The sequence below is a fragment of the Phyllobates terribilis genome, unplaced genomic scaffold (genome assembly GCF_046119375.1).
Source record: "Phyllobates terribilis strain yellow unplaced genomic scaffold, ASM4611937v1 Scaffold_13__5_contigs__length_258822181, whole genome shotgun sequence".
NCBI classification, from domain to species: domain Eukaryota; kingdom Metazoa; phylum Chordata; class Amphibia; order Anura; family Dendrobatidae; genus Phyllobates; species Phyllobates terribilis.
Genome location: NW_027362773.1, coordinates 30,407,409 through 30,551,587, shown reverse-complemented (window position 1 = coordinate 30,551,587; position 144,179 = coordinate 30,407,409). Strand labels below are relative to the sequence as shown.

General features: G+C 47.2%; 1 protein-coding gene across 1 annotated transcript; it reads left to right on the top strand.

The window, feature by feature from the left end:
• The first annotated feature begins 22,822 nt into the window (after nt 1–22,822).
• Nucleotides 22,823–135,736, top strand: LOC141174501 (SITS-binding protein-like). The gene is made up of 10 exons (XM_073659430.1): nt 22,823–23,492; nt 63,848–64,019; nt 102,335–102,542; nt 104,348–104,498; nt 104,631–104,825; nt 106,022–106,293; nt 107,629–107,765; nt 109,544–109,665; nt 111,200–111,379; nt 134,016–135,736. Exons 1-10 carry the CDS (start codon nt 23,028–23,030, stop codon nt 134,190–134,192), a joined length of 2,079 nt encoding a protein of 692 aa, XP_073515531.1. The 5' UTR covers nt 22,823–23,027; the 3' UTR covers nt 134,193–135,736.
• The last annotated feature ends 8,443 nt before the right edge of the window (nt 135,737–144,179 follow it).

The window sequence follows — 144,179 nt, the reverse complement described above, 5'->3', positions numbered from 1 at the left end:
AGTTGACGCGCCCCCTGGGCCATATTCTTTAGGGGAATACCCGGAGCCGGATCAGATGGGGGTTGTAGTCTTCCGAGTGGCTGTGACCCGGTCCGTGCCCAGGGTGTCAAGCTCAGAGTATGTGGCAGTCCTACAGATGTTACAAAGTTCTTTATGTCGACTACGCCACCCGTTGTATTGCGGTCACTACGGCCGCCGCTGCAGCAGGGTCCGCTGAGGCTGATGGTGTTGGTGCAGCTTTTGATAGTATAACCCCCAACGGGTGGGGTATAGCCTCAGGGGGTCAGATGCAGAGGATGGGGGTTGTGGTGGTGCAGCATAGATGGTAATTAAAGACAGAGTCGGGTTGTGCAGTTTAGGGTATTTACTTACTGCTGATGTTCCGGTCACTCCAGCTTCAAGTGACCACCCGAGCCGTGCTGCGTCCACCAGGTCCTGGATTCAGCCAACCCCCAAGCAAGTCCGGAGCGTGACCCTGAGCCCTCCTTCCTGTCCTGTCTTCTGGCCGTCCCCACCAGGGATCTACCTAGGTCCAGCTCCCTCGGGCCTTCTGTTGGGAGACCCTTGGCCTTGGGTTCCCTGACCCTACATGTGGTTTGCCTTCAGGGTAGATGTGGTGGGTGGCCGTGGCAGATCCTGCCCACGGCCTCCGGTCTCTGGCTAGGGTATGCTTTAGCCCCCACCAGTTTGGGATCCGGTACCCTTTTGCCAACTCTTCACCCGGTGATTGTATGTGGGTTCTCAGAGTCCTTTTCTTTCACCCCCTCTGGGTCTTTCTTCCTTTCTCCTCTCTCTCTCTCTGGGGCTGCTCTGCTCCTCTTCCTCTGACTGCTCTGCCAAGGCTGATGTCTCTCTGGCTCCTCACAGACTGACCCTGATCTAAGATGGTGCCCACCTTAAATACTCCCTCTATGTGTGAGCTCAGGTGACCAGCACCCAATGAGCTCCTATCTTTACCCAGGCTGCTCCCCCTATCTGCCCCTACACTACTTGGGATGTACCACCCCCCTCCCACTCCAGCCAGGAACAGACTCGGTCGTACCTGCACATTTCTAAGTGGGAGTACCGTTGGTCTGCTCCTCGGAAATGGGATGTGTGTAGTGCATGCAGCCTACCGAGCTCAGGTCCACACTCCATCCTTACCCGGGAGTGGAATATCACACCTCTGGGTTGAGGTGCAATACCCCTGTAGCAGCCGAATCCTCAGGGTGCTACATTCACACATTCTCATAACCAGAAACTAACATAGCAGAGGATTTGCTCTCATTAACCCTTGCACGCAGTCTCCTATCCACCCGTATAGCTAATTGCATAGCCTGTTGCAAATCTTCAGGTGTAGGATAAGCAATTAGCAGGTCTTTAACCCTTTCACTGAGCCCAGCAAGAAATAGACTTTTCAGAGCAGAATCGTTCCACCCTGTTTGAGTAGACCATCGACGGAAATGAGTACAATATTTTTCCACATTACCTGATCCCTGTCTCAAACGTCTTAACTCAGTCTCAGCTGATGAGACACGATCAGGATCATCATATAATAGTCCCAAAGCAGAAAAAAAACTATCCACTGAACTGAAGCATGTATCACTAGGTTGCAAAGAAAAGGCCCACTCCTGAGGCTCTTTGCGCAAAAGTGACATTATAAACCCTATGCGCTGGGAATCATCCCCAGAGGACTTGGGTCTCAAACGAAAATACAATAAGCAAGCATTTTTAAATGAAAAAAATTCTCGGTGTTCACCAAAAAATAAATCCGACAAACGTACCTTAGGCTCCAAGAAATGTGCTCCAGGACAGTTACTCACGTGTTGACGGAGCTCAGTCACCTCCAAAGAGAGTCCCTGCAGGTGTTTAGCCAAATCCAGAACCGACACCATGATGGAACAGAAAAAATCTTTCCTTAGAGCATTTGCTGGGCTGGACTTACTGTTATGTTCTGCTACCAGAGCTAAGGAAAGAGAGGAGATCTGTCCCTATGATAGAACTCAGCTTAATCCCTACGATGTAACAGGGGACCTGATCCTGCGATCAGACCTGCTAAAGTCCTAAGCTAGTCTGTACGGAGACCTATAGATGTGGGGAAGGAATCCCTACAAGTACTAAGGACTGGGAGGAAAATGGGACACCTCCTAACAGAAATAGTAGCAGACAGACGAACAAACAAAATATATAGAACAAAGAGGTCCGTAGACCAAGCAAACTAACAGAGTTAGATACAGAGCACAGGCTAGCTAGAAAGTAGTTAAACAATGAAGTCCAGCAAAGCCAGAAGGGCGGAGCAGGCTTAAATAGGCCAACAAGGTCATGTGACCAGCAAAGGAAAAAAAACCTAAGAGCAAGGTTCTAACACGTACCATGCTTGGCCCATGTGCTTAACCTCGTGGTTCAGCGGTTTCTCAAATCCTACCCAAAGCTGCTGGATCTGCTTGTTAAAGTACGCCGCCTGTGTGCCCATTTTAGAAAGTCACCAACAGCTTCCTTCGTCCTTGCCATGTTTCAGCAGCGTTTGCAGCTTTCGGCTCACAGACTGGTGTGTGATGTCCCCACGCGTTGGAACTCTACACTGCAGATGTTGGGAAGGATTTGTGAGCAAAAGAGGGCAGCTGTTGAGTACCAGCATCAACAAGGCTGTCGGTTTTCAGTTCAGACTCCACACATAAGACCTCAGGAGGGGACATGGATGTCAGACATATGTACCATCCTCCAAAACTTTGAAGACTCCACCAAGATGGTGAGCGGCGATGACGCCATAATTAGCATCACCATCCCGCTTCTCTGTCTTCTGAAATGCTTTCTGCTCACAATCAAAGAGGATGCATTGCAGGTGGAGCATGATGAGATGGACCAAGGAACCATACAGGGTGATTACACACAGCCCAGCCTCATCTCATCCCAACGTGGATTGGGTGACAATGAGGAAGAGGAGGAGGAAGAACAGAAGCTAGTTTCATGCGCTGTAGACGGTACTACCTGCACAACTGTCATACCGTCTATTCAGCATGGATGGCCAGAGGACAGAGAGGAGGAGGAGAGCATGGTCAGTCATCCTCTTGGTGAGGACACGGAAGCCTTGCCTGTTAGCAGTCTGGCACGCATGGCTGAGTTTATGTTACGCTGCCTTTCCCATGACCCTCGCGTTCTCAAAATTTTGAGTGACAGTCATTACTGGTTGGTGACACTTCAAGACCCACGCTACAAGGAGAACTTTATATCTCTTATTCCTGAGGCGGACAGGTCTACAAAAATGGGGCAGTACCAGAAATCCTTTGTTGCGGAACTATTAAAAAAATTCCCATCGGAAAACGCTGGCGGCAGAGGTCACAGTTTGTTGGACAACCAAGGAGTACAGGCGAGAGAGACACAACTTCAATCCAGCAGAGGCAGGGGAACACTGTCAAAGTTCTGGGAGAATTTTCTCATCCCCTCCCATCACACAAGCACTGAGGCGCGGGGTACTCTCACAAGAAGTGCAAAGTTTGGGAAGATGCTGAGGGAGTACCTTGCCGACCGTACCAAGGTCCTCCGTGATTCCTCTGTGCCTTATGATTATTGGGTATCCAAGCTGGATACGTGGAATGAACTGGCTCTCTATGCCTTGGAGGTCCTGGCCTGCCCTGCCGCCAGCGATTTATCAGAGCGGGTTTTTAGTGCTGCTGGTAGAAATATAACTGATAAGCGCATCCACCTGTCAACTGAAAATTCTGACAGGCTGACTCTTATAATAATGAATAAGGGCTGGATTGTGCCAGACTTCTCAACACCACCGAATGATAGCAGCGTAACAAACTCAAATCCAGTGTCTTGTTTTGGGAGGTGTATTCCCATGCACCTCTTCACACCCACACATGGGTATACGCTTCCAGATTTTGGCTATTTGCCCTTGTCCTCCTCCTTCTCCTCACCCTCATCCTCTACCACCATATCAGCAGGGTGACCGTGGTCCGTGATGCAACACCCATATAATTTTTTTAAAGGGTGTTTATGATGCCTGTAAAAAAAATTTTTATACAGTATGTTCATGTATACCCCCCAGGGGTAAATATTTGTCAGCCCATACACTTAGTGCATGGGCATTACAAGTATAGGAGACCCGCTCCTTTCTAATGGGAACATTTTTTATGAGGCCCTCCTCCACGTCTCTTCAAAGGGGCATTGGAGTGCCTCCCAATTTTTGGCAGCCCTTGCATTCACTGCATAGGCAAACACAATGGGAGACCCACTTCCTAATATTGGGAACATTTTTTTTCAGGAGGCCCTCCTCTATGTCTCTTCCAAGGGGCATTGGAGTGCCTCCAAATTTTTGGCAACCCTTGCATTCACTGCATAGGCAAACATAATGGGAGACCCACTTCCTAATAATAGGAACATTGTTTTCAGGAGGCCCTCTGACTTCCACGTCTCTTCCAAGGGGCATTAGAGTGCCTCCAAATTTTGGCAACCCTTGCATTCACTACATAGGCAATCACAATGGGAGACCCACTTCCTAATAATGGGAACATTGTTTTCAGGAGGCCCTCCTCTAAGTCTCTTCAAAGGGGTATTGGGGTGCGTCCAAATTTTCAAAGTGGTATTGGGGTGCGTCCAAATTTTGGGCAGCCTTGCCACTCACTGCATATGCAATAACAGTATAGGAGACCCACTCTTTAGTAATGGGAACAATAAAGCATAGCCAACTGATGGCTCTCTAAGAATAGTGAGGGCCGACAGCTGGCCCTTTAAGAATAGTAAAGGCCACCTCATGGCCCTATAAAAATAGGATTTGTGACTTTCAGAGTCCCTCCTTCATAAAGGAAAAACGATGTGTCTGATGATATCTCACACACCACATGGCCAGATAAGGTTGTAAAATGTTAAAATTACATTTGTATATTTATTTTGCTTTACATACAAGTCATTACCCTGGAAAGGATGTTCCTTAACATATTGTCCAGGAAAATCCATTTTGGTTTTGTTTTTGTATGTTTTATTGTAAGTCCATAAAAGTGGCGTAATACCTCTGACAACGTTGTTGACAGCAGTGACCTGGAAGTCATAAATGCTTCCAGGGGGTCTTCCCCATGCTGTTCCCATGTCATTTGAGCACTTTTCCCATCGATTTGGGCAATTTTTAGGCCCTTTGCAGACCGCCGGGGGAGCCGCCTGAAAAATGCTCGAGTTTCCCTTAGACTTACATTGGGCTCGTTGCTCGGGTCGAGCACACGAGTATTCCAATGTGCTCGACCCAAGCATCGAGCATCACTAAAGAAAATACATCTAAACTAAAATGAGTTTTTCTTCTCGTAATATCAAATGTTGCACAATTTTACATATTTAATTTATTAAACAAACAAGCAGAGAACAGATATAATGAGAACATTTGGAGGAAAAGCTATTCCATACCTGTTTCAGAATATGTTTCTCTAAATAAAGTGTACAGAATGGAATTGTATCAGCTGAGATTTGAAATATAGAAAAGAACTATAAAGCCGGCCAGAGAAGGAAGCATCTAATTTATTAGGAATTGCCTCCCTATCTGTGTCACATCAATATCTGTATCACCATTCCTACATCATAAGAGGGCTATTATTAATTGGTCATTTATTCTTTTAGACAATGAAACCTTTACAAAGCTTGTCTGTATCCTTACAACTTTTTCTGGCTTAGACTAAAATGAGTGGTTAGTAGAGATGAGCGTTGTTCTACTCGAACTGTTCGCCAATCTCAAATTCGAGCTGTTTTGGGCGGTGTTCGAGCCGGTCGGCGAACATGAACAATTTGAGAAAAATTCGGCTGTTCGAGGTTATGTTCGATAACTGTTCGTGCACCAAAATCATAACTGGATTTTTTCTCAGTAATGATGAAAATTAATGTTAATACGCAGTTTGAGTGTACAGCGGGGCGGGGGGAGGGGCAGGGGATGGATCTCTGCAGGAACAATGAAGATCTCCATTTTTTTTTCTCTTTCCCGCATTTGCAGTGGGGAGGTGCAATCTGTCAGCCTATCAGCAGCGCACACACGGAGCGAAGTGCTTTTTTTCACACAAGCAAGGGCATGTGTGATTGGCAGTGTATGTCACATGTCCTTGCCCTATAAGACCAAGCCATTTTCCCCGTCGCCACCATTTTCTCACTGCTGCAGCTGCGTGTTAGACGGCACCGCTGTTGCTGTGTGTGCTATACCTTGTTAATTTCAAGCCAATTTTCGCACAAATATACAGATAGCTTGGGAGTAGGGAATAGTTGTGATTGCAGTCCTTTTAAGGACTAGGTTACAGCATTTCCTACGACTTTTATCAGGGAGGTCTGTGCTCTTAAATAGATAGGTTGTGGGAGTAAAGACTAATTGTAATTGGAGTCCTTTTCAGGACTAGGTTACATGAGTTCCTATCAGTTTTTGCCAGGCAGGTCTGTGCCAGTGCTGTGCAAGTTTTTTTCACAGCATTTGGCTGAATCTAGCAAAGCTAATCCTTTTTGGCCTATTGCAGAGTGTGTTAGTCAGTGGAGTAGCCTATCTGTGTTGCAAGATATAACACCTGTGTATAGAATACCAATTTTTTTACTGCACCTAGTGAAGTAAAATCTTTTGGGCATAGCATCATTCTATTAGTCCATCTATACTGACCTCCATCAGGTTGCAAACTGAATATAATTTTTTTCTGCATCTAGCTCTGAAAAAATATTTGGGCTTCTAGCGGTGTGTGGGACTTGGTCTATTAGTCCATCTGTACTGACCTCCATCAGGTTGCAAATTAAAAATAATTTTTTTCTGCATCTAGCTCTGAAAAAATATTTGGGCTTCTAGCGGTGTGTGGGACTTGGTCTATTAGTCCATCTATACTGACCTCCATCAGGTTGCAAATTAAAAATAATTTTTTTCTGCATCTAGCTCTGAAAAAATATTTGGGCTTCTAGCAGTGTGTGGGACTTGGTCTATTAGTCCATCTATACTGACCTATATCAGGTTGCAAATTAAAAATAATTTTTTTCTGCATCTAGCTCTGAAAAAATATTTGGGCTTCTAGCGGTGTGTGGGACTTGGTCTATTAGTCCATCTATACTGACCTCCATCAGGTTGCAAATTAAAAATAATTTTTTTCTGCATCTAGCTCTGAAAAAATATTTGGGCTTCTAGCAGTGTGTGGGACTTGGTCTATTAGTCCATCTATACTGACCTCCATCAGGTTGCAAATTAAAAATAATTTTTTTCTGCATCTAGCTCTGAAAAAATATTTGGGCTTCTAGCAGTGTGTGGGACTTGGTCTATTAGTCCATCTATACTGACCTCCATCAGGTTGCAAATTAAAAATAATTTTTTTCTTCATTTAGCTCTGAAAAAATATTTGGGCTTCTAGCAGTGTGTGGGACTTATTCTATTAGTCCTTCTATACTGACCTCCAGCAGGTTGCAAATTGAATATAATTTTTTTCTGCATCTAGCTCTGAAAAAATAGTTGGGCTTCTAGCGGTGTGTGGGACTTGGTCTATTAGTCCATCTATACTGACCTCCATCAGGTTGCAAATTAAAAATAATTTTTTTCTGCATCTAGCTCTGAAAAAATATTTGGGCTTCTAGCAGTGTGTGGGACTTGGTCTATTAGTCCATCTATACTGACCTCCATCAGGTTGCAAATTAAAAATAATTTTTATCTGCATCTACAGTACCTCTGAAAAAATATTTGGGCTTCTAGCAGTGTGTGGGACTTGGTCTATTAGTCCATCTATACTGACCTACATCAGGTTGCAAATTAAAAATAATTTTTTTCTGCATCTAGCTCTGAAAAAATATTTGGGCTTCTAGCGGTGTGTGGGACTTGGTCTATTAGTCCATCTATACTGACCTCCATCAGGTTGCAAATTAAAAATAATTTTTTTCTGCATCTAGCTCTGAAAAAATATTTGGGCTTCTAGCAGTGTGTGGGACTTGGTCTATTAGTCCATCTATACTGACCTCCATCAGGTTGCAAATTAAAAATAATTTTTTTCTGCATCTAGCTCTGAAAAAATATTTGGGCTTCTAGCAGTGTGTGGGACTTGGTCTATTAGTCCATCTATACTGACCTCCATCAGGTTGCAAATTAAAAATAATTTTTTTCTTCATTTAGCTCTGAAAAAATATTTGGGCTTCTAGCAGTGTGTGGGACTTGTTCTATTAGTCCTTCTATACTGACCTCCAGCAGGTTGCAAATTGAATATAATTTTTTTCTGCATCTAGCTCTGAAAAAATAGTTGGGCTTCTAGCGGTGTGTGGGACTTGGTCTATTAGTCCATCTATACTGACCTCCATCAGGTTGCAAATTAAAAATATTTTTTTTCTGCATCTAGCTCTGAAAAAATATTTGGGCTTCTAGCAGTGTGTGGGACTTGGTCTATTAGTCCATCTATACTGACCTCCATCAGGTTGCAAATTAAAAATAATTTTTATCTGCATCTACAGTACCTCTGAAAAAATATTTGGGCTTCTAGCAGTGTGTGGGACTATTTGTGTTAGTCCATCTATACTGACCTCCATCAGGTTGCAAATTCAAAATAATTTTTTTCTGCATCTAACCCAGCCAATAGTTTTGGCCTAATACCACAGTTTGGCCACTCAGCTCTGCTCGGTTACCATCCATTGTTTTTTTGTGCAAACAACTCCAGAGTTGTGAATTAGTTAACCACCAAAATGAGTGGAAAAAGGCCTGCTGCTGGTGGAAAGGGGAATAGGCGTGTTGGGAAGGGGAAAAAAGGTTGTGTCCGTGGGGTAGGTGTTAAAGCAACAGTAACATCTGCAGAAGAAAGACCATCTTCCAGCCAAACTAAAATGTCTACTTCTTTTAGCGGACAATGTGATAAGATCCCTTTCTTACGGCCACGCCAATCGCTACAAATTCCAGATGAGGCACAAAAACAGCAGGTGCTTCAACGGATATCAAGTGCTCCTTTAAGTGGTCTCTCCTCCACATCAATTTCAACATCACAAATACTCCAGTCCTCAAAGGTGTCACCCAAATCGCACTTGCTTCCTCACAGCTCCCAAATCTCCAGCTGCCCGTCTGAGTATGAGGTAGAACAGATGGTTGAGTCTGCAGAGCTGTTTACTCATACTATAGCCTGGGAATCAGAGGTCGACTCCAGCGCTTCTGTGAATCCAGACGAGGAAATGATCTGCACTGATGCCCAGAATCTTTATGAGTCGGATCCAGGACCAGACGCAGAAGGTTCTGACCATAATGTAGACCCTCATTCCCAAACTGTAACTCCTGTTGGTGGAGACAATGAGGAAGACGATGATAAGACTCAAATACCTGATTGGAGCGACAACTTTAGTTTTTTGTCAGGGCAGGAACAGGTTGGCTCTGAGGACGACGGGTGTGATAACGCACAGGGTGATGATGATGAGGTCGGAGATCCCACTTACTGTCAACCCACAGTCAGCCAAGAGATGAGGTCAGCAGAGGAGGTGGAGGAAGATGCTAGTGACGACGAGGTCAGGTTGCGCCTTCCTGGACAGAGACGTAGTACTGGAAGCACGTCAACAACTGCATCCTCAAACACAACTCTGCCTCTCACCACAAGTCGTGGTGGCTCTTCAGGTCGCATGGGTGCTAAGCCTTGCATAGCCTGGGCATTTTTTCAGATCGATAAAGATGACCCAACTCGTGTTATCTGTAACATTTGTCAGCAAAAGCTAAGTAGAGGCCAAAAAATACATAGTTTGAGTACTTCATGCATGAACCGGCACATGGACATGAAGCATAAGTTGCAGTGGGAAGCTCAGTGTGCTACAATGCGGCCTAGCCGGCCGGGCCAATCACCGTCTGCCATATCTTGTGCATCCGCGGCCTCTTCATCCTCTGTGACTGGGGGGACAGCAGTCACACCTGTTTTGGGGCGCAGACCTGCCACCTCTTTACCCGCAACAGCCAGCGTGATTGGCAGGTCATCATTTTCTTTGGAGGTGGTAACACCAGCTGGTGTTGAGCGCTGTCCGACATCGATAGCACCACCTTTGGATCAAGGCAACCTAACATGTCCGCCTGCATCTTCCTCACAGACCGGCAGTTTGCCGGGGACACCCTTATCAACCCCGTCTAAGCACAATAGCCAGCCCTCGGTCCCTCAGATGTGGACAAGTAAAAGACCATTTCCTCCTAGCCATGAGAAAGCTAAGAGGTTGAATTTCACCATCTGCAAGCTCTTGGCTACAGAAATGCTGCCTTTCCGCCTGGTGGACACAGAGGATTTTCGAGACCTTATGTCCGTCGCAGTGCCCCAGTACCAGATGCCCAGTCGGCACTACTTCTCAAAGAAAGGTGTGCCTGCGCTCCACCAGCATGTCGCACACAACATCACCGCTTCTTTGAGAAACTCTGTGTGTGACAGGGTGCATTTCACCACAGACACTTGGACGAGTAGGCATGGACAGGGGCGTTACATGTCGCTGACTGGGCACTGGGTAACTATGGTGACAGCAGGACAAGGGGCTGCTGTCCAAGTCTTGCCGTCCCCACGAGTTGTGCGTCAATCCTCTTTATGTCAAAGTTCCTCCACTGCTTCTGCCTCCTCAACCTCCTCTCGGTCTTCCACCTGCACCCAAAGCCTGTCTGGTCATGCCACAAGCTTTCTAACTGCGCAGAAGGGATCCTGCACACCTCCTTACTATGCTGGCAGTAGGGCTCAACGTCATCAGGCGGTTTTTACATTGAAATGTCTGGGAAATGTGAGTCACACAGCTGAGGAGTTGTGGTCAGCTCTGGAGAACCAATTTCATGAATGGTTGTCTCCACTGGACCTGAAACCAGGGAAGGCCGTGTGCGACAATGCTGCAAACCTGGGTGCGGCCCTTCGCCGGGGCAATGTCACACACGTGCCTTGTATGGCTCACGTGTTGAACCTGGTTGTCCAGCAATTTTTAGCCCACTATCCCAGACTAGATGGCCTTCTGCAGAGGGCACGGTCGCTGTGTGCTCACTTCCGCCGTTCGCATCCCGCAGCTCAGCGACTTACATCTCTACAGAAGTCGTTGGGCCTGCCACTTCACCGGCTAAAATGCGATGTGCCTACCCGGTGGAATTCAACTCTGCACATGTTGCAGCGACTGTGGCAGCACCGACAAGCCCTGGTGCAATACGTTCTGACGTATAGCCTGGGCCAACGAGATTCAGAGGTGGGGCAAATCACGCTGGAGGAGTGGTCTCAGATCAGGGACCTATGCACCCTTCTGCACAGTTTTGAAATGGCGACGAAGATGTTTAGTGCTGACGATGCCATTATCAGCATGACTATTCCGGTGATTTACATGCTGGAGCACATGTTAAACAGAATTCGGAGTCAGGTGGTGGCACAAGAGGAGGTGGAGGAAGTAGAGGAGGAGGAGTTGTATGCGGAAGGGCTAACATCTGCAAGGTCCAGACGGTCGGCAGCACCAAGGCGGCAGGCATGTGAGGGTGGGGGAGATGGTTTTACCAGGGCGCATGGTAGCAGCCAAACTAGTGAGGAAGGTGCAGGAGCCCAGGAAGGAGTGGAGGACGAACTGATGGAAGACTCATCAGATGAGGGAGACCTTGATCACATTTCTGTTGTGCGAGGTTGGGGGGAGAGGACAGAGGAAGGAAGCATGATTGTTACCTCGCCACCAACACAACAGGGACTTGGTGCTCCTGGATGCGCAACACACATGAGTGCCTTCTTGCTGCACTACCTGCAACATGACCCTCGAATTGTGAGAATTAGAAATAATCCTGACTACTGGGTTGCCACACTGTTAGATCCCCGGTACAAAAGTAAATTTGCAGAAATTATTCCTGCCATAGAAAGGGATGCACGCATGCAGGAGTATCAGCAGAGACTGTTGCAGAATCTTACATGTGCTTTTCCACAAAATACCAGTGGTGCACGTAGTGAATCTCACAGTTCCAACTTGCCAACCGTGGGACCGTCAAGTGTTCAGCACTCAAACCGTAACAGAACCACAGTATCTGCTGGTAACATCAATTTTGCGGAATCATTTCACCACTTTTTTAGCCCATCCTTTGCAAGGCCACAGGAGACAAGAAGTCTGACACATAGTCAACGCCTAGAGACGATGGTACAGGAGTATCTCCAAGTAAACATTGAAGCCACGACTGTGTCACTGGACCCTTGCTCTTTTTGGGCTTCCAATCTGGATAAATAGACTTACGCCTTGGAGATCTTGTCATGCCCCGCAGCCAGCGTTCTGTCTGAACGTGTGTTCAGCGCTGCTGGTGGTGTGCTGACAGATAAGCGCACGCGGCTCTCCACTGATAATGTAGACAGACTCACGTTCATAAAGATGAACAAATCATGGATCCGAAACGACTTTTCTACCCCTGTGTCATCCTGGGGAGAGTAAAAGCTTGATGATTGGTTAAAATCACCCTACCAACCGTTTTAAGCTTTCAAATTACTAATCATGTTTATCTGTATCTTGACTGGAAAATAATTTGGGCTTTGTAGCAGTGTGCAGCACTGATCCTATTAGGCCATCTATACTAAAGCTTCACCAGATTTAAAATTAAAAATAATTTTTAGCTGCATCTAGCCCGGAAAATAATTTTGGGGCTCCGAGATGCGCAAGGCACATAAGTGCCTTCTTGCTGCACTACCTGCAGCATGACCCTCATATTGTCAGAATTCGAAGTAATCATGACTACTGGGTTGCCACACTCTTAGATCCCCCAAACTTTTCGATCAACCTTTTCATTTTAATAAAGACCAAAAAAATGGTCATTTTTGAAATTATAAGCATTAGCAGGTTGTTAGAAACTGAAATCAAACAGTTTTCAACTCAAAACTTTATTCTAGGTGATGTTACATTTTCACATAGGACCCCTTGTTCAAAAGGAGCTTCTGAACTCTCTCGTCCATTGAATTTGTCAGGTTTTGGATGGTTTCTGCTTCAATTGTTTTGCATGAGGACAGAATACCCTCCCAGAGCTGTTGCTTAGATGTGAACTGCCTCCCGCCATCATAGACACTCCTTTTAATGATGCTCCAAAGGTTCTGAATGGGGTAGAGGTCAGGGGAGCATGGGGGTCACACCATAAGTTTGTCCCCTTTTATGCCCATATCAGCCAGAGATGCAGATGTTTTATGTGCAGCATGAGATGGTGCATTATCATGCAGAAAAATGATCTTGCTGTGAAATACACGGTTCTTCTTCTTGAACCATGGCAGGAAGTGCTGTTTGAGAAAATCCACATACATTATGGAGTTCATCTTTAGCGCCTTCAGGGATCCTAAAGGGGCCGACAATCTCTCTCCCCATGATTCCAGCCCAAAACATTACTCCACCTCCTCCTTGTTGGCGCTGTAGCCGTGTTTGCGTGGGGTGTCCATCAACCAGCCATCCTCCACTCCATCCATCTGGACCATCGAGCGCTGCACGGCACTCATCCGTGAACAAAACAGTTTTGAAATCAGTCTTCATGTAATGTTTGGCCCACTGGAGCCGTTTCTGCTTGTGTGAAGTGGATAGAGGAGGTCGACAGGATGGCGCATGCACAGCTGCAAACCTCTGAAGGACCCTGCATCTTGTTGTTCGGGGGACGTTGGAGGCACAAGCAGCTTCAAAAACTTGTCTGCTGCTATGACAAGGCTTTTTTGCCGCTGCTCTTTCAACCTGACGTAATTGCCTGTAGGAAAGAGTCCTCAATTTGCCCTTATCAGCACGCACACGTGTGTACTGTGAATCAGCTACATACTTCTTGATTGCCAGGACACTTCATCCTGATCATCGCACAATGTTGATTGTAGTCATGCCTTGACCTAAACACTCCACAATTTGTTGCTTCTCAGCAGCCGACACATCCTTTTTCTTTCCCATTTTGGCAGAAAATGTAGGCTGCTTAATAATGTGAGAGAGCCTTCTTAAGTAGTCTTGCCTTTCATTGGACACACCTGCCAAACTAATTAGCACAGGTGTCTGCAATTGCTTACAGTGATATAAAGAGCCCTGACACACATCACCATCAATGAGTTTAACTGACAAACAAACAAATTCTTCCCTTATCACTCCTAAACACTTTTTGTATAATAATTTGGAACGCAGTGTACATGTGCTTTTCCACAAAACACCAGTGGTTCACGTAGTGAATCTTACAGTTCTAACTTGCCAACCGTGGTCTGTATGGAGTTGTTCAATAAAGGGCCCAAAATTAAGATAACATAGATGGGAGAGGTCTCTATGAATAGGAATTCCTAAGTATTTGATACCCTGTGAGGGCCAGGCAAAGGGAAAGTTGGACTGGATGGAATCCTATATGGATTTGGGGAGGGAGACATCGAGGGCCTCAGACTTCGCTGCATTGATTTTAAAATTTTACCATGTAACAAAGTGATCTATTTCAGCCATAACAGCATGGATGGCTATATGTGATTGAGTGATATATACTAGGACATCATCAGCAAATAGAGAGCACTTGTACTCGGTGCCTCCCACCTCAATCCACCTAATATTGGGGTTATGGCGAATTGATGAGAGCAGGTGCTCCGTCACTAGGATGTATAAGAGAGGGGACAGAGGACATCACTGCCTTGTCCCATTGGTGATTGTGAAAGGTGATGAAAATGTTCTGACGCACCCCCTGGGCCTTGGGACACCCGGAGCCGGACCCTTTTTGGTGGATGCTGGTGGTTGTAGTCTTCGTGGCGGCGACCCAGTTCCGTGGCTCAGGGCGGTCAAACCAGTGGCGGAACTATTTATGTGGTTTTCATGTTTAAATGTCCGACTACGCCATCCGTGGATTGCGGTCAGAGTGAACCGCCGCTACAGGGCAGACCACTGAGGCTGGTGTTGTGGGTGCAGCAGAGCGTAGCATAACTCCCCACGGGAGGAGTATAGCCTCAGGGCAGTGTATGCGGAGGATGGGGGTGATGGTGCAGGGCAGCAGCAGTAACGACACGGAGTCAGTGATGCAGTTCAGGGCCTTTACTCACAGTTCTTATTATCCAGACCACGTCTGCAGGTAACGGCTGCCCACGTCGTACTGTGCTCACCAGGTGAGGGGCTCAGACAACTCCCAGATAACTTTGGAGCGCTTCACAGGACCCCCTTTGTGTGTCCTTTGTCTGGCCTTTCTTACCAACACTTCTGTCCGGCTGCCTCGGGCCTCCTCTTGGTAAACTTGGCGCCAGTTTCCCTGACCCTATGTGGTGCCTTCCTAGCGGGTGTAGCGAGGGGCTGCGCCACATAAAATGTCAGAGCCTCCGGTTTCTAGCTGAGGGTCGTTTCCTGCCTCCACTAGTTCGGGGACCAGTCTCCCCCTTTGGCCTGACCCCTCCACGCAGGTGGATTCGGGCGTGCGGTGGCGACTCGCCCGTCCGCACCCCTGGGATCCCTTCATTCCTCGTTCCTGGAGCCTTCTCCGCTCCTCTTCCTTCCTTCTCCCTCTTCCAGGCCTGGGCCTCTGTTACTAGGCCCGCCTCCGGAGCAGAGCTCATGCAGAGCCCCTGCTCCCTGCCACTTCTGCTCAGACTTCTCTGCACTGAACTAAGATGGTGCCCACCTTTTATACTCCATTCTCAATGCACCCAGGAACTGCTTCCTCCCTGCTCCTGCACTACAGGGTTCCCCTTCCTCAGTGTTCCCTCCCCCCACTCCAGCCAGGGACAGGGACTGTCGTGCCCATCTCAGGGGCATATTGGTCGCCCTGCCCCACGGCAATGTGGTGTAATGCATGCAGGTGTCGGGTCCTGATCCACACTCCATCCTTACCTGAGAGTGAGATATCACACCTCTGGGTGAGGTGCAATACGTCTTTAGCAACCGAGCCCTCAGGGTGCTACAGTTCCATTTATCTTCAGCCTAGGTGACGTATTGCGATACAGGGCCGTGATTTTGGCTATAAAAGGGTCCCCTAGACCCCTACCCCAAGCTTTTTAAGAGAATCATATATGGCGTGCCAGGAGACTCTATGGAATGCTTTCTCAGCATCCAACGAGAGTATCTAATTACAAATTTTTAACTGCATCTAGCCCAGGAAATACTTTGTGCCTAGTAGCAGTGTCTGCTAGTAAGCGGATTATCCCGGCTGTTAAGCAAGCTGCACCACCTGTAGTTTAGACACTTAATTTTTTCAAAGGAAATGCTTCGGGACCATGGGATACTTAGTGAAGAGCATCAGGAGGCACCCCAAGGCATAGGGGCTGGGACTGGCAGTAGGATGCCTTGCGGTGGACAGCCGAGCTCGATCCTTATAAAAGCTTTTTAACTGCAGCAGCTTTAGTGGACGCTACTGGAGCTGGAATTTCCGCGGCTGCTGGCATGAGACTTGCCCTCCAATAGATCCTTGTAAATGGATTTAAAGTGTATTCATTCAAATTAGAGAGACAATTTAAATTAAAAAGCTTAGAGCTGCCTCCACCACAGGGGGGCTCGCTCGACCCACCAGCGGACAGGCACCAGTATTGGGAGAGGGGGGCTGGCCGTCAGGGTTCACCGCGGCTCTGGCACAAACCCGGCGACACGGAGGTGGCACGGGCAGGAGCGGACTGGCCGTGTCGGCTTCTCACTTTTTGGATTTTAGAAGGGCATGACATGCCTATATCTGTGTCTCCCCCTCCTTTACTCCTCCACCTCTTTTATTTTCGCATGACTATATGTACTTGTCACTTTTCCATGTGTTAGTTATGTCTTCTGAGCAGTTTGTCAGCTTTTGGACACCTTTGAAGGTGTTTTCTATGTGTTTCTATGTGTTTTTGTTTGCCTGCCATTGGTTTTAACGGTGTTCGAAGGTGTTCGACGAACAGTTCGACGAACAGTTCGGCGAACACACGGGTGTTCGACGAACCGAACCGAACTCGAACACTACGGGGGTGGCTCAACACTAGTGGTTAGTGGATTGATGGTAATGCTCACAGGCAAATCAATTATATTTTTCTATTAAATCTCATTAAGCTAATTTTTGATAGCTAAGTCACTTGTCACATGTTTAGCAATTCTTCCATGGAGACCACTCCTCACTAGATTTCTCCGAATAATAGATAGGTATAGCTGGGTTGTACTGGTTGCTGCAGCTCTGAGTAGATGGCACTGCTGAACATCTTCCGATTTTGAAAGTAAGTAAGCATGATATTTCTTTCACTTGCTGGGGACTGAGAGAGGGGTAAGGAGGAGGGGGGATAGAGAGGGGGGGGGTCAGCTTCTCAGCTTCATTGCTAAATCGAAAAACTCTGATTGTGTGAGAATGGCTGCACCCAGTAACCTAAGTGATACATCATTGATTCAGATTCTCTTTGCCTACATCATGCTGTTCTCAGATGAGGTAGCAAAAACCTGCTGACAGATTCCCTTTAATAATAATCCCCCTTGACCCATTAATAATAATAATAATAATAATAATAATAATCTTTTTAATTATATAGTGTCAGGGATTACACCCACACACAGTCAGGACGACACCGGGGAGATCACGCAATATCTCACCGTGCTGTTACGGTGTCCGTATTTCGTCCGGAGTCGCGAGCACGCGATCCAGACTACTCTCTACGTAGGTATCGGTAAGCGACCAGTGAGCGTATGGCACAACACCCTGGGTTCCACAGACTGGAATCCGTGTTTAACGCCCTCTGTACGGTCACTGTCAGCTTCACGATAGCCCAATTATTAATGCTCTCTGCCACCACCGGCCGAGTTTGAAATATAATACAGGCCTGGCTGGACGCCTGCGTTTTAGTAGCATATGTGGCTTCGGGGAAGGGAACGATTACAGAACAAAAGAAACAGAACTATTAAATTTTATATTTAATCCAAAAGGGAGGCAGTGTTTAGGAAAAATATATAGCAAAGGATGTTACAAAGGGGACATTAAAATACATAGGCAGTTACATAAAATAAACAGGGTAAAAAGAAGACAACTTACACTACACGATCGTGGAGACGATTCAATATAGGTAGAGGAGGGGCTCTCCAGATTATGCTGTTATTGAACAGGACCCGTTGCTTATAATTCTTATTCCCCCCTGGCAATGAGTGCTCTTGTCTTCTCCATGGGTTCTCTTATACCTAAGGGGAGATCTGGCCCCACGCCCCTTGTGGTGACATCATGTGGGCCGGTCTCCAGCCTGTACATTTTTATTAAAAACGCTAACTTCTGCGATAACTCATCGCTCGTTGATAGCAGAAGCTTGCAAACTACGCCATTTTTTCCCTTATGATTTTATCTTTATTTAGATATCACACATCCCATAGCTGCAGTCTGCCATTCTGGTGTTTTTGCGCTACAGCTCCCTGATTTTGGTTACAGCCCTGGAAAACTACCTATACATTCCTGGGCTGATTTGGTCACTACACATATGGGTCCCGTTACCGTCGGACCTATGGAACTCACAAGATTTCATATTTCATATCGGAGTCAGTGCGTCTAGAAATTTTCCTTTGAGGCTTGGAAGCAGCTTCAACAGTTACACGCAAATTAGTGCCAGCCTGCGTTTTAATTACCTCCTGCGTCTTTTAGAGACAAGATGCTTGCTTCCTAACGAAGTTATAACACTCCTTGGCTGGCCGTGCTTGCATAAACTATTTACCAGGCGTGTGCTAATTGGGGCTTTTGTGCTGAGCAGAAGGGGAATAAGGGAGGGGGGTAAACATCTATGTCAGGCAGATACGGACGAACATTTCCCTGATATTAATATTTTATAATATTCCTGACATATAGCATCAACATATTCCGCAGCGCTTTACAATTCAGACAATTTACATACATTATAGGCACTGTCCCCATTGGGGCTCACAATCTACATTCCCAATCAGTATGTCTTTGGAGTGTAGGAGAAAACCCATACAAAGACGGGGTGAACATACAAACTCCTTGCAAATGTTGTTGTGGCACCCTGCTATTACAGGTACCACAGGACCCAAAAGGGTGCATGGACGGACTTCTCCACAAGAGGCCCTCATTACATAACAGACACCTCCACTCTTCCACCTCCTACCACCAGAGGGAGCCCTGTTAGGGATATATATACTGGAGGGTGGAGTTAGGTAGGCAGAGAGTGTGCTGACACTTTAGATCAGTGAAGGAGCAGCACGTCTGCTGCTGTGTTGAGGGCCGCGAGTGTGGCCGAGGCAAGGAGAGGAGAGAGAAGTTAAGGGGGCAGAGGAGCATCTGAAGCTCACCCCAGGACACAAGCCGGACACCGGGTCCACGCCTACAGGGTCCTCTACACCCAGTAAGGACAACCGGCATACCAGGAGGATTCCAGATCCCTGGTCAACCTGAAGCTACCATAATTTTACAGAACTAGGAACCACGAAAGCCCCAGTGTCCAGGGATAGTGGTAGCCAGAGAAAAGTTCTATTACCAAGCAGACAGGTGAAAGAGTGAAACAGCATAGAAGCTAGGCCTAGTTCCAGGCTAGCCAGAAGCTTTAGAGAAAGGAAGAAACGGATCAGGAGGCCTACTACCCGCTCACTGGGGAGAGTCCAGAAGTGCACCCTCTTAATAGGTACCCTGGACCATACCTGCCGTTACACCAGTAAAGGTACTGAAGCGAATCCCTGTGTGCGTGTCTGTCATTCCCCCTGACCCGACCGGGCCACCTCTCACGTGCATCCCTTCCATTAACCCTGCCCCGGGTGCCCGCTCCGCCTGTGGGGAGCAAAAACATCCCAGCTGCCATCCCATCACCCCCGGAGGTCTGCAGCAGCGCAGGTACTCATTACCGGGAACCACAGGTGGCGTCACGAGACAAAACTGTTAACAAGCCCCTTTTAAAGAGTGACCCCAGAGTACGGGCCCGGGAGCAAACTGCCATGCCATTCCACAGAAGGTCAAGGCCTGGGTACTGAGTTTCCCCCATTTCCCCCTAGGCGAGTCATTGTCCTTGGTGGAATTTGAACCCAGGACCCCAGCGCTGCAGTGCTAACCACTGAGCCACCGTGCTGACCAAATAATGACCCCGTACCTCCTTGTAATAAGAAAAACATCTCCTATGCTTCCTTATTATAATAATATTAATAATAATAATAATGACTCCTCTGCTTCCTCTATAACGTTATGGTCGAAAGTGTTGGCACCCTTGAAATTGTTCCAGAAAATGAAGTATTTCTCCCAGACAATTATTGAAATTACACATGTTTTGTTATTCACATTTATTTCCTTTGTGTGTATTGGAACAACACAAAAAAACTGAGGAAAAAAAGGCAAATTGGACATAATTTCACACAAAACCTCAAAAATGGGCTGGACAAAATTGCTGGTACCCTCAGCTCAATATTTGGTTGCACACCCTTTGGAATCAATGACTGCAATCAATGACTTCCTATAACCATCAACAAACTTCTTACATCTCTCAGCTGGAATTTCGGACCACTCTTCATTTTCAAACTGCTCCAGGTCTCTCATATTTGAAGGCGCCTTCTCCCAACAGAAATGTTAAGATCTCAAGAAAGGTGTGAAATGGGATTCAGATCTGAACTCTTGCTGGCCACTTCAGAACGTTTTTGGCTTACAAATACTGATTCAAACTACTGACCTTGTATAACAGTTTTGGGGTACATTTTCTCCTATTATCCTTGTGAAAATTAAAAAAATTGGGGCTAAAGTAAATTTTTTGTGAAGATAAGTAAAATGTTCATTTTTTTCGTTCCATAATGCTGTAATTCCTGGGAAGCACCTCAAGGGTTAATAAACTTCTTGAATGTAGTTTTGAGGACTGTGAGGGTTGCAGTTTTTAGAATGGTGTCACTTTTGGGTATTTTTTTTTCACATAGGCCCCTCAAAGTAAATATTGTTGGAAAAATTAGAAATTGCTGATCAACTTTTAAACCTTTTAACTTGCTAACAAAAAAAATGATGTTTCAAAAATGATGCAGATGTAAAGTAGACATACTGAAATTTTTATTTATCAATTATTTTGTGTGACATACCTCTCTGGTTTAAGGGCATAAGAATTAAAAGTTTGAAAATTGCGAAATGTTGCCAAATTTCCGATTTTTTCACAGATAAACGCAAGTCATATCGAACAAGTTTTACCACTATCGTGAAGTACAATATGTCATAAAAAAAACCTTTCTCCAAATCACTGCGATTCGTTGAAGTGTTCCAGAGTTATTAGAACATAAAGTGACACTGGTCATGAAGATGAAAACAGGCTGGGGGGTGAAGGAGATAACAATGCTTCTTGGTCAACAAATTATATATATATACAATGTACACTGCTCAAAAAAATAAAGGGAACACTCAAATAACACATCCTAGATCTGAATGAATGAAATATTCTCATTGAATACTTTGCACTGTACAAAGTTGAATGTGCTGACAACAAAATCACACAAAAAATCATCAATGGAAATCAAATTTATTAACCAATGGAGGTCTGGATTTGGAACTTTCTCCCATCTCTCTACTGCATCTATGGAGCTTAGCCACTGTGATCTTGGGGTTCTTCTTTACCTCTCTCACCAAGGCTCTTCTCCCACGATTGCTCAGTTTGGCTGGACGGCCAGGTCTAGGAAGACTTCTGGTGGTCACAAACTTCTTCTATTTAAGGATTATGGAGGCCACTGTGCTCTTAGGAACCTTGAGTAACGCAGAAATTATTTTGTAACCTTGGCCAGATCTGTGCCTTGCCACAATTCTGTCTCTGAGCTCCTTGGGCAGTTCTATTGAGCGCATGATTCATATTTGGTCTGACGTGCACTGTGAGCTGTGAGGTCTTATATAGACAGGTGTGTGCCTTTCCAAATCAAGTCCTATCAGTTTAATTAAACACAGCTGGACTCCAATGAAGGAGTAGAACCATCTCAAGGAGGATCACAAGGAAATGGACAGCATGTGACTTAAATATGAGTGTCTGAGCAAAGGGTCTGAATACTTATGACCATATGATATTTCAGTTTTTCTTATTTAATAAATTTGCAAAAAATTTCTACATTTCTGTTTTTTTTCAGTCAAGATGGGGTGCAGAGTGTACTTTAATAAGAAAAAAAATGAACTTTTTAGAATTTACCAAATGGCTGCAATGAAACAAAGAGTGAAACATTTAAAGGGGTTTGAATACTTTCCGTACCCACTGTATATGGTATCCAATGCAGCTATGCCACTATTTTATTCTGTTGAGACTCATACAGAATCTAATAGAGAAAACCCCCTGTATGCCTCTGCATGAAATGTATATAGGTAAGGTAAGAGCCTATGCCTATACACATACATGAACACCTGATTTCAGTCACATATAACTCTGTATTGAAGCAATGCGGATATACACTTAAAGAGGCATATAATATTGACGAGCTGTTCTTAGTATAAGTATTCGATCAGTAGGGATCCGAGACCCGGTTCCCTATCAACCAGCTGTTATTAGCTTTGCCTGATGTAAACATTGAACATAGCTAACAGCACAACTCCGTTCACTCTGTAGCAGATCAGCTTTTTTATAAGCTCTAGCTGTACTTATAAAATGCTCATTTTTAATTCAGGATTACATAGCTATTCTGACAAGGATTTTCAAAGTAAGTACGTCACCCTCATTAGGTCTAGGAGATCTAATAGTGTATACAGTTTGTGTTGTGGAATCTGCCGTAACATATCTAGCCAGGCAAATTTAATATGCCATGCTTGACAATTTTGCAGACTCCCATTGTTTCCAAAAGTAAAAAATTGTAAAACACAATTGATGCAAATAAATAAATAATGAAGTAGTGTAACTTTATGAGTTAGTATTGTATGGTAAGTGTAATTTTTTTTGGAATGTGAAGGAAGCTTTTTAGGATGACAAGTGGTGTAATTGATTAGGTCCAGTCCACATGCTGTAGACGTCATTGCTCAAGCACCTGAGACAAATCTGGCAGGGGGACGGCTCTGAGCTGATTCCTTTTAGTGCCAGTTGTAGCTATTTCAAGACTCTCCTCTTCCGCTGAGAGTACAGAGTACAACTAGACTAGAATAACTTCCCTTTACTTATTACAACATGTGTTAGGTTGAAGATGGCTTTTCAAAGTTCCCATATGAAAATGCTTTATCCGACATAAGTTTTGATGTCCTTTTCTTATAAAGAAGAAACAGATTTTATTGGAGGAGTGATATTATAACCAGTTTGCTATTTTTTGCAATGCCTCACACACGTACAAGGAGCTCCAGCCCTATCCCTGATGTTAACTGGGATGTTGGACTCAAGGAAATGAACGAAACATGGAAAGGAGCCGTCGCCTGTATTGGGGTTGCAATATTCTTCATTATGACGATTGGCATTATTTATTGGCAGGTGATGGACCAACCTAACAAAAACTGGATCCTGAAAGGAGCAGTCAGCGGACTGATATGGGAGAGGAATACTCACACGCTGATACTGCAGACACTGAGTGAGAACAAGACTTATGTGGAGATAGATGTAGGAAATTTCCCCGACATGGAGCAAAATTTTGTTAAAAACTTATGCTGGCTCAACAAGACCGACTTTTGTTATACTTGGGATTCTATAACAGACCTTAAGATCACACTAGACCGAAAATTCTCAGCTGGTACTGAGTGCTACAATATTACCTGGACCCCGATACACTGTGATGTGAAGTTAAAGGTATGTTTATTAAATAATAACTAATCAATGCTTATGTTTGCAAAATACAAAGAAAAGGAAACATTCTTACCTGGAAGTTTAATTCATTTTTTTGGGGATTGTTCCAGTCCATGACTGAATCTGTGATTTCTAGATACTGTGCATGAATCATGTAAGGTGGCAATTTAAGGACACCTCCACAGAGATGTAAAAATGACTATAGCACAAACATGAACTGAAATTTTAATATACTTTTGTTTACATCTAGTCGCCAAGTGAAGAAATTTGTTTAACACATGTATTATTTATGGGAAGGGGATACATCCTTAAGGATATATGTATACGTACCATGTACATTGATGACACAGCAGAAGTTTTATAGAGTGCCGTTAGGCTAAATTCACACCAATCTCAGACTCTGTAAAAAAAAAAAATATCCAGAGTATATAGCTTAATACATTATTTTGCTCTCTTAAAATGAAGTACATCATCATGGAAACTCTACAGACCCTACTACCGTCCAAGAGGTCCATCGGCGCTGTTGGTGTCCTTCTTGTGACGGAGCCAATACTGCGGTTATTTCATTTTTTTTCTGCTTCATATAAAAGCATAAATGACAGTACAGATGTGTTGCAAGTCACGGGTTGTTGTACCTCTTGTGAGATTTTCATGAAAATGAGGGACAACAAAATATTTGTAAAGAGAAAAGTTGCAAGAATAGTTACTTAAAGCTGTCACAAGACAGATGTCTGACTTGAGGGGTCTGCATTTGGCGAGAGTGTATTAGAAAGCTAGAACATCTCATGTTCTGTTAGTTTGGGATCTATTCAGATTTTTTCCTGCTTTAAATAAAATTAGAAAAAGTTGCAGAAGTGAAAGCAAAATACAATGTAAAGCTATTTAGGATCTGCACCTCCTCATACCTGTGGTATACAACAACACGTCATATTAGGAAGGAAGCATTGCTTTCAAGAACAGTGCAAAATACAACTATCATACAGTGAATCGTGTAGTGCCCAAGGGTCTTACAGTGTGTAAGCTTGTGGGGGGTGGTCCAGGACTCCAACGCCCCTCTAGAACTGTGTAGCTCACTTACTCTGTTCACATCATATTTGAGTCATAGGGCTTATAGGGGTATTCTGACACTAAAATATATATAAAAAATGAAACCTTGGATGATTTTAAAATAACAAATGAATGGATACTCGCATTCCATCACACCTGTGGATCCAGCACTCTGAAGGTCTGCACCGGCTCCGGAAGTGATTTCCGCTCCATTTGGAAATAAAAAGGACCACTGAAGTCTGTGATTGGCTGCAGCGGTGAGATTACTAGAAAAACGTGTCATCAAATGTTTCTCTCATAAGGCGCTCTTCCAATCACCAGCCAACCACAGGCTGCAGCAGTACTATTGCCTTCTGAATGGAGTAAACATCTCTTCCGGATTTGGCACAGATCTCCGGAGCGGCATGTGCCGGATCCTTGGGGGTGCTGGAGGGTGAGTATGCCTCTGTTTTTTGTTTTAAAACCATCCATACCTAAACAAGAAAAAAAACATTTCAGTGTCCGACAACCTTTTTAAGGTGTATTCATTTCACCATGGAATCTTCTCTTGGCATATCCGCCAAATAAAGTGCTTTTATAGGGGGTGTCTGCACTTAGGGTACAAGTCTGTAGTCACACTATGTGACTGCAGACTTGTGAATCCTCATATCGTTTGGACTGCGCACTGTGAGGATTCTCTAACAACAGGCGCTTAACTGTATGTCATTTGCATACACGCAGTCATGTGCCGACTAGATAGGCGCGGCCTTGCTTAATACAAGTGAATTGAGCGAGGCCAGACACGTCTAGTCGGAATGTGGTCGGAAGTATGGAAAAAGTATATTAGTGGTCACTTGACTGCCCGCTCCCAGCGCCGGCACAGGAGAATCCTATAGGGTGCAGTGCGAGCAATATGAGGATTCATAAGTCTGCAGTCACATAAAGTGACTGCAGACTTATACCAGAAGGCCGGACAACACCTTTAAGTCCAGGTCAAATATCCACCTTATAAATGTGTAGATGATGATACAGGTATAAGGGGTAACGTTTCTCCTTGTGGAGAGTGACACACCAGCTCTAGCATGCCAAGGTAAGGAGGCTTATTCGCCGTGTAATGCTCCTCTGGGAAATTTAATATGCAAATTGCCTCTTCAGAGAAAAAGAGGACTTGAACTCTATAGCACCACCTATTGGAAACAGCAATCCTACAAGTCACAATCGACCCTTTTATGAGTCTTACAATATGATTTAAGATAATAGCCAAATAAGAATCCTAATTTGTAGACATGGTGTTTCGGGCTGTTGGCCCTCGTCAGTGCAAAGTATGAGAACTGATTTGGCTATTATCCTAAGTCATATTGCACGACTCGTTAAAGGGTCGATTGTGACTTGTAGGATTGCTGCTTCCAATAGGTGGCGCTATAGAGTACAAGTCCTCTTTTTCTCTGAAGAGGCAATTTGCATGCTAGATGATGATAGTTGTTTGTATCACAATCATTAAAAAAATAAGAAGAAAAAAGATTGCATAAAGTTTTCTGTTTTTTTTTATTTTTAGAAGCGTATTATTATTAAAAATTCCAAGAGAAAAAGAGAGGTGTAACTTCTGGACAAAATGAAAAACTTATAACATGGTCCTAACTATCACACTTTGCTTTCTTATTGGTCTCTTACAAAATGGTCTTTTTTGGGCCACCTTAGGCTTAGTATGACAGATAAGTCCGCCTCCTCTGTACCTTAGTAGTTACACTCCTAGAGAGAAGGATTCGCTGATATTGTAAATCACTAGTAAGAGCATTTAACTGCAGCAATGTGAATATATGATATTGAAGATGAAATGTCCTCACCTGCTGAAGCCAGACTTCCCTCCGCTGTATACTTATGAAGGATGTAACGTTTACTTGCCCCAATTACAGGACCCTGAAAGAGTCCTATAATTGGATTGATGTCATTACTCTTTTGTGACATATCGAAGGCAACTAACGGTGACATGGGAAATGTGATGAAAGTATTAGCCTTGACTTTGTCTTGTTATTTTCAAAGACTATTCTCATACTGGGGCTTCCATTCTCATAATGCTGAGGGTATGGGAATGACCCGCCTATGGCTGCGTGGATTTGTCACAAAAACCTGAAGGGAATCCTGATGCCAGCAAAGTGAATGAGAATCCTAAAGTCCCATGCACACGTTGCTTATTTGTGACTTGCAGATTTGGTGCAGATTTAAATCCGCAGCATGTCAATTCTTTCAGAGTTTTTTCACCCATTGACTTCAATGAAGTGAGTAAAAAATGCTACAAAATGCAGGTTTAAAAATGATTGCGAATTTGCTGCATTTTTCTAGTGTTTTTGCTTGCGTTTTTGGCATACCTTTTTAGACAGCAGTGATTGCTATAGAAATAGATAATAATAACCAATTTGGCCTAAGTGTCAATATGAGAGTCAAATGGGCCTGCGCCTCACTGGGACACCTTCATATGGTAACTATTCTCCTGCATTGTTTCCAGGTTTATTAAACATATTATGGTTATATGTGCTTGTTATTTGATTCTGCACCTTGGTCTGCTCATCTATTTGCACTGGATAAGTTCTGCCTTTGTGAGATACTGTCACACCTTGGAGCATTATATGCACACACCCTGGTAACTTTCTTTTGTTTTCATATATACATTGTATATCTATCCACACCACCATCCATTATTTAAATGTTAATTATATTCTATGTGTGTATACCTATCCATCTTATATTTACAACCAATGTGGTGTTTTTATATTGTGCCTTCAATCTGTTTTTTGCATCTTACACATTCCTATACCAATAAAGGATTTTTACATTAATTACTGAAGAAGAGAGTCTCTTTTTTTTCTGTCGGATATATAAAGAAAGACAGACAGACATATAGACATACAGACAGAGCGACAGACATATAATTGCACAACCCCCCGACATATTATAAAATTGTACCCTGTGGGTCTTATTGGACAGCTTTTTATGATTAAATAAATACATAAATGAAAAAAATGACGTGGGGTCCCCCGTATTTTTGATAACCAGTAAAGGTAAAGCAGACAGCTGCGGGCTTATATTATCAGTCTGGGAAGGTCCATAGTTATTGTACCCTTCCCAGCCTAAAAATACCAGCCGCCCCAGAAGTAGCGCGTCACTCTGGTTTTGGCTCTTCCCGATGCCCTGGTGCAGTGGCAATCAGAGTAATGTGGCTTGGGGTTAATGTCAGCTATGAATTATCCAAAAACACAGCTGGCATCAAGCCCTGGTGTTAGCAATGAAGAGGTGTCTATCAGACTCCCCCATTACTAACCCAGTAATAAAAAAAAATGCTGTCTGCTTTACCTATGCTGGTTACAATAAATGGGGAGGACCAAATGTCATTTTTTTCATTTATTTATTTATTTACTTATTTAATCATAAAAAGCTGTCCAATAAGCTCAACAGGGTGCAATTTTATAATATATCTGGGGGTTGTGCAATTATATGTCTATATGTCTCTACGTCTGTCTGTATGTTTACCTGTATGTCTGTCAATATCTATTACCTATATCTATTATCTATCTCTATAGCAATCATTGCTGTCCAAAAACTGAAAAACGCAAGTGAAAAACGCATGCAAAAATGCATCAAAAACTCGCAAGCTGTGTTTTTCATGCCAAGAGATGTAGAAATGGTGCACACATTTCTGCATTCATATACTCAACCTGTGCACATACTCTACAAGTCAAAATAAAAGGTTTAGGTACATGGAGGTCACAAAACTTGCACCAAGGAATAAAGGATATAGTATTCAGAATAATATCTCTTCATCCGAGCCTCTACGCATTTTAGTATATTCCAATACTATCCTGCTTTCAACTCACGCCCGGTCACAAATTTTTTTGCTTGTGAACCCAAACAGACCCCCAGTATGGGGAGCACATGCCCCCTAGCTACATATCTAAGCCACTTGACCATTTTACGTATGTGCTGTAGATTCTTGCTGCGCTTTTCTTTTCTTAATAAGTCTATTGCCTTAATATTTTTGACAACTCTCTGCATGGTATAATGGAACCATGAAGGCAAACACAGATAATGGAATGTAATATGTTGGATTGATTATATTTTTGGCTTTATCCAAATCACACATAATCTTCATCTTGTGCAGATCATACACAAGAATGAAGTGCATATTTGCTGACTGGTAACAGTAATGTGAGAAGGAGATCTTAGTACAGTTTATGAGAAGTCTATGGTTTAGTATTGTCACAGTTTTAATAATTTCCAATTATGATCCTTGGAGAATCTTGATGATGACACACTTTAAGGTGAAACGACCACTTAGTCACGACTGTTTTTTTCACAGTTCATTGTATTTCATTGTATACCTTATTTATGTACACAGAAATTCTTAATCTCAGTGGAAGGCACAAATTCATTACGTGCTGGGCGCCTCTTTACTTTAATTCATTATGTTGTGAGAGCATTTCACTCCAGTGCTCCCTTCATTAAGACTTGTGTACAAAACACCAGTCTTACTGGATCAGGCCCTTTGTGTTTAACCCATTGTACTCTATGGAGAGGGAAGGGGGAGAAGGAAAGGGAGCAAAAGAGAGAAAACAAGCAAAGTAAGAGATAAAAAAGATTGAGCTGAGCTTTCTAACAAGTCTTTTACCTCATCCAGGAGCTGGATTCAAATTTTGCAGTCACCACTACTGCTGTGTAATCTCCTCCATGCTGTTTTGTTTGTCTCTGTGTGCTAAAAAAAAGTAATGAAAATCAGGAGTACATCACTCTGTGCTGTGCTGTGTATGGGAAACATCATAGCAGCTAATCTCCACCCACAAGCTCAGAGTGGATTGCAAATTAATACAAAGAGCTCACAGAAAGGAAAACTGGTGTAAACTCAGGAAACAAGTCATCAAATTGCCAGGTGTGGTGGCATTCTCCATGTACACCCATAGCAGCTTATTCAGAAAAGCTACTTGAAAGTACAAGTACCATTTAATGTCTGATTTTGTAAAGATATCTATAAATGGGTTTTAGCAATAAACCTTGTCTTCATACAAAAGATGTTAGAAGATCAATAGGAGTCTGTGAGCTGAAACCCCCATTAGGGGGCTAAAGCTCTTTGTCAAGTGCCAGGATCCATGATCCATGCCATGACTTTTCAGGTTCTGTAGACTTCATTCAAAACAATTTTCACTCACAGTAATTCACCAGTGGAGATAATGTAAGACAAACAAATATGACACTCTTGTAGTCATTTTCTAGTAATCTTCTGGTTCTTGAACCAGGGCGATAGATCAGATGTTTAATAGTGCACGTACCCACTAGGGGAGATCAGATGATTTTTTCTCTTTAATATACAGGTGCAAAATACTGATGAAACAATCACAACATACCATTTCATGAAGGGGGTGATTGCTTAGTATTAGAATTGCACACAAAGTGGCTTGTATAGGGCGCTGTTCACACCTGGGTAGTGCACAGTATTTTGCACCTGTATAGCCGCCATCTTTGTTATATGGGTTGGCTGCATCCTGGTAGTGCATTAGATCTGAAGAACTGAGCAGATAAATACTACTGCTTCTTTTGCTTTTTTTTCTTCTTGAATCTTGGGGGAATTTTTATTCTTCTTATTGTGGCTTTGCTTTTTGTACTTTGTAGAGCCTCCTTTAGCGGCAACTACAGCTGCAAGTCGGTTTGGATAAGTCTCTATGAGCTTTCCACATATTGCCAGTGGGATTTTTGCCCATTCGTCAAACAAAACTGCTTCAGCTCCTTCAAGTTAGATGGTTTCTTCTGGTGAACAGCAATCTTCAAGTCTGACAATAGATTCTCAATTGGATTAAGGTCTGGGTTTTGACTAGGCCACTCCAAAACATTTACACATTTTCCCTTAAACCACTCGAGTGTTACTTTAGCAGTATACATTGGGTCATTGTCTTGTTGGAAGGTGAACCTCCGTCCCAGTCTCAAATCATTGACAGACTGAAACAAGTTTTGCTCAAGAATATCCCTTTTTTTCGCCCCATCCATCTTCCCCTTGACTTGGACCACTTTTCCTGTCCCTGCTTCCCCACAACATGATGCTGCCACCACCATATTTCACTGTAGGTATGGTGTTGTTGGGGTGATGAGGTGTGTTGGTTTGACACCAGTCATAGCGTTTACCTTGGAGGCCAAAAAGTTCAATTTTGGTCTCATCTGACCACAACACCTTCCTCCATACATTTGGGGAGTGTCCCACATGTCTTTCGGCAAACTCAAAATGAGCCTTACAATATTTGTGAGTAAGTAAAGGCTTTTTTCCGCTCACTCTTCCATAAAGGCCACCTCTATGGAGTGTACGGCTTATTGTGATCAAATGGACAGATACTCCAGTCTCTGCTTGGGAACTCTGCAAGCTCCTTCAGGGTTACCTTAGGTATCTGTGCTGCCTTTATGATTAATGCCCTCCTTACCCATGTTGAGAGTTAAGGTGGGAGGCCCTCTCTTGGCAGGTTTGTTGTGGTACCATGTTCTTTCTGTTACGCCCACCGGTGGCGCACGTGGATTTGTGGACCCACTGTGCCATGGACCTGGCCTACCCTGTTAGGGGCGTGACTTAGCAGCTACCTTGGTGTTCATTGGAGCTTCTAGTGGTGAGGTCATGCTTGTGTGGCAGGTAGCTGCCAGGTACTACTCCAGGGTGGTGTCCAGCAGTAACTGCTGACCCCAGGGATCAGGTGACATGACACTTATTAGGGCTCAGTTCAGACTCAGTAGGTACAGTCCAGGATCACTGACACAGAGACCCAGATAGACGAACATTCAGATACTGGCCACACCAGGACCAAGGGACTTAGAGAGCAGGACTGACCACACCGGGACCAGGGGACAGAAATTTCAGGGGCAGGGCTGGCCGCACCAGCACCAGGGGACAATGTTCAGGCTCTGGCCCCTCTAGGATCAAGTGATGAGTGTTCAGGCACTGGCCGCTCTGGGACCAGGGAACGAGGGTTCAGGCACTGGCCGCTCCGGGACCACAGGACGAGGGTTTAGGCACTTGCCGCACCGGGACCAGGGGACAATGTTCAGGGCGCTGGCCACACCAGTACCAGGGATTCGGGTTCAGGACCTGGCCACTCTGGGACCAGGGATTTGGGTACAGGACAATGGCCACACGAGGACCAGAGGACCTAACAACTCAATAGTAAGGGAAACTACATACTAATGAAAGCTGTTGCTTCAGCGACTCCCTAAGGGAGAGGGAGCCTTTTATACAGGATGACTCTCAGTAATAGGCCGAGAGCCATCCAGCAGGTGAACTCATTATACTAAATGCTTCCCAGCTATTCGCTGGGGACATTTTAATATGTGTGCACGCTGCCCCTTTAAGAATGAGGAAGCGGTCCCGCACACACACTAGGCAAGCTGCCAGGAAGTGTGGCATGCACAAGCAGGAGACATGCCAGCAGAAGGGGACCACGCAGTGGGGCCGGAGCAGTGAGTATGCCAGCGTCCCTGCAAGGAGGGAGCAGGGAAACCATGCAAGGGCGCCGGCAATAGTGTTACAATTTCCATTTGATGGTGCTCCGGGGGGATCATCAGAGATTGGGATATTTTTTTTTATAACCCAACCCTGACTTGTAGGCTGTGTGCCCACTATGCGTTTTTCAAGCGTTTTTGCTGCGGAATTTCCGTAGTGTAAACGCTTGCAAAACGCTTGGTAATCCATGCCCCATGATCCCCAATGAAAATCTGCATGTTCTGTGCTCATGCTGCGGAATTTTCCGCAGCGGATTTTCCTTGCGGAAAAATCCGCAGCATGTCCATTATTTGTGCATTTCTGCATGCGGATTTGAGGTCCCAATGCATCTGAAAAACGCAAGTCAAATCTGCATGTAAAAACGCTGCAAAAACGCGTGTAGAATCCGCAAACGTTTTTACTGCCAAGAACATGCAGAAACGCTGCTGAAATTTTTTGCTTCAATTCTGCATCGTGGGCACATACCTGTACTTCTTAACAACTTTGTCCCTGACTTGTTTGGAGATCTCCTTGGTCTTCATGGTGTTGTTTGGTTTGTGGTGCCTCTTGCTTAAAGGTGTTGCAGCCTGTGTGGCCTTTCAGAAAAGGTAAAGTGTATATACTGACAGACCAGGTGACACTTAGATTGCACACAGATGACTTACTTTCACTGAGCATGTGACTTATGAAGGTAATTGCTTGCACCAGAAATTTTTAGGGGCTTCATAGTAAAAGGGGTGAATACATATGCACATGCCAATATTTAGTTATTTGAGCCCATAAATTTAATTTATGCCTATATTTTTCTCACTTCACTTCACCAACTTAGACTATACAGTGCTGATGCATCACACACAAATCGGATTACAAAAATATTTAAACAAAAGTTGTAATGTAACAAAATAGTTAAAAAGCCAAGGTGGGGGTTGAATACTTTCACAAGCCACTGCAGCTATTGACATAAAGCAGTCATGCAGCCCCCTGAACTCACAATGGTCATGTGCCAACACAGGAACCGCTCTCCTGTGCCTAACAAATCCTGAAGTGACCCTGCCCAGCCTCACAAACCGTGCTGATATCCGGAGATTGGGACAATTTTGTTAATTAAAGTATATTAATAAGTTTGTCTTACCATTTTAAACACATTTAAAGATTTTTTTTTTCTGCACAACCCCTTTATTCTATTTAATTCCAGCTGCTCTCATGAGTATTTTGGTGGGGATTTTTTAATCCGCCATATGGTTCCAAAGATATGGACATTTTTATTTAGTGCACCCAGGGCCGGCGTCAGCACCCGGCGCACCCAGGCAAGTGGCGGGGCCCTGAGCAGGCGGGGGTCCCACTCGCCATCCGCCACCCCGGCGCGCTATGGGACCCGTGAGCGGAGGAGAGTGACGCTCCCCCTGGGCCGTGGGGTACTCGTTAGCCGGGCCGGTCGGTGCTGGGGATGTCAAGGTGGCAGTGACCCGGTCCATGACCCAGGGCGGTCAATTAAAGGGAAAGTAAAAGGGGAAATAAAGTTTTTAGAGATCCTGTTCGTGACGCCTAGTTGACGCGCCCCCTGGGCCGTGGGGTACTTGGTAGCTGGGCCGGTCGGTGCTGGGGATGTCACGGTGGCAGTAACCCGGTCCGTGACCCAGGGCGGTCAATTAAAGGGAAAAGTAAAAAGGGAATAAAGTTTTTAGTGAATAATGTTCGTGATGCCACCTGTGGTTTGTGGCTATATGGGGCCGCCGCTACAGTGCAGATCCACTGGAGCTGATGGTGATGCAGCAGAGTTGGTTCAGCTTTCGACAGGCAGAGCTAAGCTCCAGGGCAGTATATGATGAATTGTGGAGGTAGATGTTGTTGGTGCGGTGTAATGCAGGTGATGGCGCAGCAATTATTCAAGGACACAGTGGGGTGCAGTCTTCAGGTTTTACTCACAGTTGTTAAGTTTCTCAGGTTACAGTCACTGTGTGCAACTGCCCACATCGTCCTGTGTCCTCCGGGGTAGTGATCCAGCAAACTCTCAGGTATCTCAGGAGCACTTGGACGGGATCCCGTTCTATGTACCTTTCCCGGTCGTCTCACTGCACTGGCTCACACCCTCCTGCCCTGCGCCTCACAATCAGTGTCCCAAGCCAGTGGCCTCGGGCCTTGTCGGGCAACGTGCAACCCCCTGAACCCTATGTGTCCACCTTTTCAGTGATATAATTGTGGGTTTTGGCTGCAACACCTTGAAAATGCCGCAGCCTCCGGTTGGCTAGCTGAGCCTGGTTGTTCTCCACTAGTCTGGGGCCGGTCACCTTCTGCGGCCTGATCCCTCCACGTTAGTGTGAATTCGGGCGCACAGGTGGCTTCCTGCACTCACCGTGCCTCTGGGATCCCTTCTATCTCTGGAACCTTTCTTTCTGCTCCCGTCCTCTCTCACTCTCCTCCTGGGCCTCTCTTACTAGGCCCGACTCCTCTCTCTCCTTCCTTGCTCTCCTGAGCGGAGCTCCTCCTGAGCTCCAACTCCCAATTGTCTCTCCTCTGAACTGTCTCTACTGACTGCTTCTAGATGGTTCCCCTTCTTCTTATACCCTTTCTATCTGTGCTCCCCTGATCTACTTCCTCCACCCACCTCCTCTACCTAGTTCCACCCTCCAGCTAGGGACCAGGGACTGTGCTCTCCCTTAGGAGCAGTCTCGCCCTTCCCCACTGAAGTGGACTGTATTGGATGTGGATTTGTGGGTCCCGGGTAGTACTTTGTCCTTACTTTAGAGTGGGGTATCACACCTCTGAGTGAGATACAGTACCTCTGTGGCAACTGGACCCGCAGGGGCGCCACATTCCTCCCCCGTTAAACACAGCACGTCCGCGGGCTGAAACAAATTTTTAAGACATGAAAATTTTTTAGAATGCATTCACATAGAAGAACAACCATAACCTTTTCTTCCCTTATTGGGAGGCACATTTTCTTGAACGTTTCACAAAATTATTTAATATATTATGCAATATAAAATTTCTTTAAATAACTTTTTATCAACATTAAACATTCTTTTGCTTCTTCAAATAAATTTAACAGGCTATAGTGAGGTGCTTTCCAGGGTGTCCATCTCACTGATGTAAGTACAAAGTGGGGGGGACCCGTCACAAAAAAAACCCAACGTAGGCCCTGGGCGTGGCTGCATGGCATAGCTGATTCAGTTGTTGGACCACTTCTTCGGCCACGCCAAACGGGTTTTTGTTCAGCGGTCTTTATAAAACCAACAAGAAGCACCTTAAGAAGTGCTAACTTTTTTACAATGAAAGTTTTTTTGTTGCTCACCGTCCACAACCTATAAGTCTTTGTACCTTAACCAGGTAACTATATACAGTCTTTCAACTTTTTAAGGGAACAGTTTAGTAGTGGTGCCCCTTCCAGGGAAACGATTCACCACTAGATGGCCCAGCAGGGTCATCAGCCTCAGATGGCAGGGGCATGTCCTCCTCCTCCACCACTCTGTGAACATGGAGGGCGTACCATCCACGCTCTCCTCTGTGCCGGGTATAGGTAACCCTGTCGCCAGGGTAAAGATCCCGTCTGGGATGTCCCTGTTGCAGGTGGGGCTCCACGTCACGCCGGTTGACGAAGAGGTCCGTGGCCATTTGAGGCTCCCTGATGAAGCCCCACCCAGCTTCCAGGTCAAACTTAACCACGGTCTCCTTGGCGCACGGACAGGGTGTGGCAGGCTTGGTTTTGCGGGCCTGGGTCTTAGCCTGCATATTGCGGGCCTCCATTGCCTCCCAGCGCACTTGCCGTTCCTGCCGTTCCGCCTCTAGCTTGAGAAGTTCCCGCTGGCAGTACTCCTCTCTGCGTAGGGCCTCTGTTTGGGTCTCCCTGGGGAATCTCATCAGGTCACCCGCCGGGTTGTCCCACCTAAACTCCTCTCCTTCCTCTGTGCAGGCAACCGGGGGGTGCGGGAGCGGGCAGTAATGGGGGACTCTGTTGGTCCCAGTCTGTGCGTCCGTACACCCATTAGGGTGTGGGGGCAGGTGGTTCCTCTAGGAGGCTTAGGAGGGTGTCATCGCTGTCGGTGCCCGGGGCAGGGATGTTGGTGTTACCTGATCCTGCGGCCGCTCTGGTACTGCGCGACGCCTCCAGGTTCAGGACATGCTCCGCCGGGGCTGGGGTGCTGATGGTGGGACTCAGCGTGGACCCCTGCCAGGTCAGCTTCACCAGCAGCTCGTCCTTCCACCGCGCGATGGCGGCCTGCTGGGCTTCTTCCATCCGCCGGCCCAGCTCCTGTACCTCGTTGTGGAGGAACCCCGTATCCTCCAGGGAAAGCTTACCCAGGACCCCCTCCATGTTAAGGGAGGATTCAATTGGCTGCAGGCCACGGTCGGGGGTCTGATTCTTGCCTCCGTCCATTGTGCCTGCCGGGTGCGCTCTGTCTCCACTGTTTGTGACCCCGCCCTGTCTGTAAGGTTTTTCTTCTCCTCTCCCCTTTCTGGGGTGGTTCCATGGCAGCTTGCTGTTGGCCACACCAGGGGGCAGCTCCCCCAGACTGATGGACAAGTCTAGGTATATGGCCACAGGTGCATGCGGCGGGCTCCGCTTTTGGCGCCATTCTGGGACCCGGCCCACGATGGGAGGTTTCTTGCCGTCCTTTATCACACACATAATGGCGCCCGTTCTTCTGGGGCGGGCGCCGCATTCAGCATTAAACACAGTCTATAGGCGCACTCGACCCGTGATAACGGGTCGGTTCATCCTGTTCGTGACGCCAAGTATGACGCGCCCCCTGGGGCGCTGGGGTACTCGGTAGCCGGGCCGGTCGGTGCTGGGGATGTCACGGTGGCAGTGACCTGGTCCGTGGCCCTGGGCAGTCAAGTAATTAAAGGGGAAAGAGTAAAGGGGAATAAAGTTTTTGGAGAATAATGTTCGTGACGCCACCTGTGGTATGCGACTATATAGGGCCGCCGCTGCGGTGCAGATCCACTGGAGCTGATTGTGACGCAGCAGAGTTGGTTCAGCTCTCCACATGCAGAGCTAAGCTCCAGGGCAGCATATGATGAATTGTGGAGGTAGATGTTGTTGGTGCGGTGTAATGCAGGTGATGGCACAGCAATTATTCAAGGACACAGTGGGGTGCAGTCTTCTGGTTTTACTCACAGTTGTTAAGTCCTTCAGGTTACAGTCACCGTGTGCAACTACCCACATCGTCCTGTGTCCTCCGGGGTAGTGATCCAGCAAACTCTCAGGTATCTCAGGAGCACTTGGACGGGATCCTGTTCTATGTACCTTTCCCGGTCGTCTCACTGCGCTGGCTCTGACCCTCCTGCCCTGCGCCTCACAATCAGTGTCCCAAGCCAGTGGCCTCGGGCCTTGTTGGGCAACGTGCAATCCCCTGGACCCTATGTGGCTCTCCCTTAGGCGCAATCTCGCCCTTCCCCACTGAAGTGGAGTGTATTGGATGTGGGTGTGTGGGTCCCGGGTAGTACAGAGGGTGCGATGACGTCTTTCCACTGTGCTCTCTCCTGAGCCGTCACAGCGCAGAGCGGGAAGACGCCGGCGACGCTGAGGAGTCCGGAGCAGCGGCAGTGTGGCGCCCCTGAGGGTTCAGTCGCCACAGGGGTACTGCACCTCAGTTCGAGGTGTGGTATCTCCTCTTCCAGGTAAGGATGGAGCATCTCTTAGGACCCTACTTCACCACTCAACACTACACCACTCCTGTCCTGAAGGGGGCCTAAATGCACCAGGGTGCTGCCCCGGCCCGGGATAGAGGAGTTGGGGGGAACCAAAGATAGGGGGAACCATGTAGTGGGTGAGGGTGGAGGACACACTTTTAGGAAACACTTATTCTTTCATATTTAATCTACGGCCATCTTAAGTTCAAGGTCTTTGATTGTGATCTTCGTCTGTGATTGTGGTCTTCGTCTCTGATTGTGGTCATCCGCCAGAGTCCAGTAAAGGCCGCAGCCGACTGAAGATACACGGTCCTTGTTCTCTGGCCTTGAGACGAGGAGCGGGTCAGAGTTAACCACTGCCTCTACCCGGTCAAGGTCCTTACCTAAGAAGGCCTGGAGGGGAGCAGAGGCCACAGGCAAGGATCCCAGGGGGATATGGACGGAGCGGCCTACGCCACCTGTATTCTTTACTCTGGCCTAGTCAGAGGGATTCCTGCTGCAAGAGGGGTGACCGGCCCCCGATATCTGACTTTGTTACTTCACGTCTCAATCAGAAAAGCCCGGAGGCTTAGTGGATCCCAGGGGGATACGGACGGAGCGGCCTACGCTGACGCGCCCAGGGGATGGGGAGGACTCGGCGCCCGGGTCTTGTTGTTAGTTTTGGGGGATGTCGCAGTAGTCGGCTCCCGGGCCCGTACCCTGGGCCTCTCTTTAAAAGGGTGGATAATTAAGTGAAAGTTCGTGACGCCACCTGTGGTGCCTGGTGAGGTTCACCAGCGCTGCTGCAGCCCACTGAGGCCGGTGTTAAGGCAGCTTGGGTGGTATACCTCCCCACAGGTGGAGCTAGGCCTCAGGGCAGCGTGGATGTAGGGATGCAGGACAGAGGGGACCCAGCCGGGTCTGAAGAAGGATAGGCAAAAACACACAGTTCACTTCTGTACCTTTTACTGATGGAAGTTCAGGCACATTCCGGAGCACTGTAGGGTGAAGGGTGCATATCAGGATTCTCCCCAGTGAGCGGGTATAGGGCCTCCTGTTTCTTGCCTTTGTGTAGTAAGTTTCTGACCTGCCTGTAGCTAGGCCTAACTTTGTCTCTGTCATGCACCGGCTGACTTTGTGGTAGGGCCTTCTCTTGGAGTACACGCTCCCAGCTTGCGGGGCCTCCGTGACTCCTGGCTCTGGTACGTATCAGCTCTTGGGTGATCCTGGGACCTGAAGTCTTCCAGGGGTCTCCGGTTGTCTCTACAGGGGGAATATACGGACCTGTAGATGCGGACCCGGTGTCCGGTATATGTTTTCTGGTGTGAGCTTGTACTGCTCCTCTGCCCCCAATGCTACTCACTCCCCTAGCCTTCGGCCGCATTTGAGGCCCTCACTAGGCTATACACCTTAGCTGCAGCTTGCCACGCTTCACCGCTCTTATGGTGTCGGCACGCCTTGGGCTCTAACTGAGCTTCCTGAGTCTAGCTTGCAGGAGCCTCGTGCTCCACTGCTGAACTATTAGCTGTGTTCTTTAGACTCCTCACAGACTGAGCTCTACTGCAGGCTGACCTCTCACAGGCTTCTCTACTGCAGGAACTGACTGCCTAGCTTCACCTTCCCTATTTATATCCCTAACGGGCTCCCTCTGGTGGTCTGAGGTGGAAGGTGGAGGTGTGTGTATGCTGTGGGGGCCTCTTGTGGAGAAATCTGTTCATGCACCGCTCTAGGATCTGTGGCACTCGTGCGCAGCAGGGGTGCCACAACGCCACCTGTATCTCTTACACTGCGTTTATCCAGTGGGACCCGGCCTTACTACACGTTCGTACCACACACAGTCAGGAGAAGACTTAGTGGGAGAACTTACCAAGGAGAGGAACACACACCAGAGGGGTCTCGACGGGTGCTCCTGATCTACCTGGAAAGTGCTGAACCCCCTTCCCGGTGGCCGCAGTACACCGCGAGTAGCAGAGAGAAGCTTTGCGGCTGAAAGATCATCCCAAGTGAGTAAAGACCCGGATGACTTCATACACCGTGTCAGCTCGTCATTTCCTGTGCGGCACTGCACCCACCATTCCTCCTCACACTGCCCTGAGGCCTGCTCCGCCTGTGGGGAGCCGTCCCATCTCAGCTGCCCGTAACACTGGCCTCAGTGGACTGAAGCAGCGCCGGTGCCCATCACCGGAAACCGCAGGTGGCGTAGTCGAAATACCACTCTTACTTGAAAGCCCATTATTTTTGTGTGACAGCCCTGGGCACGGAACGGGTCCAGGCCACGACTGCATCCCCCCCTTTTACACCGACCCGGCTCTGAGTAACCCCATTTCCCAGGGAGGGCTAAGAGGCGAGTCACACAGCAGCAGGTGAGGATAAGTGAGGTGAGTATTTGATTTATTTATTTTTTTTAATGTATAGATGCATGGGGCATTATAGGGGGGGAGGGACAGCCTGCAATGGGGCATTATAGGGGAGGAAGAACAGCCTGCATGAGGCATTGTAGGGCGGAAGAACAGCCTGCAATGGGGCATTATAGGGGGGGAGAAGAGACTGCAATAAGGCATTATATGGGGGGGAGAACAGACTGCATGGGGTATTATATGGGGGGGACAGCCTGCAATGTGGCATTATAGAGGGGGGAGAACAGCCTGCATGAGGCGTTATGGGGGGGGGAACAGCCTGCAATGGGGCATTATAGGGGGGGAGAACAGCCTGCAATGGGGCATTATAGAGGGGGGAGAACAGCATGCAATGGGGCATTATAGGGGGGGAGAACAGCCTGCAATGGGGCATTATAGCAGGGGAGAACAGCCTGCAAAGGGACATTATGGGGGGGGACAGCCTGCAATAGGGCATTATAGGGGGGGAGAATTTATTATTATTTATTATTATTATTATTATTATTATTCTAGCGCCATTTATTCCATGGCGCTTTACATGTGATAGGGATATACACAGCAAAAACATTTACATAATCTTAACAAAACGAGTCAGCGACTGGTACAGAAGAATAGCCTGCATGGGGCATTATGGGGGGGGGAGAACAGCCTGCATGGGGCATTATGGGGGGGGAGAACAGCCTGCATGGGGCATTATAGGGGGGAGAACAGCCTGCAATGGGATATTATAGGAGGGGGGAGAACAGCCTACAATTGGGCATTATAGGGGGGGAGAACAGACTGCATGGGGCATTTTATGGGGGGAGAATAGCCTGCATTGGGGCATTATAGGGGAGGAGAACAGACTGCAATAAGGCATTATATGGGGGGGGTGAGAACAGACTGCATGGGGCATTATATGGGGGGGGGGACAGCCTGCAAAGGGGCATTATAGGGGAGAACAGACTGCAATAAGGCATTATATGGGGGGGAGAACAGCCTGCATTAGGCATTATGGGGGGAACAGCCTGCAATGGGGCATTATAGGGGGGGGACAGCCTGCAATGGGGCATTTTTGGCGGGAGGAGAGTAACCTGCATGGGGCATTATAAGGGAGAGAACAGCCTGCAATGGGGTATTATAAGGGGGGAAAACAGCCTGTAATGGGGCATTATGGGGGGGGGAGAACAGCCTGCAATGGGGCATTATGTGGGAGGGGGAACAGCCTGCAATGGGGCAATATAGGGTGGGGAAGAACAGCCTGCAATGGGGCATTATAGGGGGGGGACAGCCTGCATGGGGCATTATGTGGGGGGGGGGAACAACCTGCATGGGGCATTATGTGTGGGGGGGGGGGGGACAGCTTTATATGGGGGCCAGTATTTTGTATGGAGCATTTTATGGAGTCCAGTATTCTGCATGGAGCGTTTTATGGGGGCCAGTATTCTGTATGGAGCGTTATATGGGAACCAGTATTCTGTATGGAGCGTTTTATGGTGGCCAGTATCCTGTATGGAGCATTTTATGGGGGCCAGTATTTTGTATGGAGCGTTTTATGGGTTCCAGTATTCTGTATGGAGCGTTATGTGGGGCCCATAATACTGTATAGAGGACTATGTGATGCCCATAATACTGTATGGAAGACTATACTATCCAGTCTGCACTGTGCGCTGCGAGGATTCCCCGGTTTCGGAGCTATTGTAGAATTTACAATAGATATCACTCATGTAATGTAAGAAGTGAAATCTTTGCATTGTACGATATATATATTTCTCTGCGGTATCTCTGCATCATGAATCGTGGTATGTGTTAAAGGGGCCCACTGAGACTCTTTCGCCCGGGGCCCACAAAAACCTGGAGCCAGCCCTGTGTGCACCCAATATGGCAAGCTTTATTTTAGTTTTAAAGTCATTACCAAAGGGGTGTTGCTCACACAGGATTTTCAAGAAACATGTCTTAAGCCTGCTTTGCAGTTACTCTGTGAGCGCCTCCTCAATAAACCATAAAAAATTATAGTAAAAAATAGCATATTTGATGCACTAAATAAAGAATGCCCATATATCTGTATGGTGGATATTTTTTTTGTTAAGAAAAACCTCCCAGAATACTTAGGAGGGCAGCAGGAATAAAATAATGGGAAAGAGTGGCCAATTTTGGTTTTGTGACAGAACCTCTTTAATTTCATGAATGGCTCCAGGTGGTTCTCCTTGTATCACACCCACAACATTCAGAGTGCCTAATTAAGACAACCATAATTTATATATGAATGAAGTTTTTCAGTGTATTCGTGCATTATTTCCCAGTTTAGTAGGTTACCGTTTTTCCTAGTGCCACTAGGCTTGTATTGGTAAAACCAGCACTGCTGTATTCTGATTACTTTGAAGTGGAGGTGATCAGATCGCTTCTCGCAACCCCAGTCAACGATCCAGGTCAGTGCTTTCTGGTCATGGACAGGATCTGCCCAAATTTCCTTATCCTCGGGGATCCTGGACTCGACTTATGATTAGCTGGACTGGCAAGACGACACCTACATGGTACATGCTGCACAGGTGACATCACACCAGGCTGGCGAATCAAATGCTGCGCTGGGGAACCCGTAAGCACTGGAAATTCCCACCGCTTCTGTCTATGGCTAGAGAGCATTGACCTTGACCATCGACCAGGGTTGTGAGAATCGATCTTCTCACCTCTACTTCGAAGCAGTTTGCCTTACCTAGCTAGTAGGAATATGCTTCCCACTTCTATGTTGGCATTATTACCTCTGATAAAGAGGTTACTACAATAAAAAAGAAATATTATTTATGCTGGATATGTTGTAGAATTCTGTATTTGCAATTTTCCAACAGGTCACCAATCCTCCACAATCACGTTGTGTCTCCACGATCATCTATGAGAACAAGAGTGCTTTGGTTTAGTAATATGATTTTCACCATTAAGAAGTCATGTGAATTGCTAAACCTCGCTAATCTTCTCTTGGGAATTAGAAAAAAAAATGTTAATTGATATATAGGATTAGTAATGAGGCCAATAGGTTACAGACACTGCGTTTACCAAATTCTGGATTCCAAAATAGTTTTCTTTTATATTTTGCTGTAGATCTATCATTGAGTGTTATTAAACTATTAAAATCCAGCAAATAATCTCTTCATATCAGTGAGCAGTTCAGTGAACAGCTGACAGATCTGTGATTAGTGGCATGGAAGGCAATCAGGAACAAGCCAATCAAAAATTGCATTTAAAGGAGCACTCCCATCAAAGTTGTTATCATCTTGATATATTGCAGTCATCATATTATATAGCACTGTGTACTTACAATTGCTCATTTTGCCTTTCTACCCAGTTACTACTTCTCTTTTCCATTAGGTCTATGACATCACGTGATGAAAAACTGACTAGCTGAATCCTTCTAAGGCTGAGTTCACACGATGCGTATTTCATGCGTTTCCGCGGCGTTTTTGCAGTTGCGTAAACGCCGCGGAAACGCATGAAAAACGCATGGTAGAAGGGAAGCAATGTTCCCCAATGGAAATCCGCATGTGCTGTGCCCATGATGCGGATTTTTCCGCAGCGTTAACGCTGCGGTCAAAAATCCGCAGCATGTCAATTAATTTAGCGGAAACGCGGCGATTTCGCCGCCATTGACTTGCATTAGAACGCGCCAATTCCGCAAGACAGCATTTGTACTTGCGTTATTGGCGCGTTCTAATATGCGGATGGTACCCGGGTGTGGAGGAGAGGAGAGTCTCATCCACACCCAGGTACCATTAAAAAAGCTGTAAAAAAAGAATAAAATAAAAAATAAATGTATTCTTACCTTCTGTCAGCCCGCGCAGCGCTCCCGCTTGGTTCCCGGCACTTGCAGTGAGTTGTAGGACCTGCGGTGACGTCAGAGTCATGTGACGGGTCACGTGACACTGACGTCGGCAGGTCTTTCAATTCAAAGTTGCTGGCAGCCGGGAACTTTGTAAAGCAGGACAGCGCGGGCCATCAGAGGTAAGTATATACACTCTCTCGGGTCACACTATATAAATCCATGCTGTTTGCATGGATTTATATAGTGTGACCTAGTTGTCAAGCACTTTCCAGGTGATGCTAAAATCGCCTGGAAAGCGCTTGTCAATCTGCATGCGGAAACGCATGTCAATCTGCATGTGGATCCGCATGTATTCTGCAGGAAAAACGCATGCACAATCTGCATGCGTTTTTTCTGCCAGGGAGATGCAGAAATGATGCAGAAATTTTCTGCTTCATTTCTGCATCGTGTGCACATACCCTAAGCTCTATGTAGAAACCGGAGGTCAATTTTGTCTGCACAAGTCATGAGTCACTGCAAAAGTCCCTGGCAGGGGAGGAGAGAGCAGCTGGGTCAGGAGTTGAAGGGGGGATGATAAATGCAGGGACAAGAGCCTTCCTGTTTGTACATAGAGCAGAGACAAGAGAAGAATTAACTGGGTAGAAAGTCAAAATGAGCAATTGTAAGTACACAGTGCTGTATAATATGATGATTGCAATATATTAAGATGATACAACTTTGATGGGAGTGCTTTTTTAATGATGAACAGGAAGTTATCTGTAGTTGCTGTGAAACACCCCAAAGCTCGGATAAATTAAGGGGGCCACCAGGCTCTGGGCTGTTTGGAAAATGTTAGCCCCTTTATAAAAGGTCATGCAATTTCACACAGAGAGCAAATATGTAGTGCAAAGACCAACCAAATAATTAGGGCACACAGCAACCGACTGGTGCAATCAGCTGCCAAAAATAGTGAATACACTGACCAAATACTGCATACACAGCAAAGAAATAGTGCACCTATCATTGAGATAAACTGCACTTACAACGGCTTAAAGGGAGCACAAAATAATTTTTAGCAGAGTAAAAATACTTCTTTTTGCATTTTCAAAGACTATTTTTTAGAAAAAGAGAAGTGGTTGTGGACCAGGGGTATCAAAAGCTCCAATAAAGGGTTGAAGTTGATCTACTATTTCTAATTATGAGAAGGCATTTAACTTTAAAACAAGATTGCAGTAATAATCCTTCCAGTTTATCATATGTATTGCCCTAAAGAATGGATGCTGGGAGGTCTCCTCTCATTGACTGCCCTTCATTACTCCTCTCCCTCACAGACTGCACTATATGCCCCATCTCTCTCACAGGCATTCCTCCATGCTCTTGAAGTGACCGCGGGCAAGGCCGCGCATTGGTATCTATGATCTGGCCCAGCAAGATCCCCACACACAGACTCTATCTTGATAACCGTATCTTTACTCGTATACATTTTTAACACAGCAAAGAAAAACAATAAATGACAACCGTAAATATGCACAGTAATAACATGTACTGATAAGCTGACCCTCACTGTCCCTACTCACACGTTACCAGTCCTTTACTCCAGAAGGATGTGTCCCCCGTCGCAGGCCTGTCTGTCTTTGCAGGAGGGCGTCCCAGCCGAAGAAAAAAAAAACAGGAACAGCAGAATTTGCGGAAAGAAAGGAAGGGATACTTCGGCCTCTCGCCAGAGGTCCCGCTTACAGTCTCTCTGATCCGGATAGAAGCTCTGGTGGGTCCCCTTATGTAGTCCACACTCCAGTAGCAGGGAGTGTAACAGCTGAATCCTTCAGCAGTGCAGAAGCTGGGGAAGGCTCCGAGGATATGGTGTCAGATAGAAGAAATCACGTTGAGAGTCTCTCCTGCGCCCCACACGAGGGCCTGCACACCGTCCTGGCTCTTTTTTACAGACCACAGCAGACTCTTCGCGTGCTTTTTCCTGCTTCCCACTTTGGTCACGTGACTCTCTAGGGCGGGACACAGGAGGCTCAGTCTTTTTCTCTGTCATCACACCCTGCGCAGGTGCAACCTCTGGCCACAAGGTGGCAACATCATCCTGTGTAATCACTTCTGTAACAGGCTCTATATCAATTATCACAGAACAGCCAGAGCCGGCCAGCTCACTATACGCCCCCCCACTCAAAGGTTGGCAGTCCCTGCCAACGACCGGCTCCAGGGCGGCGATGGCTGTGGATGTGACAGGGGGCGGCTGGGAAGAGGGCCACGCATATTGGTCTCTGTAGGACTGTCCTGGAGGTACCCCTGCAGTGGTCCTCGTTGTCCGCCTAACAGGTTGGATCCCCTCTCTCCTATCAGTCACCCCACTCTCTTTCCCAGTCGACATGTCAGTAGAGGAGGTAATGGGTTCAAGTGCGTCAGTCGGACGGACAGGGGTAGGCATGCGTTCAGTCTCTACATCCCCGGAGTCAGTGTCTCCGACAGTATTAGTGATATCCATCTCTTTAGGTATCACAGTAGGGGAGTCAGGCTGGGAACGGCAGGGGCGCAACATATTACGGTGCAAAGTTCGGATGCTGCCGCTGTCTTCGCCCTGCACTCGATAGACGGGGCCGCCGGGGTACGGCTGTCCAATTACTCGATAGACTTCGGTCTCCCACTTGGGCCGGAGTTTCCCTTGCGGCTTCTTTATTCGGACTAGGACCAGTTGACCTACATTCAGTGGGTCTTCTTGTACCAGAAGTGGGTCAGCGTGCACTTGATCCTGAATTTGTCGGCCTACTAGCCGGTAGACAGTCTCCATTCTCTGGCGGTGTGTTTGTAGCCAGGAAGGATAGATACCACAGGTATCTTCTTCGGAGCTAGACAGTTGCAACTCATGGATGTCTTTGCCTGGACGGCCAAAGAGAAGGATGTATGGGGTGTATCCGGTGACGGAATGGACCTGATTATTATAGGCCCACAGCAGTTCCGGGAGGAATCGAGGCCAGTCGGGCTTTTTGTCTTCAGCCAAAGTCCGGATCAGTTGTAAGAGGGTCCGGTTAAAGCGTTCACATGCGCCATTCCCTTGTGGATGGTAAGGGTTGGTCCTGGACTTCTTGATTCCATACATCCGTTGGAGTTCTTCAATGACTCGCCCTTCGAAACAAGCCCCCTGATCAGAGTGTAGCCGCTCCGGACACCCGTAGACCCGAACGAATTGCTGACAGATAGCCTGTGCAGCTGATTCAGCAGTCTGATCCTTTGGTAGCAACAGCGACAGCGAATTTCGTGAAGTGGTCCACCATCACCAGACAGTACTGGTAGCCACTATTCGCCGTTCCGATCAACAGATAGTCCACCATCAACAGCTCGAGGGGCCTCGACGTCTTAATAGTCTGGACGGGGGCACGCTGCTCCGCGGACTTGTGGAATTCACAGGTACGGCATGCTTGACAGACGTTTTCAACCAACTTACGGAGCCCCGGACAAAAAATGAACTGCTGGGTCCACCGGAGGGTCTTGTCTATGCCGAAGTGGCCGTTCCTCCTGTGAGCTTCGCCCACCATCTCATGGGCCAACTGCACCGGGACGACAATCTGCAAACACTCCTCCAGCATATGGGATAAAAGGGCCCTGCGACACAGGACTCCATCTTTCACGATCAGCCGATCCCACTGGGCAAACAGAGCCAAGGCTCCGGTCGATAGTCGGGCTCTCACTTCGGAGGGCGGTTTCTCTTGTTTATTCACATACTGTTTCAGTAAGACGTGCTCGGGATCTCGATCTAGGAAGCTTGGCCCATTCTTGCTGGGACAGGGGAGATCCCACTACGGCTTCAATCCCTCCTACCGCATACTGGCGGCTATCTTCTATTTGCTTTGCGAGCCGGGCAAAGTCAGGCATCTCATCTTCCTCCAACTCTTCATCCCGGTCCCCCACTGGCGGGGATGATGTCACTCTAGACAGGCTGTCAGCATTCTGATTCTCGTTCCCCGCTCTGTATTTAATTTTGTACTGGAATCTAGAGAGCCTGGCCATCCAGCGCTGTTCCATTGCCCCTAGTTTGGCATTCTCTAGGTGGGCAAGAGGATTGTTGTCCGTCATGACCAGCACCTCCGCTCCTGTCAGATAGCCGGCAAATTTCTCCGTCATAGCTCAAGTCAGAGCCAAGAGTTCCAAGCGGAAGGAGCTGTAGTTGACGGGATTCTTTTCGGTGTCACGGAGAGACCTACTGGCATAGGCTATCACGCGTTCTTTATTATCTTGAACTTGAGAGAGGACCGCCCCTAGACCTTGAAGGCTGGAGTCAGTGTGCAACTGAAACGGTAATGTGTAGTCTGCATATGCCAGAACAGGGGGTGATGTTAGAGCAGCCTTATGTTATGTTCTGCTACCAAAGCTAAGGAAAGAGAGGAGATCTGTCCCTACTATGAGACTCAGCTGAATCCCTACGATGTAACAGGGAACCTGATCCTGCGATCAGACCTGCTAAAGTCCTAATCTAGTCTGTACGAAGACCTATAGATGTGGGGAGGGAATCCCTACAAGTACTAAGGACTGGGAGGAATATGGGACACCTCCTAACAGAAATAGTAGCAGACAGACGAACAAACAAAATAGATAGAACATAGAGGTCCGTAGACCAAGCAAACTAACAGAGTTAGATACAGAGCACAGGCTAGCTAGAAAGTAGATATACAATGAAGTCCAGCAAAGCCAGAAGGGCGGAGCAGGACTAAATAGGCCAACAAGGTCATGTGACCAGCAAAGGAAAAAAAACCTAACAGCAAGGTTCTAACAGTACCCCCCCTTCTAAGAGGATCCTCCGGATCCCCTAGGACCAGGCTTATCAGGAAATCTCCTGTGAAACGCTCTGATAAGTCTGGACGCGGAAACATCATCTGACCTCACCCAAGAGTTATCCTCGGGTCCGAAACCTTTCCAGGCCACAAGATACTGCAAACTACCTCTATACCGTCTAGAGTCAAGGATGCGAGAAATTTCATATTCCCCGTCCTCCACCACCGGAGGAACAGAGGCAGAGGCGTCACCATCCGACACAACAGCTTTTTTTAACAGAGAGACATGAAAGACCGGATTAATTCTCCAGGAGGTAGGAACCTCCAACCTAACAGCAGATTGGTTGACAACCTGAAGCACCTTAAAGGGCCCTACAAACTTGGGACCCAATTTCTTAGAAGGAATCCTCAACCGCAGATTCCTAGAGGACAACCAAACCATGTCACCAACAGCGAACAAAACCTCCTGTCGTTTCCTATCAAAGTAGTCTTTAGATTTTCTGTTGGCCTCCTGAAGATTACCACGCACATCCGTCCAAACTCTTTCCAAATCACCGGAAAAATTCTCCTCCTCAGGCACGGCAGATCCCAACTTGGAGAACGACCCAAACGACGGATGTCTCCCAGAACAACAAAAAAAAGGCGAACAACCAGCAGAAGAAGATGTATGATTGTTCAGAGCAAATTCGGCAAGTGGCAGAAACTCAGACCACCCCTCTTGATTGTCTGCCACAAAACAACGCAAGAACTGCTCAACATCCTGGTTTTTCCTTTCTGTCTGGCCATTAGATTCAGGATGACATCTGGACGAAAACGACAAATGAATTCCCAACCTGTCACAAAAGGCACGCCAAAAACGAGCCACGAACTGAGTGTTATGTTCTGCTACCAAAGCTAAGGAAAGAGAGGAGATCTGTCCCTACTATGAGACTCAGCTGAATCCCTACGATGTAACAGGGAACCTGATCCTGCGATCAGACCTGCTAAAGTCCTAATCTAGCCTGTACGAAGACCTATAGATGTGGGGAGGGAATCCCTACAAGTACTAAGGACTGGGAGGAATATGGGACACCTCCTAACAGAAATAGTAGCAGACAGACGAACAAACAAAATAAATAGAACATAGAGGTCCGTAGACCAAGCAAACTAACAGAGTTAGATACAGAGCACAGGCTAGCTAGAAAGTAGATATACAATGAAGTCCAGCAAAGCCAGAAGGGCGGAGCAGGACTAAATAGGCCAACAAGGTCATGTGACCAGCAAAGGAAAAAAAAACCTAACAGCAAGGTTCTAACAGTACCCCCCCCTTCTAAGAGGATCCTCCGGATCCCCTAGGACCAGGCTTATCAGGAAATCTCCTGTGAAACGCTCTGATAAGTCTGGACGCGGAAACATCATCTGACCTCACCCAAGAGTTATCCTCGGGTCCGAAACCTTTCCAGGCCACAAGATACTGCAAACTACCTCTATACCGTCTAGAGTCAAGGATGCGAGAAATTTCATATTCCCCGTCCTCCACCACCGGAGGAACAGAGGCAGAGGCGTCACCATCCGACACAACAGCTTTTTTTAACAGAGAGACATGAAAGACCGGATTAATTCTCCAGGAGGTAGGAACCTCCAACCTAACAGCAGATTGGTTGACAACCTGAAGCACCTTAAAGGGCCCTACAAACTTGGGACCCAATTTCTTAGAAGGAATCCTCAACCGCAGATTCCTAGAGGACAACCAAACCATGTCACCAACAGCGAACAAAACCTCCTGTCGTTTCCTATCAAAGTAGTCTTTAGATTTTCTGTTGGCCTCCTGAAGATTACCACGCACATCCGTCCAAACTCTTTCCAAATCACCGGAAAAATTCTCCTCCTCAGGCACGGCAGATCCCAACTTGGAGAACGACCCAAACGACGGATGTCTCCCAGAACAACAAAAAAAAGGCGAACAACCAGCAGAAGAAGATGTATGATTGTTCAGAGCAAATTCGGCAAGTGGCAGAAACTCAGACCACCCCTCTTGATTGTCTGCCACAAAACAACGCAAGAACTGCTCAACATCCTGGTTTTTCCTTTCTGTCTGGCCATTAGATTCAGGATGATATCCGGACGAAAACGACAAATGAATTCCCAACCTGTCACAAAAGGCACGCCAAAAACGAGCCACGAACTGAGGACCCCTATCAGAAACAATGTCAGTAGGAACGCCATGAAGTCTGACAATTTCCTTGACAAAGGCCTTAGCGAGAGTTTTAGCGCAGGGCAGTTTGACGAAGGGAACCAAGTGACACATCTTGCTAAAGCGGTCCACGACCACCCAGATGACAGTAAAACCCTCAGAGGGGGGAAGGTCAGTTATAAAGTCCATAGCCAAATGTGTCCAAGGAGCACTGGGGACCTCCAAAGGACAAAGCAACCCCGCAGCAGGAGTATGTGAGGACTTAGATCTAGCACATATAGTACATTGGCGCACCCACTTAATGACTTCCCTCTGCCATCCAGGCCACCAAAAACTGCGACCCACCAGTCTCTTGGTCTCAGAGACTCCGGGATGACCAGCCAACCGAGATTCGTGACACTCAACAAACAAATCTCTCCTAAAGGTCTCAGGCACAAACAACCTCCCATGAGGAGTGTTAGATGGGGCATTCTCCTGAGCTTTAAGAATCTCATCTTCCAAAACGGAGTCCAAAGCAGCTATCACAACACCTTCTTGTAAAATGTTTTCCTCTTTCTCAGCACCGACTATGGGAGAAAAACTGCGAGACAAGGCATCCGCCTTAACATTCTTAGTACCAGGGATGTAAGTAACGGAGAAATTAAACCGCGAGAAAAACAGTGCCCACCTAGCCTGACGGGCATTCAGGCGCTTGGCAGCATCAAGATATATCAGATTTTTATGATCCGTAAGAACCTGAACGGGAAATTCCGCACCTTCCAAGAAGTGGCGCCAGTGTTCAAATGCGAGTTTAATAGCCAATAATTCCCGATTACCAATATCGTAATTCAATTCAGTCTCCGAAAATTTTTTTGAAAAAAAGGCCCAGGGATGTAATCCATCCCCGTTATCCTGAGACAATACTGCGCCAACCCCCACAGAGGAAGCATCAACCTCAACCAAAAACGGCCTAGTAACATCAGGCTGCATAAGGATGGGAGCAGAGGTGAACCTCTCCTTGAGATACACAAAAGCTTCAATGGCCTCAGAAGACCACTGAACCGCATCAGCACCTTTCCTGGTGAGATCAGTCAGAGGTTTGACAATACTAGAAAAATTTTTTATGAACTTTCTATAGTAATTGGCGAAACCCAAAAACCTCTGTATCGATTTCAAACCAATAGGCCTAGGCCATTCCTGCACAGCCTGAACCTTAACCGGATCCATCTCAAAGCCTTTGCTGGAGATAATGTAGCCCAAAAAACTAATTCTCTGTACAGCGAACTCACATTTCTCCAGCTTAGCAAAAAGCGAATTGTCCATTAATAACTGTAATACCTCACGCACGCTCCGCCAATGAGACTCCAGATCTGGAGAATAAATCAAAATGTCATCCAAATACACAACCACATTTTTACCGATCAAAGGTCTAAGGATGTCATTAATCAGATTCTGAAAAAATGCAGGAGCATTAGTGAGACCAAAAGGCATAACCAGATTCTCAAAATGACCCACAGGAGTGTTAAAAGCAGTCTTCCATTCATCACCCTCCTTCATGCGCAACAGATTGTATGCCCCCTTAAGGTCAATTTTAGAGAACCACTTGGCCCCCAATAACTGGTTAAACAGATCAGGAATCAATGGCAGTGGGTAAGGATTGCGTACCGTAATTTTGTTAATCTCACGAAAATCCAGACAAGGACGTAAACCGCCGTCCTTTTTTTTTACAAAAAAAAATCCAACCGCCACAGGAGACTTAGAGGGCCTAATGTGACCGGCGGCCAAGCTTGTCTGTATGTATTCCTCCAAAGCCTTCCTCTCAGGAATAGTAAGGTTAAATAAACGACTCTTAGGAAGAGTCGCTCCAGGGACAAATTCAATAGAACAATCATAGTCTCTATGGGGAGGCAAAACCTGCGATTCCTTCTCAGAAAAAACTCTCCAAAAATCCTGAATAGGAACAGGCAATTCTCCCCTATCCAAAGCTGCAATACGCCCGTTACAACACTTGTCATAACATTTATGGCTCCAGGATTTAATTTCACTGGTAGACCAATCCAGTACAGGATTGTGAAATTTTAACCAGGGCAATCCCAATATTACTGGAGAAGGCAAGTTATTCAAAACTACCAAATCCAATTTCTCATGGTGAACACCATTAATAGTGAGAGGAAATTCACTGACCTTGAGAGTAATATTCTTCAAAGGGGAGCCATCCACAGAAACCACAGCAATGGGGGATGACAAAGGTTCAGGTTTTAAATTGAGTTTTTCCACGAATCCCCCATCAATTACATTCAGTGTAGACCCGCAATCAACAAACACCCGAAATTCCATTAATTTTTCCTGAGCAATCGTGGAAGCAGCTAAAAATATACCCTTGGAATTTAAACAGGCAATACGGGCGTGACTGACCGTTTTTTTTTCTTTCTTCATACGAAGCTCACAGCCTTTAATCAAATGACCATATTTTCCGCAGTAGAAACACAAGCCTTGCGAAAAACGACGGTCTTTTTCTTGAGAGCGAGGTGCCACCGATCCAATCTCCATCGGTTCACCACTGTTAGTACACACATTATCATAACCAGAAACTGACATAGCAGAGGATTTGCTCTCATTAACCCTAGCACGCAGTCTTCTATCCACCCGTATAGCTAATTGCATAGCCTGTTGCAAATCTTCAGGTGTAGGATAAGCAATTAGCAGGTCTTTAAATCTTTCACTGAGCCCAGCAAGAAATAGACTTTTCAGAGCAGAATCGTTCCACCCTGTTTGAGTGGACCAACGACGAAAATGTGTACAATATTTTTCCACATTACCCGATCCTTGTTTTAGACGTCTCAACTCAGTCTCAGCTGATGCGACATGGTCAGGATCATCATATAATAGTCCCAAAGCAGAAAAAAAACTATCCACTGATCTGAAGCATGAATCACTAGGTTGCAAAGAAAAAGCCCACTCCTGAGGCTCTTTGCGCAAAAGTGACATTATGAACCCTACGCGCTGGGATTCATCCCCAGAGGACTTAGGTCTCAAACGAAAATACAATAAGCAAGCATTTTTAAATGAAAAAAATTCTCGGTGTTCACCAAAAAACAAATCCGGCAAACATACCTTAGGCTCCAAGAAATGTGCTCCAGGACAGTTACTCACGTGCTGACGGAGCTCGGCCACCTCCAGAGAGAGTCCCTGCAGGCGATGAGCCAAATCCTGAACCGACACCATGATGGAACAGAAAAATCTTTCCTTAGAGAATTTGCTGGCTGGACTTACTGTTATGTTCTGCTACCAAAGCTAAGGAAAGAGAGGAGATCTGTCCCTACTATGAGACTCAGCTGAATCCCTACGATGTAACAGGGAACCTGATCCTGCGATCAGACCTGCTAAAGTCCTAATCTAGTCTGTACGAAGACCTATAGATGTGGGGAGGGAATCCCTACAAGTACTAAGGACTGGGAGGAATATGGGACACCTCCTAACAGAAATAGTAGCAGACAGACGAACAAACAAAATAAATAGAACATAGAGGTCCGTAGACCAAGCAAACTAACAGAGTTAGATACAGAGCACAGGCTAGCTAGAAAGTAGATATACAATGAAGTCCAGCAAAGCCAGAAGGGCGGAGCAGGACTAAATAGGCCAACAAGGTCATGTGACCAGCAAAGGAAAAAAAAACCTAACAGCAAGGTTCTAACACTGAGGACCCCTATCAGAAACAATGTCAGTAGGAACGCCATGAAGTCTGACAATTTCCTTGACAAAGGCCTTAGCGAGAGTTTTAGCGCAGGGCAGTTTGACGAAGGGAACCAAGTGACACATCTTGCTAAAGCGGTCCACGACCACCCAGATGACAGTAAAACCCTCAGAGGGGGGAAGGTCAGTTATAAAGTCCATAGCCAAATGTGTCCAAGGAGCACTGGGGACCTCCAAAGGACAAAGCAACCCCGCAGCAGGAGTATGTGAGGACTTAGATCTAGCACATATAGTACATTGGCGCACCCACTTAATGACTTCCTTCTGCCATCCAGGCCACCAAAAACTGCGACCCACCAGTCTCTTGGTCTCAGAGATTCCGGGATGACCTGCCAACCGAGATTCGTGACACTCAACAAACAAATCTCTCCTAAAGGTCTCAGGCACAAACAACCTCCCATGAGGAGTGTTAGATGGGGCATTCTCCTGAGCTTTAAGAATCTCATCTTCCAAAACGGAGTCTAAAGCAGCTATCACAACACCTTCTTGTAAAATGTTTTCCTCTTTCTCAGCACCGACTATGGGAGAAAAACTGCGAGACAAGGCATCCGCCTTAACATTCTTAGTACCAGGGATGTAAGTAACGGAGAAATTAAACCGCGAGAAAAACAGTGCCCACCTAGCCTGACGGGCATTCAGGCGCTTGGCAGCATCAAGATATATCAGATTTTTATGATCCGTAAGAACCTGAACGGGAAATTCCGCACCTTCCAAGAAGTGGCGCCAGTGTTCAAATGCGAGTTTAATAGCCAATAATTCCCGATTACCAATATCGTAATTCAATTCAGTCTCCGAAAATTTTTTTGAAAAAAAGGCACAGGGATGTAATCCATCCCCGTTATCCTGAGACAATACTGCGCCAACCCCCACAGAGGAAGCATCAACCTCAACCAAAAACGGCCTAGTAACATCAGGCTGCATAAGGATGGGAGCAGAGGTGAACCTCTCCTTGAGATACACAAAAGCTTCAATGGCCTCAGAAGACCACTGAACCGCATCAGCACCTTTCCTGGTGAGATCAGTCAGAGGTTTGACAATACTAGAAAAATTTTTTATGAACTTTCTATAGTAATTGGCGAAACCCAAAAACCTCTGTATCGATTTCAAACCAATAGGCCTAGGCCATTCCTGCACAGCCTGAACCTTAACCGGATCCATCTCAAAACCTTTGCTGGAGATAATGTAGCCCAAAAAACTAATTCTCTGTACAGCGAACTCACATTTCTCCAGCTTAGCAAAAAGCGAATTGTCCATTAATAACTGTAATACCTCACGCACGCTCCGCCAATGAGACTCCAGATCTGGCGAATAAATCAAAATGTCATCCAAATACACAACCACATTTTTACCGATCAAAGGTCTAAGGATGTCATTAATCAGATTCTGAAAAAATGCAGGAGCATTAGTGAGACCAAAAGGCATAACCAGATTCTCAAAATGACCCACAGGAGTGTTAAAAGCAGTCTTCCATTCATCACCCTCCTTCATGCGCAACAGATTGTATGCCCCCTTAAGGTCAATTTTAGAGAACCACTTGGCCCCCAATAACTGGTTAAACAGATCAGGAATCAATGGCAGTGGGTAAGGATTGCGTACCGTAATTTTGTTAATCTCACGAAAATCCAGACAAGGACGTAAACCGCCGTCCTTTTTTTTTACAAAAAAAAATCCAACCGCCACAGGAGACTTAGAGGGCCTAATGTGACCGGCGGCCAAGCTTGTCTGTATGTATTCCTCCAAAGCCTTCCTCTCAGGAATAGTAAGGTTAAATAAACGACTCTTAGGAAGAGTCGCTCCAGGGACAAATTCAATAGAACAATCATAGTCTCTATGGGGAGGCAAAACCTGCGATTCCTTCTCAGAAAAAACTCTCCAAAAATCCTGAATAGGAACAGGCAATTCTCCCCTATCCAAAGCTGCAATACGCCCGTTACAACACTTGTCATAACATTTATGGCTCCAGGATTTAATTTCACTGGTAGACCAATCCAGTACAGGATTGTGAAATTTTAACCAGGGCAAACCCAATATTACTGGAGAAGGCAAGTTATTCAACACTACCAAATCCAATTTCTCATGGTGAACACCATTAATAGTGAGAGGAAATTCACTGACCTTGAGAGTAATATTCTTCAAAGGGGAGCCATCCACAGAAACCACAGCAATGGGGGATGACAAAGGTTCAGGTTTTAAATTGAGTTTTTCCACGAATCCCCCATCAATTACATTCAGTGTAGACCCGCAATCAACAAACACCCGAAATTCCATTAATTTTTCCTGAGCAATCGTGGAAGCAGCTAAAAATATACCCTTGGAATTTAAACAGGCAATACGGGCGTGACTGACCATTTTTTTTTCTTTCTTCATACGAAGCTCACAGCCTTTAATCAAATGACCAGATTTTCCGCAGTAGAAACACAAGCCTTGCGAAAAACGACGGTCTTTTTCTTGAGAGCGAGGTGCCACCGATCCAATCTCCATCGGTTCACCACTGTTAGTACACACATTATCATAACCAGAAACTGACATAGCAGAGGATTTGCTCTCATTAACCCTAGCACGCAGTCTTCTATCCACCCGTATAGCTAATTGCATAGCCTGTTGCAAATCTTCAGGTGTAGGATAAGCAATTAGCAGGTCTTTAACCCTTTCACTGAGCCCAGCAAGAAATAGACTTTTCAGAGCAGAATCGTTCCACCCTGTTTGAGTGGACCAACGACGAAAATGTGTACAATATTTTTCCACATTACCCGATCCTTGTTTTAGACGTCTCAACTCAGTCTCAGCTGATGCGACACGGTCAGGATCATCATATAATAGTCCCAAAGCAGAAAAAAAACTATCCACTGATCTGAAGCATGAATCACTAGGTTGCAAAGAAAAGGCCCACTCCTGAGGCTCTTTGCGCAAAAGTGACATTATGAACCCTACGCGCTGGGATTCATCCCCAGAGGACTTAGGTCTCAAACGAAAATACAATAAGCAAGCATTTTTAAATGAAAAAAATTCTCGGTGTTCACCAAAAAACAAATCCGGCAAACATACCTTAGGCTCCAAGAAATGTGCTCCAGGACAGTTACTCACGTGCTGACGGAGCTCGGCCACCTCCAGAGAGAGTCCCTGCAGGCGATGAGCCAAATCCTGAACCGACACCATGATGGAACAGAAAAATCTTTCCTTAGAGAATTTGCTGGCTGGACTTACTGTTATGTTCTGCTACCAAAGCTAAGGAAAGAGAGGAGATCTGTCCCTACTATGAGACTCAGCTGAATCCCTACGATGTAACAGGGAACCTGATCCTGCGATCAGACCTGCTAAAGTCCTAATCTAGTCTGTACGAAGACCTATAGATGTGGGGAGGGAATCCCTACAAGTACTAAGGACTGGGAGGAATATGGGACACCTCCTAACAGAAATAGTAGCAGACAGACGAACAAACAAAATAGATAGAACATAGAGGTCCGTAGACCAAGCAAACTAACAGAGTTAGATACAGAGCACAGGCTAGCTAGAAAGTAGATATACAATGAAGTCCAGCAAAGCCAGAAGGGCGGAGCAGGACTAAATAGGCCAACAAGGTCATGTGACCAGCAAAGGAAAAAAAACCTAACAGCAAGGTTCTAACACCTTAAGTGCCTGAAAGGATTTTTCTCGGTCAGGCCTCCAACTGATGCGTCGTCCTCTGGGGCTGTTCGCGGTCCCTCGGAGAACCTCATGCAGTGGTTCAGCAAGCCGAGCAAAGTCCTTGACAAACCGACGGTAGTAGCCTGCCAGCCCCAGAAAAGCCCGGACTTCTTTGACGGTAGTTGGCTGCGGACACTCTTGAACGGCTGCTATCTTCTCCGGAGAGGGCTGGACACCTTCGGCCGAGATCCGGTGGCCCAAGTAGTCGATTTCCTGCTGGAACAGACGGCACTTGCTGGGCTTCAACTTCAAGCCGTGTCTCCTCAAGCGCTGGAACACTTGGCCAAGCTTATGAAGATGATCCTCAAAGGTGGCAGAATATACCACGATGTCGTCAAGGTATATCAGCGTAAACTCAAAGTTGAAGTCTCCCAGACAGCGTTCCATTAGTCTCTGAAAGGTCCCCGGTGCATTATTCAAGCCGAACGGCATCCGGTCGAACTCATACAAGCCCATGGGAAGGATGAAGGCGGTCTTTTCCCTGTCCTTCTCACTCATTGGAACCTGCCAATATCCACTGGCCAGGTCTAGGGTCGAAAAATATTTGGCCTTCTTCAGGGCGGTCAGTGACTCTTCGATCCGAGAAAGTGGATATGAGTCCCGGATAGTGCAAGCGTTCAGCCTACGGTAGTCCACGCAAAACCTTAGGGAACCATCTTTCTTTTTGACTATCACCACGGGTGCAGCCCACGGGCTCTGGCTTTCACGTACCACTCCGGCGTGTAGCATAGATTCTAACAGGCTTTTCTCCTCCTGGTATTGCTGAGGTGGTATCTGCCGGTACCTCTCGCGGATAGGGGGGTTATCGCCCGTGGGTATCTCGTGCTGGATACTGGTGGTACACCCAAAGTCTGTGTCATGCTTTGCAAAGGAGTCTTGGTGTTCCCGGAGGAGTTCCTCCACTTGAGACACTTCTTGTTTGGTGTACTGAGACGTGTCTAGCTGCACTTTTTCCCGTAGTTTTCGCCCAATGTCTTCATCGTCTACTTGAGCGTTTATGGCTGAGACGGTTACCGTCCAGTCACCTTCTGTAGACGGGGTGAATTCTAGGGGCCCAATGGGATTCACTTCCGTGGGTAGAGCATATACCCGGGCAAGTTGAGTGCCGGCTTCAAGGGCTAGGCCTACGTCTGCGGTGTTGTTTAGCCTGACAGGGACTCTCCCGTTCCTCACGACGGCTAGAGTGTGAGCAACTAGTGGGTTTAGCTTACCCCCACTTGGGGTCCTCGGCTCGATCAACACTTCAACCCCCTCAAGTTGTCGGTGGGTGTTAAGGGGTAAGGAAATGACTGTCTCTTTTTCAGCGGGCAAAGTAATCCGGGTACGGCGTGGCACCGTAATGGCGGCTAGGGGTAGTTGTTCCTCTGCCATCTGTTGAAGTCCAACGGTCCGGATTACGCGCTGGAACGCCAGACGAGTCGGCTTATGTTTGGTGACTTTCTGCCAGTATTTGGGTCCTTTTCTTGTCAACAGCATAAGATCTAGGTCTTTCAAGATGTTCATTCCAACTATTACTGGGGTTTCGGAGCCGAAACCTTCCTTGACGATGACGATCCCTCGTTTCCCTAAGTCCTGTCCGCAGGCCTTTGTGTCCATCCAAGCAACTCCGGTCACTGGAATGGGTAGATTATTAGCCGCAATAATCTTAATGGCGGTGTCTGGGTCACGAGCAGTTCTTGGTTTGAGGTAATTTTCGTAAAACTGTTCAGAGATCGTGGTCACTTGTGACCCGGTGTCCATCAGTCCCTGTACGGCAATTCCTTCCAGGACAACTTCAAGTGTCGGGCTATTCGCGGCAAGAGCACTCCGCCATCGGCTCTGTTTTTCCACACCCCTCTCTTTGGCCTCCCCTGCTGCGCGAGCCTCAGCTGCAGGGGTGTCTAGTTTAACGGCGGCCATTGTGGTGAGGCCCGGCGTGGTAGCTCTGCTTGTGGATATGGCTGGGGTTCCATTCGCTGGTCTGATCAAAATTCCCTTCGCTGGGGTGACTGAGGGTTTGGTCGTTGGTGCGACGGAGGTTGTTGCGGAGGGAAGTGTTGAGGACAACGATTTGCCCTATGGCGAGGATCACCGCATGACCAACACTGTCCCACGGGACGACTAGGCTGTCTTCGCTGGTCTCCCTGTCGGTCTAATGTTAACTGTAATATCTGTCTCTGTAAGTCTGCTACCATCTGTTTCAGGTCTTCCGTGTCACTGTTCGGATTTTTAATGTCAGATATGGATCTGCACGCAGCACCTTGAATCCCCACATCCATGACGGGTCCCCTTGAACGTTCTATGGCTTCCTGTTTGACTTCAGCAAAAGTAAAAGCCGGCATCATTCGGATCAAGTCCTGTAACGTGCGGTTAAGATACTGGTCTCTCAGTCCTATTACAAATTGGTCTCTCAGTACCAGGTCACGAGGAGCCATACCAGCTAGTTGCTCCCCTTTTCCACAGGTTTGTTGAAGGGCGTTCGCATATTGGGGAATATCCTCCCATTCAAGCTGTGTCCGTCTAAAGAACATGTGTCGCAGTGTTCCCTGGTATGTGGTCGGCCCATAGGTGTTCTCCAGCACCCGCACCAAATCATCTACTGTACGCTGGCCCCTGACCGTCTCCAGTCTGACTGTCGTCCATGCCTCCCCCTCTAGCGTCAGTACCGCAATTTCTGCCAAGGTCTTAGGGTCAATATTATACATTTCCCCCAGTATCCGGACTTGTTCCGCCCACTCTGGTACAGGGTAGTTTCGTCCGCCAAATTTCCTGACAATAGACACCGGCGGGGCTTTCTGACTGTACACATGGCCTGGGTGGGAATACTGTTGGTCACAGATCCTGCCGACTACGCCAGATGAAGTGACCGCGGGCAAGGCCGCGCATTGGTATCTATGATCTGGCCCAGCAAGATCCCCACACACAGACTCTATCTTGATAACCGTATCTTTACTCATATACATTTTTAACACAGCAAAGAAAAACAATAAATGACAACCGTAAATATGCACAGTAATAACGTGTACTGATAAGCTGACCCTCACTGTCCCTACTCACACGTTACCAGTCCTTTACTCCAGAAGGATGTGTCCCCCGTCGCAGGCCTGTCTGTCTTTGCAGGAGGGCGTCCCAGCCGAAGAAAAAAAACAGGAACAGCAGAATTTGCGGAAAGAAAGGAAGGGATACTTCGGCCTCTCGCCAGAGGTCCCGCTTACAGTCTCTCTGATCCGGATAGAAGCTCTGGTGTGTCCCCTTATGTAGTCCACACTCCAGTAGCAGGAAGTGTAACAGCTGAATCCTTCAGCAGTGCAGAAGCTGGGGAAGGCTCCGAGGATATGGTGTCAGATAGAAGAAATCACGTTGAGAGTCTCTCCTGCGCCACACACGAGGGCCTGCACACCGTCCTGGCTCTTTTTACAGACCACAGCAGACTCTTCGCGCGCTTTTTCCTGCTTCCCACTTTGGTCACGTGACTCTCTAGGGCGGGACACAGGAGGCTCAGTCTTTTTCTCTGTCATCACACCCTGCGCAGGTGCAACCTCTGGCCACAAGGTGGCAACATCATTCTGTGTAATCACTTCTGTAACAGGCTCTATATCAATTATCACAGAACAGCCAGAGCCGGCCAGCTCACTACACTCTCCCTCTCTCACAGATTGCACTAAATGCCATCCCTCCCTTAGACTGCCCTTCATGACCCTTTTCCTTCATGACCTTATCTAGATACCCTCTCTTTCACAAATTACCCCAAACCTCCCTTTCACGCATAGACTTCTCCCAAGCCCCTTTCAGTCACAGACTTCCTTCCATACTCCCTTCCTCTCTCACAGAGTGCTCCCCATGCCTTCTCTCTCTCATAGACTGCCCTGCATGTCTCCCTCACCCTCATAGACTGCCCTGCATGTCTTCCTCACCCTCATAGACTGCCTTGCATGTCTCCCTCACCCTCATAGACTGCCCTGCATGTCTCCCTAACCCTCATAGACTCCCCTGCAAGTCTCCCTCACCCTCATAGACTGCCCTGCATGTCTCCCTCACCCTCATAGACTGACCTGCGTGTCTCCCTCACCCTCATACACTGCCCACCATGTCCCCTCAACCTCATAGACTGCCTTCACTCTCAAAAACTGGCCTTCATGTCCCTTTTGTTTAGAGCCTTCCCTTATGCCTCATCTTCCTCACGGACAGCCCCTATGCCCATTCACTCCCACAGACTACACATTGTACCCACTCCTCCATTGCAGACTGCTCCTGAAGCCTTCTCTCTCAAACACTTACTTATAAACTCACCTCCATGACCCTGTGTTCTTCATAGCTTACCCCTACGCCTCTTCTTTCTCCCAGATTGTTCCCGTATCCCCATACCTCTTCAAGTCATATACTTTCCTTTATTAATTCCTCTACTTCATAGATTTTTTTCCATTCTTTCTCTCACAGACCAACCCACCATATTCCTCATTCGCCTTTTACTCCATAACTCCTTATCCATCCTTTTTCCATGCCGTCCCTCTCCTTCACAGACAGCCTCTAATATAAATGTTATTCTGCAGTTTCACTTTGTGACAAATCATCATAAAACATATGTAACTTTGACAAGGAGTTACTCAAGATGTTGTCCTGGACTTTTACATTGATGGCCTTTCTTTTGGATAGCCCATCAATTTGTGATCAATGGGGGTGAGACACCAGGTACCTCCGTCAATCAGCTGTTACCGGTTCTAGAAAGGTCTAAGAGGAATCAGCAATATATTTCAATGTGATCTTGCTTTTAAACAAAGCGTACAAACTATAGATGCTATAGATCCTACCATCCTTCTATACATTTAAATATAGCTCCACTATCTGAATTCTCAGGTGACAGAACATGACTAAAGTAAATTAAAAGCTGTCACCCAATTTAGATTTGGTTCTTAGTACAAGAGGTCACCACCCTAACCAAGGAATTGAGAGACAGTGTAAACAAATTATTTTGCAGAGTTACAGGAGATGGTGCATGAAAGAGCTGAACACATGATGGAGAAGAAATGTAGGCTTGGTGAAAGGAGAAGATGACTGGATATTTTTTTCCATATAGACAAATGGCTAACACTGCTGAAAAAGCAAATTGCTGACATAACTTATAAGCGTGCCTCACCTCCTCATGGAGGTTACAGTACTCTTAAATGTCCAATTATCCATATAAGCTGGTGTTTATTAAATTAATTGCAATGTGCAAATAGATTTGGCTACAAGTGTCACAAAGCTGCAAATTAGGAATTGCTGATTGACCACAGAATATTAATCGCAACACACAATAATTGTAACAACTCGAAAAATACATAAGTAGCTTCACGACTCATGCTATCAGCTTGAGGACAATCCATTTAATTCTGCCTTTCAATGCCGATGAGGGTGTTATGGGGGCACACTATTACATTTGCAGGAGATCATGTAGAATAAGTTAAAGAGTGGGCACCCTGGAGAAGGTTTCCTAAGCAAGGACTTTTAGATGTGATCTCTTACTTCTGCACCTGCTGCCCCTCTGAAGCCTATGAATAGGACACTGAAGCAAAAGGAGGAGAAGGTGCATAACATAAGGTGGCACAGTGTGACTTTTTATGAAGATGTAAGTCTCGGACACTAAAACTGAGGAAATGTACTCATTACCTGTGCCCAGTCTTTATATGGTTAATAATGTTTCCCTTTATCTAATATATATATTTTTTAATTTTAGGATTGTTTTTCAATGACAAATGTATCATGGTATGGTGGAGCAAGCCTCAGCGCTCCACACTGGCCCATGAACAATGTAAATGTGGCCTTACAACCATTTGTGATGAGCAACCTGAAATCCAGCCATGGTGCCTATGGATCAGTTTTAGAAAAATATTTTTTAGGATCAACTGGTAAGTTTAAATACTTATATTGTTTATTATAGTTTTTGAGACCACATGCTGAGGCTGGTGAGTGAACTTTGAGTGCAATCTTCAGGATATTTATTGACTATCACCTGCTGATGTCTTTGATGGCTGTATCTGTCGTATTTTGTTATAAATTGATGCAAAGAAAAAAAAACTTATGGCATGATGTCTGTAAGATTGTATTTGGTTCAATAGTGAGTGGTTGGAAGCAAGTAACAGACATTAGATATCTTATGGCTATGTTTCTTCTAGAAGCTTGAATTTAAAGGTGTTGTCCGGTATTTTACTATTGATGTCCCAGCCTTAAGCCCCCGTCTCACATAGCGAGATCGCTAGCGAGATCGCTGCTGTGTCACGGTTTTGGTGACGCCACAGCGACCTCACCAGTGATGTCGCTATGTGTGACACTTTGCAGCGATCAGGCCCCTGCTGTGAGGTCACTGATCGCTGCAAAGTGTCCTGGACCATTTTTTGGTCGTTGCTCTCCCGCTGGTCAGCACACATCGCTGTGTGTGACCAGCGGGAGCAGCGATCAGGCTGATAACCATGATAAACATCGGGTTACTAGGGGCACACGCGCACCTAGTAACCCGTTGTTTATCATGGTTATGAGCCTGCTAAAGTGAGCGGTAACCTCCCGCTCACTGTAGCAGAGTGGTAACCATGATAAACAACGGGTTACTAGGTGCGCGTGTGCCCCTAGTAACCCGATGTTTACCATAGTTACCAGCCTGCTCCTGCTTTAGCAGGCTCGTAACCAGGAGCAGGACATCGTGGAAAGATTCTTTCCACGATGTCGCTGCTCCCCTGATCGTTGGTGAGCCTGCCTGTTTGACAGGTCACCAGCGACCACATAGCGACGCAGCAACGATCCCTGACAGGTCGTATCGTTGTCGGGATCGTTGCAGCGTCGCTAAGTGTGACGGGGCCTTTAGGATAGGCTATCAATACTAGATCTGTTGGGGTGTGACACCCAGCACTCCCATCAATCAATTGTTCCCGGTATCGGAAGCGGTCAGTATGTCTTTGCAGCGTGGGAGGAAACCAGAGTATCCAGAGGAAATACACACAAACAAATAAACTCCTTGAAGATATTGTTCTTGGTGGGATTTGAACCCCGGACCCCAGGGTTTTTGACCGCCTGCTGTCATGGGTGTGTCAGAGGTGACAGACAGTCGCCCTGCAGTTGGTTGCAGGAGATCTCTACGTTTGGCATTACAGACATCTTCTTAGAGGCTGGCTGTTTCTAGGACCCAGCGGCTACCTCCCTCTGGCTAATTAGCTCCCTGGCCTGAGTGTATAAATACCTGGTGTGTCTGAGAGGGAGGTGCCGGTGATATTCATTACTACTTGTGAGGCTTTAGCAAGAGCAGTACTTCGTCCTCTCTGGAGCTTGAGGACGTATGCGCATTTGTCTGGAGTCATCTAAAGCTAAGCAATCCCCCCGTTTGTCTACCCTTGTTGTCTATAGAGTTTAGTGGAGATCGACAAGTGCTCATCTCCTCTCATCCCTAGCCTTAGCCATGCACCAGGGAAAGTCAGGGTGAGGCACATGTGCGGTGATTGGTGAAGAGCCAATATAGAGACGGTAGTTGAGACAGGGTGACGCTAGACCAGACTAGGAGGTCTCCACTCCCCCCTTTCCCTAGTGTCTGTGCTCCCTTTCCCTCTTCCCTCTGTGTTGCACTAAGTCTTTCCCACACCCTGAGTGACACCTGCCTCCTCAAGAATATGGTGTCTGCCGGTGACGGCTTTCTGTTTCTAGTGAAGGAAAAAGACCAGCAGCTCTGTCCTATTAAATATAGTGTGCTCGAGGAAGGGGCTTGTGGTCCAGACTAATCAAAGTAGAAACCTCAGCACCACAAAAGAGGAAGTGGGATTGTAGGTCTGGCTGCAGTGTTATGTATTTTCATCCGGCAAGGAGCCAAAACAGATATGGTCCAACGTTTTGACCGAGAGCGGACTTTGTCAAGGACATTTGTGTGTAGCAAGAGCCGGCAACCAGGAAATGTGACAGGGTATAGGCCTTTGTGGTGCTGACTTTTCTACTTTGAACTTTCTCTTTCTGCCATGTCCAAGTAGTGCAACCAGTGTTCTTTTTAATGTTGTACTTGAGAACTCTGATTTCATCTGTATCTGTAGTTACATTCAATGTCTTTGTATGTTTTTAGATCTTTTTTGTTTTCGCACCGCAATGAAAATGTTTGAAACAGAGAAAGGAGTTTGGTTTTAGCTCAACCTATAGTAGTTCCTGATTCCGCAGTCTATATTTGTTTGACGGTGCATTGAATGGTATTGCATGTCAGTCACAGTCAGTAGTGATTAGGGAAGATTGATCCAGCACTCATCCAGAAAGATTGAAAAATGTCATTTTTTATAAGAACATGTTAAAATCCAGCTGTATAAAGTGTCCTTGGAGGGCGCTTTGTATAGGTGGATCTTAACGTGTTCTAATAAAAGCAGATGATTTTCTGTCTTTCGGGACAAGTGTTCGTGTTCGATAAATCTTCTTTGATGCAAAAAGAGAATGATGATAGTTTAGTCATAAATAGAGCCAGGATTTTTCGCCAAGAAAGTGGTCAAGTTATAACAAGAATAAGAGGATAGGATGAAGATGTAGTCTGAGGACAGGCCAAAGGCCAGCACAAGGTATAGGATAACACATCAGCTGTGATGGCTCACCATGTCAACCCAACAGAGCTATTTGCAGGTTTCAGAGACATTGCCAGAGCCTGTAAAGCCAGACTTATTACAGAGGAGATATTTTTCAACTGTTTTAATGATTTCACCATAAAAACGTCATCTGTCAGCGTTCCACAGTCTTATTGCTTGGGGTGAAGCAGATGTTCGGTACTTGGTTGTATTGGCAAACATTGAACATAATTTCAAAAAACATCACAGTAAAAGATAAAGCCTTACCAATACCAAGTCAGATTACCAATGCACTGCAGGATGCAGCAAGCTTCCATGATAAAGGCGGGGGCAACACATGTGCAAAATACTGATGCAGACAGCCACTCACTAACCTACCAATTCATGGAGGGGGTGGCTGTGTAGTATCATACAGGCACACCGATGGAGCTTGCATAGGGCGCCAGTCACACAGATATGTGTCATGCACAGTGTCTGGCTTGCAACCTATGGATGACGCCCATACTATTAGATCAGGCGGGTTGCCCAGCACTATATACGTGCACCCCCACAGGACAGACGCCCCAATTTACACAGCCAACACTAAAGAGGCCTGGCCACATACTGCATAAAAATGTGCAAAAAAGATAAAAAAATAGTGTATAAGATAAGTACACCACATGGGGTATTAGTCGACATTTTGGCCAAAATACGCAAGCTCGCAACCCACGTCAGCGGCATTGATAATCTGATCTGGTGTTGGGAAGGCTTTATCTTTTACTGTGATGTTACTTGGTTGTATTGATCTTTGATATCTTTACACACAGTTGTCTTCTTTCTGAATGAAATAAGCCTAATTTTGATAATCTTTTTGAGTACTGTATGTATGCAGGAAGAAAACTCTTCAGCGACTCGCATCGGACCAGGAAAAGCGCAGTTGACGCGCCCAGGGGATGGGGACGACTCGGTACCCGGGCCTTTGCCTGGTTTGGGGATGTCGCGGTGGTCGGCTCCCGGGCCCGTACCCTGGGGTCACTCTTGAAAAAGGGGATTGGAACTTGGATAAAATAAATAAACAGTTCATGACGCCACCTGTGGTACCTGGTAATGATTACCAGCGCTGCTTCAGACCTCCGGGGGTGTTGGGATGGCAGCTGAGGTGTTTCTGCTCCCCACAGGTGGAGTGGACCCCCGGGGCAGGCATGGTGTGAAGGGATGCAGGAGAGAGGGGACCCAGCCGGGTCAGAGGAAGAACAGACACGCACACAGGGGTCGCTTCAGTACCTTTACTGGTGATGATAGTCAGGTACGGTCCGTGGTGCTTGTAGGTGGTGTGCACTTCTGGACTTGCTCCCCAGTGAGCGGGTGTAAGGCCTCCTTTCTGTATCTTCCTGTCTCTCTCCCTGGAGCTTCTGACCTGCCTGGAACAGGGTCTAGCTCCCTTGATGTTTCTCTCACCCGTCTTGCTTGGCGGCGAGGGCTTTCCCACTGGTTACCACGATCCCTGGACGCTGGGGCCTTCGTGGTACCTAGTCCTCTGAAAGTGCGGTATCCAGGGGTGGACTGAGGGATATGAAATCCTCCTCAGTATGCCGGATTCCCTACTGGGCATAGAGATCCCAATAGGCTTGGGCCCGGTGCCCGGCTTGCATCAGGGGACGAACTCTCTGTGGTTCCTCTGTCCCTCATGGCTCTTCTCTTCTCCTTGCCTTCTAGCCCACTCTAGCCTCTCCACTAGCCAGACTAGCCCGCATCTTGGGCCTAGCCTGGCTTTCAGCCACACAGACTTCAGCTTGTCTGGTGCTGCAGCATCGTGTCACACTCACTGCTTCCCACTGACTGACTTCCTGAATGTAGCACCCTGAGGACTCGGCTGCTACAGGGGTATTGCACCTCGACCCAGAGGTGTGGTATTCCACTCCCGGGTAAGGATGGAGTGTGGAACTGAGCTTAGTAGGCTGCATGCACTACATGCATCCCATTTCCGGGGGACAGAACAACGGTACTCCCACCAGTATATGTGCAGGTACGACAGCGTCTGTCCCTGGCTGGAGTGGGAGGGGGGTGGAACATCCCAGTAGTGTAGGGGCAGATAGGGGGAGTAGTCTGGGTAAAGCTAGGAGCCCATTGGGTGCTGGTCACCTGGGTTCACACATAGAGGGAGTATATAAGGTGGGCACCATCTTAGAATAGGGTCTTTAGTCAGAGAGAGGAGGAGCAGAGCAGAGGAGCTCAGCCAGGAGGGCTGACAGGGAGCTGTGGCTCCGGCTGGGCCCAGCTCCAGAGCAAAGCCTGCAGTGAAGAGAGAGAGGAGGAAGAAAGGCCCAGAGAAGCAGAGACAGAGGGAACCCTAAGATCCCAGAATCAGACCAGAAAGGGTGAAGGGTTGGCAGAAGAGGGCACCGGATCCCGAACTGGTGGAGGCCACTAATCCTTAACCAGGAACCGGAGGTCGTGGGCAAGTTTTGCCACGACCCTCACCATATCCACCAGGAAGGCACACCACGAGTAGGGCCAGGGAAGCCAGAGAAGGTTCAACCACTAAGAGGCCCGAGGGAGCTGGACAGAGGTGGATCCCTGGTGGGGACGGCCAGGAGAAAGAGAGTGAGAGGGAAGCTCAGGACCACGCTCCGGAACTGCCTGGGGGTTAGCCGAGTCCCGCACCTGGTGGACGCAGCACGGCTCGGGTGGTCACTCAAGGCCAGAGTGACTAAAGCAACATCAGTGAGTAAAAACCCTGAAACTGCATCTCCTGACTCTGCCTCTCCTTCCTGCATCATCACAACCCCCATCATCCACACCTGCTGCCCTGAGGCCATACCCCTCCCGTTGGGGGTTATACCATCACTGCTGCACATATACCACCGGCCTCAGCGGACTGCTCTGCAGCGGCGGCTTCAAAGCCGCACTCAACGGGTGGCGTAGTCGACACTTAAACAACATCTACAAAGACTGCCACACACTTAGTTTGACACCCTGGGCACGGACCGGGTCACCACCACAAGGACTACTACCCCCATACAGATCCGGCTCCGGGTATCCCTTGAACATGGCCCAGGGGGCGCGTCAACTTTGGCGTAGTCGGCAGGATAACGTGCCCGCAACCACCGGGTACTGCGTGCCTGAAGAAAAGTTCGCATTTACCTCAAAAAGAAGTCTCCCGCCGGTTCCGGAGGGTCCCCGCCATCGGACGCCATCTCGGATCGTTTCCCGCCGTTTGCCCGCCATCTGCAGTCTTATACCCGCCATCCACAGAGTTTCCCGCCATTGGGAAGCGGTTCCCGCCATCTGAGAAGATTTCCCGCCTTGGCAGAGCGGACGCCATTATGGGCGTGCCAGAGGGTGGCAAGAGGCCACCTCCCATCGTGGGCCAGGACCAAGAATGGCGCCAAAAACGAAGACCGCCCCCATCAGCAGAGACTGCAATGATTGAGATGTCCATCAGCGTGGGGGGTCTGCCCCTGGAACGGACAATCACCAAGTTGCCCCAGGACCGCCCTCAATGGGGGCGGAGAGAGAACAAAAGAGAGAAGATGGGAGCAGCTTGGAGGAGTCTAGAGAGAACACACCCGGAGATGGAGGGAGAGTCAGGCAGCACCGACCCTGTGGTCAGGAGCCTGTTGCAGGCCGCCACTCCAGAAGGCCTGCTGGAGATCCTGGCGCAGCTCCCCGGAGATCGGGAGCGTGCACAGACCGCGCTGGAGGGCCTCGCACGGAAGATGGCCCGGGTACAGCAGGAAGCGCTGGCGGAGTGGAGCAAGGAGATGGCCCAGCAGGCTGGAACCCGCCAGCGAGGCCCGCCACCCACGACAAGGAGCATGTCCGCCTCTGAGGAAGATGCAGGAGGGACGACGGCCGGAGACGACGCCGCGGAGGGAGTTGAAGGAAAGGGAGCAGGTAATGGGGACGACAACACCCCGTGCCCGATGGTCGCAAGCCTGCCCCAGCTCCCCGTCGCAGAGCCCGAGACCCCACTCACCACTCACGTTGCTGCACCGTCACCGCTCCCGACTAGGCCTCAAACAGAAGCCGCGGCCACGCCCCCTGCTACGTCATGCGCCTCGACTCAGAGCGCGGCCAAGCAAGAAGCGCCCCTGGCCTGGTCGCAAGGCCAAGTACCCCCGGGCGCCGCCGTCTTCACAGCGCCCTCTACCTCCATCATGCCACCGGCCTGGTCGCAAGGCCTGGTAGACCCGGGCGCCGCAGCCTTTAAAGCGCCCTTTGTGTTCAGGCTACCTTCGGCCTGGACGCAAGGCCAGGAGCCCCTGGGCGCCGCAAACACCACAGCGCCCTCTGCCTCCACAGCACCCCGTCTGGGCGAAGACCGCTCCGCACAAAACACCACCCAGGACGGGCTGCTCTTCGTGTGGCCACCTGAATATATTCACCCTCGATTCCGGAGGGAACGGCCTCTGGATGAGCCTCTAATTCCGGCTCCTGCGCCCGCCAAACTCGATCCGCTTCCGTTGGAGGACGCCCAATTTGAGTGGGACCCTACCGGTGAGGACCTGATGGGATTCACCGAGGAGACCCGGGCAGCCGCAGCCCAGCGTACGGAGTGCTGCCGGCAACAATTGGAGGTTTTTGCTAAGGAGCGACGAGAGAGGCGGGTCCGCGAGGAGCGGCTCCAAGTCCAGAGCGCCGAGCAAAAGCGCCGGGCCCGCAGAAACCCCCGTACTGCCCACGGTCCCCGTGCCAGCGGGACTGTAATAAAATTCCAAATGGAGCACGGGTGGGGTTTTATACGGGACCACAGAACCCCCGGCGACGTCTTTGTCACCCGCAGAGACGTAGAAAGCCATCTGCCGGAGGGACACAGAGGTCGTGACCTTTACCTGGGTGATGAGGTCACCTTCACCCGGCACCAGTGTGCCAAAGGACCCTATGCCCTTCATGTACATCGCCTGACTGAGGAGGAGCTGCGGTGTGAGGAGGAACAAGAGGACCCGGACGGGTCTGAAGATTACCCTCAGGCAGGAGCAGGAGGACGTCGCCACTGATGTACAGTAGGAGCACTGTAAATAGTTACCCGTGAAGGTACAATAACTGTTGCCAGTAAGATATAGTCCCCGTTGGGACCAGTGAACTGTTCCAGTGTGTCCCATCTCCCCACAGGCTGAGGACTGTGAGCAGCCATCCCTTTTCCCCACTGGCCGAGGACTGAGAGCGGCCATATCCCTTGTAAATAGTTGCGCTTCTTAAAGCGCCCCCTACTGGTTTTATAAGGAACTGTGTTTTTCCCAGAAGAGACTGTTGCACTTTACCTGGTCACAAGTTGCACCGTGGCACCCTGAGGACTCGGCTGCTACAGGGGTATTGCACCTCGACCCAGAGGTGTGGTATTCCACTCCCGGGTAAGGATGGAGTGTGGAACTGAGCTTAGTAGGCTGCATGCACTACATACATCCCATTTCCGGGGGACAGAACAACGGTACTCCCACCAGTATATGTGCAGGTACGACAGCGTCTGTCCCTGGCTGGAGTGGGAGGGGGGTGGAAAATCCCAGTAGTGTAGGGGCAGATAGGGGGAATAGTCTGGGTAAAGCTAGGAGCCCATTGGGTGCTGGTCACCTGGGTTCACACATAGAGGGAGTATATAAGGTGGGCACCATCTTAGAATAGGGTCTTTAGTCAGAGAGAGGAGGAGCAGAGCAGAGGAGCTCAGCCAGGAGGGCTGACAGGGAGCTGTGGCTCCGGCTGGGCCCAGCTCCAGAGCAAAGCCTGCAGTGAAGAGAGAGAGGAGGAAGAAAGGCCCAGAGAAGCAGAGACAGAGGGAACCCTAAGATCCCAGAATCAGACCAGAAAGGGTGAAGGGTTGGCAGAAGAGGGCACCGGATCCCGAACTGGTGGAGGCCACTAATCCTTAACCAGGAACCGGAGGTCGTGGGCAAGTTTTGCCACGACCCTCACCATATCCACCAGGAAGGCACACCACAAGTAGGGCCAGGGAAGCCAGAGAAGGTTCAACCACTAAGAGGCCCGAGGGAGCTGGACAGAGGTGGATCCCTGGTGGGGACGGCCAGGAGAAAGAGAGTGAGAGGGAAGCTCAGGACCACGCTCCGGAACTGCCTGGGGGTTAGCCGAGTCCCGCACCTGGTGGACGCAGCACGGCTCGGGTGGTCACTCAAGGCCAGAGTGACTAAAGCAACATCAGTGAGTAAAAACCCTGAAACTGCATCTCCTGACTCTGCCTCTCCTTCCTGCATCATCACAACCCCCATCATCCACACCTGCTGCCCTGAGGCCATACCCCTCCCGTTGGGGGTTATACCATCACTGCTGCACATATACCACCGGCCTCAGCGGACTGCTCTGCAGCGGCGGCTTCAAAGCCGCACTCAACGGGTGGCGTAGTCGACACTTAAACAACATCTACAAAGACTGCCACACACTTAGTTTGACACCCTGGGCACGGACCGGGTCACCGCCACAAGGACTACTACCCCCATACAGATCCGGCTCCGGGTATCCCTTGAACATGGCCCAGGGGGCGCGTCATGAACTCCACCCCCCAGTATACTCCACCCCCCAGTATATATATACCTGACAGGGCTCCATCTAGTGGACTTGGGTGGAGGTGTGTGCATGTATTGAGGCCACTGGGGAGAATCCATCTGTGCAACACCCAGGAGTTCTGTGACAGCCTGCAGCCGCAGGGTGTCACACAGTCACAGGCCCACTTTGGGCAAGCCACCACTGCTAGGCAAGTCCTTAACGGCCAGGATATTCTTCATCCACTCCCGAAAGGCAGGGGGGCTTTACAGAACCCTCCCACACTGCTGTCTCAGGACAGTCTGGTGACACGGATGATGTAGAGGTCAGGTAACAAGAATAAATCCAAAGATAGTAGCATAAAACCCAAATAAAAACAAAAGGGAAATCCTGGGACAATAGCAAATGAAGAATAACCAGTAAAGACCATTAACAACCTCTGAGAAGCAACTAGAATCCAACCAGGAAGCACTCACCATACCAATACGCAAGGGAACTGAATTAATAGCACTGGAATGGATTAGGAGCAGGTCTTAAATAGCCAGCCCAAATCTAAGGATAACAATCAGGGGGTGCATTCCCTGCTCACCTGTACAGCAGGATGTACACATTTCCACCATTGGCTAACACTAGACAAGGCAACGTCCTGCATTACATGGCAACCAGGAGACACAGCGTCCCATGTCTCCTGGGCCGCAAAACAAATGGGAAGCACAGCGTCCCGTGCTCCCACATCACTCACCACTTCCACACACAAGGCACCACCTTCAGCAGTTGCACAACCCAAGTGGGCAATAGCTCTGCCCCCAGCGTGCACAGACCGACAGAGCAGTCTGGAAACCAGAGGAGGACGTTTGCGTCCATGGCAGGTATTCCTAACACTGTAGTCCTCTTTCTCCATTTGTTACTTTCGCTGTCCACCTTTCAATTCTCATATCCTTCACATATTTACTCTGATCACCAATAACATTGAGAGACAAGCTCACAATTGAGTCTGACTATGGGAAATAAGGAATGGACCATCCAAGACAATGCCTTATAGTGTAGATAAGAAGATAGAAATGATTGTCCTATGGAAAAAGCTTCAAGACAAGCATTGGCTGTGGTAGTGTAAAGGAGTGGAGAAGCTGCCCAAACCCCTTTGAACGTCTTATGGTTATATAATGAATTGCTATGTGTTAAATGTTGTTTTATCTGGTTTGTGTTCTGCAACAGTGGGATATCTGGAGACAGGGTACATTGGGACTAGCCCAGGATGGGATGAATTACGTGGGCACAAGGGAGATCAGTTTCCTGTTGTTAGAGAGATAGGGAGAAGTATTTAGAAGTGGAAAGACCTATGGTCATGATGGTTGTAGACCTGCATTGAAACGGGTGTTTGTGTGCCAAGAAAGGGAGGCCGTATCAGATAGTATGTTCTGAAGTAAATAAGGACTAAGTGGCAAACGGATTTCTGAACTAAGGCAAGGAGGCATAAAGCAAGGACTAAGCTTAAGTAAGGATTTTTTATCTCTCTGGCAAGCTGGTCTTAAGTAGAGATGAGCGTTGTTCTACTCGAACTGTTCGCCAATCTCAAATTCGAGCTGTTTTGGGCGGTGTTCGAGCCGTTCGGCGAACACGAACAATTTGAGAAAAATTCGGCTGTTCGAGGTTATGTTCGATAACTGTTCGTGCACCAAAATCATAACTGGATTTTTTCTCAGTAATGATGAAAATTAATGTTAATACGCAGTTTGAGTGTACAGCGGGGTGGGGGGAGGGGCAGGGGATGGATCTCTGCAGGAACAATGAAGATCTCCATTTTTTTTTCTCTTTCCCGCATTTACAGTGGGGAGGTGCAATCTGTCAGCCTATCAGCAGCGCACACACGGAGCGAAGTGCTTTTTTTCACACAAGCAAGGGCATGCGTCATTGGCAGTGTATGTCACATGTCCTTGCCCTATAAGACCAAGCCATTTTCCCCGTCGCCACCATTTTCTCACTGCTGCAGCTGCGTGTTAGACGGCACCGCTGTTGCTGTGTGCGCTATACCTTGTTAATTTCAAGCCAATTTTTGCACAAATATACAGATAGCTTGGGAGTAGGGAATAGTTGTGATTGCAGTCCTTTTAAGGACTAGGTTACAGCATTTCCTACGACTTTTATCAGGCAGGTCTGTGCTCTTAAATAGATAGGTTGTGGGAGTAAAGACTAATTGTAATTGGAGTCCTTTTCAGGACTAGGTTACATCAGTTCCTATCAGTTTTTGCCAGGCAGGTCTGTGCCAGTGCTGTGCAAGTTTTTTTCACAGCATTTGGCTGAATCTAGCAAAGCTAATCCTTTTTGGCCTATTGCAGAGTGTGTTAGTCAGTGGAGTAGCCTATCTGTGTTGCAAGATATACCACCTGTGTATAGAATACCAATTTTTTTACTGCACCTAGTGAAGTAAAATCTTTTGGGCATAGCATCATTCTATTAGTCCATCTATACTGACCTCCATCAGGTTGCAAACTGAATCTAATTTTTTTCTGCATCTAGCTCTGAAAAAATATTTGGCCTTCTAGCAGTGTGTCGGACTTTCTCTATTAGTCCATCTATACTGACCTCCATCAGGTTGCAAATTAAAAATAATTTTTATCTGCATCTACAGTACCTCTGAAAAAATATTTGGGCTTCTAGCTGTGTGTGGGACTTGTTGTATTAGTCCATCTATACTGACCTCCATCAGGTTGCAAACTGAATATATTTTTTTCTGCATCTACCTCTGAAAAAATATTGGGCTTCTAGCTGTGTGTGGGTCTTGTTATAATAATCCATCTATACAGACCTCCATTAGGTTGCAAACTGAATATAATTTTTTTCTGCATCTAGCTCTGAAAAAATATTTGGCCTTCTAGCAGTGTGTGGGACTTGTTCTATTAGTCCACCTATACTGACCTCCATCAGGTTGCAAATTCAAAATAATTTTTTGTATGCATCTAGCTCTGAAAAAATATTTGGCCGTCTAGCAGTGTGTGGGACTTTCTCTATTAGTCCATCTATACTGACCTCCATCAGGTTGCAAACTGAATCTAATTTTTTTCTGCATCTAGCTCTGAAAAAATATTTGGCCTTCTAGCAGTGTGTCGGACTTTCTCTATTAGTCCATCTATACTGACCTCCATCAGGTTGCAAATTAAAAATAATTTTTATCTGCATCTACAGTACCTCTGAAAAAATATTTGGGCTTCTAGCTGTGTGTGGGACTTGTTGTATTAGTCCATCTATACTGACCTCCATCAGGTTGCAAACTGAATATATTTTTTTCTGCATCTACCTCTGAAAAAATATTGGGCTTCTAGCTGTGTGTGGGTCTTGTTCTATTAATCCATCTATACAGACCTCCATCAGGTTGCAAACTGAATATAATTTTTTTCTGCATCTACCTCTGAAAAAATAGTGGGCTTCTAGCTGTGTGTGGGACTTGTTGTATTAGTCCATCTATACTGACCTCCATCAGGTTGCAAACTGAATATATTTTTTTCTGCATCTACCTCTGAAAAAATATTGGGCTTCTAGCTGTGTGTGGGACTTGTTCTATTAATCCATCTATACAGACCTCCATCAGGTTGCAAACTGAATATATTTTTTTCTGCATCTACCTCTGAAAAAATATTGGGCTTCTAGCTGTGTGTGGGACTTGTTGTATTAGTCCATCTATACTGACCTCCATCAGGTTGCAAATTGAATATATTTTTTTTCTGCATCTAACCCAGCCAATAGTTTTGGCCTAATACCACAGTTTGGCCACTCAGCTCTGCTCGGTTACCATCCATTGTTTTTTTGTGCAAACAACTCCAGAGTTGTGAATTAGTTAACCACCAAAATGAGTGGAAAAAGGCCTGCTGCTGGTGGAAAGGGGAATAGGCGTGTTGGGAAGGGGAAAAAAGGTTGTGTCCGTGGGGTAGGTGTTAAAGCAACAGTAACATCTGCAGAAGAAAGACCATCTTCCAGCCAAACTAAAATGTCTACTTCTTTTAGCGGACAATGTGATAAGATCCCTTTCTTACGGCCACGCCAATCGCTACAAATTCCAGATGAGGCACAAAAACAGCAGGTGCTTCAACGGATATCAAGTGCTCCTTTAAGTGGGCTCTCCTCCACATCAACTTCAACATCACAAATACTCCAGTCCTCAAAGTGTCACCCAAATCGCACTTGCTTCCTCACAGCTCCCAAATCTCCAGCTGCCCATCTGAGTATGAGGTAGAACAGATGGTTGAGTCTGCAGAGCTGTTTACTCATACTATAGCCTGGGAATCAGAGGTCGACTCCAGCGCTTCTGTGAATCCAGACGAGGAAATGATCTGCACTGATGCCCAGAATCTTTATGAGTCGGATCCAGGACCAGACGCAGAAGGTTCTGACCATAATGTAGACCCTCATTCCCAAACTGTAACTCCTGTTGGTGGAGACAATGAGGAAGACGATGATAAGACTCAAATACCTGATTGGAGCGACAACTTTAGTTTTTTGTCAGGGCAGGAACAGGTTGGCTCTGAGGACGACGGGTGTGATAACACACAGGGTGATGATGATGAGGTTGGAGATCCCACTTACTGTCAACCCACAGTCAGCCAAGAGATGAGGTCAGCAGAGGAGGTGGAGGAAGATGCTAGTGACGACGAGGTCAGGTTGCGCCTTCCTGGACAGAGACGTAGTACTGGAAGCACGTCAACAACTGCATCCTCAAACACAACTCTGCCTCTCACCACAAGTCGTGGTGGCTCTTCAGGTCGCATGGGTGCTAAGCCTTGCATAGCCTGGGCATTTTTTCAGATCGATAAAGATGACCCAACTCGTGTTATCTGTAACATTTGTCAGCAAAAGCTAAGTAGAGGCCAAAAAATACATAGTTTGAGTACTTCATGCATGAACCGGCACATGGACATGAAGCATAAGTTGCAGTGGGAAGCTCAGTGTGCTACAATGCGGCCTAGCCGGCCGGGCCAACCACCGTCTGCCATATCTTGTGCATCCGCGGCCTCTTCATCCTCTGTGACTGGGGGGACAGCAGTCACACCTGTTTTGGGGCGCAGACCTGCCACCTCTTTACCCGCAACAGCCAGCGTGATTGGCAGGTCATCATTTTCTTTGGAGGTGGTAACACCAGCTGGTGTTGAGCGCTGTCCGACATCGATAGCACCACCTTTGGATCAAGGCAACCTAACATGTCCGCCTGCATCTTCCTCACAGACCGGCAGTTTGCCGGGGACACCCTTATCAACCCCGTCTAAGCACAATAGCCAGCCCTCGGTCCCTCAGATGTGGACAAGTAAAAGACCATTTCCTCCTAGCCATGAGAAAGCTAAGAGGTTGAATTTCACCATCTGCAAGCTCTTGGCTACAGAAATGCTGCCTTTCCGCCTGGTGGACACAGAGGATTTTCGAGACCTTATGTCCGTCGCAGTGCCCCAGTACCAGATGCCCAGTCGGCACTACTTCTCAAAGAAAGGTGTGCCTGCGCTCCACCAGCATGTCGCACACAACATCACCGCTTCTTTGAGAAACTCTGTGTGTGACAGGGTGCATTTCACCACAGACACTTGGACGAGTAGGCATGGACAGGGGCGTTACATGTCGCTGACTGGGCACTGGGTAACTATGGTGACAGCAGGACAAGGGGCTGCTGTCCAAGTCTTGCCGTCCCCACGAGTTGTGCGTCAATCCTCTTTATGTCATTTTTCCTCCACTGCTTCTGCCTCCTCAACCTCCTCTCGGTCTTCCACCTGCACCCAAAGCCTGTCTGGTCATGCCACAAGCTTTCTAACTGCGCAGAAGGGATCCTGCACACCTCCTTACTATGCTGGCAGTAGGGCTCAACGTCATCAGGCGGTTTTTACTTTGAAATGTCTGGGAAATGTGAGTCACACAGCTGAGGAGTTGTGGTCAGGTCTGGAGAACAATTTCATAAATGGCTGTCTCCACTGGACCTGAAACCAGGGAAGGCCGTGTGCGACAATGCTGCAAACCTGGGTGCGGCCCTTCGCCGGGGCAATGTCACACACGTGCCTTGTATGGCTCACGTGTTGAACCTGGTTGTCCAGCAATTTTTAGCCCACTATCCCAGACTAGATGGCCTTCTGCAGAGGGCACGGTCGCTGTGTGCTCACTTCCGCCGTTCGCATCCCGCAGCTCAGCGACTTACATCTCTACAGAAGTCGTTGGGCCTGCCACTTCACCGGCTAAAATGCGATGTGCCTACCCGGTGGAATTCAACTCTGCACATGTTGCAGCGACTGTGGCAGCACCGACAAGCCCTGGTGCAATACGTTCTGACGTATAGCCGGGCCAACGAGATCCAGAGGTGGGGCAAATCACGCTGGAGGAGTGGTCTCAGATCAGGGACCTATGCACCCTTCTGCACAGTTTTGAAATGGCGACGAAGATGTTTAGTGCTGATGATGCCATTATCAGCATGACTATTCCGGTGATTTACATGCTGGAGTACATGTTAAACAGAATTCGGAGTCAGGTGGTGGCACAAGAGGAGGTGGAGGAAGTAGAGGAGGAGGAGTTGTATGCGGAAGGGCTAACATCTGCAAGGTCCAGACGGTCGGCAGCACCAAGGCGGCAGGCATGTGAGGGTGGGGGAGATGGTTTTACCAGGGCGCATGGTAGCAGCCAAACTAGTGAGGAAGGTGCAGGAGCCCAGGAAGAAGTGGAGGACGAACTGATGGAAGACTCATCAGATGAGGGAGACCTTGATCACATTTCTGTTGTGCGAGGTTGGGGGGAGAGGACAGAGGAAGGAAGCATGATTGTTACCTCGCCACCAACACAACAGGGACTTGGTGCTCCTGGATGCGCAACACACATGAGTGCCTTCTTGCTGCACTACCTGCAACATGACCCTCGAATTGTGAGAATTAGAAATAATCCTGACTACTGGGTTGCCACACTGTTAGATCCCCGGTACAAAAGTAAATTTGCCGAAATTATTCCTGCCATAGAAAGGGATGCACGCATGCAGGAGTATCAGCAGAGACTGTTGCAGAATCTTACATGTGCTTTTCCACAAAACACCAGTGGTGCACGTAGTGAATCTCACAGTTCCAACTTGCCAACCGTGGGACCGTCAAGTGTTCAGCACTCAAACCGTAACAGAACCACAGTATCTGCTGGTAACATCAATTTTGCGGAATCATTTCACCACTTTTTTAGCCCATCCTTTGCAAGGCCACAGGAGACAAGAAGTCTGACACATAGTCAACGCCTAGAGACGATGGTTCAGGAGTATCTCCAAGTAAACATTGAAGCCACGACTGTGTCACTGGACCCTTGCTCTTTTTGGGCTTCCAATCTGGATAAATGGCCGGAGCTAGCCACTTACGCCTTGGAGATCTTGTCATGCCCCGCAGCCAGCGTTCTGTCTGAACGTGTGTTCAGCGCTGCTGGTGGTGTGCTGACAGATAAGCGCACGCGGCTCTCCACTGATAATGTAGACAGACTCACGTTCATAAAGATGAACAAATCATGGATCCGAAACGACTTTTCTACCCCTGTGTCATCCTGGGGAGAGTAAAAGCTTGATGATTGGTTAAAATCACCCTACCAACCGTTTTAAGCTTTCAAATTACTAATCATGTTTATCTGTATCTTGACTGGAAAATAATTTGGGCTTTGTAGCAGTGTGCAGCACTGATCCTATTAGGCCATCTATAATAAGCTCCACCAGATTTAAAATTAAAAATAATTTTTAGCTGCATCTAGCCCGGAAAATAATTTTGGGGCTCCGAGATGCGCAAGACACATAAGTGCCTTCTTGCTGCACTACCTGCAGCATGACCCTCATATTGTCAGAATTCGAAGTAATCATGACTACTGGGTTGCCACACTCTTAGATCCCCCAAACTTTTCGATCAACCTTTTCATTTTAATAAAGACCAAAAAAATGGTCATTTTTGAAATTATAAGCATTAGCAGGTTGTTAGAAACTGAAATCAAACAGTTTTCAACTCAACACTTTATTCTAGGTGATGTTACATTTTCACATAGGACCCCTTGTTCGAAAGGAGCTTCTGAACTCTCTCGTCCATTGAATTTGTCAGGTTTTGGATGGTTTCTGCTTCAATTGTTTTGCATGAGGACAGAATACCCTCCCAGAGCTGTTGCTTAGATGTGAACTGCCTCCCGCCATCATAGACACTCCTTTTAATGATGCTCCAAAGGTTCTGAATGGGGTAGAGGTCAGGGGAGCATGGGGGTCACACCATAAGTTTGTCCCCTTTTATGCCCATATCAGCCAGAGATGCAGATGTTTTATGTGCAGCATGAGATGGTGCATTATCATGCAGAAAAATGATCTTGCTGTGAAATACACGGTTCTTCTTCTTGAACCATGGCAGGAAGTGCTGTTTGAGAAAATCCACATACATTATGGAGTTCATCTTTAGCGCCTTCAGGGATCCTAAAGGGGCCGACAATCTCTCTCCCCATGATTCCAGCCCAAAACATTACTCCACCTCCTCCTTGTTGGCGCTGTAGCCGTGTTTGCGTGGGGTGTCCATCAACCAGCCATCCTCCACTCCATCCATCTGGACCATCGAGCGCTGCACGGCACTCATCCGTGAACGAAACAGTTTTGAAATCAGTCTTCATGTAATGTTTGGCCCACTGGAGCCGTTTCTGCTTGTGTGAAGTGGATAAAGGAGGTCGACAGGATGGCGTATGCACAGCTGCAAACCTCTGAAGGACCCTGCATCTTGTTGTTCGGGGGACATTGGAGGCACAAGCAGCTTCAAAAACTTGTCTGCTGCTATGACAAGGCTTTTTTGCCGCTGCTCTTTCAACCTGACGTAATTGCCTGTAGGAAAGAGTCCTCAATTTGCCCTTATCAGCACGCACACGTGTGTACTGTGAATCAGCTACATACTTCTTGATTGCCAAGACACTTCATCCTGATCATCGCACAATGTTGATTGTAGTCATGCCTTGACCTAAACACTCCACAATTTGTTGCTTCTCAGCAGCCGACACATCCTTTTTCTTTCCCATTTTGGCAGAAAATGTAGGCTGCTTAATAATGTGAGAGAGCCTTCTTAAGTAGTCTTGCCTTTCATTGGACACACCTGCCAAACTAATTAGCACAGGTGTCTGCAATTGCTTACAGTGATATAAAGAGCCCTGACACACATCACCATCAATGAGTTTAACTGACAAACAAACAAATTCTTCCCTTATCACTCCTAAACACTTTTTGCATAATAATTTGGAACGCAGTGTACATGTGCTTTTCCACAAAACACCAGTGGTTCACGTAGTGAATCTTACAGTTCTAACTTGCCAACCGTGGTCTGTATGGAATTGTTCAATAAAGGGCCCAAAATTAAGATAACATAGATGGGAGAGGTCTCTATGAATAGGAATTCCTAAGTATTTGATACCCTGTGAGGGCCAGGCAAAGGGAAAGTTGGACTGGATGGAATCCTATATGGATTTGGGGAGGGAGACATCGAGGGCCTCAGACTTCGCTGCATTGATTTTAAAATTTTACCATGTAACAAAGTGATCTATTTCAGCCATAACAGCAGGGATGGATATATGTGATTGAGTGATATATACTAGGACATCATCAGCAAATAGAGAGCACTTGTACTCGGTGCCTCCCACCTCAATCCACCTAATATTGGGGTTATGGCGAATTGATGAGAGCAGGTGCTCCGTCACTAGGATGTATAAGAGAGGGGACAGAGGACATCCCTGCCTTGTCCCATTGGTGATTGTGAAAGGTGATGAAAATGTTCTGACGCACCCCCTGGGCCTTGGGACACCCGGAGCCGGACCCTTTTTGGTGGATGCTGGTGGTTGTAGTCTTCGTGGCGGCGACCCGGTTCCGTGGCTCAGGGCGGTCAAACCAGTGGCGGAACTATTTATGTGGTTTTGATGTTTAAATGTCCGACTACGCCACCCGTGGATTGCGGTCAGAGTGAACCGCCGCTACAGGGCAGACCGCTGAGGCTGGTGTTGTGGGTGCAGCAGAGCGTAGCATAACTCCCCACGGGAGGAGTATAGCCTCAGGGCAGTGTATGCGGAGGATGGGGGTGATGGTGCAGGGCAGCAGCAGTAACGACACGGAGTCAGTGATGCAGTCCAGGGCCTTTACTCACAGTTCTTATTATCCAGACCACGTCTGCAGGTAACGGCTGCCCACGTCGTACTGTGCTCACCAGGTGAGGGGCTCAGACAACTCCCAGATAACTTTGGAGCACTTCACAGGACCCCCTTTGTGTGTCCTTTGTCTGGCCTTTCTTACCAACACTTCTGTCCGGCTGCCTCGGGCCTCCTCTTGGTAAACTTGGCGCCAGTTTCCCTGACCCTATGTTGTGCCTTCCTAGCGGGTGTAGCGAGGGGCTGCGCCACATAAAATGTCAGAGCCTCCGGTTTCTAGCTGAGGGTCGTTTCCTGCCTCCACTAGTTCGGGGACCGGTCTCCCCCTTTGGCCTGACCCCTCCACGCAGGTGGATTCGGGCGTGCGGTGGCGACTCGCCCGTCCGCACCCCTGGGATCCCTTCATTCCTCGTTCCTGGAGCCTTCTCCGCTCCTCTTCCTTCCTTCTCCCTCTTCCAGGCCTGGGCCTCTGTTACTAGGCCCGCCTCCGGAGCAGAGCTCATGCAGAGCCCCTGCTCCCTGCCACTTCTGCTCAGACTTCTCTGCACTGAGCTAAGATGGTGCCCACCTTTTATACTCCCTTCTCAATGCACCCAGGAACTGCTTCCTCCCTGCTCCTGCACTACAGGGTTCCCCTTCCTCAGTGTTCCCTCCCCCCACTCCAGCCAGGGACAGGGACTGTCGTGCCCATCTCAGGGGCATATTGGTCGCCCTGCCCCACGGCAATGTGGTGTAATGCATGCAGGTGTCGGGTCCTGATCCACACTCCATCCTTACCTGAGAGTGAGATATCACACCTCTGGGTGAGGTGCAATACGTCTGTAGCAACCGAGCCCTCAGGGTGCTACAGTTCCATTTATCTTCAGCCTAGGTGACGTATTGCGATACAGGGCCGTGATTTTGGCTATAAAAGGGTCCCCTAGACCCCTACCCCAAGCTTTTTAAGAGAATCATATATGGCGTTCCAGGAGATTCTATGGAATGCTTTCTCAGCATCCAACGAGAGTATCTAATTACAAATTTTTAACTGCATCTAGCCCAGGAAATACTTTGTGCCTAGTAGCAGTGTCTGCTAGTCAGCGGATTATCCCGGCTGTTAAGCAAGCTACACCACCTGTAGTTTAGACACTTAATTTTTTCAAAGGAAATGCTTCGGGACCATGGGATACTTAGTGAAGAGCATCAGGAGGCACCCCAAGGCATAGGGGCTGGGACTGGCAGTAGGATGCCTTGCGGTGGACAGCCGAGCTCGATCCTTATAAAAGCTTTTTAACTGCAGCAGCTTTAGTGGACGCTACTGGAGCTGGAACTCTATTTTATTATAAATGTAAGAACACAAACTAGTACAAGTAACGAAAACAATTTCCAGCAATATAACCGATACATAAACAATGTATATACAAGGGACCCCACCTGCCTGACAACCACCATACAACCACAGCCTATCCAAACATACCTCAAACTTCCTCCACACTTACACCTGATTCTGCTGTAACAAAAACCAGAGATGCAGAACAAAATACATATAACAAAATATAAACCACATAAACCATATGAAATAACACACAACACTTAAATCATGAGTAACACATAATAACACATACACTACCCCAACTCTCACTATACCCCCAACCCGAACCGGCCTCTAAGTTCCGAAAAAGTCCTTCCGGACTTAGGGCGAACCCCGACAGTTTTGGGCCCGGGCCAGTCCAAGTTCATGCTTAACCCCCCTCAAAACCCCCACCCCACCTAACTAACCCCCAAAGTAAAAGAACAATAAGACAACAATAATAATAACAACAAGAACAATAACAAAAATACCATCCGCACCGGTTCGGTGCTTGTAAACCCTTTTCATGATACCATTCTCAAAACAAAAAGCTACGGTGAGAACTTAGCCCACCACCAGGAGGCTTGGAGCAATCCAGAACTAAGGCACCTGGAAGGAGAAACCCCTCCAGAGACGGGAGGCCCCCGATGCACCCAGCCTTTCATACTCCAAGGAGCGCATCTTCACCAGGTCACCAAGGATGTTGCTACATACCTCACCCACTGGGAGGATTTTACTGCCCGTCGACACTAAACACCGTGCATTCCATGTGAAAAACCTAACCACTAGGCTAACTAGAAAAAGAGTGCACTGGTCCCGTCCACCAAGGTCTCTGAACGCTCCATAGGCCCACTCAGCGTAGGAGAGGCCCGCCAGCCTAGGCCAGTCAATGGAAGCGCCCACCCTGTTGCATACCTCTGCATTAAAGGGACACTGAAGCAGGAAGTGCTCCATGCTCTCAAGCGTGTCAGCACAACTCTCACGAGGACAATTCCTATCCTCGGAGTTCCTGTACTTCAAGTTGTCCCTCACATACAGCTTACCCTGAAAGCAGCGCCAAGTCAAGTCCCAATACTTCGCGGGGATCCGTTTTGAATTTAAAAGACGCAACCCCACCTCCAGATCCCGACTTGGGCAGTCCCTGAGTGCCAGTGGCTTTTGAAAATGGGTCGATAAGATCCTCCCCTCGAGAAGTTTCCTCGTGAGAGTCCTCACCTCCCACACTCCCAAACCCCACCGGCGTATTACTTTCAAAACCGGGGTAACATAAGCCGGGAGATGCCCGTGCGGTGTGCGAAGATCCTTCACACGCCCTCCTGTCTCCCAATCCTGGAAGAAGGACTGCAACCATCCCCTACAGGAGAATACCCACAGAGGAGCCCTCTCTTTCCAGAGGTTTGATATATTTAGCTTAAGAAAGGTGCAAACCAAGAACACCACGGGGTTGACCATATTCAACCCCCCTAGTCTCCTCGTACGGTAAGTAACCTCCCGCTTGACTAGGTTCAGCCTGTTTCCCCATAACAGTTGGAAAAACAGGCCATAGACCCACGTCCAGAGAGGCTCTGGCAAAATGCAAATGCTGCCTAGATACATTAACAATGGGAGCAGGAAACCTTTGCACAAGCTCACCCTTTCCCTCAGGGTCAAAGACCAACCCTTCCACTGGTCCACTCTCTGGGCGGCAGTTTTAAGTCTACTTTCCCAGTTTTTGGTTGGGTAATCACCCTGGCCAAATTCAACGCCTAGGATCTTGGCATACTCTTGGGGCTCTGGGAGGGTGTCCGGGAGATCAAACCTGGGATCTCCTCCCCCCAGCCAAAGACTCCCACACTTGCTCCGATTGACAATGGAACCAGAGGCCCTGGAGTAGCCCTCCACCTCAGACATCACTGCCCGCACCTCCTCTTTTGAGGAGACAAAAACAGAGACATCATCAGCATAGGCCACTACCTTCAGGGCGGCCTCCCGTTCGCCCGCCTGGTCCATCCTCACCCCCGCTATTGGTCCACGATCCACCCTCCTTATGAAGGGATCAATCGCGAACACATACAGCAGGGGACTGAGAGGACATCCCTGACGAACGCCGGAGCCCACCGCAAAGGCCTGTCCAATCCAACCATTCACAAGTGGGAAACTCTCCCCCCCTCTGTACAATGTCTTCAGCCAGTCCACGAACCTCCCTGGCAGACCATACCTCAGAAGAGTGGACCACAGGTACTCGTGATCAACCCGGTCAAAGGCTTTGGCCTGATCCAAGGACAGCAGATACCCCTTCCAGAGGCCAGCCCTACCCTGCTCCACAGCCTCCCGGACACCGAGAACAGCACTAAAAGTGCTACGGCCAGGAACACAGCAGTGCTGGGACTCAGAAAGGAGCCGTGGCGCAAACTTCACCAACCTATTAAAGAGTACTTTAGCCAAAACCTTCCTGTCCACATTGAGAAGCGCTATGGGCCTCCAGTTCTCAATGTGCGACGGATCCTTTCCCTTAGAAAGAAGGATCAAAGCTGACCTCCTCATTGATCTCGGAAGAGTGCCCGAGGAGAGACACTCATTAAAAACCTGAGTCAATAAGGGGACCAAAAGGTCCTTAAAGGTCTTGTAGAACTCCGACGTTAAGCCGTCCGGACCTGGTGATTTTTTGAGCTGGAGCCCGTCAATCGCCAGTCTAACTTCCTCTTCTTTGATCTCATCCACCAAGACATCGAGCGAGGGGTCTACCCCTGATTCAGGAATGGCCTCAGCCAGGAAAGCCGACGTCTCATCTCGATCCAGCTCCCTCCTCCCCAAGAGATGTGAGTAAAAGGATCTGACGACCTCCAAGATCCCTGACCTGGACCTGGTCAGGGATCCTGTACTGTCCCTCAGACCCGCCACTATCTTACTACTCACTGACATCTTGCAGTTTCTGTAGGGGTCGGGTGAGCGATACTTCCCGAAGTCCCTCTCAAAAACCAAAGATGTGTGCCTATCATACTGACATCTCTTGAGTAAGGCTTTCACCCTGGTGATGTCCTCACGGCCACCCCCAGTCGAGACAAGTTCCTCGAGTTTCCTCCTCAGGCCCCGATACAGGAGATCCCTGTTCAGGCTTCTGAGGTTAGAAAGCTGGCGGAAGAATCTCGCCACCCGATGTTTGAAGATCTCCCACCACTCTGACTTAGTGTTACCAAGGCCCAGTAGCGGTACCTGACTTTGAAAGAAATCCTCAAAGGACTGTCTTACAGCTGCTTCCTTCAGGAGTGACGAATTCAGCTTCCAAAAACCTCTTCCCATCCGAGGAGTCTCTGTAACATTCAGAGAAAACATAATCAGGCAGTGGTCGGAGAATTCAACCTCTACCACCGATAAAGGTGAAGAGACTGCCTCCTCCTTCAAATAAAACCTGTCTATTCTAGACCTAGTCTGACTACCTCTGAAATAAGTGTAACCCGCGTGGCCCGTGGTGTTCCGGATGTGGACATCCACTAGGCGAGCCTCACTAACTATGCTATTCAAGGCGACGCTGTCGTAGGCCAACCGGTCTCTGGAACCTCCTCTGTCTTGGGGCCTCGAGACATTGTTGAAGTCCCCTCCAAAGACCACCCGTCGGCTACAAAACAAAAAGGGTTTAATACTCATAAAGAGACACTTGCGGTCCCACTTAGTCTGGGGACCATAGATGTTTATGAGCCGAAGCTCTTGTCCCCTTATGAACACATCCAAGATCAAGCACCTCCCCATTTCCAACTCAATAACCCGTCGGCATACTACATCTGCGGTCTTGAAAAGGACCGCCACACCGCTATACGGCTCAGCCGCAAGAGACCAATAGGAAGGCCCGTGTACCCACTCCCTCTTAGCTTTTTTAAGGGACGTGAGATCGACCAACCTGGTCTCCTGCAAAAACAAAATGTCGGCATCAAGCTGGCCGAGAAAATGGAAGGCCGTGAACCTAGCCGCATCAGACTTTATGCTGGCAACATTAATGGTCGCCAGCGTCAACGGGGTGAGTGCCGCCATCATGAGTGATCAGGTTGGACAGCGACCTTCTTCCCACCCACCTTACCCTTTACATGTGCTCCATTTTCCTCCTCAGAGGACGATATAGCACGTTTCAGGCACACCGACACATCCATACCTGCTGTTCCACACACAACTTTAACGGGCACAACTGTTTCAGGCGCACCCTTGCCCTTGTCAGGAGGCCCTGGGTCGACCCCCCCCACCAGAGGCCCGGTTTCCCCAACCCCCGATGTTGAGGGCCTGGCGCCCCCTTTAGCCCCTACATCCTTGTCCGCAACCCCCAGCACCAGACCCCCCTCCTCCCCCCCATCTGAAGACAAGGGAGACTCGCTTAGGGCCTGGTACTGGTTGGAGAGCTCCACCGGAGGAAGGGAGGAAGAGCCTTCCTTTGGCACCTGGCCCCGGGTTGCCTTCTCCTTCGAGTTACCCTTCTTCCTCACCCTTTTCTTCTCCCTTTTCTTTTGCTGTTGCCACTCTTCATTCCCCCCCTCATCCACACCTTCGCTGGATGAGGATAAGGGAGAGGTGGCCCCATCCTCCCTGACCATCCTCCTGACCTCTTCGTCTATCTCACTGTCCGGGACCTCAGCTGCAAGCTCCCCCGAACTAGGGACCAGAGGCAGGGACATAATCCCCTGGTCCCTCTCCACCACTCTCCTCGGACGCTGCTCTTTCCCTCCCGCCTCAGGGGGAGTTCTGCTCCTCACCGGTCCCTTACTTCCTACGCCGCCGCTAGTCCCTTCACCGGCTGGTCTGGTCCTCGCCTCCTCCCTACCAGCACCTCCCGGATTCAGGCCAACATTGGCATAGGAGCGCGGACAGCGACTAAACGGGTGTCCCAAGACACCACACAGGTTACGGCCAGATGACCCACCCCTCCACACATTGCGCACTTCTCCACCTTACACCCCGCGCTGAAGTGAGAGGGGCTGCCGCACCTGTGGCACAACTTCGGCTGCCCCTGGTAAAAGATCAGGATTCGGTCCCTTCCCAAGAATGTTGAAGTGGGAATGTGGGTAACCGAGTAACCCGAGACCTTCAGTTTTACCATAAAGGTCCAGGCCCCTGACCAGATGCCATGCTTGTCCAGATTCTTTTTGGGAATCTGGACCACCTCCCCATACCTGCTCAGCCAGGTCATGATGTCCATCTCAGAAAGTGACTCGTTACTGGTGAGCACGGTCACTTTCTTCACTGAGTTTTGGCGAGAGATAGCCTGGACTATAAACCCTCGCCATTCAGGGCAAATCCGAGCCAGCTCATACTGAGACCAGAAGAGCTCTAGGCCCTCCGATCTCACAAAGCTGACGTCGAAAAAGGTGGCACCATAGGGATGAATCAGGGCATAGATGTCATCAGCCCTGAAGCCCATCCCCAGGAAAAGCTCCACCACCTTGTCCCTAGAGGGGCAAGTTTCATTGCCTTCCCACCGGAGACGGACCACATTCCTACGGACGCCACCCTGCCCTGCTGTCGGCAGAGACCACGTAACGTTCTCTGCCCCTAACTCTCGGAAGGCGGACAGACCATGTCGGTCTATCCAGAACGATAAATCTACCTCCCTACCCTCCACTGTAATGGACTGCTCTCCCCTCTTCAGGGCGTCCAGGAGACGCCATTGCAAGTAACCCTGCCCAGTGTCCCCTGACAAGGACCCTCCACTACCCGCGGCAGCGGCCGCCGCAAAGGTGCGGACATGTGAATCGCCCTCTAACGAGGCCGCCAACGAACTGGGATTCCTTGGCCTCACACTTGGCCCCTCATTCACACTCACACTCTGCCTCACAGCCTCACCTACCGCCCCTGCACCACTACCATCACCACCAGCCGTACCACTCACCACTTCCATACCTGCATCCTCACCTCCATCCTCACCTCCTTCATGTACCCCATTCATCCCCACCTCATGCACCCCATCCATGCTAGCCAGAACAGGTGGGGTACTAACCGCTTTACCCAAGGTCCTGGCATCACTGGGGGGGGTTTCAGGACACTCACCACATCCGCAGCATTGTCCTTACTCCCCTTCTCCCCCTCTGCCACCTTGGACCCTCTAATATTCATGCGCTGGGTATCACAGGGGCCGGGATTTTGGGCGCCGGGTTTTACCAACCTCACAGGTGCAGACACCCCAGCCGGTTTACCCCCGGCAGCCTTGTCCCCAGCATGCGGCCCCTCAACCCTCTGGCCAGATATGGAAGCAGTGTCTCTCTCCTCCCCCACCATCCTCCGGACCTCAGCCAAGATCTCTGAAAAAGCTGCTCCGGCTCCACCGCCACAACCCCCACCTTCCTCTGCCCGAGACCCAGAGGCCATGGGAGACAGAGACGGGAACTCCACCACACTGAATATGTCTGGCGCCACTGCCAGCGATGACCCTTTGCCATCCCTACTGTCCTCCGTAGGGATCGCCACACCATCACCACTCGCCTTACATTTGCCTTTACTCTCCCCACCGGACCTGCGCCGAGGACCAACTTCATGATTCGGGCGCCCTTGACCGGTGGGGGTTACACAGGAGACAGCAGCAGCATCAGTATCATCATTAAACACGTAACGCATACTCACCGTCTCCTGTGCCTTCTTCTTGCGCCCCTTCTTCTTTCCAGGTCCCGGATCTTCGTCCCCGAACCAAAAATGCTGGAGGTTCACCGGGGACTCCAGCAACCGGATGGCCGCCATGAGCCCCCCGGACCCCGAAGACGCCTCCATGTCCTCCTCCTCTGATGTGCTGGAGGCAGGCAGCGCCACCTGCTCAGGACGCAGACCGGAAGATTTAGGAGGCTCCCCAGTAACGCCGGCAGGCTGCTCGACCGGGGTTACTGCCACCTCCTGGGACACTGTTCCTGGATCCGTCTCTGTCTTCCCTGCTGTTTTCCCTGCTGCCTCCCTCCCAGCCGCAGGTTTCTTCTGGGTAACTCCAGGTGCTGTGGTGGGCAGGACGAGGGGCGGGGCACTGGCGCAAGGCTTGCTGAGCCTTCTGGTACTATAAGCATTGCTTGCTGCTTTTTCTTTCATGTCCCTCCTGCCTCCCTCCTTCCCTCCGCCCACAGACTGTACAGAGGCAGTGCAGAGAGCTGCGGTGGGCAGGACTAGAGGCGGACCAGCAGACCGGGAACTGCTGGGCTCTGCAGTTCCACTCGCGGCTCTCATGGCAGCTGCGCCGAGCGCTGAGGTGGGCGGGGCTTGGGGCGGGTTGGCAGACTGGGGGCCGCTGGGCTCGGTAGTTCCATGTGTGCCTCTCATGGTGGCCGCGCTGAGTGCCGAGGTGGGCGGGGCTAGGGGCGGACTGGTAGACCGGGTGCCGCTGGGCTCTGCAGTTCCACGTGTCTCTCTCATGGTGGCCATGCCGAATGTCGAGGTGGGCGGGGCTTGGGGCGGGTTGGCAGACTGGGGCCCGCTGGGCTCGGTAGTTCCACGTGTGCCTCTCATGGTGGCCGCGCTGAGCGCCGAGGTGGGCGGGGCTAGGGGCGGGCTGGCAGACCGGGTGCCGCTGGGCTCTGCAGTTCCACGTGTGTCTCGCATGGTGGCCACGCCGATTGCCAAGGTGGGCGGGGCTAGGGGCGGGCCGGCAGACCGGGTGCCGCTGGGCTCTGCAGTTCTACGTGTGTCTCTCATGGTGGCCACGCCGAGCGCTGAGGTGGGTGGGGCAAGGGGCGGAGCCCCGGACCGCGATCCCCCGGCCTTTGTGCCCGCACCCACACTATCCTCTGCTCGCACTAACAGCGCGCCACTTCCTCCACCCCCCACCTTCTCCTCCTCCATGGCTGGGGTAACCCCCGGGGCAGCACCCAGAGCTGTGGTGGGTGGGACAGGGGGCGGGGCTCCAGACAAACGTTCCTTTCCAGGCTCCTGGCTGCCATGCGTAGTCCTGGGAGTGCCTTCACTGGCCGGCAGGCCCCCTTCACACGCCCCCCTTCCTTGCTGCGTGGTTAACCCCTCCTGGCCCGAGAACCGCCGATCATTAGAGAATTTCTCCAGAAAGGGACCCGCAGCCCTCTCTATTTCTGCCTGCCTCTGCTCCACCTCGGCGATCCTATCCTTGACCCTCTGGATTTGCGTGGCGATCGCCGGGCGCTTCCTCTGGGCTGCTGCATTATATAGCGCCTTGGCCTGCCGCAAGTCCAGCAGGAGTTTCGCCAGTGCCACCTTCCCCTTTTCGTGGCACCGCAACATCTCCACCACCCGCTGGGAGAAAGCCTCCGCTGACTCGTCCGGGCCCCTCTCGGCCCATGGGGCACTCCCCTTGCTTCCCTTGGGCTTGCCAGTCACCTTGTTAGCCGATGCCGGCATGCTCACCGTAGCCGTTTCACGCTGGGACAGCCTCCCAGACCTCCTCACAGAGTCCTCCGATGGATCCATATTCAGTCCTCCGACCCCACCCGGCCCAGACCGGGAGGGCCGGAGCCCGGGGATACCCACCGACACCCCTGCCTCGGTCCTGGGAAAACGAAGAGGCAAGGGTCGGGCTTAGAAAAAAGTCCTAGTTGGAGCTTCCCAGGAGCTCCTCCACACAGCTCTCACTCAGCTAGGAACACAGGCCACACCTCCTCCACTTCCTGCTACCGTGGCTGCTGGCATGAGACTTGCCCTCCAATAGATCCTTGTAAATGGATTTAAAGTGTATTCATTCAAATTAGAGAGACAATTTAAATTAAAAAGCTTAGAGCTGCCTCCACCACAGGGGGGCTCGCTCGACCCACCAGCGGACAGGCACCAGTATTGGGAGAGGGGGGCTGGCCGTCAGGGTTCACCGCGGCTCTGGCACAAACCCGGCGACACGGAGGTGGCACGGGCAGGAGCGGACTGGCCGTGTCGGCTTCTCACTTTTTGGATTTTAGAAGGGCATGACATGCCTATATCTGTGTCTCCCCCTCCTTTTACTCCTCCACCTCTTTTCTTTTCTCATGACTATATGTACTTGTCACTTTTCCATGTGTTAGTTATGTCTTCTGAGCAGTTTGTCAGCTTTTGGACACCTTTGAAGGTGTTTTCTATGTGTTTTTATGTGTTTTTGTTTGCCTGCCATTGGTTTTAACGGTGTTCGAAGGTGTTCGACGAACAGTTCGACGAACAGTTCGGCGAACACACGGGTGTTCGACGAACCGAACCGAACTCTAACACTACGGGGGTGGCTCAACACTAGTCTTAAGTAATTTATTACCTATAGTAGTAAGAAGCTAGGGTGCAGCCAGGCCTGAGGGTCATAGAGGAGGTGGCCAAACTGCGACATGAGTTCTCTTATAGGAAACTGAAGATGCAATGGCACTGTAAGGAGGGTCTGGCCTGCATCAAATGCACTTGGAGAGTAGTAGTGAACAGTCGTACCAACGTAACTCAGCCAGTAAGATCCAAGAGCCATAGCGACACACCTCGACCCGTGTGGAGGTTCCCATAATGGTTTGCTGGACTGATGTAACCTGTAATAAAATAATAAAAGCAATGTATTGCCACATATAACCATACATTTCATGTCTCTGTGTTGTGCAGAAGATGTATATGTCTATGCTGTTTGATGTGTATACTTCTCATCAAGTTGTTTAGAGAAGAAAAGTTTATTTTTAGACTCTGTTCTCCCTCATTCATCTGTGTTTCATCTGGTCCTGACCTGCCATGTCAAGTGGCAGCATGCGGTCTGCGGAGGCGTATCGCCAAGGTAACAGCAGCGCATGCCCAGCCAGGACTCCCATTTTCATGTGGCATGGCGGGGCACGGATGATGGGCACTTGGCCACGGCTGCCATCCTTCCCATTACAGTGGAATGCAATTTGCATTGATCATATGTGCCAGGTCCCCAAGAAACGAGTTGGATGGGTCAAAAGAGATGGGGATAGTGTCTGTCCTTCAAATTTTCTCCACTTGACAATGTGCAAGGATGAAATAAAATCAAGAGAACCAGAGTAGCCAGCATGCTTAACAGTGATTGCATCTTTGGGATGACATATACCAAATTCTTGTAGTCAGTGAAGACTTAAAAAGGAAATTTTGCAGCCTTCAAGAGATGTTTCCATTTATATAAAGCAGGTTTCACCACTAGCAACTCATGGGCACTAGAGATGAGTGGACTTCGCCAAATGCCCCTGTAAAAATTAAATTCACAGCAAATAAAATTGCACGAATCTCAATAACAGAAAATTGTAATTACTCAGAAAATAGACGTGGGGAAGAAAGAGAGAGAGAACATCGCTGACCACAAGAGCTTACACTTTACAGGAGAAAGAGAGAGGACCCTGCTGCTCATAAGAGCTTATACTCTGCAGGAGAGAGAGAAGACCCTACTGATCATAAGAGCTTATACTCTACAGGAGAGAGAGAAGACCCTACTGATCATAAGAGCTTATACTCTACAGGAGAGAGAGAGGATCCCACTGACCATAAGAGCTTACACTCTACAGGAGAGAGAGAGGACCCCGCTGACCATAAGAGCTTACACTCTACAGCAGAGAGAGAGGACCCCACTGACCATAAGAGCTTACACTCTACAGGAGAGAGAGGACCCTGCTGATCATAAGAGCTTATACTCTACAGGAGAGAGAGAGGATCCCACTGATCATAAGAGCTTATACTCTACAAGAGAGAGAGAGGACCCCACTGACAATAAAAGCTTACACCCTATGGAAAGAGAGGACCACACTGACCAAAGGGCTTAAACTCTACAGAAGAGAAAGAGGACCCTGCTGATCATATGAGCTTACACTCTACAGGAGAGAGAGGACCCCGCTGATCATAAGTGCTTACACTCTACAGGAGAGAGAGGACACCACTGATCATAACAGCTTACACTCTACAGGATAGAGAGGACCCCGCTGATCATAAGAGCTTACACTCTACAGGAGAGAGAGGACCCTGCTGAACATAAGAGCTTACACCAGAGGCGTAGCTAGGGTTTTGTTCAGGGGGGGGCGAAACTTCTGAGTGGGCCCCTTACCAGGTAGCCCTGATTACCTGATTACAGCTATGGTGGCGCACCGAGATAGTGGATGTAGGAGAACCTCAGCAGATGACCCCGCTGTTACTAAAAATAATCTCTATACAAAGACCAGCACTGATACTACTGCCATATGGTGACATATATTGATAGATGCCAGTCCTGCAGAACATAAAAAAGATCACAGCACGGTTATATAGGTGCATCTCACAAAATTAGAATATCATCAAAAAGTTAATTTATTTCAGTTCTTCAATACAAAAAGTGAAACTCATATATTATATAGAGTCATTACAAACAGAGTGATCTATTTCAAGTGTTTATTTCTGTTAATGTTGATGATTATGGCTTACAGCCAATGAAAACACAAAAGTCATTATCTCAGTAAATTAGAATACTTTATAACAACAGCTTGAATAATGTTTTTAAAATCTGAAATGTTGTCCTACTGAAATGTATGTTCAGTAAAGGCCCTCAATACTTGGTCGGGGCTCCTTTTGCATCAATTACTGCATCAATGCAGCGTGGCATGGAGGCGATCAGCCTGTGGCACTGCTGAGGTGTTATGGAAGCCCAGGTTGCTTTGATAGCAGCCTTCAGTTCGTCTGCATTGTTGGGTCTGGTGTCTCTCATCTTCCTCTTGACAATACCCTCAGGTGAGTTTGCTGGCTAATCAAGCACAGTGATACTGTTGTTTTTACACCAGGTATTGGTACTTTTGGCAGTGTGGACAGGTGCCAAGTCCTGCTGGATAATGACATTTCCATTTCCAAAAAGCTTGTAGGCAGAGGGAAGCATGAAGTGCGCTAAAATTTCCTGGTAGACGGCTGCGCTGACTTTGGTCTTGATAAAACACAGTGGACCTGTAATGACCGGAACGCTGGTCGAATGTTTATGAGGGATACGGCGCTGCTATGAATGACTCCGACCCTGTATAGTGGCAAATAACTTTCTTTATACTGGTCACACAAATGACAGGGTTAAACGAATCTACAAAATATGGGCCACAACAGCCACTAACACAAAATACGAGTTATGCAGCCTGAGAGAGCCCAAGTGCCAATCTCACGGGAATGAGCCAAACTACCCCTGGGCTATGCCGCTCCCACCCTTATTCAGTACAGGGCCTACCCAGGATGTTACCGCGGACGTGGCACATGGTCCTCCCAGGAATATAACCTTACACCCCCCTCCCACACTAATACAATGGGATCTGGGTACCCTTGTTTTCCCTTTAGAGAACACTCATATATATTTAGCCAATGTGTTACCTATACAGTGTATAGTTTCTCATCTTACAAGAGCAAAGAGAAATCTCTCAGACTTAATCCATATACAAACAGTTAACAAGCTCAACCTTTTATTAGACCCTGATCTCTGGCCACAGGGTTTGATCAGCTTCTCCTTCTCACCAAGCTCTTCAGCACATGCAGGTGTAAGCGGGAATTAGAATCAATCTCAGTCTCACAGTGTAGTTCACAATAGGGCTCCTTTGTAGTATCCACGTGCACAGAGTCTTATTATGTCAGATCCTTCACAATCTGTGGATCAAGCCTGATCAGTCCATCAGCAGTGATATACACCAGGCAGTTCTCAGCACTACTGGAATCACTAACTAGCTTTCCGTAACTGACTACACAGTTGGTGACTGGTCACATCTCAGTTACTCACAAGGCACAGCTTCTTCTTGGACACACCGTCTGGCTGCAGTCTGTACAAGCTCCCAAACGTCCCCCTGGGCATCAGACACGTCTCGTATCCTTAGAGGACTTCCTGGTTCTGTGTTTCCCCGGCTTTTTTACAGATCCCCAGACTTTTTATTTACTAGTTTCTTGCTGACCCCTAATGGCCAGACTAAGTCATTGCAGGAGAAATTTATACTGTCAGTAATATGAACTCATTACTAAAAAGACATGTCAACATGTTACACTCCACCCCACTTACAATTTGGCATCCCGACAAATGGTTTCATACCACTCATATGTAACACATACTACTCAGGATTATATCGCATCAGTGGAACACCAGCTGTGCTCCTCTCCGATCTCCGCAAACCAGTACCTACCGAACTCGATGGAGGGTCCACCACATCTAGTGGAACAGTAACATCAGTGGCGGTGTCTGGAACACCTGGAACTTGCGCTATCGGACTCTGCACATCCGAGGGTCTCACCTCAAAGTCATCCCAACAGTCGCATTCAAAATTGCTCGGTGCAACCGCCATAGGTGGCGCAGGTGACTCAGGGTGACAGGCGGGTGTGTCGGACATACACCTCTTTAGCCAGTTCCGGTGCATTGTGCGACAGGGTCCAATGCCCCCGTCGGAAACCACTGTGTACACACTTCCCCCTGGGAATACCCTTTCCACTACTGTGTAGGGCGTATCCTCCCACCTGTCGCTCAACTTCCCTCCCGGATGCGTGACTCGCACTAGCACCTTATAACCCACCCAAAACTCATCTAGGTGCATCGGCCCCCGATCTCAGTGGGGATGATCCTGAACACGGTCTTTTACTAACGGTGGATTTCCCGCAACCTTCGGCGATGATCCTGGACCCACTCACTGGCTGTACGATATTCTGGTTCATCGGGTACAGTGAGACTCAGTTCTTCGATCTCTCGCCCAGGCCGACCAAACATCATTGCGTAAGGAGTGAATCCTGTGGTGCTATGGACCCGATTGTTATAGGCCCACATAAGTTCTGGGAGGAACTCAGTCCATTGCTCCTTCTGCCTCTGTTCAAGCGTTCTCAGCATCTGGAGCGAGGTTCGGTTGAACCGTTCATAGGCCCCATTTCCCTGCAGATGGTAGGGCGTTGTCCGGGATTGCTGAATCCCATAGACTTGTAGCAACTCCGCTATGAGCTGACCTTGGAAGCAAGCGCCTTGATCTGAATGTATCCTTTGAGCACACCCATAAACCTGGATGAAATGCTAGCAAATTGCCTCCGCTGCGGAATTAGCAGTCTGATTCTTGCTGGGGACAGCGACGGCAAACTTAGTAAAGTGATCAGTCATGACCAGACATGAATGATGACCACTTCTGGCATACCCAATTGACAAATAATCCACCATTAGTACTTCCAGTGGGGCAGACATCACGATTATCTGGACAGGAGCCCTCTGCTCCGGGGACTTATTCAGCTCACATGCCCGGCACCTCAGGCATGCCCGGCATGCCCAGTAATCTGAACTCATTACTAAAAAGACATGTAAACATGTTACAGACTTACACCAGCAGATGACATGTCTCCCCAAACCATCACTGATTGTGGAAACTTCACACTAGACCTCAAGCCGCTTGGATTGTGGCCTCTCCACTCTTCCTCCAGACTCTGGGACCTTGATTTCCAAATGAAATGCAAAATTTACTTTACATTTACTTAGTGTCAATGACTGCCTTCTGAACATCTGTCAAGTCAAGAGTCTTCCCCATGATTGTGGAGCCTACTGAAATAGACTAAGGGACCCTTTAAAACGCGTAGGAAGCCTTTGCAGGTGTTTTTTGTTAATTATTCTAATTTGCTGAGATAATGACTTTTGTGTTTTCATTGGTTGTAAGCCATAATCGTCAACATTAACAGAAATAAATACTTGAAATAGATCACTCTGTTTATAATGACTCTATATAATGTACGAGTTTCACTTTTTGTATTGAAGAACTGAAATAAATGAACTTTTTGATGATATTCTAATTTAGTGAGATGCAACTGTATATTGTAATTTACAGCTGATGTTCTTTCTGATTAAATTGTTCATTTTTCCCGTCTTTTCCATCTGGCCCAGACCAACACGACAACTCCTCCATCCAGGACTCAGTCTCAGGTCTGCAGCGATCACAACAAAGACACATTTGACTCCTTACATTTCAGGCCCCGTCCTCATCTATTCCCAACCTGCACGAACTCATCCTGCTGATACCCCAATACTGAGCCACTGCCGTATGTGTCCCTATTACTGCACCTGCTGTACATCCTCTAGATGGTTAAACAAACCTCTAGAATATAGTAATGCCGTATGCAAGTGCCATAGAAAACAGTGCCCACATTTTGCACCCCAGAAAGTAATAATGCCTTCTGTTTACCCCTTTGACAGTCATAATAACCTAAGTTCCCCTATAACGATAAGTGCCCACTTAACATTAAAACATGTCCTGAGTCTCCCCCCATGTACAGCTCCCCTATACACAGTATGATGCTCTCCTATACACAGTATAATGCTCCCTCACTGTATAGTACGCCCCACACAGTATACTGACCCCTTAGTAGCCCCCTAAATGATGGCTCCAACACTGTATGATGGCCCCCACACTGCACAAAGACCCCACCTTATCTCCCACACTGTATGATGGCCCCCACACTATACAAAGACCCCACATTATATCCCACACTGTATGAAAGCCCCCACACTGTGCCAAGACCCCACATTATCTTCCACACTGTATGATGGCCCCCACACTGTGCTAAGACCCCACATTATCTCCCACACTGTATGATGGCCCCCACACTGTGCCAAGACACCACATTATCTCCCACACTGTATGATGGCCCCCACACTGTGCCAAGACCCCACATTATCTCCCACACTGTATGATGGCCCACACATTATATAAAGACCCCACATTATCTCCCACACTGTATAATGGCCCCCACACTATACAAAGACCACATATTATCTTCCACACTGTATGAAAGCCCTCACACTGTGCAAATACCCCACATTATCTCCCACACTGTATGACCCTAACTGTAATCCTCACACTGTATAAATAGCCTCCATATAGTATAATGCACCAGATAGTCCTTCATATAGTTTAAGCCCCTCATAGGCAGAGTCTGTAGTATAATCCCCCCCCATAGGCAGTCTGTAGCATAATCCCCCCATACGCAGTCTGTAGCATAATCCCCCCCCATAGGCAGTCTGTGGCATAATCCCCCCATAGGCAGTCTGTAGCATAATCCCCCCATAGGCAGTCTGTAGTATAATCTCCCCCCCATAGGCAGTCTGTAGTATAATCTCCCCCCCATAGGCAGTCTGTAGTACAATCTCCTCCCCCCCATAGGCAGTCTGTAGTATAATCTCCTCCCCATAGGCAGTCTGTAGCATTACCCCCCCATAGGCAGTCTGTAGCATAACCCCCCCATAGGCAGTCTGTAGCATAACCCCCCCCATAGGCAGTCTGTAGTATAATCTCCCCCCCATAGGCAGTCTGTAGTATAATCTCCTCCCCCCCATAGGCAGTCTGTAGTATAATCTCCCCCCCATAGGCAGTCTGTAGCATAATCTCCTCCCCCCAATAGGCAGTCTGTAGCATAATCTCCTCCCCCCCATAGGCAGTCTGTAGCATAATCTCCTCCCCCCAATAGGCAGTCTGTAGCATAATCTCCTCCCCCCAATAGGCAGTCTGTAGCATAATCTCCCCCCCCCCATAGGCAGTCTGTTGTATAATCTCCCCCTCATAGGCAGTCTGTTGCATAATCTCCCCCCATAGGTAATCTGTAGCATAATCCCCCCCATAGGCAGTCTGTAGCATAATCCTTCCCATAGCCAGTATGTAACATAATCCCTCCCATAGGCAGCCTGATAGTGATCTGGTTTAAAGAATGTATTTTCCTAAATATTATTAGGAAATTAATATGTCATAAATGGGTTCCATCTAACTTCAGATAGGTAATATGCATCTGCCACGGGTTATCTGTGACTAATTTATTTTTTTCTTATGTCCCTAAGAATTTACAGGCAGGTAGTTGCTAACTACCTGCCTTTTCTGCTCGTCACCAGTTTTACAGACCACTCTTACCAGCAATTCTGCGGCTTCCACTGATGTCACATCGACAGGGCAGCATCTTCTCTTCTGTTCTGCTCTATCGACGGGGCATGACTGCCGATGTGATGCTGATTGACAGACGGATCCCATCCCTGCTGCCTAACCGCAGGGAGCCGGCGGTCAATCGGTATGACATTGGCAGTCACACTTCTTCGACAGAGCAATCCAGAAGAGGAGGAACAGCTGCTATGTTGATGTGAAGCAGCAGAATCGCCGGCAGGTGCGGTCTGTGACCTCTCTGTACCGGTGGCAAGTAGAACAGTCAGGTAAATAGCAACTTCTTAGGCCCATGGTAAAAAAATAAAATAGTCCCGGATAACTCCTTTAAACTCCATGATTAGATCACTGCTGGGAATAATTAACACTGCTATAGAAAGTAAAGGGGCATGATTGTATGGTGGTGCCAGTTTGGGAGAAAAGAAACATCTGACAGGTTCCTATTACATGCACAGCCCATTGCTTTGAATGGACACTGTATAATGGATGATCTTCCCTTTGAGGAGCTATAGGGAAATTAAACTATTGCTGCCCGGTTCAACAGAAATACTGGTGGCTGTGGGTCCTAGTGGCAGGACCTCATGTAATCAGCTCCATGCTGCAATTATCCAGCATTTAGGCCTTTTTTTATTGAAATTAAGGGAATTCCTCAAATTTGGAGAAATGTGAGATAAAGCATTGATCACAGTTACTTTTCTGAGCTTTCTGTTACCAATATGATAAAATAACAGTACAGAAGGCATTTCTCTCCCTTACCTCAAACGACTGCCTATCTAGTGCCTACTGAATTAGGAACCTCTCACGCTTTAGTAGAAAGTAGAAATGATTTACAGGCATTGTCATTTCATCAGCCCCCCACAAGATTAGGGAAGGAAAAATAAGAAGGATTCTCTTTGTAACTACAATATTCTCGGCATTTGGTGGATGATGTATTATTATTATTATCATTTTTTTACCAGGTGTTTCAGTGCTAATCAATCCAGATACTCCAATTTCCATGACAATTGAGAGGAATAAATATTTTTGTGTGGAGACACCAGCGAGCACTGAGAGGTTTCCATTGCAATATACTATATGTGCTGGGCAAACCATCCAGACCGTTCATCAAGAAATAGGAAACCAGCTGTACAAGAGCCAGAGGAAGCTACCAAACCTCAGCATTGTCAGGTAACATCAAAAACACAGGCAAAGGGATTATTTTACTATTTATTGCAGCATCCCTGGAGTTTTTCTCCCCATCTTACATACAGTGCTGAAATTAAATATTTGATACACTGCCAGTTTTGCAAATTTTCCCACCTACAAAGAACGGAGATGTCTGTATTTTTTATCGTAGGTATACTTCACCTGTGAGAGACAGAATCTAAAAACAAAATCCAGAAAATCACATTGTATGATTTTTACATAATTAAATTGCATTTTATTGCATGAAATAAGTATTTGATCACTTACCAACCAGCAAGAATTCTGGCTCTCACAGACCTGTTAGTTTTTCTTTAAGAAGCCCTCCTACTCTGCACTCATTACCTGTATTAATTGCACTTGTTTGAACGTGTTACCTGTATAGAAAGACACCTGTCCACACACTCAATCAATCACACCCCAACCTCTCCACCGTGGCCAAGACCAAAGAGCCATCTAAGGACACCAGGGACAAAATTGTAGACCTGCACAAGATGGGCTACAGGACAATAGGCAAGCAGCTTGGTGAGAAGGCAACAACCGTTGGCACAATTATTAGAATATGGAAGAAACCCAAGATGACTGTTAATCTTCCTCGGATGGGGCTCGATGCAAGATCTCACCTCGTGGGGTAAGATGATTCAGAGAAAGGTCCGGAATCAGCCCAGAACTACACAGGAGGACAAGATCAATGGCTTGAAGACAACAGGGACCACAGTCTCAAACATTACCATTAGTAACACACTACACCATCATGGATTAAAATCCTGCAGGGCACGCCCGGTCTCCCTACTCATGCCAGTGCATACCAGGCCCGTTTGAAGTTTGCCAATGACCAATTGGATGATCCAAAGGAGGCATGGGAGAAGGGAATGTGCTCAGATGAGGCCAAATTAGAACTTTTTGTTATCAACTCTACTCGCCGTTTTTGGAGGAAGAAGAAGAATGAATACAACCCCAAGAAACAACATACTTTGGGGGTGCAGTTCTGCAAAGGGGATAGGATGACTGCACCGTATTGAAGGGAGGATGGATGGAGTCAAACATCGAGAGATTTTGGCCAACAACTTCCTTCCCTCAGTAAGAGCATTGAAGATGAGTCGTGGCTGGGTCTTCCAGCATGAAAATGACCCGAATCACACAGCCAGGGAAACTAAGGAGTGGCTCCGTATGAAGCATTTCAAGATTCTGGAATAGTCTAGCCAGTCTCCAGACCTGAACTCAATAGAACATCTTTGGAGTGAGCTGAAACTCAATGTTTCTGCACCCATTAAGTAAAATAGGTAATTTGCATCTTTTGGAAAATACCCAGCATAAAAAACTCACCATAAAACTAATTGTGGGGACATAGCCCAACAGTTTTAACAGTTCTGCCTAAGGCTAGGGTCACACCACCGTAATTTCTCTCATCTGAGAGAATAGGTCTGATTATGCTAATCATGCTCTGATCAGAATGTGATCACAGTGTGATCCAATTTTCTTGGATGAGGAGAAGATGGGAAAAAAATGTCTCCATCTACTCCATTTTTTCAGTTTGTTAAAATTGGTTTGCACTCTGATGTCATCCAAGTGGAGCACGATGTTTTCAATAACCTCATTGCCTTGCATAATCGAGTGCATGGCCCCATAGGATAACGTTGGTACAAGTGCGATTCGATGTTTTGTCGGATTGTACTCGGACAGAAAATACAGTCGTCTGCACGAGCCCTAATTCATGTCGATTAGAACATAAAGTACTTTGCCATTTAGCAGTACAGGTTAATGATGATTATTTTATAAAAAAAAAACAGGATGCCAATCTGGAAACACTATGGGGTGTCTGACTCTGCAGCAAAACTTGAAAGAGAAGTGAGATCGTTCCATAATAAATTGAGGAGGCATGGGCTAGGGGAGTGCCTGATATCCCTCAATGAACATTCCACAGTGTTACTCTCTATGAAGGTGAGCTTGCTTGTCGTGTGCACCTTGCAATATGTAGAAAAAAATATATATCCGAAACTACAAGTCAACATTATAAAAAGGTGTTTTAATTACTGTAAACATATTTTATTTCTTACTTTTTTTTTTTAAAAGGACCACATATCAATCACAGACCAAGGTGGAGAGACTCAAAGACATCGCAGGGATCCATATAGTATTAAGACCCTCAATATTTCAATAACCTTATCTCTGTACCAAAGTGTTAACTCTGAACAACTGCAGAACTATTTGAATGAAGGACAAGACAACTACTGGCTCAGCCTGCGCTCTCATGTAGATGGCTCACTGGTATATATCAAGCTTTTATTAACTGGTTGTATATCTAAAGTGTTATTCACTCAGCAAATTATAACCTTATCTGTAGACTACTACTTGGAACCTCAATCATCCCGAAAATGGGACTCTGAAGTGCCTTGTTTTAATAAAGCGATGGATTTGGATTCGTACCTCTGCTCCATTTATGGTCCATAGAACTTCCTTGTTGTCGTCTACAATATCCGGTCGTCCCCTAGACAATGGTGGTAGTCATCAACCTCCATCACTCCATTCGGATGGGATGCATCAGAGACCAATTGTACCAGTCTGCTGCGTTTGTAATGTGTAGGGCACCCACCAATTGGAATGGAAATGCCGCAGAATTGAGCACAGAACATTTGCTGCGGATTACATTACCAAACTATGTAGATATGCAAATAGCCTCTTCAGAGAATAAGAGGACTTGTACTCTATAGCGCCACCGATTGGAAGCAGCAATCCTACAAGTCACAATCAACCCCTTAACGAGTCGTTAAAGGGTTGAGTTCAAGTCCTCTTTTTCTCTGTAGAGGCAATTTGCATATTACATTTCCCAGACGAGCATTGCACGGCGAATAAGCCTCCTTACCTTGACCTGCCAGAGTCGGTATTTCACTCTCCACAAGGAGAAACGTTACCCCTTAGACCTCAGCTATATAGATGAATTCTTAAAAAAATCTTATCCACATTAGAATTTTTCTGCACCACACAGTATTGAACTGTGATGTGGATATTAAGGGTCAATTTCTGTTGCAGATTCTTTACAGTGATTTCATCCCATTTAATGTAGACTGTGAAATCTGTAGCAAATCCTCCACAAAACTCATATTTTGCACATGCAGATTTTTTTTGAGAATTTGACACTGATTTGCCTTAAATCCACTTGCAGATTTGCGCTACGTGTGCACCACCCTTTTATCCTAAGTCATGTAACAAGGCTCGCTAGAGAGTCGATATTGACTTTTAGGATTGCTACTTCCTATAGGTGGCACTAGAGTTCTAGTCCTCTTCCTCTCTGAAGAGACAATTTGCATATTTCCCAGAAGAGCATTGCGGCTTAAAAGTCTCCTCACCTCGGCATGTCAGGAGTTGCATGTCACTCTCCGCAAGGAGAAACGTTACCCCTTGGATCACCACCCTTAGTACACACAGATTAGAGAAAATAGATTTTTATGTTTTTCTCTTTATAGACACCGATCCTGACAAAATGGAAGGACCAGTTTGCTGTGAGACTCAATATCACCAATGATGCTGCGATTCACTGGTACTTTACAAATGTGAATAATTTAATAAAGAGGCTTGGGGCCGAATATGTCATCCTTGAAGGGGCAGAAGGGAATACATTTCTAGAACATTCAATACAAGCTCCCAAAGGAATGGAGGGGGACTCTTACACTGAATATCTAGCAGTAGCAGCAGTTGCAAAGCTTGGAAATTCTGCAATTATTACTGCCAGTACTCGGTAAGACAACTGGTTTCTGATCATACAGTGTATTTACATTCTTGGCCAATTCCATTTAATCTTATTTGGTACAAAAGATAAGTAAAGTTTAAGATTTAACATTGAATCAAATTATTAATAAGTAATTGAATTTCCTCTTCTACTTTCCAACCATTCCTAAAGCATATATGCATACTAGCCCCCTTTCTTATGATATATAGGGTGCAATTTATTATAGGGTTCAATTTAAGACTAGAGTACTATAAATTAGTGCCATAAACAGAAAATATACTGTTTATGGCACAGTCTCCTGTTTTCTCTCTTTTAGGCCTTTTGCATTACTTTGGAGCTGCTTGATATGGTCAGTTAATATGGAATGCAGAGGAAGAGATAGTTGAAGGGGACTTGGGGTTGGTTGCCAATAAATATTCCTGAATCACATTTCAGAAGGGGAAGTTAACAATGAATGCCTACATCAGACCTATGATAATGCGTACTGGCAGATATTCTACTGGTCAACCCATTTGGTGGCCTTCGCTTCAATGACACCATCATCATTTTTTATACGAACATGTCAATGTATAGACCTTGAATTACATGAAAGTAATATAACAACTGCATTTGGTGAAAACATTATTGGGGGCACACTCAATGGGCACTTTCCCCTGCCAGAATTGTTGACACTAGCCAGGAAAGCTTCCTCTATTAATGTTGCTTGCTCCAAATTCTGAGCCACCCATCAACATGGAGCAAAAGAAATCTGGATTCATCTGACCAGTCAATGTTTTTCTACTGCTCCAAGTTCCATGTTCAAGCTTTTTTGCCCTTTAGAGTCTTGATTAGACGACAATGGCATTCGGACTGGTCATCTGCTGTTATAGCCCATTGGACAGACAATGGGTTGGTTGGAGCTCCATTGTTTGCTGTAATTTACTCGTACATGACCTGCTTGTCCATCAGCATGATTCTTGACCTCCTTCTGTGACCTCTTTTGTCATTAGTTGTCATAGAGTCCCCTTTCACTGGAGTTTTTTGTCTCGATCGCACTATTGGTATATTCTTGACACCATGGCACAAAAAAAACCAACTAGTCTAGCACTGATGACCATGCCTTGTTTAAAGTTGCTCCATTCACCCAATTTTCACATTCTAAAGTGGATTTACACAGAAACTGATTGACGCTAAACTTGCTCACTTAATGTGATGCTAATTTCCATACTAGGATAGAATTACGAAAGGGCAGATGTCTCTAATATAGAGGTCGTTCACTGTATGTTCAGGTTGAGCTTTACAACACAGTTTGAAAATAATGGGTTATGTAAAATTTCATACCAACAATTTGTTCTTCACCATCAGATCAAATCATTTGCCACTCTTTGTTCAGATGCATCCGCTTCGTTCAGATTGGAGTTACCATGGACTAAAAGGAATCGTCCCGTCTGTTCTACACTACAGTTTGTTAGGATACAATTTTTTCATTCCAGATGCTGTAGGTAAATGTTGCATTTTTTGCATTTGTTGACTTTATTTACAAAAAATGATTATTTGTGTTAATTTTTTTTTATTCCCAAACCTCTCTATACCACTTGTTCTGTTCCTGCCCTTACTAAAACTAAGTCACCTTTCTTTTTTTGTCTTGGTGCACTTGGCAAAAAGTAAAAAAAATGGGCTTTTTTTGCTTTCACTTATCATTTGTGCAACTTTTTGAGCAAATAGTGGGAACTTTATTAAAATTTTGCAAAACATGCAACGCTAGATTTAAGAGCAACGTTAGATTTAAGAGCAGAAAATCACTCTAGGGGGGTTTGGAGTGAAGTTGGGCCAAATTTTGCAACTTTTTAAAAAATTGTCATTGTTAAATCAGGCGAAAAATTGTGGAATTGCTAGACTCTGCCCACAAAGCAGAAAAACTAAAACAGGCTAGCACATATAAAATAGAGTTAAAAAAAGGTGCAAATACAATAATGAAATGGGTGCAAACAAAAAAAAAGGCGAAAAGACACAAAACTAAACAAGCACACAGGAGCAAAGCCGATAATTAATCTGGTCCAGTATGTGCTCCTAGTCAATTGACTGCTTTGTACGCTAAAGCTCAAACTCCAGTTCTTGACACCTGTTATGGATGGGGAGAGGCAACAAGATCATTTTTAGCTTTGAAACCACTTAAAACATTCATCTAATTATTAAGAACAGATTTATTTGGCTAAGCATTGCTCTTAAATTCTTAGACAGTGTAATTACCCACCACAGACATTTATTCCATGCTAATTTTGATCAAGAGAGTTTATAAACGAGTACAAAATAGAAACATACTATGTACTCCAGGGTTTTTTTTTATATGTCATCACCCAAGTGTGAAAATGCAACCACGAGTATAAAGAACACAACAGATGTTGATTCAGTTCTCAGCACTAAAAAGGAAACAACCGTTTGTTTGTTTTTATTTAAAGGAGCTGAATTAAGCCAGATCACCACCCTTTGCTCACAACGTCAGCCAATCGAGTGTGTAATGTTGCTCTATCACCAACCAGCCATAGATAACTTGGCCAACTACAGCTTCCCTTCTGCTATTATCAGAGTGAAGGCTGCCTTTCTTGGCTCAGGCAGTATGATAGTCCTGTCAGTCTACTAAACCTTATGGCCCGTCTACACGGGCAGACTGGTGGCACGATATGACCGCCTATCGGTAAACCTGTAATACCCAGGTGGACCAAAGTAAACGATATGCACTGAACAATCTGTAATATGTCGCTCAGTGTGCATAGGCTGCCATTGTTCTCCGCAGCACAGGCCCTGTTTACACAGGATGATGAGCTGGCGAGAACATGAGTTTTGCATTTTGCTTCTCCATCATGTAATTGACAGCCTGTTTACACTGAGAGATTATCGTGCACTTTAAGTCTACTAATTCACTAACTGTAGTGCACTAGTAATATTTATTTGCTTCAAGACCCGTTCACATCACTTTGGGCTATTCATTTTGGATGTTTAATTTTTCATATTGATCTGTTAGGTTTTTAATGTTTCCCTTTGACAAGCAAGTAAAAATATCAAATAAAATGTAAAAAAAAAACTAGTAGAGGTCTGGAGTTGTGGATAGGAATTATATTGGAAACACAAAACTTCTGGCTAATAGTTGATGCCAGTTATTTGCACTAAACAGTTTACGCAGTTTTATATTTTCATTTATGTATCCATTAGCAATATAAGCATTTCCTGGATACTATGTATGCAGAGTACAATAACTGTAATTTCTTCACCTTTATTCCAGGTGGGACACTAGCTGATGAATTCATAACAGATGAAGAACTTTTTATCCGGTGGCTGCAAATTGTCACATTTCTACCTGTTATGTCGTTTAATACTCCTCCATGGATTTGCTGTGATAACTGGGTAATCTATCTAGGGATTATTGGGATTATATTCTGTAAAAGACTGCTCCTCTGATTTCTGCATTTACAGCATATTGGTGTCATAAATAGCACTTGTATTATGCTAAGAGTGGTGTGAGGGCAGCTACAGCGAGCAAGGGCAAACTATTAAAGGTCATGTGCAAAACCCTGTACACCTCATGTTGATAAACACATTTTTTATTTCCGTAAGAGTCTCATTCTAGACCTTTTTTTGTTTTATTCAGGAGCTCATTGCATACACATTTACAAACGTTGCATACACATGTACACACAGTACATACACACATTGCATACACATGTACACACATTACATACACACATTGCATACACATGTACACACATTACATACACATGTACACACAGTACATACACACATTGCATACACATGTACACACATTACATACACACATTGCATACACATTTACACACAGTACATACACACATTGCATACATATTTACACACATTACATACACACATTGCATACATATTTACACACATTACGTACACACATTGCATACACATTTACACACAGTACATATACACATTACATACACATTTACAAACATTGCATACACACATTACATACACATTTGCAAACATTACATACATATATACACACATTGCATACACATTTACAAACATTACATACTCGCATTGCGTACACACACTGCATACATCTTTACAAACATTTACGGCTATTTAGGTCATTGCATGTGAAAATGAAGCTCCAACTCTTATAAAGATAAATGATACTACTGATTATCTCAGGGTTTTGTAGCCATCTATGAAACACACTTTTAAGTGATGGTTCTTACAGGACTCTCATGCAGCATCACGGTCTAATCTTATGGTATTTCTGCCCTTGACTCATCACCTAAATTAACTGTTGTTGCTCTTTTTTTATACCAAAATTACTTTTCCTCATACAGAAAGTGATGACGATAGCAATTTCCTAATCTACTAATTTAGGTTACCAAAGGTGAGCCTATGCTTTAAAACATCATACAGTCATACACCATCCAACAATGGTCAGAACCCAAATACTCTTGGCTAAACCTCCTTTTGGGTGTAAATATCAGTCCAATCATATTGAAAATATTTAAAAAAATGGGCCAGTATGGGTAATGCCATAAAATAATAAGAGGTATATTTTACTTGGTAAATCTTCCCACCAGTCCAATACATCCGCTCCATTGCTCCCTGCATGTTTTTCTTGGCTGCAGTTTAGATATCATGCCCTGTGTTTCAGGCAGCATGAATCTATCAGTTTCCCTATTAGGTTTACTATTGTGTTATTTGGTCCCTTCCTAAGGTTTAGCAGATTGGTGGTGTCCAGTCCAAAGACACCAACCAACTGCTCCAAAAAACACTCCGCAGCGCCCTGCTCAGCAGACAGAGGTGCTGCACTCCTGGATGAGTGAGTGCTATCTGGTCTTAGTAGTTTTTTCTCTTTCATGTTGCATTTTGTGGTTTAATCACTGAAACTCTTGATCAATCATTTGGTTATTTTCAGGTACTGAACCTAACAAGACGATACATACAAAAGCATCAAGATTTGGTTTCTCCACTCTTACTACAATATGCAGAAGACTGGCTGAACACAGGGATCCCCATCTTTAGACCTGTCTGGTGGCTCAGCCCGGATGACCCAGTGGCCTTCACAGTAGACAATGAGTTTCTGATTGGAGATGAGGTGATGGCAAATAAACCAGTATTAATATTAACTGTTCTTAAAGGGGTTTTCTGAAGATTGAAAATTATCCTTTATCCATAGGGTAGAGAATAACTTATTAATTTCTGGAGGTCTGAGAGCTGGTGCCCCCAGCGATCCCGAGAATGGTGCCCTGCAAAGCACTTTCTGATAGTGCAGGTTGAATAACTGTAGTTGCCTTGTATGCCATACACTTGAATATGTCGCCCATAGACCACCATTTTAAAAAACACTATACTATTGTATACACAGAAATCTGCTCAAGATTATGTTAAAAAGGTGCTCTTGCAAATACCGTAATTGTACTAAAAAAAATTCTATAAAGGCCTCATTTACACAAGTGTATTATCTGAAGGCTGTGCATAGGCATAAAAAGACTCTGTTGCAAAGAGCTGTAGAGACCCACATGGTGCCACCACATGGTGCTTCACAGATCTGCCAATAAAGGATGGCTTGTGCCTCTGTCTATGTATACAAATCGGAAGTGTAACGGGTCTGGGAGGCGGAACCTCTGAGCAACTTATACAAGGGGCAGTCCTTGTAAGGAAGCGGGTGGCGACCAGGGAAGACAGGCAGGCGGTCACAGCAGGTGACCGGGACAGTCTCTGGGCAAACGGGCAGGAGGTCACGGCAAGTGACCGGGACAGTCTCTGGGTAAACGGGCAGGAGGTCACAGCAAGTGACCGGGACAGTCTCTGGGTAAACGGGCAGGAGGTCACAGCAAGTGACCGGGACAGTCTCTGGGTAAACGGGCAGGAGGTCACGGCAAGTGACCGGGGCAGTCTCTGGGTAAACGGGCAGGAGGTCACGGCAAGTGACCGGGGCAGTCTCTGGGTAAACGGACAGGTACGACCTGTGACCGCTGAGCCTCCAGGTAGGCTAGCAGGCAGATGGCAGATGAGTGCTCCCAGGTGAGCAGGCGAGAGTCTCAGGATAAGCAGGTGGTCACAGCATGTGACGGCGGAGCCTCCAGGTAGGCTATCAGGCAGGTAGCAGGTGAGCGCTCCCAGGTGAGCGGGCAAGAGTCTCTGGACTGGCAGGTGGTCACAGCACGTGACGGCGGAGCCTCCAGGTAGGCTATCAGGCAGGTAGCAGGTGAGCGCTCCCAGGTGAGCGGGCAAGAGTCTTTGGACTGGCAGGTGGTCACAGCACGTGACGGCGGAGCCTCCAGGTAGGCTATCAGGCAGGTAGCAGGTGAGCGTTCCCAGGTGAGCAGGCAAGCTGGTCCATAGACAGACTGACAGGTGTCGGAAGGCAGACCGTCGGACCTCAGGCTAGCAAGCAGGAAAGCGGATGACAGGCAGGAATCAGGCAGCAAACTGGCAGGAGACTGGCAGGTAACTGGCAGGTAACTGGCAACGGGACCTGAGGGCTGAAGCAGAGTAGTGAACAGTGCAACAACATTGGTCGGGCCCCTCCATTTTGGAGGAGGTGCCTTATATATGGAGGGATCCTCCGGCCATTGGCCGGGGACTCCTTAGGGCGACGCGCGCGGCCCCTTTAAGAGAGGGGGAGCGCGCGCGCGCCCTAAGCACAGTGACCGGGGGAGAGCGGGCGCTGCAGGCAGAGCGGGAGGAAGCCGCCGGGCACGGAGCAGAGAGGTGAGGGGAACAGCGTCCCTGCCTAGCAGGAGGCAGGGACGCCGACGCTACAGTACCCCCCCCTTTAGGCCCCCCCTTTTTTAGGCCAGACAGAAATTTAGCAAGGATGAGAGGGGCATGGATGTTCTCCCGGGGCTCCCATGTTCTCTCCTCAGGACCAAACCCCTTCCAATCCACTAGAAAAAAGGTCTTTCCTCTTACCCTTTTGGTGGCCAGAATGTTCTCTACCTCAAACTCGTCTTCAGCAGAAACCGGAGCAGGAGGCGTACCTGTAGACTTGGAAAAGGAGTTAAGTACCACGGGTTTGAGAAGAGATACATGGAAGGAGTTAGGGATCCGTAAGTTGGCCGGGAGTTTCAATTTATAGGCCACCGGGTTGATCTGTTTGATAACCTCCAGTGGGCCGATGAACCGAGGCCCTAACTTATAGGAAGAAATCTTGAGCCGGACATATTTGGATGAGAGCCAGACTTTATCTCCGGGACGAAATTGTGGGGAATCCAGGCGTTTTTTGTCGGCGTGTCTCTTCATCCGCTCGGATGACTGAAGGAGTGCGGATCGGGTGCTCTCCCAAGTGGAGGAAAATTTGCTAACGAGAGATTCCGCGGTCGGGTTGTCCACAGAGGTGGAGACAGGAAAAGGAATCCGAGGATGCTGACCGAAGACTACAAAAAACGGGGATTTAGAAGAAGATTCGCTCTCGTGATTGTTGTAAGAGAACTCGGCCCATGGTAGGAGATCCACCCAGTCTGAATGGTGGGCATTAACGAAGTGCCGGAGGTAACTGGTCAAATTCTGATTGATCCGCTCCACTTGACCATTGGACTGTGGGTGGTAAGCGGAGGAGAAGTCCAGGGTGATGTCGAGCAGTTTACATGTGGCTCTCCAGAAGCGTGAGGTGAACTGAACCCCACGATCCGACACGATGTGGAGAGGCAGACCATGGAGACGGAAGATGTGGCGGATAAAGTCCTTAGCTAGCTCGGGAGCAGACGGGAGGCCTGGCAGGGGAATAAAATGAGCCATTTTGGAAAAGCGGTCAGCGACCACCCAAATGACCGTACACCCGGCAGAGACGGGGAGATCTGTTATGAAGTCCATAGCTATATGTTGCCACGGGGCAGCAGGCACAGGCAGAGGAAGAAGGCGGCCGGCAGGCAGGTGTCTCGGAACTTTGTTGCGGGCGCAGGACACACAGGCAGAAACAAAGTCAATTACATCCTTGTGCAGGGTAGGCCACCAGTAGTGCCGGGTAATAAGCTGGAGGGTCTTTTTCTGACCGGCGTGCCCAGCTAGCTTAGACGAGTGACCCCAGTGTAGAATCTTCTCCCGATCGGACTCCGTTACGAACGTCTTACCGGGAGGGAGACGATTTAGGCCCACGGGGGCTACCTGCATTACTCTGGCAGGATCGATGATGTGTTTAGGCTCCTCCTCAAGATCAGACACCAGAAAGGATCGGGACAGGGCGTCAGCTTTGATGTTTTTGTCAGCCGGACGAAAATGAAGAATGAAATCAAAGCGGGCAAAAAACAAAGACCACCGGGCTTGGCGCGGGTTAAGTCTCTGGGCGCTATGGAGATATGCCAAGTTCTTGTGGTCAGTGTAAATTATTACCGGGTGGAGAGCCCCCTCGAGCAGGTAACGCCACTCCTCCAGTGCCATCTTAATGGCCAACAATTCTCGGTCTCCTATAGAATAATTGCGCTCAGAAGAGGAGAAAAGTTTGGAGAAAAAGCCGCAGGTTACCTTTCCTCCGGAAGAAGATTTTTGGGTAAGTACCGCCCCAGCTCCGGAGGAGGATGCGTCAACTTCTAGGAAGAATTGTTTGTTGCCGTCCGGACGATGCAGCACCGAGGCGGAGAGGAAGGCCTGTTTTAAGGAAAGAAATGCCTCCTCTGCTTCGGGCGGCCATTCTCTGGGGTTCGTACCTTTACGGGTGAGAGCAGAGATAGGGGCGGTCCGGGAAGAGAAGTGCGGTATGAACAGGCGGTAATAGTTGGCGAAGCCCAGGAACCGCTGAATAGCCTTCAACCCCTCTGGTCGGGGCCACTTCTGGATGGCAGACAGTTTCTCAGGATCCATTTGTAGACCAGTCTGAGAGATTATGTAGCCCAGAAATGGAAGAGAGGTCTGTTCAAAGATGCACTTCTCATATTTAGCGTAGAGGTGGTTCTGCCTGAGCCTGAGCAGGACCTGACGAACGTCCCTCCGGTGAGTAGGAAGATCCGGAGAGAAGACCAAGATATCGTCCAGGTACACCACCACGCAGGAGTAGAGAAGATCACGGAAGATGTCATTGACCAACTCTTGAAAGACGGCAGGAGCGTTACAGAGACCGAAGGGCATCACAAGGTACTCATAGTGGCCGTCCCGGGTATTGAATGCCGTCTTCCACTCATCCCCCTGACGGATACGGACCAGGTTATATGCCCCACGGAGATCCAGTTTGGTGAAGATTCTAGCCCCCCTCAGATGGTCAAATAATTCAGGAATAAGCGGAAGGGGGTATTTATTCTTCACAGTAATCAGGTTTAGGCCTCTATAGTCTATACATGGACAGAGTGAGCCGTCCTTCTTTTTGACAAAGAAGAAGCCTGCTCCCGCCGGGGAGGTAGATTTCCGGATAAATCCCCGGGCCAGGTTCTCCTCAATATATTCAGACATGGACCGGGTTTCAGCAGCGGACAAAGGGTAGATTCACCCACGGGGAGGAGTAGAGCCGGGCATCAGGTCGATTGGGCAGTCGTATGGTCTATGAGGAGGTAAAGTCTCTGCCTCTTTTTTATCGAAGACATCCGCATAAGACCAATAGGGAACCGGAAGACCGGGCAGATTGGCTGGGGTAGGAGAAGGACGGGCAGGATGAACGGGAACTAGACAAGTCTTATGGCAGTCCTGTCCCCAGCGAAGGACCTCTCCGGTCTGCCAGTCAAGCACGGGTGCATGCCTCTGGAGCCAAGGCAGGCCAAGCAATAGTGCGTGAGAGAGTCCAGGCAGAACATGAAAGGAGATGCTCTCGGAATGCAGCATTCCCACCTGTAGAGTCAGAGATTCGGTGATGAGTTGGATGGGATGTGGTAAGAGGCCCCCATCCACGGCGGCGACAGATATAGGTACAGCCAGAGGTTTGGTGGGAATGTGGTATTTTTCTACCAGGGATTGAGAGATGAGATTTCCAGCAGCTCCAGAGTCAAGTTGAGCCAGTTCAAAATAGCGGTTCTCTCCGCAGAGGATAGAAACAGACAGCATCAGGGATGGAGAGGGTTTACTTTTGTCTAGGGCGACCTCTCTGAGCGATCCTAGACACAGGCGTTTCCCGACCTCTCAGGGCAGGAACGGATCCAGTGCTCCTTACTGCCACAGTAGAAACAGCTCCCCTCGGCACGACGTAAGTCTTGACGGGTCTTGACCATCTTGGTCTGGTCGACCTGCATAGGCTCAGGTGAGTGTGCCTGGGGAGTAACAGGGGGAGTGACGGGTCTCTGGAAGGTAGGGACTAGACGTGGAATCCTCCTCTCACGGGTGACCTCCCTAGCGTGCTCCTGGAACCTGATGTCAATCCGGGTGGCAAGTGTAATCAAATCGTCGAGAGTGGTAGGAATGTCCCGACCGGCGAGTTCATCTTTAATACGGCCGGACAGACCCTCCCAGAAGACGGACACCAGGGCGTCGTTATCCCAGGCCAGCTCCGAAGTTAGGGTACGGAACCGTATGGCATATTGGCCCACGGTGAGACTCCCTTGACGGAGGCGTAGCAGAGATGAGGCGGATAAGGTCTTCCGTCCGGGTTCGTCGAAGACCTTCCGGAAAGCCGTGAGAAAGGCTGGCAGGTCGGACACCAAAGGGTCTCCTCTTTCCCATAGAGGATTTAGCCAAGCCAGTGCCTCTCCCGTGAGATGGGACATGATGAAGGCTACTTTGGCCCAGTCGGAATTAAACTGGTGGGACTGGTGTTCAAAGTGCAGGGTGCACTGGTTAATGAAGCCCCGAGCTTGAGCGGAGTCGCCTCCGAAGCGAGGAGGTGCAGAAAGCCGGATTCCAGAGCAGGATACTATGGTATTGGTGGGCAGCGGAGCAGTCAAAGTGTCCAGGCGAGTATTGACCTTCCGCAGGTGACCCAGGATGGACTCCTGTTGGGACCTCTGTCGGGACAGTTCATGACAAAGGTCCGAGAGCGAGGGAGCTTGGGTGCCACCGGGTTCCATGGCCCGAGCAAACTGTAACGGGTCTGGGAGGCGGAACCTCTGAGCAACTTATACAAGGGGCAGTCCTTGTAAGGAAGCGGGTGGTGACCAGGGAAGACAGGCAGGCGGTCACAGCAGGTGACCGGGACAGTCTCTGGGCAAACGGGCAGGAGGTCACGGCAAGTGACCGGAACAGTCTCTGGGTAAACGGGCAGGAGGTCACAGCAAGTGACCGGGACAGTCTCTGGGTAAACGGGCAGGAGGTCACAGCAAGTGACCGGGACAGTCTCTGGGTAAACGGGCAGGAGGTCACGGCAAGTGACCGGGGCAGTCTCTGGGTAAACGGGCAGGAGGTCACGGCAAGTGACCGGGGCAGTCTCTGGGTAAACGGGCAGGTACGACCTGTGACGGCTGAGCCTCCAGGTAGGCTAGCAGGCAGATGGCAGATGAGTGCTCCCAGGTGAGCAGGCGAGAGTCTCAGGATAAGCAGGTGGTCACAGCATGTGACGGCGGAGCCTCCAGGTAGGCTAACAGGCAGGTAGCAGATGAGCGCTCCCAGGTGAGCGGGCAAGAGTCTCTGGACTGGCAGGTGGTCACAGCACGTGACGGCGGAGCCTCCAGGTAGGCTATCAGGCAGGTAGCAGGTGAGCGCTCCCAGGTGAGCGGGCAAGCTGGTCCATAGACAGACTGACAGGTGTCGGAAGGCAGACCGTCAGACCTCAGGCTAGCAAGCAGGAAAGCGGATGACAGGCAGGAATCAGGCAGCAAACTGGCAGGAGACTGGCAGGTAACTGGCAGGTAACTGGCAACGGGACCTGAGGGCTGAAGCAGAGTAGTGAACAGTGCAACAACATTGCTCGGGCCCCTCCATTTTGGAGGAGGTGTTACAACTCTCCTGTTAGTTTTTTTTTAGCTTGCTGGTCACATGACCAGTTTTGCCTATTTAATCCGGCTCCGCCCTCCTGGCATTGCTGGACTTCATTTGTATTTACTACTGTTGAGCTAGCTTGGTGCTCTGTTGCCGTTCTCTGTTAGTTTTGCTAGGTCTTCTGACCTCTTTACTTTTTGTTGTGTGTTTGTCTTTGACTGCTACGATTTCTGCTAGGAGGTGTCCAACTTTTCCCAGTCCCTAGTTCTTGTAGGGATTCCTCCCTCACATCTATAGGTCTTCGTCCAGACTAGCCGAGGACTTTAGCGGGTCTGATCGCAGGATCAGGTTCCCCGTTACATCGTAGGGATCTAGTTTAGTTCTATTGTAGGGACAGTTCTCCTGTCTTTCCTTAGTCTCTGTAGCAGATCATAACAGTAAGTCCAGCCATAAAAAAAAAAATAAAAAATTTTCTCTAAGGAAAGACCTCCAGTTTTCCATCATGGTCTCGGTGCAAGATTTGGATCAACGCTTGCAGTGACTCTCTCTGGAGTTGGCCAAGCTCCAACAACACGTGAGTAGCTGTTCTGGAGCGCATTTTGTGGAACCAAAGGTACGTCTGCCTGATCTATTTTTTGGCGAACAACAAGATTTTTTTTCTTTTAAAAATGCTTGTCTATTATATTTTCGTTTGAGACCCGGATCCTCTGGTGATGAATCACAGCGCATAGGGTTCATAATGTCACTTTTGCGCAAAGATCCTCAGGGATGGGCCTTCTCTCTCCAACCTAGTGATCCGTGCTTTAGATCAGTGGATAGTTTTTTTTCTGCTTTGGGTTTATTATACGATGATCCTGATCGTGTCTCATCTGCTGAGTTTGAATTAAGACGTTTGAGGCAGGGATCAGGTAATGTGGAAAAATATTGTTCTCACTTCCGTCGGTGGTCTGCCCAGGTGGGGTGGAACGATTCAGCTTTGAAAAGCTTGTTTCTTGCAGGGCTAGGTGAAAGGGTTAAGGATTTACTGATTGCTTATCCCACACCTGGAAACTTGCAGGAGGCAATGCAATTAGCTATACGGGTGGACAGGAGACTGCGTGTAAGGGTTAATGAGAGCAAATCCTCTGCTATGTCAGCTTCGACTCCTGAGAGGTTCAGTGCTGACAATGGTGAGCCGATGGAAATTGGGGCGATGACACCCCGCTCTCAGGAAAACGACCGCCGACTTTCTGAAGGCTTGTGTTTCTATTGCGGAAATTCTGGTCATTTGATTAAGAGCTGTGTGATTCGTATGAAGAAAGAAAAAAAAAATATGGTCAGTCATGCCCGTATTGCCTGTTTAAATTCTAAGGGAGTATTCCTATCTGCCACTACTGCTGCTCAGGATGAATTAATTGAATTTTGGGTATTTGTGGATTGTGGATCTACTCTGAATGTGATTGATGGGGGATTCTTGGAAAAACTTAGATTAGAACCTAAAACTTTGTCATCCCCTATTGCTGTGGTTTCTGTCGATGGCTCTCCCTTGAAGAGTGTTACTCACAAGGTCTGTGAATTTCCCCTCACTATTAATGGTATTCATCAAGAGAATTTGGATTTGGTGGTATTGGATAATTTGCCTTCTCCAGTAATATTGGGGTTACCCTGGTTAAAATTGCACAATCCTGTACTGGATTGCTCTACCAATGAAATTAAGTCCTGGAGCCCTAAGTGTTATGACAAGTGTTGTAACGGGCGCATTGCTGCTGTGGATAGAGGGGAATTGCCTGTACCTATTCAGGATTTTTGGAGAGTTTTTTCTGAGGAGGAGTCGCAGGTTTTGCCTCCCCATAGAGACTATGATTGTACCATTGAATTTGTCCCTGGAGCGACTCTTCCTAAGAGTCGTTTATTTAATCTTACTATTCCTGAGAGAAAGGCTTTGGAGGAATACATACAGACAAGCTTGGCCGCTGGTCACATTAGGCCTTCCAAGTCTCCTGTGGCTGTTGGATTTTTTTTTGTAAAAAAAAAAGATGGCGGTTTACGTCCTTGTCTGGACTTTCGTGAGATTAATAAAATTACTGTACGCAATCCTTACCCACTGCCATTGATTCCTGATTTATTTAACCAGTTAGTGGGGGCCAAGTGGTTCTCTAAAATTGATCTCCGGGGGGCATACAATTTGTTGCGCTTGAAGGAGGGTGATGAATGGAAGACTGCTTTTAACACTCCTGTGGGTCATTTTGAGAATCTGGTTATGCCTTTTGGTCTCACCAATGCTCCAGCATTTTTTCAGAATCTTATTAATGATATCCTTAGATCTTTAATCGGCAAAAATGTGGTTGTGTATTTGGATGACATTTTGATTTATTCGCCTGATCTGGAGTCTCATTGGCGGAGCGTACGTGAGGTATTACAGTTATTAATGGACAATTCGCTTTTTGCTAAGCTGGAGAAATGTGAGTTCGCTGTACAGAGAATTAGTTTTTTGGGCTACATTATCTCCAGTGAAGGTTTTGAGATGTACCCAGTGAAGGTTCAGGCTGTACAGGAATGGCCTAGGCCTATTGGTTTGAAATCGATACAGAGGTTTTTGGGTTTCGCCAATTATTACAGAAAATTCATAAAAAATGTTTCTATTATTGTCAAACCGCTGACCGATCTCACCAGGAAAGGTGCTAATGCGGTTCAGTGGACTTCTGAGGCCATTGAAACTTTTGTGTTTTTAAAGGAGAGGTTCACCTCTGCTCCCATCCTTATGCAGCCTGATGTGACTAAGCCGATTTTGGTTGAGGTTGACGCTTCTTCGGTGGGGGTTGGTGCGGTGTTGTCTCAGGAAAACAAGGATGGAGTACATCCCTGTGCCTTTTTTTTCAAAAAAATTTTCTGAGACTGAACTTAATTACGATATTGGTAATCGGGAATTGCTGGCGATTAAACTCGCATTTGAACACTGGCGTCACCTCTTGGAAGGTGCTGATTTTCCCATTCAGGTTTTCACTGATCATAAAAATCTGATCTATCTTGATGCTGCCAAGCGCTTGAATGCCCGTCAGGCTAGGTGGGCACTTTTTTTCTCGCGGTTTAATTTTTCCGTTACTTACATCCCGGGTACCAAGAATGTTAAAGCGGATGCTTTGTCTCGCAGCTTTTCTCCCATGGTCGGTGTTGAGGAGGAAGAGGAGACCATTTTACAAGAAGGTGTTGTGATTGCTGCTTTGGACTCCGTTTTGGAGGATGAGATTCTTAAAGCACAGGAGAATGCCCCATCTAACACTCCCCATGGGAGGTTGTTTGTGCCTAGGACCTTTAGGAGAGATTTGTTTGTTGAGTGTCATGAGTCTCGGTTGGCAGGTCATCCAGGAATTTCTGAGACCAAGAGACTTGTGGGTCGCAGTTTTTGGTGGCCTGGATGGCAGAAGGAAGTCGTTAAGTGGGTGCGCCAATGTACTGTGTGTGCTAGATTCAAGTCTTCGCATGCTCCTGCTGCGGGGTTGCTTTGCCCTCTGGAGGTTCCTAGTGCACCTTGGACACATCTGGCTATGGACTTTATTACTGACCTTCCTCCCTCTGAAGGTTTCACGGTCATCTGGGTGGTTGTGGACCGTTTTAGCAAGATGTGTCACTTGGTTCCCTTTATCAAACTGCCTTGCGCTAAGACACTCGCTAAGGCCTTTGTCAAGGAGATTGTCAGACTACATGGTGTTCCTACTGACATTGTTTCTGATAGGGGACCTCAGTTCGTGGCTCGTTTTTGGCGTGCCTTTTGTGACAGGTTGGGAGTCCATTTGTCGTTTTCATCCGGATATCATCCTGAGTCTAATGGCCAGACAGAAAGGAAGAACCAGGATGTTGAGCAGTTCTTGCGTTGTTTTGTGGCAGACAATCAAGAGGGGTGGTCTGAGTTTCTGCCACTTGCTGAATTTGCTCTTAACAACCATACATCCTCTTCTGCTGGGTGTTCGCCTTTTTTTTGTTGTTCTGGGAGACATCCGTCTTTTGGGTCATTCTCCAAATTGGTTTCGGCTGTGCCTGAGGAGGAGAGTTTTTCCGGTGATTTGGAGAGAGTTTGGACGGATGTGCGTGGTAATCTTCAGGAGGCTAACAAAAAATCTAAGAGGTACTTTGATAGGAAACGGCAAGAGGTTTTGTTTGCTGTTGGTGACATGGTTTGGTTGTCCTCTAAGAATCTGCGATTGAGGATTCCTTCTAAAAAATTGGGTCCCAAGTTCGTAGGGCCCTTTAAGGTGCTTCAGATAGTTAACCAATCTGCTGTTAGGCTGGAGGTTCCTACGTCCTGGAGGATTAATCCTGTGTTTCATGTTTCTCTGTTGAAAAAAGCTGATGTGTCGGATGGTGACGCCTCTGCCACTGTTCCTTCGGTGGTGGAGGACGGGGAATATGAAATTTCCCGCATCCTAAATTCTAGACGGTATAGAGGGAGTTTGCAGTATCTCGTCGCTTGGAAGGGTTTCGGACCTGAGGATAACTCATGGGTGAGGGCGGATGATGTTTCTGCTTCCAGACTTGTCCGAGCATTTCACAGGAGGTTTCCTGGTAAGCCTGGGCCTAGGGGATCCGGAGGATCCTCTTAGAAGAGGGGGTACTGTTACAACTCTCCTGTTAGGTTTTTTTTAGTTTGCTGGTCACATGACCAGTTTTGCCTATTTAATCCGGCTCCGCCCTCCTGGCATTGCTGGACTTCATTTGTATTTACTACTGTTGAGCTAGCTTGGTGCTCTGTTGCCGTTCTCTGTTAGTTTTGCTAGGTCTTCTGACCTCTTTACTTTTTGTTGTGTGTTTGTCTTTGACTGCTACGATTTCTGCTAGGAGGTGTCCAACTTTTCCCAGTCCCTAGTTCTTGTAGGGATTCCTCCCTCACATCTATAGGTCTTCGTACAGACCAGCCGAGGACTTTAGCGGGTCTGATCGCAGGATCAGGTTCCCCGTTACATCGTAGGGATCTAGTTTAGTTCTATTGTAGGGACAGTTCTCCTGTCTTTCCTTAGTCTCTGTAGCAGATCATAACAGGAGGTGCCTTATATATGGAGGGATCCTCCGGCCATTGGCCGGGGAGCTCCTTAGGGCGACGAGGGCGGCCCCTTTAAGAGAGGGGGAGCGCGCGCGCGCGCGCCCTAAGCACGGTGACCGGGGGAGAGCGGGTGCTGCAGGCAGAGCGGGAGGAAGCCGCCGGGCACGGAGCAGAGAGGTGAGGGGAACAGCGTCCCTGCCTAGCAGGAGGCAGGGACGCCGACGCTACAGGAAGTATATGGACACATAGTAGGTCTCCATAAAATATGGGTAGGTGTTATGTCTAGACAATTTGTCCAATAAGACATGTGGCCTAGATGAAAAGGGATGTGGTTTACCAAAAATAAGCATGACCGGAAATGCACCAAAATTATGGGACCAAACAAAGCCAACGAATAAAGGCTCATTCAGACATCTGTGCAAATCGGTCCCAGATTGGAGCGCTAATGCATGGACTGGCCGCGGCTCTTCCAACCCCAGTGGACCAGCCTTATATTAATACATGAAGCTGTCACACCTGGGTCCGGAGACCAGTGGCCAGTCAATGGATTAGCGGTCCGATCTCAGACTGATGTACACGGATGTCTGAATAAGCTTGTAGCGGAGAAAGCTTAGACTAGACAAAGATGCACTAAAGACGTACTGAATTTATTAGACCGCATGGACCATGTTAAAGAATTTTATACCATTTCTTCATCTAAGTCAAGTTTACGCTGTGTAAAACAAGACAGGATTAATAGATTTTCCCTAAGGTGTTTCACATGACTGTGACAGTACATGAATCACACAATAAGGAACATTACCCAAAAATATTATCCAAGTCATAAGTTAAAAGAATTTACCATTTCCATGTGTTTCCACTTATGGCTATAATAGGTTTAGAAATGGAGGCTGCTGGATGTGGCATCAGGGCAGTATTTGAAATTTTGCCCATCATTTTTTGGTTGTTAACATTCCAAAGTTTATTGGTAAAAAACAGTCCTGTTAAACAATGATCCCCTTCAAACAGCTTCATGGATCATATTAGTATCTGACTCTTTGATGTTGATTTTATTCAATGTGCCAAATATTTAACACATTCACATAAATACATTACAGAGACCAAAGTATAAGGCAAGAAGTGCAAACACTTATCTGAAGTTCAAGCCAATTAATCATCCTTTCCATTACAAAAGAAGAATCTCTGGAAACACAGAATATATTTAGAAGAGATTGTACAAGGCACGGTCTCATTAATTCTAAAACATTCCTTTTGTACTACAGTTTTTTTGCACCTGTTATTGCTTTTCCATGTTAATCTCTGTTCACCCCATATTTGTATATAGAAGATTCATACAGTGGGTACGAAAAGTATTCAGACCCCTTTCAATTTTTCACTCTTTGTTTCATTGCAACCATTTGGTAAATTCTAAAAAGTTTTTTTTTTCTCATTAAAGTACACTCTGCACCCCATCTTGACTGAAAAAAACAGAAATGTAGAAATTTTTGCAAATTTATTAAAAAAGAAAAACTGAAATATCACGTGGTCATAAGTATTCAGACCCTTTGCTCAGTATTGAGTAGAAGCCCCCTTTTGAGCTAGTACAGCCATGAGTCTTCTTGGGAATGATGCAACAAGTTTTTCACACCTGGATTTGGGGATCATCTGCCATTTTTCCTTGCAGATCCTCTCCAGTTCTGTCAGGTTGGATTGTGAACGTTGGTGGACAGCCATTTTCAGGTCTCTCCAGAGATGCTCAATTGGGTTTAGGTCAGGGCTCTGTCTGGGCCCATCAAGAATGGTCACAAAGTTGTTCTGAAGCCAGTCCTTTGTTATTTTAGGTGTGTGCTTAGGGTCATTGTCTTGTTGGAAGGTGAACCTTCGGCCAAGTCTGAGGTCCAGAGCACTCTGGAAGAGGTTTCATCCAGGATATCTCTGTACTTGGCCGCATTCATGTTTCCTTCAATTGCAACCAGTCGTCCTGTCCCTGCAGCTGAAAAACACCCCCATTGCATCATGCTGCCACCACCATGTTTCACTGTTGGGATTGTATTGGGCAGGTGATGAGCAGTGCCTGGTTTTCTCCACACATACCGCTTAGAATTATCACCAAAAGTTCTATCTTCGTCTCATCAGACCAAAGAATCTTATTTCTCATAGTCTGGGAGTCCTTCATGTGTTTTTGAGCAAACTCTAAGCGGACTTTCATATGTCTTGCACTGAGGAGAGGCTTCAGTCAGGCCACTCTGCCATAAACGCCCGACTGGTGGAGGGCTGCAGTGATAGTTGACTTTGTGGAACTTTCTCCCATCTCTCTACTGCATCTCTGGAGCTCAGCCACAGTGATCTTGGGGTTTTTCTTTACCTCTCTCACTAAGGCTCTTCTCCCACGATTGCTCAGTGTGGCTGGACGGACAGGTCTAGGAAGACTTTTGGTGGTCCCAAACTTCTTCCATTTAAGGATTATGGAGGCCACTGTGCTCTTAGGAACCTTGAGTAATGCAGAAATTCTTTTGTAACCTTGGCCAGATCTGTGTCGTGCCACAATTCTGTCTCCGAGCTCCTTGGGCAGTTCCTTTGAGCTCATGATTCTCATTTGGTCTGACATGCACTGTGAGCTGTGAGGTCTTATATAGACTGGTGTGTGCCTTTCCAAATCAAGTCCTATCAGTTTAATTAAACACAGCTGGACTCCAATGAAGGAGTAGAACCATCTCAAGGAGGATCACAAGGAAATGGACAGAATGTGACTTAAATATGAATGTCTGAGCAAAGGGTCAGGATACTTATGACCATGTGATATTTTAGTTTTTCTTTTGCAAAATTTGCAAAAATTTCTAGATTTCTGTTTTTTTTCAGTCAAGATGGGGTGCAGAGTATACTTTAATGAGAAAAAAATGAACTTTTTAGAATTTACCTAATGGCTGCAATGAAACAAAGAGTGAAAAATTTAAAGGGGTGTGAATACTTTCCGTACCCACTGTATGTCACCGATTCCCTCTCATTGTTAAAAAAAAATACCAAGGGGGGCATTTTGTTCTGCAGAATTTCTCTGTATACTAAAAAAAAAGTCTAGTTGACAATAGGGATGGGCGAACCCAAACGGTAAAGTTCGAGGGCCGTACCGAACACCTAGTGTATGAGCAGGGGCCCCGAACACGGACTTCTCCAGGAAGTCTGTGTTACTTTTTGGGTTCAGCAGCCCGAATTAAGTATGCTGAAAGGCTGTAGCACAGTCAATCAACAAGTTTTGGCGATGTGGGCACTTCCAGCTCAATCACAGCTATGACAAGTATTGGCATGGCTGTGATTGGCCGAGGTGCACTGTGTAAAAAATAAAAAAATGACGTGCGGTCCACTCTATTTGTGCTAACCAGCTCAAGTAAAGCTGACATCTGCAGGCTGCAGCCCCCAGCTGTCAGCTTTATATTGGCTGGTTTTCAAAAGTAATGCCATCGCTCAGCCATGCAACCCAGGTGTAGCAGAGTTTGGAGCACGTCGTGGGACATATGGATTATTGCCAGACAGTTGAGGAATATGGTATTTTATTATTTTTAATTTTACAGTAATAAAGAGGTGAAAGATGGTGTTTCTTTCAAATAAAGGAGTCTGTGTTTTTATTTCAAATAAAGGACTTTTTTCTGTGTGTGTGTGTTTTTATTAAATTTGACATTGGGGTTAGTAATGGGGGCGTCTTATAAACTCATCTCCATTACTAACCTGTGAGCTTGATGTCAGTTGATATTACAAAGCTAACATCAACCCCACAAATATTAGCCCACTTGCCACCTCACCAGGGCAAGTGGGAAGAGCCAGGCAAAGTGCCAGAATTGGTGCATCTAATAGATGCGCTTTTCTGGAGCGGCTGCGGGCTGCTATTTTTAGGCTGGGGAAGACCAATATCCATGGCCCCTTCTCAGTCTGAGAATACCAGCCCCCAGCTGTCTGCTTTAGATTAGCTGGTTGTTAAAAATGGGGCGACCCAACACCATTTTTTTTAAAGCTATTTATTTAAATAATTAAAAAATATGGCATGGGACACCTCTATTTTTGATAACCAGCTAATATAAAGTTGACAGTTGGGAGCTCTTTATCAAAAATAGAGGAGAACCCACGCCATTTCTTTTTTTAAATTATTTATTTTTTGCACAGGCGCCGGCTGGTGAACACTTTCATCAGCTTCACCTGCTCTCTCTGCTATCAGCGAGACCAGGCGTATGCTGATCGCCTCTGCTACATAGAGGTGATGAGCAGATCACTAGTTGGCGCTCATAGCGATCAGCACATGACAACCACTGGGGTCTGCTGCAGACCCAGGGCTGTCATGCCCACCCATCCGTGACCCTCGATCACGTGACGGGGCACCGATGGACGGGGTAAGTGACGCGCTTCCGGCACGGAGATTTTAAATGCCGCTGTCAGAGATGTACAGCGGCATTTAACATGTTAACAGCCGCGGGTGGATCGCGATTCTACCCGCAGCTGTTGCGGGCACATGTCAGCTGTAATAATCAGCTGACATGTGCCCCGTTCAGTGTGGGCTCAGCGCCGGACCCCGCTGAACAGGGGGTGACAGCCTAGTGCGTACTAATACGCCACAGGCTGTAAATTGGTTAATAAGACATTAAAAATGTGCATTGTAGGGGCAAAAGTACATGGACACCCCCATAATTACGTTACTCGATTGTTTTAACCACACCCATTATAAATAAATGCATAAAATCTGTTAGGAAGTTTTTGCTACCTCATCTGAGAGCAGCATGTTGTAGGAAAAGAGACCCTGAATCCAATGGTGTTTCACTTAGTTTATTGGGTGCAGCAATTGTGACACAATCAGAGTTCTTAGATTTAGCAATGCAGCAGAGCTGAGAAAGCTAACCCCGCCCGCATCATACTCTCTATGTGCTCATGCAGCCAGCTTGCCATAGCAATGATAAAGTCCCAGTGATAAAACCTTCACTGTAAGTAAACAACAGCACAAAGTTTGATAAGTGATACATAGTTGAAATCTGTGTTTAAACCCCCTATATCATGCTATCCTCAGATTACATAGCAAAAACCTGGTGACAGATTCCCTTTAACCCCTTGGGTTTTTCCGTTTTTGCATTTCCGTTTTTTGCTCCTCTTCTTCCCAGAACCATAACTTTTTTATTTTTCCATCAATATGGCCATGTGAGGGTTTGATTTTTGTGGGGCGAGTTATAGAGCTATAATTTTGAACGACACCATTGCTTTTACCATATCCTGTACTGGAAAAGCCGGAAAAAAATCCAAGTGCAGTGAAATTGCAAAAAAAGTGCAATTCCACAATCGTTTTATGGTTGTTTTAATTTTTATGTCCACTAAATGCTAAAACTGACCAACCATTGTGATTCTCCCGGTCATTATGAGTCACACATTATGAGTCACACCAAACATGTATAGGTTCTTTTTTATTTAAGTGGTGAAAAAAAATCCAAAGTTTGTAAAAAATAAAAAAAAATGGCTCCATTTTCCAAGACCAGCAGTGTCTCCATTTTTTGGGATCTGAGGTTGAGTGAGGGCTTATTTTTCTAGATACCATTTTGGTGTAGATACGATGTTTTGATCGCCTGTTATTGCATTTTATTGCAATGTTGCAGGAAGCAAAAAAATAATTCTGGAGTTTGGATTTTTTTTCTCGTTGCGTCATTTACCGATCGAATTAACTCTTTTTATATACTGATAGATCGGGCGATTCTGAACACGGCGACACCAAATATGAGTATTTTTGATTTTTGTTTAATTGTTTTATTTTGAATAGGGCCAAAGGGGGGTGATTTGAACTTTTATATTTTTTAAAAATTTTAATAACATTTTTTTTCACTTTACTCATGCTTCAATAGACTCTTTAAGAGACTTGAAGCTGCAATCTTCTGAACGCCTGTGTTACAACCTGATTGCCTGGGCTTCAGCCCTTCTACAGTTGTGCTCAAAAGTTTACATGCCCCGGCAGAATTTTTCCTTCCTTGGCCTTGTTTCAGAGAATATGAATGATAACAAAAAACTTTTTCTCCACTCATGGATATTGTTTGGGTGAAGCCATTTATTGTCAAACTACTGTGTTTTCTCTTTTTAAATCTCAATGACAGCCAAAAACATCCAAATGACCCTGATCAAAAGGTCACATATCCCAGTTCTTAATACCGTGTACTACCCCCTCTAACATCAATGACAGCTTGAAGTCTTTTGTGGTAGTTGTGGATGAGTTTCTTTATTTTCTCAGATGGTAAAGCTGCCAATTCTTCTTGGCAAAAAGCCTCCAGTTCTGTAAATTCCTGGGCTGTCTAGCATGAACTGTGCGCTTGAGATCTCCCCAGAGTGACTCAATGATATTGAGGTCAGGAGACTGAGATGGCCACTCCAGAACATCCACTTTGTTCTGCTTTAGCCAATGACAGGTCAATGTGGCCTTGTGTTTTGGATCGTTGTCATGTTGGAACGTCCAAGTACGTCCCATGAGCAGCTTCCGGGCTGATGAGTGCACATTTGCCTCCAGTATTTGCTGATAATGTGCTGCATTCATCTTTCCTTCAACTTTTACCAAGTTAACTGTGCCTTTGTAGTTCACACATCCCCAAAACATCAGCGATCCACCTCCATGCTTTACTGTAGGAATGGTGTTTCTTTCATCATAGGCCTTGTTGACCTCTATCCAAATGTAACATTTATGGTTGTGGCCAAAAAGTTCAATTTTGGTCTCATGACTCCAAATGACCTTGTTCCAGAAGTTTTGAGGCTTGTCTCTGTGCTGTTTGGCATATTGTAGGCAAGATACTTTGTGGCATTTGCGCAGTAATGGCTTTCTTCTGGCGACTCGAACATGCAGCCTATTTTTCTTCAAGTGCCTCCTTATTGTGCATCTTGAAACAACCACACCGCTAGTTTTCAGAGAGTCCTTAATTTCAACTGATGTTATTTGTGGATTTTTCTTTGCATCTCGAACAATATTCCTGGCAGTTGTGGCCGAAATTTTTATTGGTCTACCTGACCGTGGTTTAGTTTTTACAGAGTCCCTGATTTTCCATTTGTTAATCACAGTTTGAATGCTGCTTACTGGCAATATCAATTCCTTGGATATTTTTTGTATCCCTTTCCTGTGTTACACAATTCAACTACCTTTTCCTGTAGATCTGTCGACAATTCTTTTCCTTTCCCCATGATTCACAATCCAGAAAAGTTAGTCGCTGGATGAAAGATGCAAGAGCCTGTCTGGATCCCAGAAACTCACTCAGCTTTTATGCACACACACTTATTACAAGCAAACAGGTCACAGGTGAGGATGTTACCTTTAGTAGCCATTCAAAGCTATTTGTGTCAAATTCTGTGCATGTTATCAGGCCAAAATCACCAGGGTATGTGAACTTTTGATCAGGGTCATTTGGATGTTTTTGGTTGACATTAAGATTTAAAAAGAGAAAACACAGTAGTTTGACAATAAGTGGCTTCACCCAACCAAGCCATTTATCATTCATATTCTCTGAAACACGGCGAAGAAAGGAAAAATTCTGCTGGGGCATGTAAACTTTTGAGCACAACTGTATGTGTAACAAAAGTGCTCATTTGCTATGAACGCTCATCGCTGGGCGGTGCTCATAGCAGATTGGCTATGGCAACCACAGGGGTCTCCTGCAGACCCCGAGTTGTTATGCCAACCCATCAGCAACTCGCGATCATTTGACGGGCGTGCCGATGGGCGGGTCTTATGACGAGCTTCCGCCGTGGCCATGTTAAATGCCGCTGTTGGAGTTTGACAGCTGCATTTAACATGTTAACAGCCGAGGGTGGATCGCGATTCCACCTGCAGCTGTTAGGGGCACATGACAGCTCATCAGATCAGCTGTCATGTGCCAGAAAAAACACGGGCTCATCAACATAGCCCAGACCAAACAGGGGGAGGCGACCTTGGACATACCTATATGTCCAAGGTCGTAATGGGGTTAAGTTAAAGGTGTTGTCCTAAGAACAAAGTAAATTTTAATTAATAGATCTTGGAAAAAAAAGTTCCACAATTGGATGTGTTAAAAATGTTCCTGTGCTGAGATAATCTTATAAATGTGCCCCTGCTGTGTACTGTGTAATGGCTGTGTCTGACCATGCAGGAACATGGTCTGATCACATCACATCTTCTGGGCAAGGGTGAGGACGTAGGCCGCGTGCCCACGATGTGGATTTAATGCATTTCTGCGGCTGTATTTCCGTCACGAAAACGCATTAAAAACGCATGTTAAGTTATCTGCCATGTTCCCCAATGATAATCTGCATGTGCTGTGCACATGCTGCAGAAATTTCTGTTGCGGATTATCATTGCAGAAAAATCTGCAGCACAACCATTAATTGTGTGGAATCGCTGCAAAATCACCACCATTGACTTGCATTGAATCGTATAATATCCGCATGTATACATGTATACATACAGATGTTATGCGATTCAATGTGCGGATGGTACCCCGGCCTGGAGAAGAGGAGACTCTCCTCCAGACCTGGGTACCATAGTACCTGTAGTTAAAAAAGAATTGAAATAAAAAAAAAAACATTATAGTCACCTTCCGATGTTCCCCGGTCTCCTGTACGGTGTCTTCGCCGGGTCGCGGTGGTGTAAAAGGACCTTCCGTGACGTCATTTAGTCATGTGATGGTCACACAACCGCTGACGTCAGCGGTCGCGTGACCTGACTAAATGACGTCATGGAAGGTCCTTTTTAGAGTACCGCGAGCCGCCGAAGACACCGTACAGGAGACCGGGGGACATCGGAAGGTGAGTATAATGCTTTTTTTTATTTTTTAATATTTTTATTCTTTTTTTTACTATTGATGCTGCATTTGCAGCATCGTAACTTGGTCACATAACATAAAGCCATGCCGGTTGCATGGATTTATATTGTGTTACCAACTTGTCAAGTTCTTTTCCAAGTGATGCTAAAAGCGCTTGACAAAAAACGCATGCGAAATCGCATGTTAAAAACGCTTCACAAACGCTTCTACCTGGCAGAAAAACGCATGTAAAACCCGCATGCGTTTTTTTCTGCCAGGGAGATGCAGAAACGCTCAGGAAAAATCTGGAGCATTTCTGCATCATGGGCACGTAGCCTTACTGTATAAGTCACTTATGATAAGTGAGTATACAGACAATACAGCATGGGCTCACAGCTGCTACTTTCTGAGGTAACACATTTCTTTGCCTGTTTTATCCTGGAGAACAGTTTTAATTAATCAAAATGTCACATTAATGACAGTCTGTAATCTGCAGCCCATTCACAGACTACAGACAGATTTCTTAGGCAATGGGATGGTTATTTTCCCAAACTGCAGTGAATATATTTTCCTCTAAGATCTGTACGGTTCCTACATCTTGTAACTGCAGCATGTAAGGATGGGTCAACCAATATTCCTCTAACCAAAAAGGAACTGGCTGAAGATGCACCTAAGTATCATGAGATAAATCAAAAAGAAAAATGGAGCTACTAAATATCTCACAAATATATCAACTTTCTTAAATATAAAATATAACAGATTTTTTTTAAAACGGTAGGGCTAAAAATGGAGGGCTAAAAATGAAGGGCTAAAAACAAACCTTCCAAGGCTATAAACAGTATATAGCTAGTATGCCCACTTATCTATTGCAGTGCATAGTTACAATTTACATCAGATAGAAGAGTTTAGAAGGCAAACTTCCATAGTAATATGGTGGAGCCCTGTTAAGTGTGTAGCCCTACGCTCCAACACGCGTTTCACTCAGGACACGCCCCTAACAGGGCTCCACAATATTACTATGGAAGTTTGCCTCCTATACTCTTCTCCCTGACGTAAATTTTAAACATGTACTGCAATAGATACAGTGGCTTGCAAAAGTATTCATCCCCATTGGCTTGTTACCTATTTTGTTACATTACAACCTGTTAAATATTTTTGTAATCCAATTTGTGTGTAATCCATCAGCACTGAATAGTCTAAATTGGTGAAGTGAAGTGAGAAAAATATAGGCATACATTTAATTTATGGGATCAAATAACTAAAAATTGGCATATGCATATGTATTCCTCCCCTTTTGCTATGAAGCCCCTAAAAATTTCTGTTGCAAGCAATTACCTCCATAGTCCACCAAAACTCTCTGCCCAGGCAAGGAGTGCATTAATCAGAGGGGCATCACGGAGACCAAAGGTAACCCTGAAGGAGTTGCAGAGTTCCCAAGCATATTTATCCATATGACTACAATAAGCCATACACTACATAGAGGTGGCTTTTATGGAAGAGAAAAAAAGCCTTTACTTACACACAAAAATTATAAGGCTCATTTTGAGTTTGCCAAAAGAGCTGTGGGGGACTCCCCAAATGTATGGAGGAAAGTGCTGTGGTCAGATGAGACCAAAATTTAACTTTTTGGCCACCAAGGTAAACGCTTTGTCTGGCACAAAACCAACACAGCTTATCACCCCAAGAACACCATTCCCACAGTGAAACATGGTGGTGTCGGCATCATGCTGCGAGGATGTTTTTCGGCAGCAGGGACAGGGAAAAAGGTCTGAGTTGAGGGGAAGATGGATGGTGCGAAGTACAGGGATATTTTTGAGCAAAACCTAAATCCGTCCATCAGTGATTTGAGACTTGGATGGAGGTTCAATGAGTCAAAGCATACTGCTAAAGCAACACTCGAGTGGTTTAAGGAAAAATGCCAAGTGGGGTGAATACTGTATGTGAGCATATTAATTATGTACTGATAAAGCATTAGTAGGTTCGTTGTTAGCCCTCCATTGACCTACTCTGTTTTTTTTTTTAGCAAAATCCGTTATATTTTATATTTAATAAAGTTGATATATTTGTGAGATATATTGTAGCACCATTTTTCTTTTTGGTTTATCATGTAAGGGTGGGGTGTGGTAAGGTATCCCAGTGCACATTTCATACCGAATAAGCTAACAAGATTTATTGTGTCTTTGAATCTCTGTTCACAGATGCTAATCGCTCCCATCACTGAGAAAGGCAAGATTCAGAGAGAAGTTTTCTTTCCCGGAAAAGACTATAAATGGATGGACATGAGCACATCCCAGGTGTTTGATGGAGGCACAGTACTGCAGAACTATAACTGCAGTCTGCACCAAATTCCTGTTTTTGTAAAGAAAACACCATAGGATGAGTCAGTTATTACAAATCTGTGTATCCCTTCTAAGAAGACTAAGTAGAAGTGACTCTTATTAGAAGATAAGTGCATTTTTATGGCACTTTAAGAATTAAATATTTGTAATGGACACATTCTGCTAATAGTTCTGTAAATAATATTTCTAGAAACAAATTCTAGAACGTGATGGTTATACAGAGATGAGCGGCAAAACATGACCAGCACCACTGCTCATCTCTTCCTGGAAAAGCCATCTGTCACAAATCACTTCAGAAGGAGGTTCCTTCTCCTTGGTTAATCACTTAAAGGGAATCAGCAGGTTTTTGCTATTTAATCTGAGAGCAGCAAAATATAGTGCAGGATACTCTGATTCCAGTGATGTGTCACTTACTATGCTGTGTGTTGTAGTTTCAATACAGTGTTTTATCAGCAGGAGATTATCACTGCCTGACTAGGTCTGATGTGCTGACCAGCAAGCTAATCTGTGTATCCCCGCCCCCACCGCTAATTGGCAGTGGGATTATAGACAGCTCAGCACTCTGAGCACTGCTACATACTACAAGGGATAAAACAGAGATTCTATCAAAACAGCACCAAGCAGCCCAGTAAGTGACACATCACTGGAATCAGGCTCTCTGCCCCTACCTCCTGCGGCTCTCATATTAGAGAGAAAAAATCTGCTGACAGATTCCCTTTAATTGATTGGCATTTAGTGTTTCTGCTGTTTTAAAAACAGAGGGTACTCACCAGCTGCAGAGGAACAGCATAGTACACACGTCAGCTGCTGAAGACCTTTCTTCTTAGAAAGGGAAGAAGGAATTTCATATCACTGGTGGACAGAAGTTCTTGTCAGTTAATGAAGAATGCAAACCAGGAGAGCTGGCTCTTTAACGTAATGCAGCCCCTACTGTAAACTGTAGGAATACTCCAAGGAGTCACAGAATGGTGATGTGTCATTTAATATAGTTCATCATTTTCAGTAGGGGGTAGGTATACTATTTTTAATCATGAGAATACACATTTAAAGGGGGAGAAGGGGTTCCAGGTATAAGTTTTCATCCCCATTGGCTTGGTCTAGACTGAGGCATCTCTAGAGCCGGGGAGGGGGAGTTTATTATTTTCACCTAGAGCAAGCCGAGTGGTTGAAAATCTTTTACAGGGAAAACCTCCTCAGAATGTGTATTTCTAATCAATAAGAATAATATAGCTTCTATCATAAATCAAGATTCCGATATGGCTTGCATTCTGTGGTTATTCTTCCTGGAAATGTATGATAAAAATGGAATCGGAGCGTTAGCATTCCTCCAGTCACATCTGTGTGACCATATACATTGTCGCACTGGTAACATCCAGTTGTATCATTTTTCTTTCCTAGATATTTTGCCTTTGGCTCGTGCCCTGAACTGAAATTCTTGTGTGTTGTAATCTTGAAAGAATTTAAACCATACGATATTTATTGTCAGTCTTAGCAAATCAACTTCAATATCTACCTCTAAGTATTAACAAAATGATCTAATGCTGCTCCTGTCTGCCACTTCCGATCTGCACCAAATCACTGCTGCTAGGTTATAGTGGGAATAAATTTATCTTATTTTCTTACCTTTCTGGTTTACTGTTGTTTTTTTTCTTTTCATTGCCTTTTCTTCTCTTTTTCTGATCTACAAAAGCGAGTTTGACCACTAGAGATGAGCAAACCAAAAACAAACGCATACACAACACCTTCAAAGGGGCCCAAAAGCTGCCAAAACAGCTCAAATTAGGGGCAGACACCAGGAAAAATGGCATCAATTGACCACAGTACAAATTTTATAATGGTACAGCAGTAATCAGCCATGGGCCAAGCATGAGGTATCAGGGTCTGGGCCAGCATTTACAGCTTTGAATTTACCGTAACTTCAAATTAAGACGAGGTGGGTGAGGGATCGGTGTAGGCCTGCTGTGCTGGAAGCCCTGATACCACACGCAGCAGCTCAAGCTGCTTTTCTGCTCAGCCACACTCAGATGGCAGAAAAATCAGCTTTGTAGACTACTATTACTAGAAAAATTTGAGGATAGTAACACAGGTAGTTGACTGAAGATAAGTGCAGGCCTGCCGGTCTGGAAGCCCTACTGCTACAGGCAACACACATGAAGGAGACCCAATCAGGAGTCTCCACATTTCCAAAAATTAGGACCAGACAACACCAAAGAGGCATCAATTTTACCAGAATAGAACTATTATAACGGGCCACTGACACCCCTTCCACTACAGCCAACCCAGCAGATGGAGACCCAACCAGGAGTCTCCACATTTAAAAAAAATAGTGTTAACATCAGCAACAGCAGGCACAGAAGCCACACTAAAGATATCACAGACTGCAATAACACAAGATCAATGCAGCACACTAAAAACTACAACATCGCCTAGTCTGAACAGTCTGCGATTGGGGTGCAAAAGTTCTTGGAGATCCATGACTTGTTCATCTTGATGAAAGTTAGGCGGTCTACACTTTCAGGGGACAGCCGGCTGCGCTTATCCTTCAGGACACCACCAGCAGCGCTGAAGACAGGTTCTGACAGAACGCTGGCTACCGGGCATGATAAAACCTCCAAGACGTGAGAGGCGAGCTCAGGCCACTCTTCCATTTTTGAAGACCAAAATGGAAAAGGTCCAAACCCTCCCTGATGGTATTGATATTCAGTTCAAGATACTACTACACCATCCTCTGCAGGCCTTCACTATGTGTCAGACTTGTATTCTGTTGTGTTGGTGGAGCTTGTATAAAAAATGTGTGAAAGGACTCACAGAAATTGCCTCTGCCACTTATACTGCTGCTGCTGCTAATGTTTTTGCATTGATGAATTGACGTTCCTGAGGTTGGAAGTGTAGAGCTGTGATGTACACTGTGTGCCTCACTGCTGTCTTGGGGAAAACCTGGTTGTCTAAAAGCGTGTTTCGACACTCCAGCATGTGCAGGTCCCATTCCATGGCGGGAAGCATCTGGCAAAATTTATTCTTGTACCGCGGATCTAACAAAGTGGCAACCCAGTAGTCAGCACTAGAGATGAGCGAACATGTGCAAAAAACGTTCACCAATTTCAAATTTGGCACGAACGTTGCACATTCGGATTCGTGATCAGACACCCGAGCGTTTTTACTTAAAATCGAAAAATTTCTGTAAAAGTCTGGCAAATTATTGCGTTTCCACTACAGTATTTTCAGCACTTTGGATAGGATAATGATGCTGTATGATGAGCAGGGGGGACAAGTTTGATGAGGGGAGGGGGTGGGGAGAGGTCAGAGGAGTGTCTTGCTGGTAATCTATTTTTTTTTCCCCCTAACTTAATGTGTGTAAATTGCGGCTAGCCAATCAGGGCACATGAACCATCCACAATGTCCAGACACAAGGGTTTGTGCCATTGGCTGCTGAAATCACATGTCTCTCTCTATATAATGAGCTGACATGTTGTTTTAGCGCCATTTTGTCAGTATAACAGGTCAGAAAGGCTAGTCCTGACGCTGCTCCTGGATATTGAGCGATTTTAGATAGTTAGCTAGGCGGTTGCTTCTAAGTCAAATAGTCTAAATAGATAGGGTCCTGTATGGCTGTGAAATTGACCTTCCAGTAGTTTTTTTTTGTGCTATTAGTGAGGCCCAGACAAAGACAGCAGGATACATTTCAGCATAGACCTCTGTTGTACACTGCTTCTATTGTGCTCCATGCACGAATACACCCTTAAAAATCAAATTTTTCCTGTTACTAACGTGATACAGCATGCCACATCTCAGCTTGTAATTTTCTGGTGGTGAAATTCAGCTGTATGCAGAGCTTGTTCAAAGTGAAAAAAATCTTTTTTTTGCTGTTACTAACGTAATATAGCACGCCATATCTCACCTTGTACTTTTCTGGTGGTGAAATTCAGCTGTATGCAGAGCTCTTTCACAGTATAAAAATCAAATTTCTTCTGTTGGTAACGTGATACTGCAGGCCAGATCTCGGTTTGAAATTGTTTGGAGCATATATTCTATTTAATACAGGCCTCATTCACAGTAAAAAAAAAATAATAATCTTTTGTTACTACTAACATGATACAGCAGGGAAGATCTCAGTTTGAAACTGTTTGGAGCATATTTAATACAGGCATCATCCACAGTAAAAAAAAATAATTTCTTCTGTTCCTAACCTGATACAGCAGGAGAGATCTCAGTTTGAAATTGTTTGGAGCATATATTCTATTTAATACAGGCCAAATCCACAGTAAAAAATCAAATTATTTGTTGCTAATAGCACACTATCTGAGCAACATGAGTGGGAAAAAGTGAGGTCATGGTGGAAGGCGGAATAGGCTTGGTGTTCAAGGTATATATGGGATAGGCGGTAATGTTAGTGAAAGCTCTAGTGAACCAACACTGTCACGTCCTACCCAAACACAACTGACAACTTCTGTTACTGGTTGGACTACTCCACTCCCTTTCTTTGGCAGTGGTATGCCTTGTAGAGAAGGGCCAGAAAGAGCATGTGCTCCAGTGGATGGCAAGCACTGCATCAAGTGGCCTCTCCTCTTCCTCCACCTCAACATCACACACAGTACAGTCCTCAGAATTCGCACCCCAATTACCCTCGCTTACCCCCTCGTCACAGCTCTCTAAAGACCCAACTGACTGTAGGGAACCACAGATGGGTGAATCTGTAGAAATGTTCACCCATTCTATACCATGGGCATCAGAAGTCTGCACAGACTTAAGAGGTTTGATCTGGAGCTGGACGCAGTAGGGTCCGAGCAGCATCCTGACCCTCGTCACCAGACGTTATCCCCCGGGGGGAAGGTGATCCTGATGAGACTCAGATACACATGGACTGTACTGTGCTGTCAGGGCAGGAAGAGGAGGAGGGTGACTCTCAGGGTGAAGAATAGGAGAACAGAGAGGATGATGATGAGGTTGTAGATCCCACTTGGTGTGAATCCAGAGGAATGCAACTGAGTAGCTCATCTGAGGAGGTGGAGTAGGAGGAAAACTAGGAGGTTACGTTGCGCCCTACGGCACAGACACGGAGTGATGCAACCCCAACGAGCAACCACGATGAGCCACAACTGTGGCTGTGGCCAGCAGCAGTCGTGGGTCTGCAGCTCGCAGGGGCAGGAAGGGTTGCCTAGCCTTGCCCTTTTTTGACACCGTAAAGGATGAGCCAACTCACATTATCTGCCAAAAAAAGACAGTAGAGGGAAAAATTGCAATAATTTGACTACTACATGCATAAACCAGCACATGCGCGATCAACATGCATTACTCTGCAAGCTCACTACAATAAAATGCGGACCAGCAGGCCTCACCAACCATCGGCCACCCCATCAACCGCACCTGCTGCTTCTTTCTCCTCCACTGTCACCGTGCCAAGTGTTATCATGTTGGTATCCGACCGCCGAACCTCCGCTTGTTTACTCACGCCAGTCAGGCTGAGTGAGAGCCCGTCAACTGTAACGGAAGTGGACATGTGGCGCATTGGTGCCACAGATCCCAGAGGGGTGCATGGACGGACTCCTCCACAAGAGGCCCTCATAGCATTCACACACCTCCACCTTCCACCTTAGACCAGCAGAGGGAGCCCGTTTGGGATATAAAAAGTGAAGGTGGAGCTAGGCAGTTCAGTCTGGAGTCGCAGTCTAGAGTCTACAGTGTGAAGTCTGAGTCTTAGTTACAGTCGGTCTGTTGAGAGGAGGTCCTGCAGAAGCTAGCCTGCAGTGGCGCTCAGTCAGTTCAGTCCAGACTCAGAGAGCTCGAGTTAGTGAGCTTAGTGCGTGCCGACGCCAAAAGAGCGGTGAAGAGTAGCGAGGCCTACTGCCCGTGTGAAGCCTAGTGAGGGCCCCGAGCGTGGCCGAAGGCGAGTGGAGTAAGCAAGCAACATAGGGGGCAGAGGAGCTTAACCAGCTCAACCCAAAACCATTTACTGGACACCGGATCCGCGTCTGCAGGGATTCCTTACATCCAGCAGAAACAACTGGAACCCCTGGCGAACTATATGTCCCAGGAACACCAAAATCTGATTATTTACCGGGGTCAGGAGTCACGGAGGCCCAAGAGAACAGGGAGGGTGATCTCCAACAGAAGGCCCTACCACCAGGTCAGCAGGTGCAAGACAGAGACCAAGTTAGGCCTAGCTCCAGGCAGGTCAGAAACTTATCAAGGAAAGGCAAGGAACATGAGGCCCCACACCCGCTCACTGGGGAGAGTCCTGATATGCACCCTTCACCCTGAAGTACCCTGGACCATGCCAGAAACACCACCAGTAAAGGTACTGAAGTGAACTCCGGTGTGCGTGCCTATTCTTCTATCCTTCCTCTGACCCGGCTGGGTCCCCTCTGTCCTGCATCCCTACACTTATGCTGCCCTGAGGCCCCGCACCACCTGTGGGGAGCCACACCAACTAAGCTGCCTGAACACCGGCCTCAAAGGACTGTCGCAGCGCTGGTGATCCTCACCAGACACCACAGGTGGCGTCACGAACATTCCCTACCTCCCATATAACTTTCCCCCCTTCTTTTAAGAGTGACCCCAGGGTACAGGCCCGGGAGCCGACCACCGTGACATCCCCCAAGGTCAGGCAACAATAAGGAGTCAGTGTCCGCAATCTTTAAAAAGTTGCAGACTGTCTTTGAGAATCGTACTGAGACAGACCTCCGGATGAGGTTCTACAACTGCTCTCAGCAACCGGAGGACAGTGTTCGGGACTATGCCTGGTGTTTACAAGGGGCCCTGCGAGCTCTGAAACAGGTTAGTCCAACCAGCATCGATAATGAAAGTAAAATGCTGAAGGAACAGTTTATCCGGGGACTGAGGTCTCAAGAGGAGAGCAGGACTGTGCGTTGGTGGTCCCTGCATCATCCAGATGCCACCTTTGACACCCTTAAGGACATGGCTATAAAAGGACTGCAACCCCTGGAGACAACTGCTATCCAATGTTACCAGGGTGGGGCCACCCCAGTGCCTGCAGCGTCCACCTTTTCCCCGGTGGCTGCTGAAGCCAAGGTGCAAGCAACGTCCCCTAGTGAGCTGGACAGCCTGCGCTCTGAAGAGCGTCAGTGGAGCAAGACCCTGACCACTGTACTGAGTGCCCTGCAGCTGCGGACGGAGCCCGAGGAGGAAGGAAGGATCCTGCTAGCCGACAGCCCTGAGGATGTCCCCTGGATGAGAAGGAGGAGGAGGACAACGCCACCCCCTGGGAGGACCAGCAACCAACGCCTCCCGCCGAGGGACCCTGTCTGCCACCGCTGCCGCAAGACAGGTCACGCCATCCAGAGCTGTCCTTTAAACAAGAAAACCCTGGGGCCGAGGGCCGACACCCAGGAGTAGACCCCTCAGGCCCATCAAACTGGTACCGCAGGTTCGTGGGAGGAAGACCTCTTCTGTCCATTTGGCTGGACGGCCTCGCAACACCTGCTCAGCTGGACACAGGATCTCAGGTAACGATCGTGCCTGATGTCCTCTACAAAAGGTTCTGGTCCATAGACGAACTTCACCCACCAGATCCAAATCTTTCCGTGTATGCCTCAAACGGCCTCCCCCTTAACCTAGTCGGGGTTAAGGATGTGGCAGTAAAGGTGGGAAGAGTGGAACTGAAGGACCAGGGACTAATTGTAGTAGAGACTAATCCTGATGATACAGACTTGTATATGGTACTTGGCATGAATATTGTTAGTAACTGTTTGGGAGAAGTGGTGTTCTTGCTCCAACAGATAGCTGACACTGCCAGACCAGGGCAGAGGAGGGCGCTCCAGAAAGAGATCCGAGCCCTTATGTACCAGTAACAAGTAAAGCTAACAGGCGGTGAAATTGGTAATGTACGGGTGACAGACCCGGTACCCATTGTGATTCCCCCGATGAGTGAAATGCTGATTTGGTGTAGAGCAGCAATAGGTCTCAAAGGACGGAGCTACCAGGCGGTAATATAGCCCCTTAGCTCATAACATAGACCTACACTCTTGTCTGCCAGAGGGGTAGTGGATGTATGCAATGGGAGGGTGCCCGTCCGCCTCCTAAACTATGGGGAGGACGAGGTTAGATTACCACGCTACGCCACTGTTGCCAAACTGTACACAGTAAATAACAACTCCATACACGCGGCGGAGTAGAGGATGATGACCCGGCAACCCAGGTGGAGGATTGGTGTCAACAACTCCATGTTGGGACAGACACAACTCCTGCCCATCAGAAGCAGGGTGTACACCGGGTGGTTCAAGAATACGCGTAGGTATTCAGAAGGAACCAACTTGACTTTGGGAGGATTAAGGGGGTTCAACACCATATCCCCACAGGTGACCATCCACCCATCAAAGAACGTTACAGGCCTATACCACCAGCACAATACCAGCAGGCGAAGGAGATGTTGCATGACATGAAGAAGGCAGGGGTAGTAAGAAATAGTTGTAGTCCCTGGGCAGCTCCCCTAGTTATAGTCAGGAAAAAGGACGGAAGCATGAGAATGTGTGTAGATTACTGACAAGTAAACCGCATTACACATAGAGATGCATACACTTTACCACGTATAGAGGAATCCCTGGCTGCCTTAAAGCCTGCAAATTACTTCTCCACCCTTGACCTCACTAGTGGGTACTGGCAAGTAGCTGTTGCTGAGGAGGATCGGGAGAAGACGGCCTTCACCACCCCGATGGGACTCTGCGAGTTCAATAGTATGCCGTTTGGACTCTGCAACGCCCCCGAAACGTTCCAGAGATTGATGGAGTGCTGCCTGGGACACCGCAACTTCGAGACTGTACTACTATACCTGGACGACGTGATAGTGTACTCCAAAACGTATGAGGACTACTTGAAGCACCTGGCGGAGGTATTTGAGTCGCTGTCCCGGTATGGGATGAAGCTGAAGCCCTCAAAGTGCCACCTGCTCCAAGCGAAAGGTACAGTACCTGGGGCACATCGTTAGTCCAGAGGGAGTAGCACCAGACCCGGAGAAGGTCACTGCCATACAGAAATGGCCGGAGCCAAAGAGCCTCAAGGAGGTACGTCAGTTCCTGGGACTAGTTGGGTATTACCGGAGGTTTGTGAAGGACTATATTAAGAAAGCGGCGCCTTTGCAAGATCTCCTGGTAGGACAGTCCGGGAGAGGCAGAAACCCCCCGTTCCAGTGGGGTAAGGAGCGAGCTGAATCCTTTGAGGTCATGAAGGAGATCCTGACCGGCGAAGAGATCCTAGCCTACCCTGACTACAGCCAACCGTTCCTGCTGTACACTGATGCCAGCAGCGAAGGATTAGGAGCTGTACTGAGTCAGAAGCAGAATGGCAAAGAGAAGGTGATCGCCTATGCAAGCAGGAAGCCTCGCCCGACCGAGAGGAACCCAGAGAACTATAGCAGCTTCAAGTTGGAGTTCCTGGCCCTGGTCTGGGCCATCACCGAGAGGTTCAAGCACTACCTAGCCTCCAGTAAATTCACTGCCTTCACTGATAACAACCCCTTGACTCATCTAGAAACAACCAAGTTAGGAGCCATGGAGCAACGATGGATGGCTCGGCTGTCAAATTACTAATTCACTATTAAGTAACGGGCGGGCCGCAAGAATGCCAATGCCGATGCCCTGTCCAGGATGCCTCACCAGTCGGACACTGAAGAAGAAGTGGATGACCTGGAGGAGATTGAAGTACCTGCCTTTCATCGGAATGGAATGGTCCACGAGCATCGAGCCTCAAGGAGGCATCGCGGTAAGACGTTAAACCCCCTGCCTCACCACAGCTGGAAGGAGACCCAGGACAGCGACCCAGTTGTCAGCCGTATCAAAGAACTGATAACCCAGGAAGGTTCCTCCCTGGAGAAGGACGTGTCTGTACAAGCCAAGCAGCTGTGGAATGAGAAGAGCCGGCTGTTCATCTATAGAGAGAAACTGTGCCGGAGGTACGTCAACCCCCGAAGCCCATGAGATGGTATGGCAGATAGTGGTGCCCAAGACAGACATCTAGATGGTGTTGGAAGCCTACCACGATCCAGCGGGGAACTTTGGCTGGAAGAAACTA

Coding starts and splice junctions, on each gene's coding strand:
- LOC141174501 (XM_073659430.1), top strand. CDS start 23,028: ATGCCTCACACACGTACAAGGAGCTCCAGCCCTATCCCTGATGTTAAC. Junction 23,493..63,847: donor ACTGTGATGTGAAGTTAAAG/GTATGTTTATTA, acceptor TTTTAATTTTAG/GATTGTTTTTCAATGACAAA. Junction 102,543..104,347: donor CCAAACCTCAGCATTGTCAG/GTAACATCAAAA, acceptor AAAAAAAAACAG/GATGCCAATCTGGAAACACT.